The sequence below is a fragment of the Ipomoea nil genome, unplaced genomic scaffold, assembly GCF_001879475.1.
Source record: "Ipomoea nil cultivar Tokyo-kokei standard unplaced genomic scaffold, Asagao_1.1 scaffold2957, whole genome shotgun sequence".
NCBI classification, from domain to species: Eukaryota; Viridiplantae; Streptophyta; class Magnoliopsida; order Solanales; family Convolvulaceae; genus Ipomoea; species Ipomoea nil.
Window position 1 is genome coordinate 1,606,370 of NW_017619385.1, and position 141,131 is coordinate 1,747,500.

The 141,131-nt window shown below is 38.9% G+C and overlaps 7 protein-coding genes, 1 long non-coding RNA gene and 1 other non-coding gene across 9 annotated transcripts; 2 read left to right on the forward strand and 7 right to left on the reverse strand.

The window, feature by feature from the left end:
• Positions 1-8,728: 8,728 nt before the first annotated feature.
• LOC109162693 lies at positions 8,729-9,811 on the reverse strand. Its single transcript, XM_019311377.1, has one exon. The coding sequence runs from the start codon at positions 9,809-9,811 to the stop codon at positions 8,729-8,731; it is 1,083 nt and encodes a 360-aa protein (XP_019166922.1).
• Positions 9,812-36,572: 26,761 nt separating this feature from the next.
• LOC109162694 (lysine-rich arabinogalactan protein 18-like) lies at positions 36,573-37,073 on the forward strand. The gene has a single exon (XM_019311378.1). The coding sequence runs from the start codon at positions 36,573-36,575 to the stop codon at positions 37,071-37,073; it is 501 nt and encodes a 166-aa protein (XP_019166923.1).
• Positions 37,074-41,982: 4,909 nt separating this feature from the next.
• On the reverse strand, positions 41,983-44,534 carry LOC109162695 (uncharacterized protein K02A2.6-like). Its single transcript, XM_019311379.1, has 2 exons — positions 44,276-44,534; positions 41,983-43,346 (listed from the first exon to the last, which is right to left on the reverse strand). Exons 1-2 carry the CDS (start codon positions 44,532-44,534, stop codon positions 41,983-41,985), a joined length of 1,623 nt encoding a protein of 540 aa, XP_019166924.1.
• Positions 44,535-44,929: 395 nt separating this feature from the next.
• LOC109162696 lies at positions 44,930-46,849 on the reverse strand. The gene has a single exon (XM_019311381.1). The coding sequence runs from the start codon at positions 46,847-46,849 to the stop codon at positions 44,930-44,932; it is 1,920 nt and encodes a 639-aa protein (XP_019166926.1).
• Positions 46,850-49,542: 2,693 nt separating this feature from the next.
• TRNAR-UCU lies at positions 49,543-49,615 on the reverse strand. Its single transcript has one exon. It is a non-coding gene; the product is annotated as a tRNA-Arg (tRNA).
• Positions 49,616-56,055: 6,440 nt separating this feature from the next.
• Positions 56,056-76,929, reverse strand: LOC109162764. Its single transcript, XR_002051149.1, has 3 exons — positions 76,876-76,929; positions 72,158-72,162; positions 56,056-56,066 (listed from the first exon to the last, which is right to left on the reverse strand). It is a non-coding gene; the product is annotated as an uncharacterized LOC109162764 (long non-coding RNA).
• A 13,716-nt stretch (positions 76,930-90,645) lies between these two features.
• Positions 90,646-93,619, reverse strand: LOC109162697. The gene is made up of 2 exons (XM_019311382.1): positions 92,013-93,619; positions 90,646-91,888 (listed from the first exon to the last, which is right to left on the reverse strand). Exons 1-2 carry the CDS (start codon positions 93,617-93,619, stop codon positions 90,646-90,648), a joined length of 2,850 nt encoding a protein of 949 aa, XP_019166927.1.
• A 2,730-nt stretch (positions 93,620-96,349) lies between these two features.
• On the forward strand, positions 96,350-98,758 carry LOC109162698 (L-lactate dehydrogenase B-like). The gene is made up of 2 exons (XM_019311383.1): positions 96,350-96,982; positions 98,315-98,758. The coding sequence occupies exons 1-2, from the start codon at positions 96,368-96,370 to the stop codon at positions 98,756-98,758; spliced, it is 1,059 nt and encodes a 352-aa protein (XP_019166928.1). The 5' UTR covers positions 96,350-96,367.
• Positions 98,759-103,524: 4,766 nt separating this feature from the next.
• Positions 103,525-105,760, reverse strand: LOC109162699. Its single transcript, XM_019311384.1, has 6 exons — positions 105,364-105,760; positions 105,101-105,280; positions 104,489-105,019; positions 104,063-104,389; positions 103,866-103,942; positions 103,525-103,716 (listed from the first exon to the last, which is right to left on the reverse strand). Exons 1-6 carry the CDS (start codon positions 105,758-105,760, stop codon positions 103,525-103,527), a joined length of 1,704 nt encoding a protein of 567 aa, XP_019166929.1.
• Positions 105,761-141,131: the final 35,371 nt, after the last annotated feature.

The following is a 141,131-nucleotide window of genomic DNA, read 5'->3' on the forward strand; positions in this document are numbered from 1 at the left end:
TCATATCTAGACTTCCGCTGTGTATGCTTATTATGGTTAGATTATCTGCATGATTAAGTTTTAAATTGATATGGAAATTGGGGGTGTTACAAAATAGTCTATGCACTAATTCGGACAATAAGGAAATTGGTGTACTATTTTCAAGCCCACAATGTGGTGGCATTAACAAATCAGCCTCTCGGCTCGGTCATGAGAAACCCTGTGTCATCTGGACAAATGGTAAAATGGGCTATCGAGCTCACCCAGTACAGACCTCAGACAACCATCAAAGAACATGCACTAGCTGACTTCATAGTGGAATGCACAATCCAAGAAGGAAAAGAGGAAAGAACTAAATGGCTAAAGATGCCCCCACGGGAGTGGGAGATGTTCACTGACGGAGCCTCCAGCGGAAAAGGTTGTGGGGGAGGTGTAGTATTTGTATCACCTGAAGGGTTCAAGATGTACCGGGCGTTCTGCTTGAATTTCCAATTGTCTAATAACGTGGCAGAATATGAGGTCCTGATCGGTGAGTTGAGATTCGCGAAAGCGTTATCGGCGCGCCGCTTGAGGATTAGGTCCGGCTCCCGGTTGGTAGTAGGGCAGGTCAATAACCCCAACATCGAGAGAGACGATGTGCTACCCATCCTCCCTCCGTAAGACGGGTAGATGCATAAAATGATCTTGTATAAAACTAATAGTGCTACTCCGAATGAGCCGACGCGAACAACGAAAGTGGTAGCAATGGCCTCTTCCGATCGGGTAATAGAAGGTAAATTGTTCAAGTTATCTTTCGGGGATCCATTATTGAAATGTCTCACCTGAACGGAAGCCAAACGAGTAATGTCCGAGATACATGAGGGTACTTGTGTCACCCACTAAGGGGCGAAAACACTTGCCAGAAAGATAATCTTGCAGGGATACTACAGGCCCCGCACTAGGGCCGATTGCCTGGAATATGTGAGAAAGTGCCAAGTCTGCCAACAGTTTGCGGTTTTACCAGGAAGGCATGCATCTTACTATACCCCAGTCACTTCGGCCATTCCATTTACGAGGTGGGGAATCGATCTACTAGGACCCTTCCCAAAAGGAAAAGGCGGGTTGAAATTCATAATAGTGGCCATCAACTACTTCACTAAGTGGGTGGAAGCAGATCCCCTTGCCTCCATCACCGAACATCAATGTCGCAAGTTTGTTTGGAAAAACATATTCACGAGATTTGGATTACCATTGCGAATCGTGTCAGATAACGGTAAGCAATTTGACAACCCCGACTTCGGGAGGTTCTGTGCTTATTTTGGGATAGAGCTTACCAAGGGGGCGGTGGCATATCCGCAAGCGAATAGACAGGTACGAGGAGTTGTCTTCTATCTTTTGGGCATACCGAACCACACCAAGAAAGGCGACGGATGAAACACCTTTTGCCCCTTACCTACGACTGCAAAGCTAGGGTCTCGGTAGAGGCATCTGTGGCGTCCGGTAGGATGGTACGGTATGACCCCGAGCAGAACGACGAGAACCTTAGGATCGAGTTGACTCTATCGGAGGATAGGAGGGAGCAAGCTCGCAAGAACATAGCGGAGTACCAAAGAATTACCAAACGACAACATGATTCCCGGGTATGCCCGCAGTAATTCCAGGGTGGGTGATTTGGTCCTCAGAAGAAGAGAAGCTAGCGAACCCCTCCAGGGGGTAAACTAACCAAAAATTGGGAGGGGCCTTACAAGGTGGCGGTCATTGTGCAAGACGGCACCTATAAGCTGGTTGACAAATGGAATTTTTTACCTCCACTTGTAGTGTAGTGGGATGGAATGATGGAAAGTGTATACAGGGGGGGGGGGGCATTATTCCACATCTTAAATACTAAAGATGCACAGGCGGGAAAACTAAACCATTCAACAAAGTATAAAGAGTCAAGGCACACAGGCCGCTCAAAAGGCTCACAGGCCAACAACAAAACGTCAAGACAAGGTGACTAGGCTATCTATCGCTCTAAGTCTAGCGCTCTCGGACATCTACTCAAAACCTGTAGAACAAGGAAAGCATAACATGGGGATGACACCCGGTCAGCGAACATTGCTGGTAACCCATCAATACGCGTTAAATAACATATATAGATAAGTATAAGTCAACACCTTTTTCGAAACGAAATACAGTATATATCATTTCAAAAGCCAAGAGAGAAGTCAACTTCAAGGACTCATTCACACTCTCAAAAGGAAAGGAAATCAACATCCTTACGACATTAACAAGACAAGCATCATGAAAGACAAAACAACTCAAGATGCATTGTACTGATCACAAAGTAGAATACATCAAGACATGCTCAATAGCAAAGATTACACATTCACACATTGGCAACTCCATGCCACAGTGATAACTACATATCACAAGTATCATAGTTCCAACCTTATGCCCTATTCCAACCTTATGGCTACCCCCGACCTTATTTTGGTTCCAACCTTTACCTCCTAGTGCCACCCTGTACTTCTGAGTCCAACCTTTTGCCTCCGGGGACCGTCACCCCCCCCCCCCCCGGCGACACTCCTATTCACCACCGATCTCTCAGTACACGAGGGTACCATTAAATATCATATCACAAAACCACCAATCTCGTGAGTAAAGCTCAAGTAACAAACCACCAATCTCAAACATAATCACACAATTCATCATCATTACCAAGAAGACTAAGGTTCCACAATAACCTTAATCAAGTATCAATCAAAGGTTACAACGATTACAAACGTTCATATCATAGGAATCAATCAATGGATCACAACAAAGATATGAAACCATACTCAACAACGAAGGATCACAATTCGACACCAAACGATGGTCAACACAAGTTGCCAATCCCAATAAGAAGGAACAAGCCGCACATACTAGCATTTCAACATCAAACTAGCATGCTTATCAAACGGGTAAACCAAAAATAGTTCCAAAGAAAATTCAAGACTCACAATTAGCCCAACGAATCACAAAGTTGGACCCTTACCACGATTCAAGACACCAAATCCTACATGGATTCCTAACATACCGTTCTAGACATACGAAACATCAAGAGGACTCACAATTAGCCCAATAAAACAACATCGGGAGGTCAAAACATCGATACAGAGTCAAAAGAATCATGGGGAACAAATCTCCGCCCGACATCACAAGTGTTCCCCGCGGGTGGGGACACGGGTGGACCTTCGCCCGCGGTTCCACCCGCGAGTACATACCCATGAGCCTTTCGTTCCCCGCGGGTGGGGCGGCGGGTAGGCCTCTGCCCGCCGTTCCGCCCATGGGTGCCACACCCTATACACCATAATCCCTTTGGGGATTTTCAACAACAAGTCCAAAACACCCAAAATCTCACACAAAACAACAATATGACTTAAACCCAAGAAATAGCCAAGCAATAGCATTCAAGAACCCTAAGAACAAGCTCTAAACATGCATCACCACAAGACAATGCATCAAATCTCACATTTCAACTCAAGAATCACAAGTAGAAGCCAAGAAATCATCATATAAGTAAGAAAATAGGTTTTGTAAAGCATGGGTTACCTTTGTAGCCTAAAACTTCTCTTTCTCACCCTTAGAAAGCCTCTCCTAAAGCTCTTCTTCCACACCAACTTCATAAACAAACCAAAAGACAACAAAGATTCTAATTTTTTGAAAAAGACATCTAAAAGGAGGTTAAAAACACCAAAAGAGCAAGGATCTTACCCTCCCCTATGCTCAAGATAAGGAAAGTAGGAATCTTGGAAGACAACTTGCAAGATTTAGGATGCTCAAATTCTAGCTTGGAGAAGAAGCTACACCTTTATAGAGAGAAGTTAGAGATTTTGTGTTTAGATTGTAGGTGAATGAAATGAAGGGATGTTGCTAGGTTAGCTTGAACCACAAACCTTAGGTAGAAAGACACCTCTACCCTTATTAAAGTTGGAAGAATAAGGAAAGAAAGGCACAACCCAAGAAGCATAATGTACAACCCTTTGACCTTGAATGACTAGTTAAATTCTAGTCCCTCGACTATTGAATTTAAGGATTTTTAGGAATAAATTAACAAAGAGAATAGGATTAATGCTCTAATTAATCCTTGATTAGAGTTTGAATTTACGGGGTGTCACATCCTCTCCCCCTAACAAGAAGCTTCGTCCTCGAAGCTTGGGCACAACGAGTTCAAACAAACGGGAAACAACGAATCAACCATGTGAAAAAAGGAAAACAAAAATACCATTTATCCAAAACTTCAAGGATACAAAAGGTGTAATGTAACAGCCCGTGTTACGGCCTTTAATCCCGGAGTAAATATCTAACTGATTCCATTAATAATAATTAGAAAAGATTTAACTTAGTTAGGATTTCCTCTAATTAATTGATGTGGCCTACCATGGAACATGGACCCGTATCCTTAAACCAAATCCTTAATCCTATAAGAAATAGGATAAGTGGATCCCTACTATTCAGACCCAAGTTGGGATTCCTAAATCTATATATAGGGACTTAGGAAGCATTTAGAAACGCTACCACAGTTAATTCTACCACACAAGATATTTCTAGGAACCCCCCTGCCACCAAACGTAGGAGAACCCACGGGAAGAAGATCTTAGAGAAAGAACCTTAGTAGCCAAGGATATTGATTAAGGCTAAGAGGTAACCCATGTCTCAACAAAACCTATTTTCCTCACTATATCTTATTCACTGGCTCCTTTGATATATGATTCTGTGCTTGAGTCTTGATAGAGCTTTGCCTAAGGTTTATATTGTATTTATGTGATAATCTTGATGTTTATGTGGTAATCTTGATGTTCTCGATACGATGATCTATTATATGAACGATCTTATATTTTGATTATGTCTAGAGCCCTAGGGTTATAACATGGATTTCGTATTATGATATTCTTAGTGTGTTTGGGTGGGATTTTGCATGATCGGGTGTTGAGTCTAGCCTAGGACTTGTGTTTAGGTCTTGCATATAGAGTTCTTCATGTTCTTGTGGTTCTGGATGCTCCTGGACCATTATATGATTGATGTTAGGTCCTAGCATGTTTAGGAATTGTGTTTGAACGTATTTGTTGTGATTCTTGGTTTAATTCCGTTACTTGAATACGTGGTGTTGTCGTTATTGTTTGAATGTGTCTGGACATGGTTTCGGGTTCCACGAAAGATCCCGGGACCGAAATATTACATACAAGTCAGTAGGGGGTAGGTGGGGGTAGGGGTTCCCGCCACCTACCCGCTGCCCCTTGCCAGGTTTCCAGCGGGCAGCCGGCGGGCAGGCGACTGCCCGTCGGGTACCCGCTGGAAACTATAGCCGCCGCCGGCGGGTGGTCGGCGGGTGGTCCTCCACCCGCTGGAAAAGTGGTAGGTATTGTGATGTTTTCTCCGTGTCCCGTTGTACCTCGTTTGTCGTGTATGGGTCTCGTTTGGTGTTTTAGGTATTGTTCTAGGATTTTATGTGTATTACGTGTCATTGTTGTTGTGTCTTGCTTGTTACGTGTTTATGTGTTGATTGATTGATGATAATGAGTATTGGGGTCATTGCGCAATGACCAGTGTGACTAATAATGATGTTAATGATGATGATGAGATTGTGATTGGTGGAAAATAAACTGTTGGCGGTTGGCACCACTTGTGCCAAGTCATTGTACTAAAGGTACAGGCCATAGCGGCGACTGTGCTAAAGGCACACACCCACCTTCGACTTGCTTGCTTTAGGCATGGGTCAGGTTATAAGTGTTGCAGTGTCATGTTAGAGCTATATGCGCTAACCCCTTGATATTGGCACTAAAGGTGCGGATCATTGAATGGCACTACGACACCATCTTGATATGTTGGTGGTTGAAAGGTGGGTTCGTCGGTGGGGGCATGTAGTTGCCCGGAGGCATAAGTGGTAGGGATATAAGGGTGGCCTAGAGGTATAGGTTGGAATTGATATAAGGACGGGGGAGAGTTATACGGTTGGAACTTGGTATAAGGTTGGAGAATAAATTGTGTGCGTTGTTGACTACTTGCCGTTTGATTGTATTGAATACCTTAGTTAGTTGGATGCTTACCTGCCTATTATGTCTTGCATTGCATGTTTAGTTCTTATGATTATTCTATGATATTGAGTCTATTAATATTCCTTGAGTCTTGATCTTGGATTTAAACTAGAGTCTCGTAAGTATATATGTATTCCAGTTTCAAAATGAGTTTCTTATATCTACCTATATTGTACTTAAGGCGTTGGAGTGGGTTACCAGCATTATTCGCTGACGGTTGTTATACCGAATGTTTTTCAGGTGATGAGCTTTAGCTTCGCAGCACGCTAGTTAGAGCCTTGGCTTAGTTTAGTTAGTCTTAACTCAGTCGATGGCCTACGTGCCTTGGGATTGTATTGAATACTGATTTGAGGATTTCTTATGCTTGATTAGTTTAGCCTGTGCACCTAGGTTCTAAACCTAGGTGTGGCATAGCACCCCGACTCTTATGGATAGTATTATGCTCTATTTGGGAATTAAATCAATGGATTCGCCTTTATTTTACAAGTTTTAAATATTTCATAATTAGGGGTGTTACATGTAAGGTTTGCAAAAAGTCAAGACATTGCAAGGTTTTAATAAGATCACAAAAGTAATTCCTTGAGCAACACAAACGCTAAGGCCAAGACAACGACAACTAGAGTCTTCTAAACCACACCTAAACTCAAGCAACTGAATTCTACCTAGGCAAAACACTAAACTAACTATCCAAGCAGCTAACTAACAAACAGGATAAGAAAGAAAGAGCAACAATCACAACCAACAAACAAAAACTACTAAACGGACAACAGCAAACGAGAAGGAAACGAGCTTACCCCAACACTAGTTTAAAAGAACTCACTCTCCGACTCCTCGGCATCCTCGTCCGAGTCTTCCTTAGCTCTACCACGGCTAGAACTGGCCTACAACTGGTCCAATCTCTGGTTGACAGCGACGAACTGAGTCTTCATGAAAGCGAAACCTTCCTCTATCATCCGGTTCTGCTGACGAAGAAGGGTGACCACACGCTCCTCGTGTGTCATAGCATCATGCTCCGATTTGGTTCTCGCTTCCTTTCTCCGTATGTTCTCTTCACTTTCGGAGTCGCTCTCCTCGACCTCTTCGGCTTCTTCTCCACCTTCTTCCTCTTCCCGTTCCTCTTCACCTGCACCCCAACATCTCCTCCCAAGCTCTGAACCGTTAGGTTCAACTTCCCAACAGGAATTTCGAGCTCTGCAACCAACAAACTCCTCTCAGCAGGGGCTTTTCTGGCGACCTCTTCAAGAGTAATGTACTCTCCATCATCCAGCTGGAACAGGTTGCAACTACGGAGGTTTGTGGCATCCAAAACCATCTTGCCCACCGACTTAGGCACACAACCAACAACACTCACTCCCTTTTTAGCAAAGATCCAGCTTAAAACCATGCCATAAGGCAAACTCTTGCGGTTATGATCTTGACAAAAGATCATGTGTTGCAGCATTAACGCAGGCAAGTTGAACTTCACCATATTTTCTTCAGACAAAAAGCAAACGTGCACTCCAACTTTCCCAACAAACGACTCTTATTATTATTGGGCAACAAACAGTCAGAAACAAGCATGACAAAAATCTGTTGTTCAGCAGATAACCACTTCCTCTCCGGTCTCATGGCATGAGTAAAACCACTAGCTCTTCCAAAAAGGTAACTCAGATAATTCCGATAACTCATGTTATCCGTCTCAATCCAAGAGTCACCACTATACTGCGAGACTCCCGTAGTTGTTAAACTCAAAAGCTGAGCCAACCTTTTCTCAGTCAAAACAAGCTTTACACCTCCCACCTTAGAGGTAAACTCCAACCTTCCACTATCTTTAGTCACACTCATGTGACGGTAGAATTCTTTCACCAAGCTTGGGTAAGTCTCGGTCCTAATGGCGAGAAACCCATCCAACAACCCTTGGTAGTTCAAAATTTCCAACAAAGAACTCGAAAAAGAGTCGGGGTCAAAAGCTTTACCTTCCAAGACTAGGTACTGGCCATCCACCCATTCCACTCTTCTCATCAAATTAGACCTCCTAGGCATAATTTTGAGATGAACCAAACTTCATCCTCTTTTCTCTTCCTTTTTCTCTCTTTCTTCTTCTTGCTTGACTTCTCGGCGAGTCGGACAGCAGGTCACGGCGACGGCGGCGGCTTCAAGCTGCGACGCGGCGACGACTTCGGGCGGTGGTTGAACGGCGACGGCAGGGGGTGACCGACGGTCGGAGGGTTGTCGACGGGTGGAGGTGGGTCGGCTGCTACTCGCGGGTGGGGGAGAAGACAAGAGGGGAAGGGTTTTGGGAATTTGGGGAAATTTGGGAGGAAAAAGATTTTAATTTGGGGATTTTAGGTAGGTTGGAAATTATAGATTAAAAGGAGTTTAAGTGGGATAAAGTTCAAGAAACACAATTGGTTTAGATGGTTCAAGGGTTGGGTTAGAAACTTGTACACTTGGGTTCGAATTAAATCCTTTTAGCTTTTTAGGCTTCACTTGTAGGGATTTCCTAAAGGTTGACTATTCCAAATTTTAAGTTAACAAATTAGGCTTAGACGACCCGAAAGAATGAGGTTTGAGTTAAAAGTACACTCGTAAGGCTTCGGGATTAAAATTAACATTAAACCACTCAGAATCAACAAGCAAACCACAAGAGAATACTCACTCGAAAGATACAAGAGAACCACACAGCAAAGGATAAGGAAACACAAGAAAGGCATACTCTCAAGGTAAAGGTAAGCTTAAGATAGGTTACCTGCCATCTCTTCCTCCACCAAACCCTCAGACTCGGCCTGAGACAGGCCCATCACGAACACTCGGCCCGAAGGCTTTGCCCCAGCTACACCTCGACTAGAACTCCCTCCCGAGGGTCCACTAGGTCTCACACCGGATGGCAAGGCTCTCTGATTAGCTTGGAGAGGACACACGAACGCTTTGTGTCCCCTTTCTCCGCACTTGTAGCACCGCAACGCGTTCCCTTGGCAATCCTTCCTCACATGGTCCTTCCCACATCTCTTGCATGCAAAAGTCCTCTCTTGAGCTCCACTCTCGACCCGAGTTGGTCCTTGAGGCGGAGAGGGGGCGGGGCTGGCTCGGAAGTCTTGTCTCGGCTTCTTGAAACTGTGGGACCCACATCCTTCATTCCTCCTCTTGGCAAACTCAAACGACCCTCGCTCTAGCTGTTGCACACGATACAGATCGGCTGCGCTCAGATAAGCCTCTTTCAGGGTCCTCGGCTTGCTCACAGTTAACGCCTTCCGGGCTTCATAGTTGAGCCCCGCCACAAACTTCTCCACCTTTGCGAGCTCGGTGGGGACCAACATCCTAACAAAACGGGCAAGCTCCAAGAAGCGCTTGTGGAGATGCAAGAACTCCTCGTACATGGCGGCTCGGACGTGCGATGGATAAAACCTCTCCCTCATCCTGTCCTTCAAGGCTGTCCAGTCGAAGTCGGGTTCTTCTTGACACGCGGGACCCTCGTGTACCCACCAGAGATCGACCTCGTGACTGAAGTAGAAAGAAGCCAGCTCTAATCGGCGATCCTCGGGGCAACCCACAACGGTGAAGATCTTATCGAGGGAACGGATCCACTCCTCGAGTATCACTGGGTCCTCCTCTCTAGCGAACACCGGTGGCCTATGTCCCGAGACTAAACGTCCCACATCCCGATTCCCGGCAGGCTGCGGCTGAGGTGCAGGATGATTGTTGTGCAGAAGGGCTTCACTTAGTGTCTGCATTGTTTGCGTTAGATGTTGCAAGTTTTGAGCCAGCTGCTCGTTGGTCGGTGTCTTGGGCGTACGGGCGTGATGGCGAGGCGGAGCCATGGCGATACTTCTACAAAAACAACACGGTTACGATAGGCACAAACAAGCATCGCACCCTTACCTGACGCTAACTACGAGAATGCTAAAACGAAACAGGAGCAACAAAGTAAACATAACAAATGGTAAACAACAGACAGCTCACCACGCGTCCTAAAAGTCCTAAGTCCTAACACTCAGATACTTAAAGGTCATCTTAGGGTCTCAAACCAGACTTAACTTCTTAAAGTTCAGACTCTAACATCCTAGGCTCAAACCTAGGCTCTAATACAACCAACTGTAACACCCCCGATTTTTACCACATTTTTAAAACTTAAATGCAAGAGATAAACAATCTAATCATCCGTAATCATTAAGCGGAAGCAAGTTATACGGGGGTGTAACACCCCAGATTTTCAAGGCTTTTTAAAACTTATAATAAAGGTAGAATCTCATTAAATCCCAAGAAATAAATACAAGCGTACGGGGTGCTATGCCACACCTGGGCTAGAGAACCCAAGTGCACAGGCTAACTAACTAATATCCTCAAAGCGTAATTACGTCAACGTGGCACGCAGGCCAAAAGGGAAAACTGTCTACTTCTATACTCCAAGTTCTAGCGCGCTCCAGTGACTTAATCTTCTGTGCCTGAAAGCCAAATATATCTGTTCAGCGAGAGATGCTGGTAACCCACTCCAACGCGTTGAAATACGATACATATAGAGGTATATATAGATATACGAAAACCATTTTGAGCATGAAGATATATCCTACGAACACTAGCTTTAAAACCGTGAATGACTCGACAGATAAGGCCAGACACAAGCACAGTTATAACGAGCATATGCAGTTCACAACAGATAAGGCAGATAAGGCAAAGCATAAACAATGATCATAACCCAACATGAACAATCCCCAATATAAATCCCATAGTCACATTCCCCAAGACACTCGTAATCACAACTCGTCCATGTCACCACACATAACACACTTTGTTGGCGCCACAGGACCAATCGCATGCCCATACATGAGGGTCAGCGCATATAGCTTTGACACGGCCCCGCAGCACCCTGCCCCGTATCGCAACACGGAGGGGTCGATCGCAACCGACCGATGAACCGCAGCTCATCATAGTGTTTGATCGCAACCAAACAGTGGACCGCAGCCCAAGAGAATGTCATCTGACCGCAGCCAGGAAAAGGACGAACCGCAGCTCGTATAGAAACGTTTGATCGCAACCAAAAGGTGGACCGCAGCCCAAGAGTATCAATCTGACCGCAGCCAGCTTCTGAACCGCAGCTCAGGATAACCAATCCGATCGCAACCGAATTGGGGTAACACACACATAACACATAGCAAGCACATGCAACCCACATTACACATTAGGAAGGGGGAGAAAACGTATAACAAAACCTATGTGTGATCCATCACATACTAAGAATAGTCCTAAGGGGTTCATACTCCTTCCACCTAGGTCAACGGGATACCAATTCAACTAGCATGCAATACAATAGACTCATAAACCTACGAACGGTACCCGAAACATCAAACTAGACATAGGCACGATAAATGGAGTCCGTTGGGGCACCACGGGGAACGGGGTTACATCAAACGGGGAAGCCGGGATCCCGGGTGGGATGAATTTCCAGCGGGTAGCCGGTGGGTGGGGGCCACCCACCGGCTGCCCGCCGGATAATACTGTTCCGGGCAGCGGGTCGCCGGCGGGCAGCTGCCCGCCCGCCGGCTACCCGCTGCCGGGCGGTGTTTCTCGGCCGTGGGTAGGTGGCGAGTCCCCTACCCTCCACTGACTCTTTTCACACAATAACGTCCCGGGAACCTTTATGGAACCCGAAACCATGCTTAGACACTTTACAACGCAACTAATAACTAACACGTAGACAATTAACGGATCAAATACGAGAAACGTACGGCACATAACCTATCATGCTTTTCTAAACATAAACAACACCCGAACATGCGATTTCCCCACCCGATAAACCAAGAATAATATCATACGATACAACCTAGGGTTCTAATCACTTTTATATCAACAGGAATACGATTCGTCTTCTAATTGCAAGATTCGGTAAGAATAACACATAAGCATCAAGAGCATCACACAATTATCAAGGACAACACATAATCATCAAGAACTCCATATAATCATCAAGAACTCCATAATCATCAAGAACTCCATAATCATCAAGAATCTCCCAATATCAAGATTATCAAGATCCCTCATGGGACCATCACATCAAACATCAATAATAATCATCATATCTCGCCAATACCCAATAATATGGGGGAAACCCTAAGGGGGAATCATAGCTATGAAAATAGGTTTTGTTGAGACATGGGTTACCTCTTAGCCTTAATTAATTCCTTGGCTATGAAGGATCTTTCTTTAAGCTTCCTTGCTTTCTTGATTTCTCCTAAGGGGATTCTTGGAGCTCTTTTGGGGTGGTGGGGCGTTATTCTTGTGGGAAGTTCTAGGTGCCTCCTAAGTCCCCTATTTATATATTTAGGAGTCCTAATTAGGAACTAATATTATAGGCTCGCTAATTCTATTCCTTTTGGAACTAAGGATTGGGTTTAGGGGTTGGGTTTATATATGAGGGCCCATAGACTATGGTGGGCCTTTTTCCCTAATTAATCATTATGATTTATTCCTTATCTTGGGCTATTGATTGATTAATTAAATGGTTTTATGGGCCGTAACACGGGGTGTTACACTCTCCCCCCCTTACAAGGGGTTTCGTCCCCGAAGTCCGGTGTTATAGTCCATCCTTTCACCCCTAGACACCTCGTAGCTCGGCCTCCTGATTAGGGTTGCGGCCTTACGTTTGTCTTGGCTTGGGGTAGGCTGAACTTTTAATGGTGTTGTGATGAAGAAGTTTTCGGTTGTACCTCGGTTTCCTGCGCTGGAACTGGGTGCACCGCGAGTGCCCAAGGCGGCCTCGATCGCTGCTACCCTTTGATCGAGTGCGCGTGTGGTGCGAATCAGGGATGAGAACCCTTCTTCCATGATTTGATTCTGCGGGTCGAGCTGTGCGAGTATGCGTTCGTTGACCGAACCCTCGTCTTGCCCCCTCGGGTTCCCTCCTGGCTGTGGGTGCACTGACGGGTTAGGCCCGTCTTCCTCCTATTGTCCTTCATTTCCCTCCATGCCTCCGCAATCTTGCATGGCCCGCTTGAGCTTTTTGTTGGAGATGTCCAACAGATCAACCAATTCCCTACGTTCCTCCTCGGGTTTTTGGCAAATTTCTTCGAGGGTGAGATAGTGTCCTCCTTCGGTGTAGTAGATGTCGTTGCGGCGGAGGTTTTGGGCATTGAAAACCATGCCATTGGCGGTTTTGACCTCGGTGTGGCTTAGGTCTACCCCCTTTTTCTCCATGATCCAACTTAGGATCATCCCATAAGGTAGGCTAAGCCGGTTGTTTGTTTTGCAGAACTCTATGTGCTTTAGCATGAGTGCCGGCAGGTTGAACTTGATTTTATGTTTTAGGATATACGCAAAGGTGCACTCCAAGCTCCCCACATCCTTGCTCTTGTTATTGGTGGGCAAGAGGCTATCGGTTATAATCATAACCAATATCTTTTGCTCCGCCGATAGCCACTTTCGGTTTGGTCGAGTGGCCGAGGTGAACCCGTCCTCTTTCCCGAGTAAGTACCCGAGATAGTCTTTGTATCCCGTAGTTTGGGTATCAATCCACCCCTTTCGGTCATAGTTAGACACACCCGTGGTGGTCAATTTCAAGAGCTTGGCCAACCGGCCTTCGGAAAGCACAATTTCCTTGCCACGGACCTTGGTGGTAATTTCTACTTTGTCACCCCGTTTGGTGGCCACAAGGTGTTGGTAGAATTCTTTCACCAATTCGGGGTATGTGTCCCCTTTGATGGCGAGGTAAGTATCTAAAAGCCCTTGGTGTTTGAGCATGTCAACCAATTCCGGAGAGAATTGGTCGGGTTCAAGTGCTTTACCTCCGATTACGGTGTAATCGGCGTTGCTCCACTCCGGGGTACGGATTCCGAGGGGTTTCTTTGGCATCGTGATATGTGGACTTTTCCGGCGAGTTTTCCGGCAGGCCTCCGGCGAAATTTCCGGCGAGCCTCTTTTCGATGGAGGTTCGAACTGCGGCGATGTGGCGCCGGTTGGGGTGGAGTCCGGCGATTGCTCGGCGGGCGGCGGGGGTCTTCGATTGCGTGGGGCGTTGATAGCAGCGGGCGGAGCTCGGGTGGATGGCGGGTGGCGTCCTCGGTGCTGCGGGTGGTCTCCGGCGAAGTTGTTCGGACGGCGGTACGGTGGTGCGACGTCGTCGGGGCGTGGTCGGGTGGTGGCGGCGTCTGATCGGCGGTGGTGTGAGAGGTGGGTGGTTTCACGGGTAGGAGGTGGTGGTTTGTGTGGGAGGGGAAGAAGGGAAGGGATTGGGGAAGAAGAAGAAGAAGAAGGGTTTTTGATTTGGGGGTTTTGTGGGTTTTAGGGACTTGGAGGGGTTTAACAAAAGAGTATTCCCTTGAGGTTTCAAGAAACACTCATGGCTTGGTGGTTGGAGCTTGGACTTGTAAGTGTGGTCTAGAGTTCAATTCTTAATGGCAACATTAGGTATTTCTTAATGGTATGATTTTTGTCCTTTTCCTTGTTTTGTCCTTTAGTGGGGGAAGGGTTGGGTTGATAGTGTAACTTGTTCTTTACCTCCGTAGTGGAATTGAAATTCGATCAAAATCTTTATTCATAATACTTTCGAAATAGCTAAGCTAAATAAGTGGTCTTTACGACACGAGGGTGATTACAAGGGGTGTGAGGGTTTATCCTAGACAGAACTCGTTTTCTGGGTTTTCTTCTGTGGGATCCGTATGGTCCTCGTCCTCCGGGATTGGGTTTCCCCCTTCCAGGTCCTCTTCGTTTCCGAGGTTGGCTTGAGTGTGGCTCATAACGAATACCTTTCCGGGAGCGCCGTAACTTCCTTGATGACCGGTGCCCCCGTGTTGGCCCACGGTGGCGGGGCGCGGTCTTTGGGTCGAGTGCACTGGAAGGCCTTGTGCCCCTCCTCTCCGCAGTTGAAGCATCGCCAGGGATTGCCTGCGCAATCCTTGCCCCTGTGGCTTTTGTTGCATCTCGGGCAAGGGAAGCTTTTTGGATTAGCTTCGTTGCTTCCCAGGGTCGGTCTCTGGTTGGTCGGGTTGTTCGTCCTTGTGCCGGTGTCGTTTCTCGTTCTTTTCACTGGCGGTGCCCCACTTCCGGTGTTTCTTCTTCGTATTTGTTCCTGAACTCCGCGTTGGAGTAGTTGGATCCGATAGAGATTCGCGGCACTGGAGTAAGCCTCGTTGAGGGTCCGAGGTCTGCTTACCACTAGCGCCTTTCGAGCTTCGAAGTTGAGGCCCGACACGAATCTCTCTATCTTGGTTACCTCGGTGGGGACTAGCTCTGGCGCGAAGCGTGCCAGCTCGAGGAATCGTTTATGGTATTCTACGACGGTGGCCGTTCCTTGTTTTAGATGAAGGAACTCTTCGTACATGGATGTTTTCACGTGGGTTGGATAGAATCTCTCTCGTAGCCGTGTCTTGAGGTTCTCCCAATTGAACCCTGGTTCTTGTTGAAAAGTGGGTCCCTCGTGGATCCACCAGAGATCGGCCTCATGCCCGAAGTAGAACGAGGCTATCTCTACGCGGCGTTCCTCCGGGCATTCTACTACCCCAAAAATCTTGTCAAGGGTTCGGATCCATTCTTCTAGGACCGCGGGATCCTCTTCTCCCGAAAACGTGGGTGGTCGGTGATTTGAAACTTGTCGGGCGACGTCTGAGTTTGCGTTTGATGGAGGTGGTGGGGGCCTGTTGTTGCGAAGGGCCGCGTCACTTAGTGCCTGTGCGACTTGTGTCAGCTGTCGTAGGGTTTGGGTCAAGGAGTCGTCTGTGGCGGGCTCTGGAGTTCTTGATTGCCTTCTGTTCGGTGCCATGCTATCGTCTTTCTGGTCAGTGTTTATAAGAACGTTAAATTAGAGTCTGACGCACTTCTTATGAAGTGATAAGTGGGGAAGGGTTTTAGAATGAGGAAGGGTAAAGTGTAGAGAAGTTATGTGTAGGTTTCACAATCTCACCGCGCGTCCTAAGATTCCTGAGTCCTATGTTCCTAGGTACCTAGAGTTCAAGCCTAATGTCCTAAAGTCCGGTCTTAAGAGTCTTATCCTAGGGTCAAACTTAGGCTCTGATACCAACTGTAATACCCCAGATTTTCAAGGCTTTTTAAAACTTATAATAAAGGTAGAATCTCATTAAATCCCAAGAAATAAATACAAGCGTACGGGGTGCTATGCCACACCTGGGCTAGAGAACCCAAGTGCACAGGCTAACTAACTAATATCCTCAAAGCGTAATTACGTCAACGTGGCACGCAGGCCAAAAGGGAAAACTGTCTACTTCTATACTCCAAGTTCTAGCGCGCTCCAGTGACTTAATCTTCTGTGCCTGAAAGCCAAATATATCTGTTCAGCGAGAGATGCTAGTAACCCACTCCAACGCGTTGAAATACGATACATATAGAGGTATATATAGATATACGAAAACCATTTTGAGCATGAAGATATATCCTACGAACACTAGCTTTAAAACCGTGAATGACTCGACAGATAAGGCCAGACACAAGCATAGTTATAACGAGCATATGCAGTTCACAACAGATAAGGCAGATAAGGCAAAGCATAAACAATGATCATAACCCAACATGAACAATCCCCAATATAAATCCCATAGTCACATTCCCCAAGACACTCGTAATCACAACTCGTCCATGTCACCACACATAACACACTTTGTTGGCGCCACAGGACCAATCGCATGCCCATACATGAGGGTCAGCGCATATAGCTTTGACACGGCCCCGCAGCACCCTGCCCCGTATCGCAACACGGAGGGGTCGATCGCAACCGATCGATGAACCACAGCTCATCATAGTGTTTGATCGCAACCAAACAGTGGACCGCAGCCCAAGAGAATGTCATCTGACCGCAGCCAGGAAAAGGACGAACCGCAGCTCGTATAGAAACGTTTGATCGCAACCAAACGGTGGACCGCAGCCCAAGAGTATCAATCTGACCGCAGCCAGCTTCTGAACCGCAGCTCAGGATAACCAATCCGATCGCAACCGAATTGGGGTAACACACACATAACACATAGCAAGCACATGCAACCCACATTACACATTAGGAAGGGGGAGAAAACGTATAACAAAACCTATGTGTGATCCATCACATACTAAGAATAGTCCTAAGGGGTTCATACTCCTTCCACCTAGGTCAACGGGATACCAATTCAACTAGCATGCAATACAATAGACTCATAAACCTACGAACGGTACCCGAAACATCAAACTAGACATAGGCACGATAAACGGAGTCCGTTGGGGCACCACGGGGAACGGGGTTACATCAAACGGGGAAGCCGGGATCCCGGGTGGGATGAATTTCCAGCGGGTAGCCGGTGGGTGGGGGCCACCCACCGGCTGCCCGCCGGATAATACTGTTCCGGGCAGCGGGTCGCCGGCGGGCAGCTGCCCGCCCGCCGGCTACCCGCTGCCGGGCGGTGTTTCTCGGCCGTGGGTAGGTGGCGAGTCCCCTACCCTCCACTGACTCTTTTCACACAATAACGTCCCGGGAACCTTTATGGAACCCGAAACCATGCTTAGACACTTTACAACGCAACTAATAACTAACACGTAGACAATTAACGGATCAAATACGAGAAACGTACGGCACATAACCTATCATGCTTTTCTAAACATAAACAACACCCGAACATGCGATTTCCCCACCCGATAAACCAAGAATAATATCATACGATACAACCTAGGGTTCTAATCACTTTTATATCAACAAAAATACGATTCGTCTTCTAATTGCAAGATTCGGTAAGAATAACACATAAGCATCAAGAGCATCACACAATTATCAAGGACAACACATAATCATCAAGAACTCCATATAATCATCAAGAACTCCATAATCATCAAGAACTCCATAATCATCAAGAATCTCCCAATATCAAGATTATCAAGATCCCTCATGGGACCATCACATCAAACATCAATAATAATCATCATATCTCGCCAATACCCAATAATATGAGGGAAACCCTAAGGGGGAATCATAGCTATGAAAATAGGTTTTGTTGAGACATGGGTTACCTCTTAGCCTTAATTAATTCCTTGGCTATGAAGGATCTTTCTTTAAGCTTCCTTGCTTTCTTGATTTCTCCTAAGGGGATTCTTGGAGCTCTTTTGGGGTGGTGGGGCGTTATTCTTGTGGGAAGTTCTAGGTGCCTCCTAAGTCCCCTATTTATATATTTAGGAGTCCTAATTAGGAACTAATATTATAGGCTCGCTAATTCTATTCCTTTTGGAACTAAGGATTGGGTTTAGGGGTTGGGTTTATATATGAGGGCCCATGGACTATGGTGGGCCTTTTTCCCTAATTAATCATTATGATTTATTCCTTCTCTTGGGCTATTGATTGATTAATTAAATGGTTTTAGAGGCCGTAACACGGGGTGTTACAGGGGGCATTATGCCACATCTTAAATACTAAAGATGCACTGGCGGGAAAACTAAACCATTCAACAAAGTATAAAGAGTCAAGGCACATAGGCCGCTCAAAAGGCTCACAAGCCAACAACAAAACTTCTAGACAAGGTGACTAGGCTATCTATCGCTCCAAGTCTAGCGCTCTCGGACATATACTCAAAACCTATAGAACAAGGAAAATATAAAATGAGGATGACACCCGGTCAGCGAACATTGCAGGTAACCCATCAATACGCGTTAAATAACATATATAGATAAGTATAACTCAAAACCATTTTCGATACGGAATACAGTATATATCATTTCAAAAGCAAAGAGAGAAGTCAACTTCAAGGACTCGTTCACACTCTCAAAAGGAAAGGAAATCAACATCCTTACGACATTAACATGACAAGCATCATGAAAGACAAAACAACTCAAGATGCATTCTACTTATCACAAAGTAGAATACATCAAGACATGCTCAATAGCAAAGATTACACATTCACACATTGGTAACTACATGCCACAGCGCCAACAACATGTCACAAGTATCATAGTTCCAACCTTATGCCCTGTTCTAACCATATGGCTACCCCCGGCCTTATTTCGGTTCCAACCTTTACCTCCTAGTGCCACCCTGTACTTCTGAATCCAACCTTTTGCCTCCGGGAACCGTCGCCCCCTCGCTGACACTCCTATTCACCACCACCTATCTCTCAGTACACGAGGGTACCATTAAATATCATATCATAAAACCACCAATCTCAAACATAATCACACAATTCATCATCATTACCAAGAAGACTAAGTTTCCACAATAACCTTAATCAAGTATCAATCAAAGGGTACAACGATTACATACGTTCATATCATAGGAATCAATCAATGGATCACAACAAAGATATGAAATCATACTCAACAACGAAGGATCACAATTCGACACCAAACGATGGTCAACACAAGTTGCTAATCCCAATAAGAATGAACAAACCGCACATACTAGCATTTCAACATTAAACTAGAATGCTTATCAAACGGGTAAACCAAAAGTAGTTCCAAAGAACACTCAAGACTCACAATTAGCCCAATGAATCACAAAGTTGGACCCTTAGCACGATTCAAGACACCAAATCCTACATGGATTCCTAACATACCGTTCTAGACATACGAAACGTCAAGAAGACTCACAATTAGCCCAATAAAACAACATCGGGAAGTCAAAACATCGATACCGAATCAAAAGAATCACGGGGAACAAATCCCCACCCGACATCACAAGTGTTCCCCGCTGGTGGGGCTACGGGTGGACCTCCACCCGCGGGTACATACCCACGAGCCTTTCGTTCCCCGCGGGTGGGGCGACGGGTAGGCCTCTGCCCGCCGTTCCCCCCGCAGGTACCACACCCTGTACACCATAATCCCTTCGGGGATTTTCAACAACAAGTCCAAAACACCCAAAATCTCACACAACACAACAATATGACTTGAACCCAAGAAATAGCCAAGCAATGGCATTCAAGAACCCTAAGAACAAGCTCTCTAAACATGCATCACCATAAGACAATGCATCAAATCTCACATTTCAACTCAAGAATCACAAGTAGAAGCCAAGAAATCATCATATAAGTAAGAAAATAGGTTTTGTAAAGCATGGGTTACCTTTATAGCCTAAAACTTCTCTTTCTCACCCTTGGAAAACCTCTCCTAAAGCTCTTCTTCCACACCAACTTCATAAACAAACCAAAAGACAACAAAGATTCTAATTTTTAGAAAAGGACATCTAAAAGGAGGTTAAAAACACCAAAAGAGCAAGGATCTTACCCTCCCCTATGCTCAAGATAAGGAAAGTAGGAATCTTGGAAGACAACTTGCAAGATTTAGGATGCTCAAATTCTAGCTTGGAGAAGAAGCTACACCTTTCTAGAGAGAAGTTAGAGATTTTGTGTTTAGATTGTAGGTGAATGAAATGAAGGGATGTTGCTAGGTTAGCTTGAACCACAAACCTTAGGTAGAAAGACACATCTACCCTTACTAAATTTAGAAGAATAAGGAAACAAGGGCACAACGCAAGAAGCATAAGGTACAACCCTTTGACCTTGAATGACTAGTCAAATTCTAGTCCATCGACTATTGAATTTCAAGATTTTTAGGAATAAATTAACAAAGAGACTATGATTAATTCTCTAATTAATCCTTGATTAGAATTTGGATTTACGGGGTGTCACAGAGACATTCTGTCAAACACTTGGTGGGCGTTCTACCTTCTCCTCCTGGGCCTAGCCCTCTCGGTTCGTAGGTCGGGGATTGCAAGGGCAAGACTATGGAAAGTGCAATCTCTTGCCACTTCCCACTCTCACACTCCTCTCTCATTGGAATCCTACAATGAAGAGAGAATCTATATTCACACCTCTACAACATAGACATTCAAGGTCAAGCAATACAATCTCTAAATGAAAGATAAAAATGATAAATGATGAAGTAGTCCCGCAAAAATGCACTTAAATTAGGCTGAAATCTGTAATTTCCGTGCTGACCCAATCCACTAATTTTCCCACGCGCATGGGTTGGATGCATGGAACTTTTTGTTCTCGATCCACGCAATTTTCCCACGCGCGTGGGACGATGCGTGGAAATTTTCCCTTTTTTTCTTCATCAAAGTTGTGGCCCTTGAAGTTGCCGAACCATAGCCACTTGAATCACATCATTTAGACACTCCTAGGTCAAGATATGCTCAAATCACCAAACTGTCGCCGGAATGCCCTGAAAATGACAATATTTTGCTATTTTCTACAAATGCAACCACAATTAGTCCTTGCTCCTATATTTTATCGAAATAAGCTATTATAAGCAGGTAATAGGCTCAAAGGACTCCAATTATAGCACAATGTGTGTCCCAAATACCCCACAAAAGGTAGCATCTTTGGCACTTATCACTGGTCGACGCGAAGTGTTGCGAGGTCGTCTTCCAATTGCTTGCGAGCCCATTCCGCCTGAGCATCTTCCTACGATATGTCTTTGATATGGAGCGCTACAGCCTACATAGTTGACTGCCAAGCCAGAAATAAGAAAATGTTAGATTGATTCCCGCCTACCCTTAAAAAAAAAAAAAAAAAAAAAAAAAAAAAAAAAAAAAAAAAAAAAAAAAAAAAAAAAACCAGAATAGCCCATAACTATTCTTTAAAAAAATAAAAAAATAAAACTCGTGCAGGTATACATACATGCATGGTGTCGCCCACAAGATACACACTTAGCACCTCGGTAGGGGTACTATCCATCCAAAACCACCTGGGGGCAAGTACCATCTCACGGATGCTATGAGTGATTGCGTCCACGTAATGGGGATGGTAAGGTCAAAAAGTCATAACTCCACCAGAGCACCTAGCACCTAGCGGATCGTACGAGTCATATTCCACCCGCCCGGCTGACAAGATGTAGTAAGTGGTGGATGGAAAGAAGGGAATGAAGATTCCCGGGAATGTCATTATCAAAGGATGGACAATTGGAATTGAATATTGTGTAGTCAAACAAAAGCACGCATTTGCAATAGAAAGCTAGGAGAGTTCATTGTTTCAAGGAAGTAGAGTGCAAGGAAAAGTAAATGGAAGCAAGTAAAGCAGTGAAGTAAACAAAGATGATGTGAGGTGAATTGGATTGCCTACCCCTTGAGTATGTGAAATGCATCAACCTAGGAGTAAAACTATGTGGTGAATGAGTCTATGTGAGATGACTCCCAATGTCATTCACCTCTCGGTTTACTAGGTCTATAATAGGTATAGAAACACCTTCAAGTGACTATGCTGCTTATGAACATTTCATCAAACATGTTGTGTACATCTCATTCCAATCTTAGTACTCTCGGAACTTTAAGAGGGAAATTGCAAGGGGTAAAAGTCTAGGATTAAGCCTCAATCTCTTGCAAGCATAATCCTACTCAAACCCTCATGCATGTGGTGCACACTTCACACACAAGAGTTCATATAAATTCCTCTTACAACATGACATCAACACATTGCCAAAACTACCTTGATCAATTCATACACAACACAAAGAAATAGGATCCAATTCACATAGAGATTCTAGCAAAGCATCATTGATCTAGATTGAGATACAAAAGCAATTGAGTAATCAATGGAGGAAATTAGAAGAATTGAATACAATGAAGTTACCTACTCAATAACAAATGCAATCAATCATCATTGAAGAAGACAATCCAAGATTACAAGAGAAGTTCTCAACTCCTCTTACAATTCTTGAAGATCTTCTTGCTAGGAAATAGAGATAGCTTGATCTAGAAGATGATCTAACCTAGGGAGAGAAATATTGAATCTACGAAGCTCTAATTGGAAAGATTGAATGAAAAGTAGATAGCCAATCCCGCCACAAGCCTTTGCTTAAAATGCTGATTTACCGCCCAAATCTCAATCCACAAGTGGCACACTTTCGTGGATCCAGTCGACGTTCTATTCCAGATCCACGGTCATGGATCCGGTCGTGCACGCAACACAGTCTGAATCAGCCTTTTTGTTCTGTCTGAAAGTTGTAGCCCTTTAAGTTGCCATTCCAATGCCACTTGAATCACCTCATTTGGACACTCCTACCTCAAGATATGTTCAAAATACCGAACTGTCGCCGGAAAACCCTCTTTAAGCTCAAAACTTTCACAACACAAAAGTGTATATATTTAAGGAGCTTTGCAACACATTAGCACATTTCCAAGCAATTCCATCGTAAATCAACCACAAAGGGATTCTTTTTTTTTTTTTTTGAAAACACAAAGGATTCTATTTAAGCACAATACAAACCCTAAATGACCCATAAAAGCATGTATTTTTAGCACTTATCACTGGCTTATGATGGCGAAGGTGGCAGATTTGTGAGAGGAGGAGCAGGCTGCGAGTTTGGGTGGACAGGAAGTACCTCTAGTGATGAAGCGGTAGTGTCTAAGGGAGTGACTTCTCATCATCGGACTGTTGTGTGGCTTGCTGCGTGCTGCGTGGCCCGCCTATGAGTGCGATACGTCATGTATGTCTGGACAGTGCTAGAGGGGGGGGGGGGGTGCTACATACAACACAAAGGTATGAAGTGAAAAGTTATTTCTTATGTTTTGCCAAAAAATGAAAATCCAAATAGCCCACGATTATTGTGCCCGGTATTCGCCTAACTAAGGTTGCCCGGCGGCCCAACTATTCTTCTAGGGTCCTTAGTTCAGATTTTGAAACTTTAGCAGGAATGGTGCGAAGGGCGGTATGATCAAGAGCGAGAGTGGCAGATGTGTTCTCCGTAGAGGGGTTAGGAGGAGCCATCAGCCTGTTTCGTCGAGGAGAAGTCAAAATGGCGCTCGTGGTATGTGGGGGAGGAGGATGTGCGTCTGAGGGTGCCCCATTTGAGAAAATCCAGCCACACACTGTGGCGCCACTAGTAAAAACTAGGGGAGGCGAACCGAGCAAAACCCGGGCTAGCAGTTGGTGTGACATGGGGGAGAGAAGTGGCGACGGCATTAGGCGATGGCTACATGGCGCTGGGGGCGTGTGGGGTGGCAGTAATATTGGTGGGTGACGTGTGGACGTGTGTGGAATGGGTGGTGATGGATTGATCTAGTTGGTTGGGGGTGAATGACGTATTTGGAGGAGCAGTAAAGAATGAGGTAAATGAGGGCCGGTGAGGGTGAGGCTGGACGAGAATTTTGAGAAAAGGGATTTTTGTTGAGGATCCATGGATTAAATAGGGAATGAGCCAAGTGGTTAGGGATGCACGGGGAAGTTGCTTGATTAAAGAGAGAGGGGAATCAGTCAGGGAGCAGAGTATTTATAGGGGGAAAGGGTCTTAGGATTCCCTGGAGGGGTGGGGACTCCTAATAGGTCTGGGATAGAGTTTAAGGAGGACTCCTAGTAGGTTTAGGATGGGCATCTTGGTGGGTCTATTTATTTCCTATACTTCTCCTAGTCATTATCCAATAACTATAAGAAGTTGGGGGGAGGGGGGACTTCTGAGGGGATTATTGGGTTTGGGCCTTTGTTTATTTTATTTTATTTGTGGGTTTGGGGCAGCCCAAAGAAGGATGCAAGACAAGTTTAGAGGAGGAGAGGTGCAAGCTAGGAGGCGGAACGATGCAAAAGGGAATCGGAAGGGGAGGCAGGGCGCTAGCCACCTCCGGCGTGCCAGCTGCGTGCGTGTCTACCTCATTGTACTCTTCGCGAGGTTGGTAGAAGGTCTAGGGTACGTGGCGCCTGATGGATGAATGAGGAGTTGAGGCGGTTGCACGACAAGACAACGTGGGACGTGTGTCTGGTGGGAGTTGACACCATCTAGATGCCGTAAATGTGGAGGGTGCAAGCGATCCGCTAGTAGTACAAAGGGGGGGGGGGTCTGGTCCATGTAAGGCATCTCTCGGACACGATATGCACTTTTGGTTCAGTGATCTAGTCTCCTTCCTCCCTCTTAGTGTGCCTGGGTTCAAAATCTTGGTGGTAACATAGTTAGACCATTTTATTTTATTTATTTATTAGTCCCTTAGCTTATTTAATTATTTATTATTTGGGCCGCCACTTTGAGCCGGTATTTTAGGCTGTGTATATATTCTTTTGGGCCTCACGCCCTCATTAATAAAGTTATTATTTTCCTGCCCCCATTCTATATTCTCTATTCCCGATTTATGATGGACCCGTTCCCGTTAAAATCATATATATATATATATATATATATATATATATATATATATATATATATATATATATATATATATATATGTGTGTGTGTGTGTGTGTGTGTGTGTGTGTGTGTGTGTGTGTGTGTGTGTGTGTGTGTGTGTGTGTGTGTGTGTGTATGTATGTATGTATGTATGTATGTATATATGTATATTAATTAATTTATTTATTTATTTATTCTCCTTGCGATTCAAACCTACAACACAGTTGGCGAAATATAAACCATTGATCTCAAGCATTCAATGGTACAGATCTGTCCACGCGGACTCATATAACAAAATGGACTCATTTGATGACAAGTATATATATATATATATATATATATATATATATATATATATATATATATATATATATATATATATATAATTTATTTAATTTTTAATTATAATAATTATTCGGGGACGGGACAGGGCGGGGCGGGGAGCGGTATCTTCGTCCCCGTCCCCGTTCTCCAAAATTTTTTCACATCCTCGTCCCAATCGAGGACGGGACAAATTGTCATCCCTATTTGATAGCCTAAGTAAATGGAAGGCACAAACATTTTCTTTATTTATGTGCCTAGGATCTAGGGCCTTAGTGGGCTTGTAGGCTTCTAGTTGTGGACTGTTTGGGTGGTAGTGAAGGAGTTACTTTGCTGTGGACGGATAAAATGACGGTGGATATTCTTAGCTGTTCTAAAAATTACATTAATGCGGTAGTGGTGTTTCAAGAAGATGCCAACCAGCAGAGGTTCACCAGATTCTATGGTAATTCTCGAGAAATAAATGTCAGGAATCTTGGCAGCTGCTTTGTGACCTCTCCACGAGAAGCCCTCTCCTTTGATTGGTAATGGGCGATTTTATTGACATTAGGAGACCAGAGGAAAAGCGTGGTCAGATCAACACCTATTAGGAATATAGTGGAATAATGCGGAAGCGAATAACGTAAAATGAGAATTATAGAGATGTTAAATAATACGGAAAATATGAAAATGACAAACTAAAGAATATATATATATATATATATATATATATATATATATATATATATATATATATATTTATTTATTTATTCATTTATTTTTATTTATATTTATATATAGAGAGGTTCAGGTTCAGGTGCATTTAAGTGTTTCCCGTGCAGTTGTGCGGGTGATTAATGTGCGTGAGTGTGTAATGTTTAATGTGCGTGAGTTTTGTACTTAATGTGCGTGAGTCTTGTGCGTAATGTGCTTGAGTTAGGTGCTTAATGTGCGTGAGTGTGTACTTAATGTGAGTTGTTGTTGAAACTTTAAAGTGCATGAGTTTTATGCTTAATGTGTGTGAGTTTTGTGCTTAATGTGTGTGAGTCGTGTGCTTAAGGTGCGTGATATTTGTACTTAATGTGCGTGAGTGTGTACTTAATGTGAGTTGTTTTTAAAACTTAAGGTGCGTGCGTTTTTGTGCTTAACATGCGTGAGACTTGTGCTTAACATGCGTGAGACCTGTACTTAACATGCGTGAAGCTTGTGCTTAACATACGTGAGGTTGTGTTCTACAGGTGTTTTTTTTTTTTTTTTGTGCTTAATGTGTATGTGTTGTTGGTGAGCTGTCGTAGGCTTCCAAATTAAAACCTTACAAACGTAGTAGCGGGAGTAAGGATCGATCCCACGAGGAGTAACTAGTTTAACTTTTGTGCTCAAATTAAAGGTAGGGGGGTTTGGAATATATCGAGAATAAAGATAAAATAAAAGAGAATTTAAATAAACAAGAAATTTAATTGAACGAATAAAGCAATGAAAATAATATATCGAAAACACTTATAATAGGAGACCTTGGTTAGTAAAGATCCACCACCGGAATTCAACACTGATCATTGATTAATAAAGTAATTAATATGCAATTGAATATTTGTCGTGAAATTATTTCATTTCTGTTTTCCCTTAGTTGTAGGTAAATAAAGCACAAGCGGTTTAATTACCCCTAACTACTAAATAATCTAAGACAAGCGCTATAGATTTAATTTAATAGCAGCAATAGGAACTAGGAAAACCGACAAACTAAATAACACAAGCACAAGCGGTTGCATTTAATTTAGGAAAATATTCTACACGAGACCAATTATCACTAAGCCGTCAATAATTAACCTCAGTTGCTACTGAATATTAGAATAATTTGTAGCACAACATTATCTAATATAGCAAATAATTATATCAAATAAATAACTAGTAGGCCTCCCTAGCAATTAAATGACACAATTATTTCAAATAACTTAGAAGAATATTTAATACTCAAATGCATAAAAAATATATAATAAAAATAAATAAATAACCTTACAGCGTAATGAACTCCAGGGCTTCAATTCACTAAACCAAACAAGAAATTAGCCGCGAATGGACATTGATAACAACCTTAAAGAATATTCGAGGGGGGAAGAATGAACATTTTACAATAAGAAACTTCTACTATTTATAGCATTCTAAAAATAGGCCAAATGAATTTCAACCATCCATTTTAGCCTTACGTCCGAATCTTCCGAGAATGCCGCCGGAATTGTTCCAAATTTGACGAAGTAGTGCGCTGCATGGTCTGTACATAAGAGAAGAAGAAAGAATTGTAAAATATAATAATGCTTCATTCTTTGGACTTTATTTAATTAAAAGGCTCAACCTTAGTCATTAGAATACTGTTTATTTAATCAATCCAAATTTAATATCCAAATTGGACCCATTTACTACTTATAAATATAATAAATATAAACTAATCTTAATTAGCTTTTTAAGTAAATGAATACAAAATAGATTATAAATCATTATATTAAATAAAAATTAAATTAAGTTAAATAATATAAATTAATAACTATAGCGCACTTATATAATAATAATATTAATCAAATTATTAACTAAATATTATTGTAAAACACTTATTTAACTAATTAATAATTAAATTCTAAAAATGAAATAATTATTATATAATTATAAATAATTAATGCAAAATTATTATAAAGATGTACCTAAAATATGAGTGTAAAATATGCCCGTCAAATTCCCCCACACTAAAACGTTTGCTTGTCCCCAAGCAAAAATATTATTTGCGAAGTAAATTAAAAATGAAATTCCCAAAACTCATAACATATCATGAACAACAATCTGAAGCACCCTGCAATTAATAAGTTAGCACCCTGTTTGAAAATGGAGAAAGCTAAATAAGTAAGCCCTCACAAGAATGTCACTCATCACTCAAGTGTTTGATGGGTATAAATTTCACTCAAGTTCATTCCTATAAAATTGTTCTACCATAGGCTTGCATGTCTTCTCAATCACCACTACAAGAGTCATGCATGACACAAATCATAAGGACTTTCCATAGGTTGTAATGGGGCTAGGGTTAAGGTAGGGAATATTTTAGGGAAGTAGTTTAAATAAAACCTTCAAACTAGAGGAGCAAAATATATGCAAATAATCCAAGATACTTGCTCAACACCCTCAATTTTTTCATTTAAAGCATTTCCTATTGACATTTCAACCCAATTGTCATTCTCAGAAATATAGAATTCTTCCTCAATATTACAAGAATTTCCCTTTACTTCATTTATTTAGAAGTAACTTCAACTCAAAATCAATTGCTGATTCTTTCTCATTTATTTCAGCAATATTTTTTCTTTTTCAAACATATATTCTCCATTTTTCCTCATTTTTTCAAATTTTCATGCCTTTTTTTTTTTTTTTTTTTTGAATCGAGAACTGCTTCATCTTTTCTTTTTCATAGAAGACCAACGACATATTGACAACGAAGATACAACTCACCTCACTCTCAATCATATTAATAAGAGTAAGTGATCTCCCCCACACTTATCCTTCCCAACCTCACGTAGATTACAAAAATAATCCAAAATTTGCTCCACTAGTTATTCAGCTGGGTGAAGGCATTATTTTAGATATAAAAGTCTTGTAATGTGGTCCAAAATAAAGAAAGGAATGGCCATAAAGCTCAAAGTGGTTAACAAAGGGAAATAAATCATAGGACAAACCGGTTATTTGGCTAGTGAGGCTCAAAGTCAAATAATGGCCTTAATCACATTTGAATCATGCATGGTCTAATTAGCTTTAAAAGAGAATCAAGGCAAGTTCTAGAGAAACAAAATTATGGAAGAAATCACACAAAAGAAAGAAAATAAGACCGAAGTGTCAGTCAGTGGCTCAAAACACTCACAGGTTTATTGCTTACTTAATATAGCCACTACATATCAAACAAGAGATGTTAACAAACTAATCACAACTTGGCAAACTATTTATTCAATCATGTCATGAATTCCAAGAAGGGACAAATTTTTATTTTTTTTTCAAAATAATACTTATTTTGCATAAAATATTAGTAAAATATTTTTTGAAAATTATGAAATAAGAAAACAAATAATAATAAAAAAATTTTTGACATAAGCAAACAAACAATAAAACTAAATAAGCAAACAAACAATAAAACTAAATTAAGTAAACAAATAATAAAACTAAATCTCCTCCCCCATACTTATTATCAACATTGTCCCCAATGTTGAATAAAAACATGCAGAAAAAGGGTTATTGAATGAGAATAGGGAATAAAATAAAATAAAATAAAATAAAAATGGAACAAACACACCTTAGGTTGCCTCCCAAGCAGCGCCTTTGTTTATCGTCGTTGGCTCGACTTATGATATATCTTTAAATTTCCATCGTCTTTTTGAGTACCTTCGATGATTATGAGTATTCAAAGAAACAGCCCCTTCATGCAGATTAGGACTCAAAGATGATTTATTATTTGGTTCTTCTTTATTTTCAATAGAAGCAATTGCATTAAATTTAACAAGTTTCAAGGAATCAACAAAAATTGCAAAATTATCATCACTAGGAGATTTCATGGTATCATAAATATTAAAGTTCACAAATTTACCATTAGACTCCATTGTAAGCATGCCACTATGAATATCAATTTTCGTTTTTGCAGTTTTTAAAAATGGTCTTCCTAACAAAATATGAGAAATTTGATTATTATTTTCCATATCAAGGACATAAAAATCAGCAGGAAAAACCAAGTTATTAACTTTAACAAGCAAATCCTCAACCACACCCCTAGGATATGTAGTAGATCCATCAGCCAATTGAATTACTATACTAGATTTATTCAGGGGTCCAAGATTTAAAGAAGCATACACAGGATATGGCATAACATTAATAGAAGCTCCTAAATCTAACATAGCATTTTCAAGTTTAACACCACTTATCATGCACGGAATAGTAAACATACCTGGGTCTTTGCACTTTTCAGGAAGATTGCCTTGACTAGCCATAGAGACATTCTCTTGCACTTTCACTTCTTCAACTCCTTTATTTGGTTTCTTTTTCAAAGTGCATAACTCTTTAAGAAAGTTTGCATAGCGAGGTACCTTTTTCATAGAATCTAAAAATGGTTTATTAGCCTCACATTCACGAAATGTCTCATATAAATCATTATTTGAGTTTCCTCTTATTGGTTCTAAAAGAGCTTGAGGGAATGGGGGTACTGGTTCATAATCAGAAAAATAAGAAAGCATACCTTGGGACGTCTCTTTATTATTGACAATGATACCTGCACATACTCCCTTGTTTATATCGACGTTCTTTTCCAGCGGCATACTTCTCACAGTAATTGCACTTACATTCTCTTTAGGATTAACGATCGTTTGAGAGGGTAATTTGCCAGAACTCTGTGCTTCCAACCGACTTACCATAGTTGCTAGTTGGCCAACTTGCCTTTCTAAGTTTTGAATACTAGCCTTTGTTTCTTGAATACTAGCCCTTGTCTCCTGTTGGAATAGTTGTGTTTCTTGTTGAAACTGCAAAGTGTTAGTAGCAAGAGATTTAACAATATCTTCTAGATTCATACCTGAGCTAGAGCTTTGGACTGGTTGGTGGCTGGAAGGAAATTGTTGTCTATACGTTTGAAAGTTGGAACGATTCGGAACAAACTGGTTCCCTTGTGAGTTCCCATAGTTAAGGTTCGAGTGATCCCTCCATCCAGGATTATATTTATTAGAAAATGGATCATACTTACCTTGAGGTTGTCCAGGAAAACCTCCAGCCATGTTGACTTGTTCAACTTCTTGAAGAGTTGGGCAGGCATCTGTTTGGTGCCCAACTACCGAGCAAATTCCACATGCTTTTACAGTTTGCATATTGCCTACAGCTAATTGATGAACAAGAGTAGTTAAACCAGAAATTTGTTGCTCAAGAGCTGAAATATTTACCTCATTCACTTGCTTAGACGGTTGGACAAGTCTATTGCCAAACTGTTGAGAATTTGCAGCCATGTTTGCAATTAGAGTTCTCGCAGCGCCGGTGTCTTGTCAACTAAAGCACCACCACTTGCGGCATCAATCATGCTTCTATCCATAGGAAAAAGTCCTTCATAAAAATACTGAATGAGTAATTGATCACTAATTTGATGGTGTGGGCAGCTTGCACATAGTTTCTTGAAACGCTCCCAATATTCATACAATGACTCTCCATTGTTTTGCCTTATACCACAAATTTCCTTTCTAATGTTGGCCGCCCTTGAAGCTGGGAAATATTTTTCAAGGAATAGTGTCTTTAAGTTATTCCATGTGGTGATGCTCCCAGAAGGTAGATAGTATAGCCAATCCTTCGCTGAATCTTTCAACGAAAAGGGAAAGGCTCTTAACTTGATTTGTTCTTCAGTAACCCCAGTGGGTTTCATACTCGAACACACCACATGAAACTCCTTTAAGTGTTTGTGCGGATCTTCACCTGCAAGTCCATGAAAAGAAGGCAAAAGATGAATTAATCCAGATTTCAGTTCGAATTGTACATTAGCATCTAGAGCGGGAAAAGTGATGCATAAAGGTTGCTGATCTAAATTTGGAGCTCCAAGCTCTTTTAAGGTCTGATTTTGAGCCATGGGTTCCTCTTCTAAATCAGAATGGGCGGAAGGTTGGGGATCGGTAGCCAGATCACTAAACTCCAATTTCCTCAAAGCTTGTTTCTTCCACCTGCGTACAGTTCTTTCAATTTCTGGATTGTACGGCAAGATTTTTTTGATTAGCAGATCGAGTTACAGGCATAAACAAAAAGATAATATATTGCAGCAATTTTATAAAAGTAACGAAAGAAAAGATTTTTAAAAATTTTTTTTTTTTTTGGGACAAATGAAAAACAAATAAACAAATAACAAAATAAATAATTAAATAAATAAACAAACACAAAATAAGCTAGAAAATCTCCCCGGCAACGGCGCCAAAATTTGGTGAGCTGTCGTAGGCTTCCAAATTAAAACCTTACAAACGTAGTAGCGGGAGTAAGGATCGATCCCACGAGGAGTAACTAGTTTAACTTTTGTGCTCAAATTAAAGGTAGGGGGGTTTGGAATATATCGAGAATAAAGATAAAATAAAAGAGAATTTAAATAAACAAGAAATTTAATTGAACGAATAAAGCAATGAAAATAATATATCGAAAACACTTATAATAGGAGACCTTGGTTAGTAAAGATCCACCACCGGAATTCAACACTGATTATTGATTAATAAAGTAATTAATATGCAATTGAATATTTGTCGTGAAATTATTTCATTTCTGTTTTCCCTTAGTTGTAGGTAAATAAAGCACAAGCGGTTTAATTACCCCTAACTACTAAATAATCTAAGACAAGCGCTATAGATTTAATTTAATAGCAGCAATAGGAACTAGGAAAACCGACAAACTAAATAACACAAGCACAAGCGGTTGCATTTAATTTAGGAAAATATTCTACCCGAGACCAATTATCACTAAGCCGTCAATAATTAACCTCAGTTGCTACTGAATATTAGAATAATTTGTAGCACAACATTATCTAATATAGCAAATAATTATATCAAATAAATAACTAGTAGGCCTCCCTAGCAATTAAATGACACAATTATTTTAAATAACTTAGAAGAATATTTAATACTCAAATGCATAAAAAATATATAATAAAAATAAATAAATAACCTTACAGCATAATGAACTCCGGGGCTTCAATTCACTAAACCAAACAAGAAATTAGCCGCGAATGGACATTGATAACAACCTTAAAGAATATTCGAGGGGGGAAGAATGAACATTTTACAATAGGAAACTTCTACTATTTATAGCATTCTAAAAATAGGCCAAATGAATTTCAACCATCCATTTTAGCCTTACGTCCGAGTCTTCCGAGAATGCCGCCGGAATTGTTCCAAATTTGACGAAGTAGTGCGCTGCATGGTCTGTACATAAGAGAAGAAAGAATTGTAAAATATAATAATACTTCATTCTTTGGACTTTATTTAATTAAAAGGCTCAACCTTAGTCATTAGAATATTGTTTATTTAATCAATCCAAATTTAATATCCAAATTGGACCCATTTACTACTTATAAATATAATAAATATAAACTAATCTTAATTAGCTTTTTAAGTAAATGAATACAAAATAGATTATAAATCATTATATTAAATAAAAATTAAATTAAGTTAAATAATATAAATTAATAACTATAGCGCACTTATATAATAATAATATTAATCAAATTATTAACTAAATATTATTGTAAAACACTTATTTAACTAATTAATAATTAAATTCTAAAAATGAAATAATTATTATATAATTATAAATAATTAATGCAAAATTATTATAAAGATGTACCTAAAATATGAGTGTAAAATATGCCCGTCAGTTGTGTACTTTAAGTGCATCAGATTAATATTTAACATGCTTCCACCCGCACAACCGCACGGGAAGTCTCAAATGCACCTGATCCCTTCCCTATATATATATATATATATATATATATATATATATATATATATATATATATATATATATATATATATATATATATAGAGAGAGAGAGAGCAAATTACACTTTTGGTCCTATGACTATAGGGAGTGTGTTAATTTCGGTCCGTGACTTTTAAAATTAACAATTTAGTCCTTTAACTATGCAATTTTTAACACATTTGGTCCACCCGGCTAAATCACCGGCCAAATATCGCCGGAAAAACGTAAACCTTTTTAAATTATGTATTCATAGGGACAAAACAGTCATTGTACGTTTTTTTTTAAAAAAAAGGAAAAGTTATTTGCTTCCTCAACGTCGGTCTGCTTCGCTAACGCCGCTGTCAACCACCGTCTCCTAGCTGCTATCCTCTTTATATTCTTTCTAGTACCTCCATTTCTTTCGCATACTCATTTTCTTAGGCCCAATTCTATTAAGAAGAGCTAGGATTCACTAAACATATTGCTGTTAGATTTTGCTATTTTTTATGGTGTTTTTGCACGTAAAAATGACGACGTTTCCACCGCCACAACGTAGGCGTTGATCGGGATATTCCGAGAGTTTCTGCGGTTGAATATTCTGGTCCGGAAGTGTATGATTCCGGCACCGCTACCTCCACCTTTGCCGTCGCCGCCAAAATTTTTCAATAATTTATTCCGAACAGGGAGCATAAGAAACTGTTTCAATTATTTATTCAAAACAGGGAGCATAACTTCAGCTCCTCCTCCTCCATCTCCTTCAATTCTCAATTCTATATTAAAAAGTGGAAACAACAAAAGCAGGCGACATTTGGTCGGTGAGGAAGCATAATTTAACATAGCAGTAGATCGTTAATTTAACATAGCATTAATGGTGGCTAGGCGGTGAGCTACGCGAGGAAGAAGAAGCAACTACGTAAAAAGACTATTTTGTCCTCATGAATAAAAAATTTAAAAAGGTTTAATTTTTTCCGGCTAATTTCTACTGGTGATTTGGCCGGAGGACCAAATCTGCTAAAAAAAAGTATAGTTAAAGGATTAAATTGTTAGTTTTAAAAGTCACGGACCGAAATTAACACGACCCCTATAGTCATAGGACTAAAAGTGTAATTTGCTCTATATATATATATATATATATATATATATATATATATATATATATATATATGATGGCGATATGGGACCTCGGGAGTCCCATTTTGTTGGGGAAAGTCGGCCCAACCGCCCAAGCGAGGTGTCCATCTTTATGGGTGGGGTGTTGGCCCAATAAGAATAATGGAATTATGTTGGGGTAAGAAAAGAATAAAGCTTGAAACAAAATATTACTAGAGGAAATTGAACCCATAACCGCAAGCATAAAAGTTTAAGTTCCAAACCACCAAGCCAATCAAGATCTTGTGTATTAAAGGGTAGGAAGCTCCACTTATGCTTGGAAGTGCGTTGGAGGCAAAGTAGTGGGGGGACACGTGTGTAGTCCAGAACGAAGGCTGCCAGATGTCTTCCATTTGTCAACCATCTGTGAATCCCTCAACACTATAAATAGGCACCATTTCCTCCCTTTTAATGGCATCCCTTAACTCACCAAACCCCTCTTGGTCTATTGGTTTAAGTGTTCAACCTCTTGCTGGTACACTAGGGTTCGAGCCCTATTAGTAACATATTTAGTTTTATTTCATTTATTAGTTCCCTTAGCTTGTTTAGTTATTATTTTGGGTCCTACTCCAGTCCTTAGGGCTATAGTATTTATTATTTATGTATTATTTGGACCTATACCCCGAACTTTGTACGTACTATTTTGGGCCTAGTGCCCCGGGTAATGAACATACTATCTTCCTACCCCGTGTTTTACCTCTAAAATCCGGTTTATGGTGGACCTGGTCCCAATAAAACCATCAATATATATATATATATATATATATATATATATATATATATATATATATATATATATATATATATGATGGTTTTTGGGTTTTCGGGCCCAAGGAGGTCCAACACAACCTTTCAGCTGGAGGATACACCTTTCACAAAAAGTCTAATTTCAATGAAATGCGATGTTAATAAAGCTTTGTATTCCCTTTCTGGGTTCTCGAATCCCCCCTCTTACAAGGGTGGAGGAGCCCTTTTATAGTGGCTCCTCCCTCACTGTCTTAAAGGCCCACAATGACCGACTTCAAGGCTGCTTTCAAGGTGCCGAGCCGTCGAGTGACGTTACGGGGTCTACCAACGGCTCTTTCTAGCTCGTAACCGGCGGACCGTGTCCGGCCTTTAATGCCTCAACGGCTCCTCGTCTTAACTTCTTCGGAGGCTCCCTCAACGGCTCTCTGCATTGAGTCTTTCCCTGGGTTGGGCCCGGACCGACTCCTCGTCTCCGGCCCATGCTCAGGTTGGGTCGTCCTTCATAGCCCTGGCCTGGGCCTTCCATTTGGGCCTGGGCCGACTCCTGGACTTGGCCCACACATTCTCCAGGCCTGCCTCGTGTCAGCCCATTCTTCTCTCCGGTCTTTCCTCTTTGGGCCCTCTTTTCTTGGGCCGGGGTTCTCACCCCATCAACTAGTCCCTCACTTTTCCGCACCCGGTCCACCAACCTGGGTTTGGAAAAGTAGTAACCGTCTCCTTATCCGGCTCACCGCATCCACGCCTTGAATGACTCATGAATAGCCCAGATTATCCGCTATATCGCGGATCTCGCGGGACCATTCGAATCTGCTCGACTTGGCCTGGCGCCTATAAATGTCCTTAGCAACTCTTCACCTTACTCACTAACTCCTCATGGGTCGCTCACCATTGAAAGGGAAACGAATTGACTTCGGGTCGCCCTGGCGCCCGTTGCCCTCAAAACGGACTCGGCCCGAAAGGGAGCCCAAGAAGAAGGCTCCTCGTCCAGCCCCCCAAAGATCTCCTGTTGGCGCTGCCTCTTCGGCTCTTCGTCCGCCGACTCCTGCTCGACGTGAAGCCGCTCCGTCTTCTCGCCCTTCTCCCCCTCCAGTGACCACTCGAGTGACTTCCCCGGGTGGAACCGTCGTGGATGTGCCTGTCCCGGAGCAACTGACCTTCCGTATGACCTTCTCCATCCCTCTGGACGACCTGGATGGTCCAATTACGGGCCTGATGAACGAGGAAGATTACGTTCGCTACCAGGAGACGTATCCGGAAGACGAAGAACTGATCGTGCCACCACTCATGCCGGCCTTCTGGGACTCGCTTTGCCCATCCCCTCCTGGACCATCAGGAGGGTTCTTTGGGAGCGACTCCTCTTCGCCGGGCGAGTGATCACGTAGGCCGGGGTTGGCCTTATATTCTAGAGGGGAAGTCTTCTAGGAGCATTTGCTTACTCTCGCTGTAATAAGCTCCATGTAACCTACACCTCCTCTTATTATAATAAAACACCCTTTGCATTCTGCTTCTTCTTTCGTATTGCTAGTGCACTCGTCCGCCTGAATGGTTGAGGAGTCGGCCATCATGTCGAGTCCTTCCTTCGTTTGACACCTGTAAAGCATTCCGCCTCCCAGGGCGAGTCAGGCTTTCCAGTCTAGCGTGCGAATCTCGCCCTTCCCGAGCTGATTTGATGGGATTAATCTCTGACAGAGATTCGCACCGCCCATACGTCAGTTATGATTCCCTCCGTGATTTGCGCCTGGGTTATCGCCCCCTCAAGGCTCTATATAAGGGCTCTTGGTGGCTCTATGTTTCTCATCATTCCTCATTTCAAAACTTCAAGCCATGAGCTTCAGAGACGGTGATCGCCGCTGGTCTATTCGCAACAAGGAGCACGCCCGGCTGGAGGAGCTCCGGCAGAAAAGGGCGGCTAATGGAGGGCACTTGGTGGGCGACTCCACCTCTGACCCTATCGTGGTGCCTCCCGATATGCTTGACCTGATGATCGTAGAGCCGGATGACGCCGAGATGGAACCTGTGGTGGAGGACCCGGAACCGGAGGAGGACATAGAGTGGGAGGCTCCTCCGCTTTTTGGCATAGCTATGTCACCGAGTGCTCTAGAAAGGCCCCTGCTGATGGTAGTTGATGGGAAGCCCGCAGTGTATCTGGATGAACTGCCCGAGCCCGAGCCTGAGCCGAGTCCTTTGCCCTTCCGTCCCCACTACTTCCTGGAGGGTCCGCAGCCGGTGCGTCATGCGGAGGAGAAAGAAGCTAAGCCCTAGGCCCGTCTTTTCTTTGTAATGTGTGTGGCCGAGTCCTCAGCCTTGTACTCCCTGTTTCATGGAATAAAAATCATGTTTTTATGTTCAACTCTTGGTTTCGCATGTCTTTTGGCCGACCCCCGGTTATCATGACCGGCTCTTAGAATTTGTCCGACTGATCCCCTTAGGCGAGGGACTCGCCGAATCCATCGGCCGACCTCACGACCAGAAACTTGTCTGGGCCCTTCAGTTGGCCGGACCCAGCCGGGTCTTTTCTAGAAACTTCCAGCATGATCTTGGTGGGCCCCCATGGCTTCGGCCTTGATGGGCTTTCGGCTTAGCAGGCCGGGTCACAGCTATCCAGCCTCGGTCTAGGGTAGACGCGTCGCTTGCAGGCTAGCCCTAGACCTGAACCGTCGCCCCATCTATCGAGGCATTAAATGCGGCGTCCTTTCGATGTCTTGTCGCCTCCGATTCCTCCACTGAGGAGGCGCCGCGTGGCGGCTTCCCGGGCTTCCCCTTTCCTTTTAAATGGCTCCTCTCCTCTACTCTTCCTCTTCAAGTTTCCACCCAAGCTTCTTTGCTCTTTCATCGTCTTCCCAGCCTCAACTCAGATCTATAAGTAATGTCTTCCTCCTCTTATTCTTCTTCCACCAGCCGTCAGTCTTTTGACAATCCGGCGGGGACCTCGCCGTCGTCCTCTTCTTCTTCTTCTGTTGTCCGCCGTCTGGAAATGCCGGCAGGCTTCCAGACGGTGTCTTCTTCTTCTTTTCCAACCCCTTCTTCTTCTGGGGCGGCCACTCCGATGAGCCCAGCCCCGCTAACCACGGTGGCGGCTCTGCCGGACGGCGTCGAACGGCCGCGAGGCAAATTCGACTCGATAGTCAGGCCGTCCGGTCTCCCGTCGAGTGCCACGGCAGCGGACCTTGATATGGCCCGTTTTTTGCTTGGCCCTTCGGCCCTGGTTGTCGCGGCGGAGGGTCGCATTCGGCTTCCGAGTGCCTCCTCACCCATTTCTTTCGCTTCTTTTCCGGCACTATAACCTGGTCTCGGGCCAGTTAGTGCCCAATTCGCACCGCCTTCTTACCAGCTTCATTAACCTCTGCCATTGGTGGCAGTGCGAGCCGGATCTAGACTTGTTCCGGTTCCTCTTTACCGTGAACAAAGTCGGCTCTCACTCGCCTGGCTTCGTTCAAGTCGCCGCCCGTCCGGGGCGGCAACTCTTCGAGGCGTTATCCGACTCGATCAAAGAGTGGAAGCCTCTTTACTTTTTCGTCCGACCCCGCTCTTCTTCCTTCTCTTTTCCGACCCTGTGGCCGGCGACTCTCTTCAAGCCTTGCTCTCGGCGCGCCGTCTTTACGGAAGATGCTGTCCAGGGCGGCGAGTTCTTGAAGAGCCTGGGGCCGTACTCGGTCAAGTATTGGTCCCGGGTCCGGGCCATGGCCAAGCATGGCCTACTGCCGGAGGGCGCGGCCACCATAGGTAGCGTCTTTTTTTTACCCCGTTCTCAACTCACTCCTACTTCTTTATTTGTTATTTTAACCCGAAGCGCTCACAACTATGCGGTTTTCTTGCAGGTCCGTACGATTCTGACTCCTCCAGCTCCGACGAGGCCGTTGCACCGACTCCAGAGATGGCGGACAGGGCTGAAAAGATGAGGCGCCGCTTGACGCAGCGTTCCACCGGTGCCGCCGCCGCTTCTTCCTCTCAGCCGTCGCCGGCGATTCGGCCGACTCCTCCACCCTCTCACAACGTGGTCGATCTTACACCATCGCCCGTGGTGTCGCCCACTCGGCAGCCACCTCCTCCTTCGACTGAGAGCCCAAGCTCCAAGCGCCCTGCCGAGCACACGGAGGGGCCGACTCCGAAGAAGATCAAGCTGTGCCACGAGGTGGATGCCGATGCCCAAATCTGGATGGGCGCCGCCTCGGTCCGCAAGTGGTGCGCCGACGTTCTCCTGCCTAATGACGTGGCGGCGACGCAAGCTTTGGGGGACGGGTATATCCTCGAGGCCTCGCTTCGCCAATCTTACCGCGTAAGTGTCACTGACTCGGCTCCTATTCTCCGCTCTTTCTTTTCCTTGTCTGACTCGTGACAACTGCGCAGAACCTCACCTTTCAGATGGAGATGGGCAAGCGGCTCCAGAACTTTAGGACCGAGATGCGGTCCACGGTTCTCAAGTTGCGCCAAACAGAGGAGGCTTTCCTGGAAGAGCAGGCGAAGCACCTCAAGATGGTGGAGGTGCACAACTCCGAGCTGCTGAGGGTTACCCGTCAATTGGAGGAGGAGAGGGATAAGTTGGCGACGATCGCCGCGACCTCCGTCGAAGATTACAAGAAGTCGGCGGCCTTCGAGGCGGATGTGAGAGCGGGGGTGGAGGCCCGGAAGAAAGAGGTGGCCAAGGAGTGGCTGGCGACCCCAGAAGGCGACGAGTTCCTTCTGGATCTGGGCGAACGCGATTACCGCCTTGGCTTCTGTGAGGCGCAGACAGAGATCCACGCCACGTTGCTGGCTCGCGACTCCTCGTTCACTCCCGAGGGCTGGGGCCTCAAGCCGGTGTTGGATGCTGGAGGGCCGGCAGCGCCTGCTGATCCGTCGACTCTTCCCACGGCGACGCCCCCAGAGCTTATCGAGTCCTCTCCTCAGGCGGAGGACCCTTCTTCTGTTCCCCTAGCTGGACCAACGGCAGGAGCGCAAGTTGAAGGGGTCGACGTCGACACCCCATCCCCAGTAGCTTAGGGCTTTTTAAGATAGCCCCTTTTTTTTTGTAAAGGCTGGCCTCCTTTTCGGCCTTATTTTAATGAAAAAAAGCTCTCCCTTCTTTCGCACTTCGTTTTCGAATTCTTTTAATACTGACAAATCTCTAAGGCTTCGAGCCTTTCTCCCTTACCTCTTAATTCTCCCTTGCCGAGTCCTTCAATCGAGGCGACTCCCTGGGCTTTCTCTTGGAAACGACTAAGGGTCTAGGCCCTTGTTTCCCAACTCTTTCCCGCCGAGTCCCTCAGTCGAGGCGACTCTTTAGGCTTTTATTTTCTCAGAAACGGTTTAGGGTCGGTGCCCCGTTGTTTCTATATATACTCGCCGAGTCCCTCAGTCGAGGCGACTCCTTCTGGCTTTTCCTCGGAAACGACTAAGGGTCTGGGCCCTTGTTTCCTAACTCTTTCTCGCCGAGTCCCTCAGTCGAGGCGACTCTTTAGGCTTTTCCTTTCTCAGAAACGGTTTAGGGTCGGTGCCCCGTTGTTTCTATATATACTCGCCGAGTCCCTCAGTCGAGGCGACTCCTTCTGGCTTTTTCTCGGAAACGACTAAGGGTCTGGGCCCTTGTTTCCTAACTCTTTCTCGCCGAGTCCCTCAGTCGAGGCGACTCTTTAGGCTTTTCCTTTCTCAGAAACGGTTTAGGGTCGGTGCCCCGTTGTTTCTATATATACTCGTCGAGTCCCTCAGTCGAGGCGACTCCTTCTGGCTTTTTCTCGGAAACGACTAAGGGTCTGGGCCCTTGTTTCCTAACTCTTTCTCGCCGAGTCCCTCAGTCGAGGCGACTCTTTAGGCTTTTCCTTTCCCAGAAATGGTTTAGGGTCGGTGCCCCGTTGTTTCTATATATACTCGCCGAGTCCCTCAGTCGAGGCGACTCCTTCTGGCTTTTTCTCGGAAACGACTAAGGGTCTGGGCCCTTGTTTCCTAACTCTTTCTCGCCGAGTCCCTCAGTCGAGGCGACTCTTTAGGCTTTTCCTTTCTCAGAAACGGTTTAGGGTCGGTGCCCCGTTGTTTCTATATATACTCGCTGAGTCCCTCAGTCGAGGCGACTCCTTCTGGCTTTTTCTCGGAAACGACTAAGGGTCTGGGCCCTTGTTTCCTAACTCTTTCTCACCGAGTCCCTCAGTCGAGGCGACTCTTTAGGCTTTTCCTTTCTCAGAAACGGTTTAGGGTCGGTGCCCCGTTGTTTCTATATATACTCGCCGAGTCCCTGCGACGATTAGCTGTAACCCATGTGCTTTATTTAGATTTTTTGGAATCCTCAAGCCCGTACACGGCCTATCCTTTTCTACTGATAGAATCTTTTCAAATGAGTGACGTTCCATATGCGATCTATGGGCTTGCCTTCCATAGTCTCTAACTTGTAGGTTCCGGCTTGGACCACCGCTGCAATACGGTATGGCCCCTCCCACTTAACCGCAAACTTGCCTCCTTCGGTGGGCTGACTGGCTTGTCGATCGCGTAACACGAGGTCACCAACCTGGAAGGTTCGCGGGCGAGTCCTACGGTCGCGATATCTTTTCACCGCCTGCTGATACTCAACCATCCGTGCACTCGCGGCTTCCCTCCTTTCCTCTAGGAAATTTTTCTCGATCCGCAGACTCTCTTCGTTCGCTGCATCCGAGTAGGTGCGAACCCGGTGGGTGGGCTCGACCACTTCGACTGGAACCTTGGCCTCGAAGCCGTATGCGAGCGAGAACGGGCTCTCCCCCGTTGCTCGCCGCTGGGTAGTGCGATAAGCCCATAGGACTCGGTCCAGCTCGTCCGCCCAATTTCCTCGGATGTTTTCGAGCTTCTTCCGGATCCCATCGACCAACGTTCGATTCACATTCTCGACCTGCCCATTGGCTTGCGGGTACGCCACCGATACCTTGGTATGCTTGATATCGTGTCGGCGGCAGAAGTCAGCGAAGGCCTGGCAGTCAAACTGTCGCCCGTTGTCACTGACGATGTGCTCGGGCAGGCCGAAGCGACAGATCACCTTTTTCCAAAGAAAACGTCGACATTGGTACTCGGTGATGGTAGCCAATGGTTCTGCCTCGACCCATTTGGTGAAGTAGTCGATAGCCACGACGCAAAACTTCAGACCTCCCGGGGCGACGGGCAATGGTCCCAACAAGTCTATTCCCCACTTGGCGAAGGGGATGGCAGTGGTGACCGGTGTATAAAAGGTGGCCGGCCGGGTGTCTTTCCTGGCGAATGCTTGGCAAACGCCGCACTTGGACATCCATTCGATACAGTCTCGCATCATGGTCGGCCAATAATACCCTTGAACGACTAACTTCTGGGCGAGCGTGTGGGCGCCCTGGTGCGCAGCACAAATGCCTCTATGAGCTTCGTCCATTATTTTCTCGGCCTCAGGTCTAAGCAGGCACTTTAGTAAGGGTCCTCCGAACGACTGTTTATATAACTGCCCGTCGATGATCTGGAAGGAAGGGGCTTTTCGCCGAACTCTAGCGGCGACTCCTTGGTCACTTGGTAACTCGCCCGTCTCCTTGAATCGCCGGATATCTTCCATCCAAAACATCTCAGGGTTTTTCTCCCGATCCCATTCCTCGATATTTACTTGCTGGACTTCCAGTGGTGTCTCTTCAACACTCGGCCGATTTAACTCCTCCTTCTGGCAAATTCTTATCAAGTGGTCCGGCACCCCTTCCAGGGCAATTTTGGACAATATGTCGGCTTCCACGTTGTCCGCTCAGGAGATGTACTCTATCTCGTAAGCCCCGAACTCTTTTAACATCTCAACGGCACGCTCTTTGTATAGTACCATCCTTGCATTCTTAGTCTCACACGTACCTGAGATTTGTCCGACTACCAGTTTGGAGTCAGTCTTGATTCGCAGCCGCTCGACTCCCAGGGCCTTGGCGAGTCGGAGGCCGTTTAATACTGCTTCATACTCGGCCTCGTTATTTGATGTCGAGAACAAGTATCTCAGAGCGTAATATAGCCGGAATCCTTCCGGAGTGATGAGCATGACACCGCCTCCACAGTGCTGTCGACTCGATGCTCGTGTTCCTTTTCTTCCTCACCTGCTGTACATTCGACCAGGAAGTCGGCCAAGGCTTGACCTTTAATGGAAGGCCGGGGTTGGTACTCAATCCCATACTGAGTCAACTCTACGGCCCATTTTACAAGTCGGCCGGAGGACAAGGGGTTTCTTAGCACGCTCTCGAGCGGCTGGTCTGTCAGAACTCGGACGGTATGGGCTTGGAAATAAGGTGCCAGCTTGCGCACGGTGACTACCAATGCATACACAATCTTTTCCAGAGCGGTGTACCGCGTCTCAGCGGCCTTCAGCGAGCGACTTACGTAATAAACCGGGTGCTGGACTCGGTCTTCCTCTCGGACCAATACCGAACTCACTGCTTTGGCCGAGGCGGTGAGGTACAAGAATAAGGGCTCGCCCACCTGGGGGGTAGACAGCACTGGGGGCGTTGAAAGGTACTGTTTCAACTCCTCGAACGATTGTTGGCATTCGGCAGTCCAAGCGAATCCCTCCTTCTTCTTCATGGCTTCGAAGAAAGGCACGGTCTTATCTGCCGCTTTGCTCAGGAAGCGGCTAAGGGCGGCCAACCGACCAGTCAATCGTTGTAGGTCCTTGATGGTGGTAGGAGGCTGCATGTCGATGATGGCCTGTACTTTCTCCGGATTAGGCTCAATGCCTCGTTTGGTGACCATATAGCCCAAAAATTTGCCACCTTGGACGGCGAACGCGCACTTTTTGGGGTTCAGCCGAAGGTTGTATTTTAACATTACCTTGAAGCAGTCGGCCAGGTCCTCCGCATGCTTGTCCTCCTCCCGGCTCTTGACGAGCATATCGTCGACGTACGCGGCCATCGATTTCCCAAGCAGGTGTTGGAACAGCCGGGCGACCATTCGGGTGTACGTAGCCCCGGCATTTTTAAGTCCGAAGGGCATGACTCGGTAACAGTAAACTCCGTCCGGTGTCAGGAAGGCGGTCTTCTCCTCATCCGCCAGGTGCATAAATATTTGGTGGTACCCTCTGAAGGCGTCCATGAAACTCAGTAGTGCCGACCCGGCCGTTTCGTCGACTAACTGGTCGATCCGAGGTAGGGGAAACGGGTCTTTTGGGCAAGCCTTATTAAGATCGGTGTAATCCACGCACATTCGCCACGCCGGGGGCTTGGGTACGAGGACCACATTTGCCAACCACTCCGGGTACTTAACCTCGCTGACGTGCCCGGTCGCTAGTAGCGTGCTAACTTCCTTCTTCACAAATTCCCTCCGGTCGTTGGCCAGGTATCGTTCTTCTGTACGACCGGTCGGTGCTCCGGATCCACGGCGAGTCGGTGTGATGTAACCGACCGATCGACGCCGGGCATATCCTCCGGGCCCCAGGCGAAAACCAATCGATATTCCTGGAGCACTCTCACGACTTCCCCCCTTAGTTTCTCAGGAAGGCCGACCCCAATTCTCACCCGCCTACTAGGCTGTGCGGGGTCAATCTCGACTTCCTCTAGCTTGACGGCCGGCTCAGGGCGAGGTATCACCGTTTTCCTAGGGGGCCTCTTGGTAATCTCGTGGACCTGCATCTCACGTTTGCCCATCCCTCTACATGCTTGTAAATAACAGTCGCGGGCGACCTTGCGATCGCAACGTACCGTTCCTATTCCGTTCGGCGTGCGAAACTTCAAGCACAGGTGTTCGATTGAGATTAGGGCTCCGAGGTCCTCCAAACCCGGACGGCCGAGTATGGCGTTATGTGAGCAGGCCAGATTCACCGCGATAAACTTCATGCTTAACTTCTGTACATCCGGGTAACTGCCAATCTCCACAGGAAGGGTGATCGACCCTTCCGCCTCCACCGAGTCCCCGGTGAAGCCGGCGAGAGGGGTTTTGACAGGATTCAGCTGCTCTCGGGTTAGCCCCATTTTGATGAAGGTTTCCAGGTATAACACATTGACGCTACTCCCGGTGTCAACCAGGATTCGGCGAACGACTACACCATTGATGTCCATAGCGATGACCAACGCATCTCGATGCGGGGTCTCTCCGGCTGGCAGGTCCCTATCGGTGAACACGATGGGTTCTCGGCATACCTTTTTGGAGCTCTCTTCGCGACCGTAAACCGTCCCGACGTACAATTGCCGAGCCCAGGCTTTTCGGGTGTTTACCGAGTCGCCGCCCTCTGGTCCGCCGACTATCATGTTGATAACCGGCTTCTGGCGCCATTGGGCTTCATCCTCTTCGGAAGCCGGCTGCTTACCTCGGCTGTTCTCTGCGTCGGCGGCAAGTCCCTCATCTCCTCGACTGGCCGACCTTCGCCTCCATTGATTAGGGCGCGGGGTCCCTTGCTGGATAATCCCCTCCATGATCTTCTTTAGATAGAAGCATTCTTCCATGCTGTGAGTATAAGATTTATGATAACGACAGTACTTAGAAGTCTTACCAGTCTCCTCACTTGTTACGCGGTCGTCGATCGGTGGAGGCGGAGGTGGGGCAACTGCTTGTATTTCGTGGACCGGCCGCTCCGGAACCGGTCGATAGGCGTGGACGACGGGGCGGTCGTACGGTCGCCTAACTTCGGGTCGCCGGGCCACATCCGAACGCCTTTCCTTCGTCTCGGCCCGCATCCTTTTCCCGCTGGCGGACCCGCCGACCTCGCGTTGTCGTTTATGCTTCATGGCCTGCTCCGTGTTGGCTCTCTTGTTGGCCATCTGGATAGCTTCAGCGTACGTTGCCGGGCGATTGTCCCTTAGGTCTCGGGTCAGCTGGCCGGACCGCAAAGACTCGATGAAGAAAGTGAGTGCCGTTTGGTCCTCCACTTCCTCTATCGACTGGATCTCCTTTTGCCAGCGGGCTAAATAGGTTTTTAAGGACTCGCCCTCGTCCTGGTGGATGTCGCCTAAGTGCATCAGGTCCTTCTGTGGCTTGATGTTGGCGGCGTAGTGGCTCATGAAGCGATCTGCCAGCTCCTCGAAGCTGTGAATCGTCCCTGGGGGTTGCGCCACGAGCCACCTCTGCGCAGACCCCTTTAGCGTGGGTAAGAAGGCGCGGCACATGACCGGGTCCCGTACCCCTAAAACTTGCATCTTAGCTTGGTAGCTCAGTAGGTGTTCTCGCGGGTCGCCCGACCCGTCGAACGTGGCTTGCTCCGGGAACTTGAAGTCGCCCGGTATCTTGAAGGCCATGATCTCGGCCGAGAAGGGTAACGCGGTCAGCAGCGTTCAGCCAGGGGCCTTGGCTTTTCCTTCCACTTGTTCTTTTAGATTTCGCACCTCCTGGACTAAATTTGCCACCTCGACCCTCTCTCGGGTGCGGTTTCCTGTCGATTTCGTGCTCTCGCCGACCTCTGACTCGACAGGTTGATCATGGTCGTGGGCGGGCTGCTCTAAGCGGCGAGCCACCGTCCGGGCTTTCCTTGCACGGTTACGCTCACGCGCGCTCTGTCGACCGTGAGTTTCTAACGGGGCGCGAAGGGGTTCCCTTCGTCCCAGCCATTCTCTCGCCGACCGTCGTTCCGCACCTGGACCCAACCGAGAATGAACGGACTGGGCCGGTTGACTCTCAGCCCGGCAGGCGGATTGTCGATTGTCTGGCCTTCGCGACGGTTGGGGGTCTCGTTGCGGTATCCGAGTAGCGGATTGCTCCCGTATTCCCTGGCTCGCCTCAGCGAAAGCGCGTCCAATCGCTTGTAGCTGATCCGGGGTGAGCTGCACCGCGGCTGGTTGTGGATTTATCCGCGGAGTCGGCAGCGGTGTCGCGTCGTTTTCCCGGCTTGGGGCGTTTCTTCGATTCAACTAATCTCTTAGGTCGGCTCCTAGCCCGTTATCGTGTTGACTCAACTGCTCTTGGCTTCCTGTCATGGTAAAGCTTTTCGATCTCTCGCAACTAGGGCTCTCCTCAACGTTCTCTCGGACTCGCTTTGCTCAGAAGGCACGCGACTCTTTGTTCGATCCCCACAGACGGCGCCAGTGATGGTTTTTGGGTTTTCGGGCCCAAGGAGGTCCAACACAACCTTTCAGCTGGAGGATACACCTTTCACAAAAAGTCTAATTTCAATGAAATGCGATGTTAATAAAGCTTTGTATTCCCTTTCTGGGTTCTCGAATCCCCCCTCTTACAAGGGTGGAGGAGCCCTTTTATAGTGGCTCCTCCCTCACTGACTTAAAGGCCCATAATGGCCGACTTCAAGGCTGCTTTCAAGGTGCCGAGCCGTCGAGTGACGTTACGGGGTCTACCAACGGCTCTTTCTAGCTCGTAACCGGCGGACCGAGTCCGGCCTTTAATGCCTCAACGGCTCTTCGTCTTAACTTCTTCGGAGGCTCCCTCAACGGCTCTCTGCATTGAGTCTTTCCCTGGGTTGGGCCCGGACCGACTCCTCGTCTCCGGCCCATGCTCAGGTTGGATCGTCCTTCATAGCCCTGGCCAGGGCCTTCCATTTGGGCCTGGGCCGACTCCTGGACTCGGCCCACACATTCTCCAGGCCTGCCTCGTGTCAGCCCATTCTTCTCTCTGGTCTTTCCTCTTTGGGCCCTCTTTTCTTGGGCCGGGGTTCTCACCCCATCAATATATATATATATATATATATATATATATATATATATATATATATATATATATATATATTAATTTTTTAAATTAAGATTAAGGTTTTTTGTTTTTAAAATTAAAAATTAAATTAATTTATGATTTTGACTAAGAATTGATCAGGGACAGGGAATCTCTGTCCCTGCCTAGCTCCCACAGGGACGGGGATGTGGACTATTTTCAATTCCCCGACAAGGATGGGATGGGGATGGGAACGGGGTCGAGGTTTCTGGGACGAGGACGGGGCTTATATTCCCCGCCCCGTCACGTCGCGTCCCGTTGTCATCCCTACTATCAAAGAAAACAAAACAAAACAAAATAAAATAAAAATAAAAAATAAAAAATAAAAAAAAAATTCTGACTCTACAAAAATATTCAACTGACTTGGCCAAGTTAGGCATTGACTCGACTAAGTTGTGTGCCGATTTAGGCATTGACTCGACTAAGTTAGGTGTCGAGTTAGGCGTCAACTCGACCAAGTTAGACGCCTAGTCGTCTAGCTAGTCGGTCGACTTACTAAAAGGTGCCTAGGCCCGAAATCCCCTTGGCCTAGGGGTGCCTAGACGGCTGCCTACGCAAATTTTTAAAACAGTGACTATTGGTTCATTTGTCAATACATATATGCATGAGCTCTGCTATTTAATTTCATTTTATACATATAATATGTCCATTATAGTAACACTAAAATATTATTTTAATTCTACTATAGGTTAATTTGACGATATACATATATGTATGAACTATGCTATATATTCAGTTTCATTTTATACACATAATATGTTCATTATAACAAAACTAAAATATCATTTTAATTCTATTACAAATTTATTTGACAATATACATCTGTAACGTGATTTGTCATTGGTTCACGATAATGACAACCATTTCTTTTTTTTTTCTTCTTTTTTTTTTTTTTTGTTTTTTTGAAAATACAACCATTTCTTTTAATTAATAGAAACAGAGTTGTATTTGACTATGATTCATACAGGTGTGTGAACCATAGTCCACCATTTATTAATTGACAATTTTTAAGACGGACTTAATGATCAAGGTTAAGATTGAATCACTTTGTTGCAGGTTGAATATACCTAATGAATTTCCTTCTACATGAAAAAGAGAAGAACAGTCAATTAAATGGGTTACACCACTATAAAAACCCTTTCTTTATCTTTTACTTTATATTTTGTTCATTTCAAACTAGCTTTACACAACTGAACACAAATCAAACCTAAAGTGTATCAATTTTTTAAATAAAGTGCGATTTTTGTGCAGGATTAATTTTGGAAAAATGTTTCACGCCCAGTGGGACTCGAACCCACAATCGCTTGATTAGAAGTCAAGCACCTTATCCATTAGGCCATGGGCGCAACTGTGTTATTTGAAGGTATTATAATTTATTGCTACGTTTCGATTATTGGTCATAGATTACTATTGACTTTGTGTTAATGTTTTCTAATTTGTTCAATTTACGCGACTTTAGTACGAATAAAAATAGCGCAAATATGTTTAAAAAGAATAATAGAGGAAATAGAATTCTGATGTTAAAAGCAATAGAATAAACAAATAATAAAATATTAGTATTATTTATTATTTGGTTGAATTATAGAATTACATAAGAAATTATATTTATATATTAAGTTGTTTGAGGAATAAAAAAGTAATATATGATTAAATGTCAAAAGTACTCACATTTGAAATAAATAAATAAATAAATATGGTGAAACTCGGACTATTTATTAGACAAGATCTTATAGCTAAGATTTAATATTTTTAATCGATTTTTCTTAATTTATGTGACGAGGGTATTGGTGTAATTTTGTTTAGTTTTACCTTACCTGGAGTTTCTAAATACATTATGCTCCCTAGTTTTAGGCCATTTTAAAGGATTTTTCGATTGTTTACCTTTGTTCTTCTTTTTATTTTTTTCGGTGCCGGTGGTGAATGCTCAGCATGACAGCATCCCTTGATGCCTTCATGTTTGTTCTTTTTTTTTTTTTTTTTTGTGGTTCGTTATAGTATGCTTTTGATTAGGTTTGGTGATAATTCTATGATTTTAAGAAGGGGGTGCATTGTAGGCTATTGATTTGTGCATTGCGGCACTATTGTGGTGCATCGTAGGACTATGAGTTGTGCATTGGTTAGGTATCACTGGTGGTGTGAGGCTACACATCATAGAACTATGTTGTACACCTTTTGTGCACTTTCGGGTAAAAGTTGTGCATTACTAGTAGTAAAGGTGTACATTCTGTTGGGCACTGTTGTAGATTCTGTGTTAGTATACAGTGGTCAATTTTGTGGGGTTTAGTGGTTAGGGTTTAGGGGTCTAAAGTATGCAGTCACAAAATGTTGTACACTTTTGTGCACTCACAGAGTAAAAGTTGTTGATTTCTAGTAGTAAATGTGTGCATTCTATGGGGGTACATTATATTTTAGTATGACAATTATCAATTTTGTGTGTGTTGTAGTGATGGCTGCGACTTCTAGTTGTAGTATTTGTGCATTCATATTATAGTATCAATGCATTGCTATTGTAGGTGTGGTACATTCTAGGGTTAGATGTGGTGCATTATACTGTCGTTAGTGTTTTTTTGTTGTTGTGGAGTTTTATTTTTTGACTTCTAGGCTTGAGTGGTAATATTAGTAATTAAAAGTAATTTCTTGTTTCCATCAGTTGGTCCCGAATGGTTAGGGTAACAAGTCTAAAAGGGGGTGGGGTGAATAGACTTGTTGGATTTTAAAAACCTTTTTTTACGATTCCTTCAAGGAACCCAAGAGGTAACGTAAACGTCTCGTAGAGTATGCACAACGGAAATTCTTTTTAACCCTTTTAGTTAAGTTCGCACGTAGTTTGTTCTTGTAAAATCGTTTATATTTGTTTGTGATAAATATGCAAGCGAATGGTAAATGTGAGAGAGAGATTTTTGTAGTGATTCGGCCAAAACCAAGCCAATTCCACTCTTCTCCAACTCCTAAGGAGGTTTGCACTAATCCTATGGTACAAAAGACCACTCAATTCTTGAACACTAATTTAAGCTAGACTTGAGCTATAACACCCCGTGTTATGCCCTTTAATCCCAGATTAATTATTTAATTAATTCCGTTAAAAAAATAGTTAAAAAGGATTTAATCTGGCCAGGATCCATTAATTAATTAATGTGGTCCACGAAGGACCGTGGACCCTTGTTTATAATAAGGACTTTAAGTCTATTAGGAATAAAGAAAGTGGGCCTTTACTACTTAGATTCTAATTAAGAATCCTAGACCTATATACCTGTTAGGAATAGAAAGTATGTCTTTACTATTCAAACTCTTATTAGGATTCCTAACTCTATAAATAGGGGATTAGAAAGCAATTAGAACCCTTACCACCCATAGTTATATTACACGAAATTATTCCCAAGAGATTCACCACCACCAAGCCTAAGGAGATCAATCGGATGGAAATCTTAGTGAAGAACTTTAATAGCCAAGGGAGGATTAATTAAGGCTAAGAGATAACCCATGTCTTACAAAAACTATTGGCTCCTTTGATAATTGTATGTGTGATTCTGTGATTGAGTCTTGATAGAGCTTTGCCTAGGATTTATATTGTGTTTATTTGATAATCTTGATGTTGTGATTGATTATATGTGTGATCTTATATTTTAATTATGTCTAGAACTTGTCCCTAGGGTTTGTATCGCGAATCTCATTGTTGTGATGTTCTTGGTATATTTGGGTGGGTTTATACATGATCGGGTGTTGAGTCTAGTCTAGGACTTGTCCTTAGGACTTTGCATATAGATTTCTTGATGTTCTTGAGGTTTCGGATGCTCCTGAACCGTTACGTGATTTGTGTCGGGTCTTGGTATGTTTAGGAATCATGTTAGAACGTATTTGGAATGATTCTTGAGTTAATTTCTGTTAATTGAATCCGTGGTATTGTTGTTGCGTGTTGGAATGTGTCTGGACATGGTTTTGGGTTCCACGAGAGATCCCGGGACCGAAAAGTTGCCTGTGTATTAGTGGGGGTAGGTGGGGGGACGAACACCCGCCACCTACCCGCTGCCCGTTGCTCTCTTTCCAGCGGGCAGCCGGCGGGTGGTCCTCCACCCGCCGCCCACCCGCTGGGAATCAATGGTGGATCGTGATGTTTTTCTCCGTTTGATGTTTTCCCGTGTCCTGTTGTACTCCGTTTGTCGTGTATGAGTTTCATTTGATGTTTTGAATACCGTTCTAGGAATTTATGTGTAGTGCGTGTCGATGTTATCATATCTTGATTGTTATTGATTGATTATGTGTTGATTGATTGAATGATGATGAGTATCGTAGTCGTTGCGCAATGATTGGTGTGACTGGTGGCGATGAGATTGTGATTGGTGGAAATGAATTGTTGGCGGAAAGCACTACGAGTGCTCGGTTATCGTGCTAAAGGCACGAACCACCCCTTAGACTAGCTGGCTAAATGCCTGGGTCAGGGTATAAGCATCGCGGTGTCATGTTAGAGCTATATGTGCTAACCCCTTCGTATTGGTACTAGAAGTACGGACCATGCAAATGACATTTTGGTGCTACCATGTTGGTGGACTTGTTGGTGGTTGCGGAGTGGGGCATATAGTTGCTCCAGGGGATAAGGAGGAGGTATAAGGGTGGCCTGGAGGTACAGGTTGGAACTGAAATAAGGATGAAGTGGAGTGAAAAGGTTGGAACTTGGTATAAGGTTGGAAGATGGATTGTGTGACTTGATGATTAATTGCTAATTAACTGTCTGGAATCCCTTTGTTTTCTCTATTTGCTATTTATAAGCTTATCTATCTATTATGTTTTGCATCGTGTTCTTATGACGCATGCTAGTCTTTATTATTGTTCTATAGTGTCAAGTATGTTGTTGTGTCTCGAGTCTTGATCTTGGTTTAAAGCTAGAGTTGCTTAGGTTATATATGTATTCCAGTTTCAAAATGATTTTCTTATATCTACCTATATTGTACTTAATGCGTGGGAGTGGGTTACCAGCATTATTCGCTGACAGTTGTTACACCGCATGTTTTTCAGGTACTGACTAGTAGCTTCGAAGTGCTCTAGACAGACACGCAGATTTAGCATTAGTTAGTTCTAGTCATAATTGCTATGGCCTGTGTGCCTGGAATTGTATTTGAATATTAATTGTGGATTATGCTTAGATTAGTTAGTTGTAGCCTGTGCATCTAGGTTCTCAAACCTAGGTGTGGCATAGCACCCCAACTCTTATGATTAGTTTATGCTTTGTTTGGATGATTAATAATAGATTTACCTTGATTTATATAAGATTTTAAATGTTTTAAAAATTTGGGGTGTTACGTGAGCGTCTAGGTTTTTCAACTCGAAGAGTTTACTCCGCCTCTTTCTACTTCTATTGAGTAGAGTTACAAAGGTTAAGGTTAAAATTCTTCTTTCTCCAACTAAGAAAACATGGCTTTTAGTGACTTGATCTTCATGAATGAATACCATAAGCTTCTTGAATTTCTGGATAGTACATTTTAGCTTTGATCTCTTCTCTCACTGGTCACTAGATGAGAAACCCTTTTTGAATGCTTGAATACTTAGAAAATTTTCAAATTGATCAGCACATTCTATATCCTTGAGTTAAGGTATTTATAGGCGTATTGAAAAGGATCTTTTGGAGGGAAAACCAATTTCAAATGTCTATTGCCTAGTGAGTAAAGACCAACGGTTTTTTCGAAAAGTAGCTTTATGCGTCAGAGTTTCCAGTCGTTAGACCACTTAATTTGTGTTGAAGTTTTTTACTTTTAGTTATGCACAAAAGCGTCTAGTCATTTTTAGAAACTATTCCTTGAGATGTGAACCTAGGACTCTATTTGCCTTGGTCATATTTTACCATAAAACACTTACAGCATGTTTGGTTCACGGAATGAATTTTGAGGTAATAGGAATGCTATTCCATAAGGAATGGGATAGGTAAGGAATAGAATAGGAATTGTATTCTATTGTTTGGTTCGCGGAAGGAATAGACTTTAGGAATTATATTACAGTGTTTGGTTGATTTAAGGAATAGAAATGAAATATGTTTTAAAAGACATAAATACCCTTATAAAAAGATGTGATGGTGGCGATGGTTGCGGTGGTGGTGGTAGTGGTGGCGATGGTGGTGGTGGCGGTGTTGGGGTGGTAGTGATGGTGCTGGCGGTGGTAGTGGTGGGGGCGACGGTGGTGGTGGTGACGGTGACGGTTGTTGCAGTGGTGGTGGGTGCGGCGGCGGCGGTGGTGGTGGTGGCGGTGGTGCTGCTGGGTGGTGGTTCTGGTGGCGGTGGTGGTGGTGGCGGCGGCGGCGGCGATGGTGGTGGCAGTGGTGGTGATGGTGGTGGTGGCGGTGGTGGTGCTGGGGTGGTAGTGGTGGTAGTGGTGGTGGCGGTGGCAGTGGTGGGGGCAGCGGTGGTGGGGCGGCGACGGTTGTGGCGATGGTGGTGGTTGTGGCGGCGGCGATGGTGATGGTGGTGGTGGTGGCGGCGGCGGCGGTGATGGTGGTGGTGGCGACGACGGTGGTGAAATAGGATAAATTTATATATAGGATAAAAAAACTAGGTTAAAGAAATGGGTAAAAAAGAAAATAGATTCTAAAATCTATTCATGAGGGTTCAGTAATAGGCTAATACCAGAGGGGGCCCTAGTAATAGCTATTACCTTATTTGAGGTAATAGGCTATTACCAGGAATATTATTCCTGGTAATATAAATGGTTACCAAATAAAGGAATAGGCATATTACTGGGAATGTTATGACATTCCCGGCCTATTCCGTGAACCAAACGGGCCATTAGTGTTTTAAGGTTTCGAACTGTTGGCTAAAATAATGTATCAAGCAGTTGTTATGGTTAACTGGCACTGTTCGAGTTAAAGTTTCAAACCTTAACACTAGCTACTTCTCGGTTACAAATGGTTGACATTATCATTTGTTCAACTTTACTTCGAAAGGTAGGCCCTTCCACCATTCGGTCTTTGCAATCTTTTGATTTTGTAATCTTCGAATCCTTCGACTCTTCTGATCCTCTATCCTCGATGCTTCTTCCTAGTCACCCGAGACGTAACCATTCAGGTTACTGTTATGGGTGAATCAAGGCCCCTTTACTAATTGGTTAGCTTTATGGAGACTAAAAATTCCACCAAAGTGGAAAATGTTCCTCTGGAGAGCTATTTGTGATATTTTGCCTACAACTACGAACTTGCTTTTAAAGAGGGTGGAGGTGAACCCATATTGTGCTATGTGTGGGATATCACATGAGAATACAATGCATGCATTAGTCTTGTGTGATTTTGCAAGAAACATTTGGGATCAATCCAACCTTACAATCCCCAATATTGTCACGGATATTTTTCATGTTTGGTTTGGGGAACTTCTAAATATTTTAGATCCTGATGGAATGTTATATGCAGCATCAATTCTATACAATATTTGGAAAGCTCGAAATGGTGCAGTTTGGGAGGCATTTTTACCACGCCCGGGGTCCCTACTCAGAGCCGCAGCGGCAGCCAAGACCGCATGGACTCAGTCCCGCCCAGCCGTGGCTGCCACTGCCACTGCTACGCTGCCGACAGAAAACCGCCACGCTGCCCAGGCGAGTCCCACCGTCGGCCGCGGTGCTGCCGACGCCGCCGGATCCTCTGTGCCGCCAGTGAGAAGATGCAGGGTCGATGCGGGATATCTACACGAGACAGGGAATGCAACTGTAGGGGCCGTTTTATTAGATGGAGATGGAGCCTATATCTCGGCACTAACCGCGCCGCTACCGGCCTGTACGTCACCACTTATGGCTGAGGCTTTGGCGTGTAAGGAAGTTTTATCATGGCTAAAGGATCGAGGTGAACAGAATATTGAGATCTACACGGATTGTTTGACACTACAACGCTACCTTACATCATCAACCACTGCGTTTCGCTCTTACGTTGGCTATGCCATTGATAGCTGCAGGCAAATTGCCGTTTATTTTCACTCATGTTCTTTTAATTATATTTCTAGATCGGACAATTATTTAGCTCATGCTTTAGCCACTACGGCTTATCAGCAACCTGATACTATGTACTGGGATACTCACCCACCAGACATTATTTCAGCATTTTTCTAATGAAGCACCGCAGAAAATTTTCAAAAAAAAAAACTATCCAAAATGTAACCATTCAAATTAGTTATACGGATTCGAAACGAAGAGTAGGAATCCTAAGTCTAGGAAATAAACTAAGTTGGAGACTAAAATTTCTATTCATTTGATATCATCAAAATCTAATTACAAATGTTCCTAACAATTTTTCCCTTTTTGATGATGGCAAAACCTATACCCAAATTATAAGACTGTTTTTAAACTTGAATTGATTTTCCATTACAATTCAGCCCATAATTGAGTTTGACAAATATTGTTCTAGGAAATTAAGTACTAGAAATTTAACTACGCAACACACACACACTGAAAATATTTCATTAATCACTCAAAAGTATTACATATTACATTTGTGTTGCAAAAAGTGTTAAATAAATAAATATTACAAAATATCAAGTATTTCGCAGGTTCAATCCTTTCTTGTCTTGATACTTCTTGGCTTTCTCAGCGGCTTTGTCCAAGATGCTATTGATTTGCCTTTGAACGGTCACATTGTTGCCTTGTACTACTAAATGATCATAAAGATTATATTAGAAATCCTTAAGCTGTGATACTTGTTGAAGGCTTCAAGGATGTTCTCCCCTTCAATTACACCACATCATCACTATCTAATCATCTCTTTAGTGTTCATTATTCCATTTGCAAAAAATACTGAATTATGTCTCATTATCTCGAACATTGTGCCGATAAGAGATGCATCTGTTGTATTCCGTGTGACCCTTCAGAACGAGTCAAAGCGTTTCGTCATTCTCCTCTCGGCTTCTTCAGCATCTACCTTTCGTCCTTTCGTCTCTTCTTTTCTCTTTCATTTTCTTCATCCAATCAGCATTGACGCTCAATAGAATGATTACGGGAGGCTATATAGCCAATCTTCCTCTGTGTGCTCCGTCTCCTTCTCCAGATTGACAAATTTTCTCCTCCAAATTAGTCACGCAATGTGCGTGTAAAACTAGTGACTTATTATAATTGTAGTAGTAGTTGTCTAATAATAATAATAATAATAATAATAATATTTAGGGTTGGGGTTCAGCCTTTTGAAATAATAATAATAATAATAATAATAATAATAATAATTATTATTATTATTATTATTAGTAATTCACCCGCGCGATGCACGTGGAAAAAATTATGCTATTATAAATATAAATAAAAAAATAGAAAAAATAAAAATATTTTAAATTGTTTAATATAATAATATTTTTGAGCTTCCATTGGTCAAGTATTTATTATTTTAATAGAATACAAAATTATAATTAAAATTTTGTATGGTTAATATAATCTCTTTTTTGAAAGCCAACCAAATCAGATCATATTAGCCATACTAGGCAACAGAAAGGGAGGAGGATCATCCCTCCAAACAGAACGCGCCAAAGTTGCGCTTACATGCTTAGCTAGAGCATGAGCTGCCCGATTTGCATCCCTGCTAACATGTTTCACCACAGGGTTCGTCATGAAAGTAAGTACAAGACCACAGGGTTAATATAATCTCTAATTATGTACATATTCAAATAAGCTTATAGAGAGAATTCACATAATTACATTGATTTATTCTTAATTGTATTTCATCTATATTATAATTTTCACAATACGAATAATAACTAAGATAATTACATTTAGAAAGCAAATTTCAAATTTTGTATGAGTAAATTTAAATTCTAATTGAACACATTTTTTTATATGATTATATAATATATTCTTTATGCACATGACATTCCATAAACTCAAATGTCATTTTATAAGTCCAAGACCACTTTTTGTGGAGATAGTTCAAATGTATTTTTTTTCTTTTAAAAGTCCTAAGTTTAGACATCCAGAAAAACATTAAAGACCCATACGATATATACATTTATATATATTTAAATTTTTATTTATGGCTTAAATGATTTTTTTTTTTTTTTAATTATGAAGTACAATAATTGATCCACGGCCCGCAACACTTGCTTTCTTCATCCCTTCTCGCTTCTGCCATTTCTTTGAAGCATTTGAGATGGAGAAAAATTATATGTAGAGGCTTGCATTAATTGCATTGTTTCAGATATTGAATAGGCTTTCATCGAAAATTTAATTAATATTGTAATCCCAAGAACCACCATAAATAACAAAAGCATATCAAATAGACTTTCATTGTAAAGCCAGAGATTTAACTAATATTTCATCGTTTCATATTTTCTATTAATCGGGAATCGGAATCCTTAATTCTAATATCATAACATTTAATAACTCCATTAATTCAATAAATGTAATCCTTTGTTATGGGCAAGAAAAAAAATAGCTATTTTATTTTTCAAATGTTGTGTTTTTTTTTTTTATTTATTTATAGTAAAAGATGTTGTGGCTATTTTATATTTATAGCTAGTAATAATAATAATGTTGGTACTTAATTGTAACATTAATTATTTCCCAACCATATAGCTTTATTATATGTAAGATTATTATTATTATTATTATTATTATTATTATTATTATTATTATTAGAGTTAATTCCAGCAATGGTCCTCCGACTATTGTGATTTTCCAAAATTAGTCCTTGTCTTTTAATTTGGACAAAATAGACCCTTGACTATCAGATTTGTTCCAGCATTGGTAAAAAAAAAAAAAAAAAAAAAAAAAAAACAAGATTTAGACAATAAAATCCATACTAGTAAAGAAAATTAGAAAAAGGATAATTAGTAATCGATGTTTGCTATTTTTCTACCACAAAAACCCACATATATAAACAGAAACACCCAAAAGAAAAAAATAGGAATCGATCTTTACTAACATTTGAAGACTTTAAGCTGTGTTTGGGCAATCGGAGGCCGGAGGAGGAGGGGGTGGGGGTGGGGGTGGTGGGCATGTTGATTTGGGAGTCGGAGCTCCGGGCGGACGCGGGAGAGAGCGGAAGGGCGTCGGAAACTGCCGCGGCCGAGGGAGACGTCGCCGGACCTTCCTCTAGCATTTTGGGAACGTAGAGACAGATATTCATTCCCAAAGCCAGCTTCGCTTTCCTCCATTTGCTCCCCATTTTCTCCCGCAAACGTAACCTTCAGCTCCACATACACACGCCCACGAAGAAGAATAAGGCTTAGGGATGCTGGTTCGGAAAAGGAAGGAAGAAGAAAGCAATATTTAAGGAAAAGACTATTTTAGCCCCTACACTAACGCCTAACTAACTGATCCCTAACGGAAGGACCAATGGCGGAATAAATTTAATAGTCAAGGGTCTATTTTGTCCAAATTAAAAGACGAGGACTAATTTTGAAAAATCACAATAGTTGAAGGACCATTGCTGGAATTAACTCTTATTATTATTATTATACATTCATTAAGTAGTTACTAATCAATTGATTCAATTCCATCTCGAATAGGAAGTAGAATACTCTAACCCCATTAATGCTAAGAAACCACACAATATGCCTCAAACAGCGTAAAACAAAATTTAGTATGTTGGGACTTTTTTTGATATATCATTATTATATTAAATTATTTTTGTATTTAATTAGTATGTGAATTTGTTATTAAGTTATGATCAATTACAATAATTAATAATTTAAAGAGTAACATTAGAGATTGATATTAATAGAAAAATAAAGTTAAAAAAAAAAAAAAAAAAACAAAACAATAGAAGACATTTTTCTATAAGAATACATAGGAACCGTTTCAAACCATCTAACTAAGAATTTCAATCCATCCCACTCCTAATTAATTGTACTGTCGAGGGATGGAAAAAACAAGTGCTCTGACAGGTTACGGTTTTTCAAACCAATTGTCAATTTGCACGTAATTGCTTTGTAAAAATATTGTTCTCTTTTTCCCCGAAAAGATTCCAATCCCAATAACCCTCACATCCCGATATGTCAAAGCGTTTGAGAGAATGTAAATCGCGGTGATTCAATAGCTCAATTGACAGGGCCAAATGCTGGTGCACACAAAAGAATGAATGAACTATATATCCAGAATGAATGAACTATATAATTCAAATTATGCACAACATAACGTCGTTAACAGTAATCGAAACTGATTTTTTTTTTTTTTTTTTAAGTCGGACGTCAAAACGACGTCAGTTTTGCAACCGTGTGCACCATGCATGGTGCACACGGTTGCACAGCATAACGCTTCGCATTTTGGAGGATGTAGCATTCCTTATAATAGACATATAACATTGTTTGTTTTGACTTTTTATTATCAAGAATAATATTCATTGAAATAAATTATTCATTTTGTAGGGGAATAGTCATAACTAGGGGCCCATAATATTAGCTATTATAGTATTCTTAGGAATATTTTTGTATTGTAATACAAAAATAATTTTGTATGCACATTATTATTATTATTATTATTATTATTATTATTATTATTATTATTATTATTATTATTATTATTATTATTTAGCATTCATTATAAATGTGTTTTTGTTTTTGAGTATTTATTCCATATATATTGCATAAACAAATCAAACATTGAAATACAATTCTAAAATATAATTCTTCAACAAACCAAACAATGTAATAAAATTCTTATTTATATTTCTTTTCTATTTAATTCTCTGTAGAACATTAATCATATTCTCTCAAACTTCATTCTGTAAACTAAGCTGAACACGAGCCCCCTCAGTTTGAGAGGTTATTCGCACACTGTCGCCGTAAAACTCGATCCTAGATTATTGTTCTCAAATTTTACCACAATGACCAACTGAGTTGCGCCCATGCTGGCAAAAAATAAAAAAAATAAATAAATAAAGACCTATGCATAGGGGTGTAAGGAAAGATTTATTTACAGAGTAAAAGTGAAATTTTGAATTGAAATCCAGGGTGGAGAAAACTGTGAGGCAGGAAAATGCATTGGGAAAAAATGAAATTTTTTTTTTTTTATATATGGGGTACGTATTAAATGCAAAACATGTGGAGGGTTTGACATATTTTACAAGTTGGAAAGAATTTGAAATGGTTAATTTGATTGATTCTGACCACCCACAAGGGTGGTGGAGAATGGTGCAAAACCATGAATCACAAGACAATAACAAACAAAAAATATACTATAAAACGCCCTTTTGAATTGTGAATATGCAGGAAGAATTTAATGAAAGCACATTTCTTCCCATTCACAGACTGCTTGATGAACCAGCAAAGATGTAATGGCAATAAGGCATTCAACTTTTTTCCACATGCACAGTTTTTTGTTTTTTATTTTAGAAGAAGAAACTTTAATAAATATTCCCCTTACACGGTTCATGAGATTAAAATGATAAAGATTCAAAATCAAATTTATCTAAAAAGAACCAATTTGGTTAGCATGCGTGGTTGTGCACCTTCATCTCTGAGAGCGTTCCCAATAGTTGCAGATTTTGAGGAGCTTTTACAGGTGTGATTAATAAAGAGAATATGGAAATGAGAAAAAATGTTTTAAAAAAAAAAACAAAACAAAATTTGAAGAACGAAGAAGAATAATGTCAAATTAACACGCCCAGCGGGCGCATAGAGTGCACGCTCCCGGCTGGGCACATTCTGTGCGCATCACACGGCAAATGGTCAGTTTTTTTTTTTTTTTTTTTTTTTTTTTTTTGGTCCACTTTGAAAATAAGGTATTTAGAAGGATGTAAATCACTCTGATTCAATGACTTAGCAGACAGAGCCAAATGTCTCTGTGTACAAGGTATCTGCTCACTTTGAATATAATCTCCACACTACCGCTGTAAAATTCGAATCTTGTAGAGTCGGAATATGGGATTTTAGGCGAGAATTTATACATTTTTGTACCCAAGGATATAAATCATGAGAGGCAATGTTCTTCAATTTTCTCTAAATGGAAAACAGCTAAGCTTGTAAAATATTCCAACTATTTCATATTTTTCTTCCTTCTATAAAATATTCCATCAATATTACTGTTCATATCTATCATATGATTCATCATTACATCTTTCATTTATAGCATTTTGACAATCTCATGTGCTCTCAGACTGGACCTCTGCTTTCCTTGTAAAGGCTATGCACTTGTAAAATTCATGAGGACCATGCTTTTACTTTTGTTTTTACATGGATGGAAATGGGAACTTATTTAATTTATGCGTGCGCAAATATTTTTTATTTTTTTTATATAAAAAATGACGAATGGACTAATGGAGTAATGGGCTCTATGATTTTATTTATTTATTTACCCATGCAGACGAAATAATTAATTATAGTATTCAAATCACATTTCGGAATAGCTCTTTGTATGAATATTCTTTTCTCATTTATGATCTTCACAATTTTGTATTCGGTTTTGAGAAATTTTACAATGCCGAATAATCAAAACTCTTCTTATCAAAGGGGCAAAGACATATATTTATAAATTGAATAAATACTTTTATTTTCATTATTTAAAAAATAAGTTTAACTTTTATCTTTTTAATTATAGTATGCAGTAGACATTTTTACTATTTAAAATTATGAATTTTCTTTGGGTTATTCTCAACTATGCTCACACTTTTATCATGTAAGTATGTAACAATAACATTGTTACACATTTCAATGTATGTATTTTTTGTACATATTTCAAAATATAGGAGTGCAACTTTTATCAAATAGTCTTTGGGGTTGTTTGGTAAATGGCTGTTAGTTGATTGTGTTAGTGAGTTTGACTAGTTGATAGCATTAACTGATTGTAAAAAGGTGTTTGGTAAATTAGTTGTTAGCTGTTACCTGATTACATACAAAATGCATTTCTAAAAAAGGTGATCGAAAAAAGTTACTTTGAGCAACTTTTTGAATTTTAGCATGGAGCAATAAGTTGTTACAAAAGCCAATCAATCAAACACTCATATTGATTGTTTAATTAAGTCAAAAAGCTAATAGTGGTCAAGTAAATTAAAATTATCTCCTTTTTTTCAATTAATTTGATTAATTATTAAAGTTAAATTTGTTAATATGTTAATTCTTTTGCTAATTAATTTAGCGAGTGATGATTCCACATGGATGAGTGATTTAAGTTGAGTCTAACATAATAAGATCAATGTACAAGTCAAGACAAGAACCAAAACTCCAAACGTAAAGAACATGGGTCATTTGAGATATGGGCACCCGAATGCTTGATCAGGTCTCCTATATTTTATTAAGAAATTTTTTACATGACAAAATACACAATTATTACAAAAAAAAAAAAAAAAAAGAATTATACACTAAATAAATTTGTATTAAATATAAAAATTTATTAAAATAAACATGTAATACATTAAAAATAAATATGTATCAAGATTATCATTACATAATGGACCGAGTTGCACAATATAATTTTCCCAATAGATACAAGGCAAATTATACTGTGGACTGCGGTCCACAATGCATTATGGTCTAGACATCAAATATATACTGCAGTTTCATTTCAGTACAACTATAGTATCATTTTGATATAACTACAGTTTCGCTGGACAATATACCGTTATACACTCAAATATGTGAAATTGTTATTCAGTTTCATTTTGTATACACTGCAGTTTCATTTCAACACAAATACAATTTCATTTCAATTCAATTGCAGTTTCATTTGATAATATAAAAATGAGACACTGTCAGTAAAAATACACTATAGTGTCTGTCGTTTTGGACCATGGTTCATAAAGCTTTGTGGACCGTGGTCGAAAGTATAATTGCTAATAGATACAATCATTATTGCGTGGACCGTGGTTCACACAGCTAAATTGGCCCAATAGATATTGCTAAACTAGATATTCAAGGCAAATTATTGTGTGGACCACGGTCTAAAATCACGTCGTGAATTTTATGAGTTAGAATAATGTCATTATGTGTTAGAATAATGAAACTTATGGGTAAGATAATGTATTTTACTATTTTATGAGTTAGAATAATGTACTTTATAAGTTAGAATAATGTACATTAAGCTTTAAATTAATGTATATTATGAATTATAAAAATGTATGTTACAGTAGGTCACGTGAAAAAAATTACACGAAATGATGTTATTTTTTGACAGTGATCCACACAGCTATGTGAACTACGGTCCACACAATAATTGTTGGATATTCAATCCCGAGTTCTGAAGTGTAATTTCTAGCCTAATTTCCTACCAAGTTACATAGCCCATTTTTAAAAACCAAATAACAAAACCCAATTTAAGAAAAATTGGTTGACGGCCCATTGTAAAGTGACATTCCTATCTTGTGAATGATATACTTCATCCCAGTAAAAATTGTTTGTTTGGAAAAAGAAAAAAACACGCACACACAAAGACAAACACACACATTTAGAAAAAGAAATAAATTAATATATTTACTAAATTGTATTAGCGTTTAAATTTCTTATCTTACATTATTAAAATTATATAAAATTCTAACAGAAATAGAAAATATGTTAATGTAATCAAATGTATATACTTAGGGGTGTATTCAATCAAGACTTTTAAGCACTTTCAAAAAATTTTAATGATTTTAAAAGTTGAGTGGTATTCAATTTAAAATTTTAAAGACTCTTTAAATTATAGCCGTATGCGATTTAGACTTTTCAAAAGCCTTTAGAAGTATATATTGGTATTCGATTTAGAATTTTATAGTCTTTAAAAGTTTACTGGTGTTCAAAAACTTATTAAAATTCATAGACTCTATCATAATAGGATTTCTATAGACTTTTTCTTCATTAATATAAATAAATAGATGAAATCCAACCCTCCAACTCCAAACTTGTCAACTTTCTCTACAAACTTTTATCCTCTATTTAAATCAGACAAACTTTTCATCAATTTCTATCAGCTTTTAAAGTACGTTTCAAACTTTTCATAAATAGGCTCTGTTTGGTAAACCTAGCTGAAAAGCTATAAACTCGGAGCTGAAAACTGAAGAGCTGTTAAGCTAGCTATTATGATAGAAAGTGTTTGGTAAAATTAACTTTTTGATAAACTGATACATGTAAAAAGACTAAAAAGGACATCTTCATAAAATTTAAATTAGTTTGTTTACATATTAAAATTTAGCATTTTGTCTTTTTTTAAAAAATTAACATTTTGAAATGGAACTATTAACATAATCATGATCTAGCATATCATAATGAAGTAGTACTATTGTTGTGAATCTAATAGTAATAATAATAATAGTAATAATAATAGTAATAATAATAAAAATAATAATAAAAAAAATAATAATAATAATAACAACAACAACAATAACAATAACAATAACAATAACAATAATAATAATAATAATAATAATAATAATAATATTTGCAGATAAAGGAGAAGGGAAAAGGGTTTTAATTGGGAAGGGTAAATTATGTCATTTCTTTAAAATATTAAGGATAAAGATGGAAAAAAAAAGTTAGGAAGCTAGGAGCTTATTTTAAAACGCTACCTAAAATAGTGTTCCAAAATAAGCTATTATTTTAAGCTAAGAGCTTATTTTGAGAACGTTACCAAACAGAACTTATAGCTTATTAGTAGCTTAAAATAAGCTCTACCAAACAGAGCCATACTCATATACTTTTTATCTCTTTATTTTTCATACATATTTATTTAAAAAATCATAACAAAAATTATTACAAAACATTATTATTTGCAGTTATTCACAGCAAAATTTTTGCTGCGAACAGCTCTGATTCTTGCTGCTTATCGTAGCAAAAATCTGTTGCGAACAGATTTTCAATCAATTCTAATCACAAAGTATTTTATGAGTCTTTGACTATTGCTTTTGGAGCCAAAACCCTCAATTCCTCATTCAATTATTCAAATACCCAATTCTAGTTATTCCACATTACCCGGCAATTTATATCCTACACCATGGTGCGCATTACACTATGCACCCAGATGCAAAACGACGTCGTTTTAATTTTTTTTTGTTTTTTGTTTTTTTTTTTTGAAATTTGCCGCCCCAGTGTATGGCAGTTAATTTTTCTTAAAAAAAAACCCATATTAAAAAATGTACATAATGTTATACTAGAATACACATAATTGTATACATGAATGTACATAATTATATAACAAAATATACATACTCTTTTTAAAAGATAATACACATAATCTAACATAATACATAATAAACATAAACTTTTAACATAATACACATCAACTCTTAACATAATACACACAAATGTTCTGATTCGGATGTACATAATTGTATAAAAAGAATGTACATAATTGTATAAAAAATGTACATAACTGTATGAACAAATATACATAATTGTATGAACAAATATACATAATTTTGTGAACAAATATACATAACCACAGCAACTTCCTACCGCGCCTCCCAAAACGACGTCGTTTTCGGAGGCGCGCGGCGCACAGTGCTACGCGCGCCGTGGTGTAGGGTATAACGATTGACATTACCCAGGCAGATTCATGATGCCCTAAACTATCATAATTTGAAAATTATAAATAATGTATTAATAGAAGTTATGGAATGTTTGTAACAGTGTATTTTTTTTTTTTTATTACAAAGGAAGGGGGATACCCATACAACCTATGCCTACACTGAGGCTTGAAACCTAGACCTCCCACATAAGGGAGCAATCCGATACCAGTGGACCACAAGCCACCAGTTTGTAACAGTGTATTTAATTTAAAGTTATAATGATTTCTGTAGATTTTTTAATATGATTTTTTTTTTCAAAGTTTATAAATGTTTGTCCTACGAATTTTTATAGACTCCTACAAAGTTTAAAAGATTATAGAAAAGTCTAAAAAAATTCTACAAAAGTCATTTAAAATTCATCTCTTTAAAAGTCTTTAAAAGTCTATTGAATACGTACAACCCCTTAGTTCTTGTACACTTACAATTCTTTCAAATTTTACATTTTTATTCAAAGGGGTAAGTAATTTGTTTTTATTTCCAACATTGCTTATTAAATCACTATTGCACATCAATGACTTCCTCCGTGGTAATTAATCTAAGTCACTCAGTTATTTTTGAAGGGAATAAGGTTCAAATTGGCCACTGAACGTAACTTGAAAATGTAATTAGGCCATTGAATGAAAAAAAAAAAAAGTGCAGTTAAGCCACTAAACGCTCCAAAAACGTGCAATTAGGCCACTGAACATTTCAAATGTATGCAATTTCATCGGATAGCAAGTTACCATCAATTTTAGTAGATTACCTGCTTACGTGGTAGCTGAGTTGACATTTTTAATAAATTTTAAATAATTTTCAATAAATTTAATAATAAATTTTAAAAAATTGAAAAAAATAAATAAATAAATAAAACGAAGGGCCACCCCGTCATTTTTTTAAATTTATTTTTTTAAAAATTTATTATTATAATTTATTAAAAATTATTTAAAAATTATTAAAAATGTCAACTCAGCTATCACGTAAGCAGGTAACCTGCTAAAATTGATGGTAACCTGCTATCAGGTGAAATTGCATACATTTTAAGTGTTCAATGACCTAATTGCACTTTTTTTTTTTCGTTCAGTGATCTAATTGCATTTCAATGTTACGTTCAATGGCCAATTTGAACCTTATTCCTTTTTGAAAACCAAAAACCTCATATGGCTCATCTCTGTTATTCGTTTATATGATGAGAATATAATTGTGTTGTATTCAATAATAATGTCTGAGAGTACATGGAGCGAATATATAGAGATGCTAGATAGAATCCTAGTCTAACACGAATAATATAGTCCTAGTCTAATATGGATAATAGAGTCCTAATAGTCCTAATACTCCCCCTCAAGCACAAGGTTGGTCAGCCAAAACATTGAGCTTGCAACGGAGTAAATTAAAACATACAGACGAAAGAGACTTAGTAAAAATATCCGCTATCTGATCTTTGGTAGAAATAAAATTGACTTGTAATTCCTTCTTCGCGACTTTATCACGAACAAAGTGGTAGTCGATCTCAATGTGCTTGGTGCGAGCATGAAACACCGGATTAGCACACAGATAAGTAGCTCCCAGATTGTCACACCAGAGTTTGGGCACAGAAGGTGGCGCAAACCCGATTTCCTTCATCAGAGAGACGAGCCAAGTAACCTCTGCAGAGACATCAGCCAGTCCTTTGTATTCAGCCTCAGTTGATGAACGAGCCACAGTACGTTGTTTTCGACAAACCCATGAGACAAGATTGGTCCCCAAAAATACAGCAAAACCACTAGTAGATTTGCGATCATCAGGATTGCCAGCCCAATCCGAATCAGAATATGCATGGATATCTAGAGAAGGAGAAGACGTAATCTTAAGACCAAGATGTAGTGTCCCATTTACATACCGTAACACCCTCTTGAGAGCCGCCCAATCCGCAGTAGAGAGAGAGTGCATGTGTTGACACAAACGATTGACTGCATAGGAAAGATCAGGCCGAGTTACCGTAAGATATTGCAGAGCACCTGCAAAGCTGCGATACTGAGTGGGATCAGCGTATGGTACCACGGCATCAGTCTCGGCCTTCGTGGTTGAAACCGGAGTAGCCACGAGCTTGCAATCAACCATACCTGCTCGTTTTAGAATATCCTTCATGTACCATTGTTGAGACAGAAGCATGCCATCAGACAACGGAATGGTCTCAATACCCAGAAAGAACGAGGGGACACCCATATCACGAACTTTAAACTCAAGAGCCAACTTGTCAATAAGAGCAGTCACATGAGCCGGATCAGATCCCATAACCAAAATATCATCCACATAAACCAGAAAATATAAACGAGTATTGCCATGTGAATATATAAATAGAGAGACATCCGTCTTGGAAGGTGAGAAACCAGCAGAAACCAGAAAATCATGCAAACGAGTGAACCAAGCACGTGGAGCTTGCTTAAACCCATATAAAGAACGTTGAAGGAGACAAACGTGCCCGGGCATCGTTTTGTCTTCATAACCAGGGGGCTGGCGCATATAAACCGTCTCAGCGAGATTGCCATTTAGAAAATCATTGTGTATGTCCAACTGTCGAATAGTCCATCCACGAGAAATAGATAAGGATAAAAGAAGACGTACCGTAGTTGGTTTAACAACGGGACTAAAGGTCTCAAAGAAATCCTCGCCGGCAATTTGATTGAATCCCTTGGCAACTAACCGAGCCTTGTAACGCTTAATCGAACCATCAGCCTTTCTCTTGGTTCTAAACACCCACTTACATCCAACTACATTCGTACCTGATTTAAAGGGAACAAGCCTCCATGTATTGTTGTGCACCAAGGCATTAAATTCCAAATCCATTGCATCCCGCCATTCAAGAAATTTAACCACTTGAGTAAAACATGTAGGTTCAGGAGTAACAGCAGCAGCAGATAAAGCAACATGATCATGTGGTCCCGAACTTCTCGTATTCATTCCATGAGAGCGAACGGGTGAGGGCGCGTGACGAGACCGACCACGAGGCCGGCGTCTTGGCCGAGGAGTCGGCTGGTCCGTGACTGTCCGCTCGGACTCTGTCACGAGCTCGGCAGTAGCAGGCTGCTGGCGGTAGTGGTCAGAAGCGGCTATGGGCGCGGCAGGAGGGTCACGAGCCGTGACAATAGTCGGATCACCACCAGAAACAATTGGTGCAACACCCCACGGCTCCGGGCGTGGTTTTGGAACCTGCGAATCCACAGAAGCAACAAAAGGAAAGATAGCCTCATCGAATCGCACATGGCGACAGATAAAAACCTTGTTAGTGTTAGTGTCTAAACAACGATAGCCACGAAAAGATGGAGGATATCCTAGAAAGACACAAGGGGATGACCGAAACTGTAGTTTGTTGCGATTATAGGGACGCAGGTTTGGAAAGCATAAACACCCAAAAACACGCAGATATGAATAAGATGGAGGAGACCGATGCAAAAGATAATGAGGAGATTTAGCAGATAAGACAGGAGTGGGCATTTTATTGATTAGATAAACCGCAGTTTCAAAAGCATAATCCCAAAAACGAGACGGAACAGAGGATTGAGCCATTAATGCTAGTCCCGTTTTAACAACATGCCTATGCTTACGTTTTACCCTGCCATTTTGTTCATGAGTATACGCACATGATTGCCTGTGACGAATACCTAAGGACGCAAGAGTGGAACCAAGCTTTTTATATTCTCCCCATAAATCAGATTGAAAAGAAATAATCTTGCGAGAAAAGGAACGTTCAACTAGTGACGGAAACTTATCAAATATAGCATACAAATCAGATTTAGCACGCATGGGATAATACCACATATAACGAGTGTAATCATCCACAAACAACACAAAATATTTAAAGCCAGACAAAGAAAGTAATGGCGCAGGGCCCTAAATATCTGAATAAATTAATTCCAAAGGATGCGTACTAGTAGTTTCGACACGAGACAGAGGAAAACGAGAAGATTTTCCTAATTGACAAGAGGAACATACATTGGGAAGATCACTAGAATTAAATGTACCAACAGACGAAGACGCTAAAATTTTACGTAAGACTCGAGAATGAGGATGCCCCACCGCATGTGACAAACGTAAGAGGATCGTGCAGCAACAAATGCAGCAGGGGAAGCAGAAGATGCAGGCCATGTGTAGAGACCCCCAGACGCATGTCCCTTAAAAAGAACCTTCTTGGTCAAGATGTCTTTCACATAGAAACAAAGAGGGTGGAACTCAAAGAAAACATTATTGTCCTTTGCAAAACGCTGGACAGATAATAGAGAAGAAGAGAGACCAGGGACATGCAAAACATCATGTAACTTAAAAGACATAGAATCAGTGGCTAACGAAGCAGAACCAACATTAACAATAGGCAAACCTGTACCATTGCCGACTCGCAGAGTCTCTGGGCCATCATAACTTGTCGCAGAAGTCATCAAAGAAAAAGCAGGCGTTGCATGATTTGTAGCACCAGTGTCAGGGAACCACTGATGAGGACCGTTAGAATCACCATTATCACCGGAGACGGCCACATTAGCCTGAAAACCCGAAGCCCCTAAATAACGTCGAAAACAGTTGGCTCCCGTGTGACCAAAACGGTCACAAATTTGACACGGATCATCATAGCGCCAAAAACAATTGGCTCCCGTATGACCAAAACGGTCACAAATTTGACACGGATCATCATAACGCCAAACACAATTGGCTCCCGTGTGGCCGAAACCGTTACAAATTTGACACGGATCATCAACGTCACGTCGTTGACCGGACCGCTTATGATACGATGTATCTTGGTTTGATGCCATCGGCTACTGCTACGAAGTGAGGAATATGGATGTTGGAAAAGAAAACCCTGGCTAACTGATACCAGATGAGAATATAATTGTGTTGTATTCAATAATAATGTCTGAGAGTACAAGGAGCGAATATATAGAGATGCTAGATATAATCCTAGTCTAACACGAATAATATAGTCCTAGTATAATATGGATAATAGAGTCCTAATAGTCCTAATATATATCACATATTCTGAATATTCTTGAAATCAAGGAGCATAAGTATGTGTGTGCGTGTATTCAACTTTGCGCATATATTAACTTATCATATATTTGTGAGGGTGATAGTTGTGACTTATTAGCTATAGTTGTATAACGGAATTGGTTATACAAATTAATGTTGATATTTTCATACTATCAAAAGTGATGGATATATTAGAAATGGAGCAAACCGACCCGAGAAGACGGAGCAAGGAGGACTCGAGTGGATTCGGGGCTCCGAGGTTGAGCCCCGTGCTTGATCCGGAATGCCCTAGGGCAAGGCCTCGGCTATGTGGCCTATGCCAAGAAGGCTCGGCTATGAGGCCTCGGCCATGAGGGGTCGGCATGAGGCATCGGCATGAGGGCTCGGCCATGGGGCCTCAGCCAAGAGGGCTTAGCTATGAGGCCTCGGCTACGAGGCATCGACCATGAGGGGTCAACCATGAGGCATCGGCCATGACGGCTCAGCCATGGGCATCGGCTACGAGGCCTCAGCCAACAGGGGTCGGCCATGAGGCCTCGGCCGGTCAAGCTGCAGCCCTGGTTTCCGGACTGGATGCGGTCAGCGCGGAGATGCAAACGACCTGCCGTATTAGGGGGGCGGTTAGGGGGTTTTTCTTGTATAAATACCCTCCATTTTATCTCATTAAGACATACTCTATCTTATTGTCCTAATTGACTACTATAATAGCATTACACTCCCTTTATAATAGCTTGGCAACTACAATCTTAATATATTCTTTGGTCTACGCGACCCTACAACACTTATTTTGCTTATTTACCTATCTGTTCATCCTTTTCGTATTTATCGGGTTTATTGATTCGGGTTGCCTCAGGTTAATTAAATCCATCATTGGCGCTTTCATTGAGACGTCATGCTCGAACGAGCTAATTTTCAACTAGCTATGGAAAGATCGAGATCCAACTCTCGCAACACGACCGGTTCTTGTGACACCCGAGTCGCCTCGACCGGGAACGACCTCAACGGTACCGCTAGCCAACAATAAACCGTCTCTGTGAGGTCGGCGGGGGAGCTAAGAGATCGCCTCACCAACCATCGCAATGGTGTACCGGGTCCTGCCGCCCCTCCTCCGAACCCTGTACTCCTGGAGGTGTTGGCTGCTATTGAAAACGTTGCTATTGCACTAACTTGCCTTGTAGAGGGGCTCCGAGGAGATGTTCAAGCCCTTCCCCACTTCTCGGCCTCCGAGGTCTCCCAAGGGGTGCAGTGGGCCGAGCACCCGGAGCCCAAGTCGATGAGGCGGTCAACTCGATTCGACCGTTAGATAGGCGAGGAGGGGGTGGCGCTAGCCGAGATCGACAAAGACATTAAGAAGCAAGTAGGGGGAGACCAACCCAAGCCAGGTCCACCCTGGAGCGGTTGGGGTCCTGCATGACAACCTGAGACAGATTAGGGCCATGGCCGACTGTGGACAACCCCCCGATGGAGGAGTCATTTCCATGAAGGTCGCTGAGCCGTGGGCTCCGTGCCCCAAGCTCTCACCGTGATAGGGTTGAGCAGCTCGAAGCAAATGAACGATCTCCAGGAGGGGATGGTCGCTCTCGAACAAGCTACCACCTTGTTGACCCGCCTCGTGGAGGTGCTCGAGCCCCCCGGCTCGGCCCCGATGCCTCTCGAAGGGCACTTACAATTACCCCACCCCTCTCAAGGGGGTGTGATAGGTGGAGCACCCGGTCTCTCCTAGCCCCAAGAACTCATGTTGAGTGAGGGTCAACCCAATGTGACTCTCGGATAGATGAGGAGAGGATAGTGCCAGTAAAAAAAGACGAGATCAGTCTTATTCGCCTCACATCAGGCCCCAAGATTTTAAGACAAGTGATAACAATCTAACAAGCTGCGGCCTTGCCAAACCAACTAATTGAGGGGCTCCAAGGAGTAGTGCAGCCCCTTCCACTTGGCACTGGGGTGCCACATGGGATCGTGCAAGGGTAGACGGCCCTCACCTAGACCCCTCCAAATCTAAGCAAGATGTTGGAGACCCGGACTACATGAGTGCAAGGAGTTGGAGCTCAGCCACTGCGGGCGTATAGAGCCTTAGCTTGGCCACCACAAGGACGAGGAACTTGAGCTCAGTTGCTATGAGCGTAAGTAGCCCAGGCTTGGCCACCATGGACGACGTGCATAATCCGAGTAGATTAAGGGGTCCTAGAGGCCCAAGAAATGGGTTTGGATCCCTCGAGGGGCTTGGGGCGCGGCTAGCGTATTGTTCTTCTAAATGCATGAGAACCTGAGCTCAATCATGAGGTTTGTGACCCATCAATGAATCATTGGAAGGAGTATGAAAGAGATGGAGAACCAAGGGCAGGTTGGACCCCCTGAGAGAAAAGGTGCTTGCGCCTGGCTACCCCACCCTAGAAGCCCGAAGCTATTCTATTTTTTCAAAGGTAAATGGGGGGCTTGACCCCAAACATTGACATATGTTCTCCCTAGTAGAATTTGCAAAGTCCGACCTCGCCTAGCAGAGGGCAGGGTTATCAACCCATGGTCGCGGTCGTGCGCGCCGGCCTCGACATTGGCATTCCCTAACGGTTGTATGGGGGGACACTCCCGCTCACTACCTAACGGAAGAACATTTTATGGGCTCCTTGCCCCTTAACAAGTCCTAGGCCAAGTAGGTGAGGATAACCTACCCGCTCCTCGGTGATACACGCTACAAGAGGTCATATAATGGCACCCTACTACGATGCCTATACCCCGACGAGGCAAAATCTGTCATCAAGGAGATACACAAGGGGACCTATTCAACCCATCAGGGGGAGGTACCATTGGCCTGGAGAGTTATCCTACAGGGGGCGGTTCCATTGGCCAGCATCGCGAGCAACTGGTGCAGGGAGGAACATGGGTGGAAAAGTTAGACGTCATCATTTTGGCCTACCGCACCACCCCTCGGAGGGCTACGGGTGAGAACCCCTTCTCACTAGCCTATGGTTTCGAAGCCCGAGCCCTTGCAGAGGTCGTCATACCTTCCCGCCGAGCAGAGGGGTATAACTGCGACCTCAACAAGGAGCACCACTGAGCGGACCTCCACCTGGTAGATGAGAAGAAGGAGTCTGCCATGATCCGAGCCGAGAACTACCAGCGAAAAGATATGGCCTACCACGATAAAGGGGTCCAACCCTGTTATTTTCAGACGGTTGACTATGTACTTAGGAGGGAGAAAAGCCAACCCCAGGCTGGAGGTAAATTCATCACAAATTGGGAGGGCTCATACATTGTAGCAACTATAGTCCGCCAAGGCAGCCACAAGCTCAAGACCCCCAAGGGGAAGATGATAGCTAGAGTATGGAATTCTGAGCACTTATTTAAGTATTATTAGTGAATTATTTATTAGGAGGTGGTCCGTCCCCTTCGTTTTAATAAACTTAGTAAAAATTTCACCATGGATGACTCATTTTCACTCCTTTGGGGTGGGGGGGGGGATGGGGTACTTAAACGACCCCTCCAACCGTACCCCTAGGGGCCACGAGGTCCAACCTCGCGTACCAACCCCGACGGAAGAGCCTAACAGCTCGGTGTCAAAGGAATCGGGTCGAAGGGCTATCGCCCTAAAGGGGCACGAGGTCCGACCTCGCGTACCAACCCCGACGGAAGAGCCTAACGGCTCGGTGTCTAGGGACTCGGGTCGATGAGCTATCACTCTAAGGGGACACAAGGATCGACCTCGCGTATCAACCCCGATAGAAGATCCTAACGGACTGGTGTCAAACGACTCGGGTCGAAGGGCTATCACCCTAACGGGGCAAGAAGTCCGACCTCATTCACCACCCGATGGAAGAGTTTTTGGACCGAGAGTAGGCTTGGCCAAGCAACTACACACTACGTGAAAAAAAAAAAGGGTACAAACTAGTCCATGGCATTAGGTCCGACCTCCGAGTAGAACCCAAGTCCCGAGCTTGGGCGAAAATGCAAAGCATTCACAAGTATGGCCGAGTAAGGGCTCGGCCTTGGCTAAGGCCAGCTAAGGGCTCGGTCCGTCCCATGTGTACAGGGGGTCAAGGCCCAAAGAGCGCACCACCATGCGGGCAAGCGAAGAAGCTAGAGCTGTGGGGACTTGAAAAATTAAATATGGAGCCGTAAGGTGAAAACAGGTGCATGAAGGGAAAGCAAAAATGGAACGCTCAAGGGGAAATTGAGGTAAGTCAGGCCCGAGCTCGACCTATCTCGACCACCCCGAGTAGGGGAGGGGGCTCGGCCAGAGCTCATCTCGACCACCCCGAGTAAAGGGGGCTCGGCCGAAACTCATCTCAACCACCCCGAGTAGGGGGCTAGTTCGGGGGGAAGCAAAGTTGAAGGCAAGGTCCCCAAGCCTAGTGAGGCAATGTCCTAGAGACAAAACGAAGAAGCTAAGTGAAAGTGAGAATTCAGACACATATACGAAGGGATAGTGAAAGCAAAATACTTCACTAAATGTCGAGATAAGTCTTGGTACATGACATAAAGGGAGGAGGACAAACAAGCTACAATCAAGCCGCTACGATCAAGTATAGTTTTTGAGGGAGGGGTCGGCCGTGTGGGGCTAGGACGCATCAGAGCGCGAATCGTGTTTACTCTGCTTCGTTGATGAATATTCGTAACTCGGAGAGTGGTGGTCTGATGATTGATATATTAGAAATGGAGCAAACCGACCTAGAAAGACGGAACAAGGAGGACTCGAGCGGACCCAAGGCCCCAAAGTTGAGCCCCATGCTTGACCCGGACTGCCCTAAGGCAAGGCCTCGGCCATGAGGGTATGCCATGAGGCATTGGCCAAGAGGGCTCGGCAATTGGGCCTTGGCCAAGAGGGCTCAGCTATGAGGCATCGGCCATGAGGAGTCGGCCACGAGGCATTGGCCATGACGACTCGGCCATGTAGCCTTAGCCAAGAGGGCTCGGCCTTGAGGCCTCGGCTGGTCAAGCCGCGGCCCTAGTCTCCGGACCAGACGTGGTCAGCACAGAGATGCAACCGACCCGCAGTATTAGGCTGGATGGTTAGGGTTTTTTTTTTTTTTTTTTTTTTTGTATAAATACCCTCCTTCACGGAAGCCCTTCCTTCCTTGTTGGAAATTCTAAACCTTCCTTGATCGATATGATAAAGATGCGCTCAAGAACCCAACCTATACAAGGGGCTTGTGCCCACCCCCTATATTTTCTTCTCGTTTGTTTTGGGGAATAGGCCGTGCCTAAAATCATCCAAAGCGCTACTCGCTTTGGGCAGGTTCGGATCACTTACAATACATGGGCTCTACGAAGGAAGGGAGAAGAGAATCGTTGGTTTTACCGACGAACTACGTATTTTGTCTCATTAAGACATACTCTATCCTATTGTCCTAATTGACTATTGTAATAGCGTTACACTCCCATTTAATAGCTTGGCAACTACAATCTTAATACATTCTTTTGTCTCCGCAACCCTACAACACTTATTTTTCCTATTTACCTATCTGTTTATCCTTTTCTTATTTATCGGGTTTATTGATCCAGGCTGCCTCGGGTTAATTAAATCCATGAGGAAGAATTATTAATGACAAGAATAGCCTAAAAGATTAGCAGGTGTATTTAATACAAAGTCTCATTGTTACTAAGGAATTAATGACACACAATAAGGAGAAAAGGAGTAGGGTGCTCTCGCAATGACCAGGAAATTGCTTAGCGATCTTCTGGTAAAGCTAAAGGGGTTGTTTACCGACTTGGAAAAATGATGGATTTTTCTAAAAAAATGGAGAATTGGAGAACTTGTTTACTAAATTTATTCGTCCAATTTCAATCTCATCTCCATTCTTCCACTTCTTATACAATTTTGGAGAATTAAGAATAAGTATTCTCTAAATGGAGGAATGAAATGCACGGGTGAACAGTGATTTTGGGTGCGAGGTCTGACCTGTGGTCGATTCCTTCAGCTTCTTTCTTCCTATCGTTTTTTCCCCTCCTTTTTTTTCCCTTCGTATTCCTTTTTTTTTTTTTTTTTCAATTCTTTCTTCTTCTTTATTATTATTATTATTATTATTATTATTATTATTATTATTATTATTATTGTTATTATATTATTATTATTATTATTATTATTATTATTATTATTATTATTATTATTGTTGTTGTTGTTGTTGTTGTTGTTGTTGTTGTTGTTATATTACTTACGTATTTGAAATTTCATGATTCTTAAGTATTTGAATTTTGCTTAGAGTATGTAGGATACTCATTAAAAGTATTACTTACGTGAATGAAACAGTGAGATTCTTTATAAGATAATTAATAAGGGCTCAATTATTTAAAAACTCTTATAGAGCCATGCAATGTGTTTCATGGCTAAAATCAGTACACACATGAGAACTTGGCTAAGGTTTGGAGATTCCTATTTAAGATATATTGTTGTTACACAAATGGCAAGAGAACTTGACTAAGGTTTGGAGAAAATTCAAAAGTTAATACCAACATATCCAATGCAGAGATCACCCTATTGAACACTATTGTGTCATTTTGTCTTGAATGTCAATTTTTCATCCGTGTGGATAATTGTTAGAAAAAGTTACAATAAAATTAGCATGTAAGTGGCCATTTTGAGTGGAGTCAATAACCAGTTTATGTTAGATTGTTAGGTCAAAGTGGATTCAGGTTTTCCTTGAGGATATGAATTTTGTATATTCATACTCAAAATAAATAATATGTGGATGAGAGAATGTCACATGATCAAAACTCTCGATGGTAGGGTATTGACTCTTTGGATTATAACTGATAGAAAAGTATATTAAATAGATATTACACTATAATAGAGTCGATAGTATTCAAAAAGAAAAAAGATAATATGTTGATGAGAAATTGATAGATTCACAAGGTTTAACCATAAATTAGAAAAAAAAAAAGAAAAAGGTTGATTTAAAAGTGTAAAATATATTGTTGGAATATTCTCTCTTGCGCGCATACGCATATACGAGAGGATGCAAATCAAAGTCATACCTCAAATATAATTTTATTTTCAAATTAAAGGAAAATATACGTTAACATGTCTCAAGTTTTAATTTATTTTTATCTAAAAATTGTGAATGAACACTACGTCAAGTCGTCAATACACGGAGTACTAGTGATTAACCATTTTGTTTCAGCAGCAACTAATCTTTAATTTTCCTAAAATGTTAAACACTTAAGCTTGTGCATAGCCATTTCATGACCATCTATCTATTTTTTGTTCCCTTGAAGGTCCTAGGAGGCACCTTTAAATCCATACCATACTCGCACTAATCTCCATTCGCACTGAGCCGGCCTAATTAAGGGGCAAATTGGATTGATTTTTCCATACGAAAAGGGATTCGAACTTCTGACCTCTCTTAAGGGATGAAACTGCACGGTCAGATCTCACACTAAGAAAGCTGGTTCTTCAAAGTTATTGTTCATACACAAGATACATCCTTCTTTAATAACATTTAGACAATCTCATGTGCTTTCAGACTGGACTTCTTCTTTCCCTTGTAAAGGCTATGTACTTGTGAAATTCATGTGAGCGCAAACACAAGTACACAACATACACGACAAACATGTATACATTCTTTGTGTGTTTATATATTAATTAGAACAACTTAAGTTATTCAGGTCCCATGAGGACCATGTTTTTACATATGTTTTACATGGATGGAAAATTGGAAATGACAACTTATTTAATTTATGTCATTATGTGTGCAAAAAAATATCTTCTTTTGTATAAATTAGTTATTTACTTATGTGATGCACAAAAAAAAAAAAATAAAATAAATCAAAACTTTAATACACTTTATTTATGAGAATATGTAGAAAGAGATTTTTTGTATATTGTGTTATGAAATGATATGTAAACGTGTATATAAGCGACATGTACAAATCTTAATACAAACCCTAGTAGAAATAAGGAAATACAATCAAACTCAATCACTTTTCTAATACAAATACTATTAGGAATATAATATTGGAATAATACTCCCCTTGAAGTTGAAGGATGGCGAGAAGCAATTTGAAACTTGTCACGCGGCACACGGGAACTTGTGGAAGCCAAAGCTTTAGTGAAAATATTAGTTATTTGATAGATTGTTAGGAAAAGGTGTAATTAGATTTTGATGAGCCAAATTGAATTTTAGGAATATACTTTAGACTCTCAAATTTTAAATTTTATAGGTTAGATATTTAGTTTTTAATTGCTACAAAAATCACTAAGTGATGGAAGCCAAGTCTTTAGTTTTGACATCATAAGTGAAGTCATTAGTAGCACGCTTAACTACAGAGTTTTTTGGTTATCGACCATTTCCACATCCCTCTACTTAACGATTCGTAAAGTTTTTGAAAAATCTAACGAATCTATTCATCCCCCTCTAGATTCGTTTCCAAACCCTTCGGGACCAACAATAATGATCGAAGGAGAAATCAAATGTGGAAAAAACAAATAAAGACAAGAATTTTAACGTGAAAACCGAAAGGTAAAAATCACTGCCTTTTTGGCGATGCCAGACCAAAAATTCACTATTTTGTTGGTAGTTTTTGTACATGTTGTTTTTCTATTTTCTACCGAGAAATGGAGCGCCCCACAAACCTGGTTACTGACTCCTTTTATAATAGAAGTGAAAGTAATAAAATAGCCAATAATAAATAGGTAATAATGTCTGATAAATGGGTAATCAATTGGTTAACTAGTGGGTAATAAATGGGTAATTAATTGGGGGTTATAGAATGAGAATTAGGTAGGGAGCCAAGATTGTCTGGCTACGTCCCGAGTGCTGATTGTCGAGACCGAGTGTCACACCTGAATGCCTGCTAGGTGGTACAGACCGGGTACCCATGTTGGGTATCTATCAACCGAAAATTTTGAACAGGTGAAAATCTGAGCAAGTCAAGCAGTCGGCTGTAGGAATATGGTCGGCCAAAATTGTCATGAAAGACGGGCGAGTGGACGAAGAACGTTGAATAAGATTTAAATCAATCGACGAATACCAGACTGAGGGACTTGACCTAGTAGGCCAGGCAGTTGGACATAGGAATATGGTCGGCTAGAACTGCTATGAAAGACAAGTGTGAACCACCTTGAAATACGGGTGAGAATTGCCCTAGGTGATGGGTGAGGATCGCCCTGAAAGATGGGTGAAAACTAACATGAAAAATGGGTTAGAATGTAACACCCCCGATTTACCAACATATTTAAAACTTAAAATTCGACAATAAACATCTAATCATCAAGCAATCAAAAGCGGAAGCTAATTTTAAACCGGGAAGCGTTATGCCACACTCATAAACCATGGGTGCACAGGCTAAGTCTACAGCTATTCAATTAAGACAATATCAAGTCTAAGGCACACAGGTCATGTCTAATCAAGGCTCACAGGCCCAAAACATAACAGTTTAAGGAAGGGGAAAACTACACTAGCTCCTAACAACAGCTAGCGCCTCCACAACTAAGCAAAACCTGTAAAATCAAGGGATAACACCCGGTCAGTGAATAATGCTGGTAACCCATCAATACGCGTTAAATAGCATAGTATAGATAGATATAAACAAAGCCATTTGGAACTGAGGAATACAATATATATCATTTTAAAACCAAGGAAGGAAATCAACATCAAAGACTCATCACACTCTCAACAAGACAGGGATCATCAACCTCATCACGACACAAGACCACAACATCATAGACAACACAACTCAGGATGTAACCTACCATTTCACAAGGTAGAGTACATCAAGACATGCATAAGCAAGGAAGTACAACAAATCACATAATGACACATTCATATTTCAAGTTCCAACCTTATCCCTTAGTACCACCCTTATGGCTACCCCCGGCCTTATCACAGTTCCAACCTGTACCTCCGAGTGCCACCCTATACTTCTTAGTCCAACCTTTTCCCGGTCTAGAACGTCGTTCCCCGCCAAACTTCCGCCAAACAATACCGCCGAACTCATAGTACACGAGGGTACCGTTCAATCATCATCATATACCATCGATCTCATGTGAGCAAAGCTCAAGTAACAAAACCACCAATCTCATTAATAGTCACACATGGTCATCATCATCAAGAGGATTAAGGCTCATCAATAGTCTCAATCAAGCATCAATAAAGGGTAAAACGATTTGTACAAGATAACGTCATAAGAATCAATCAAGAGATCTCAACTAAGTCATGAGACCATACTCAACAACAAGGATTACCATCCAACATCAAATGATTGGCAACACAAGTTGCCAATCCTTAACAATAAGGGACAAACCATACATACTAGCATATCAACATCAAACTAGCATGCTCATCAAACGGATCAACCAAAAGGGTTCCAACGAACCTTCAAGACTCATATTAGCCCAACGAATCACAAAGTTGGACCCTTAGCACGATTCAAGACACCAAATCCTAACATGGATTCCTAACACACCGTTCTAGACATACGAAACGTCAAGAAGACTCACAAATAGCCCTATAATTCAACAACGGGAGGTCAAAACATCAATACCAAGAAGAAAAGAATCACGGAGAATAAATCCCCGAACATGCCAACATTGTACCCCGCGGGTGGGGCCACGGGTAGACCCCCACCCGTGGTCCTGCCCGCGGGTACACACCCGAGACACACTTGTTCCCCACGGGTGGGGCGGCGGGTAGGCCACTGCCCGCCGTTCCGCCCGCCGGTACACACCCTGTACACCAACTTCCCTTCGGGGATTTTCATCATCAAGGTCAAGTTCAATTCCAAAACACCCAAAATCTCACACACAACAAGAATATGAATTGAACCCAAGAAATAGCCAAGCAATGGGATACAAAAAAACCTAAAAACAAGCTCTAAACATGCATCATCACAAGATCATGCATCAAATCTCACAAATCACATCAAGAACATCAAATAGAAGCCAATAATCATCATTTAGGTAAGAAAATAGGTTTTGTATAGCATGGGTTACCTTTGTAGACCAACAACCACTCTTTTTCACCCTCTTAAGCCTTTTCCTAGAGCTCTTCTTCCTCACCAACTTCTTACACAAGCCAAAGCACAAGAAAGATTCTAACTTTAGATAAAGACACCCAAAAGATGGCTAAAAACACCAAAAAGCTAAGAACCTTACCCTTTCCTATGCTCAAGAAGAAGAAAGTAGGAATCTTGATGGAAGATCTTGCAAGGCTAGGACGTTCACCTTCTTGCTTGAAAAATAAGCTAGGTTACTTTAGAGAGAGGCTAGAGTGTTTGAGACTTAGGCTTGAATGGTGAATGAATGAAATGAAATGTCTTGCTAGGGTAGCTTGAACAACAATTCATGGGTGAAAAACCACTTTTACCCTTACTAAGGTTGGAAAGACAAGGGGCCAAGGGTACAAACCATGAAGCACAAGGTACACTCAATTGATTTAAGTGACTAGTCAAAATCTAGTCCCTCGACTATTAAATTTCAGGATTTTTAGAAATGGATTAGCAAAGAAAGCTTGGATTAATTCTTCAATTAATCCTTAATTAGTATTTAGGTTTACTGGGTGTCACATAGAATTTATCTGGAAAAACGGGTAAAAAAAATTAGGGTCGATCTTAAGGAAGCTATCAATGAGAAGGTAGTCGCCGGTGGTAGTCGAGAAACACCTGGTTGGACATAACAAACTAGTTGGCGAGCAAACAATCAGTTAGAGGCAATCTGCGAAGGAATGGGCGATGAAGGTTGCATATACTTAGGAAGCTCGCACAAATTTTTACTAATTGTTTCCATATTTGAGTAACAAGAGGGTCCTATTCTTTTTCATATTTTTTGTATGCTGCCTATTTATTAGGCATGTCATTGTATAAATTTATGCTTCCTGAATTCAAAATTTGTGAGCTTTTGCTGTGAATAAAACTACATTCTTTATTCTTCTTTTTTTTGTGAGGTGCAGTATGCTAAGTATTTAACATGGTATCAGTGCCCTTTTAGGCTTTTAGTGCTCATCTACACTATTAATGGAAGAAAATCAAACACAGCAAACTCCCGAAATAGCGGTTGTTTTTTACCCTACTGATTCGAGTAATCCGTACTATGTGCACTCAGGAGAAAATCCTTCATTGGTATTGGTCACGACGCCTTTAAATGAGACCAATTACCATACCTAGAGTTGAGCCATGAAAATGGCTTTATTGTAAAAAAAACAAGCATGGCTTTGTCGACGACACTATCAAAGTTCCTAACAAAACTGAAGCTTGTTACACAGCTTGGGAAAGGGCCAATAAGATGGTTCTATCTTGGAGTCTACATTTAGTCATTCCCATAATTGCTCAAAGTGTTCTTTGTCTTAATACTGCCAAAGAAGTACGGGATGACTTAAAAGAACGTTTTTTCCAAGGGGACATATTTCGCATCGCAGACCTGCGTGGAGAAATCTATAGTATAAAACAAGGGGACTTATCTGTTAATGAATATTTCACAAGGTTCAAGTTACTTTGGGATGAGTTGTTAAACCTATTGTCTTTACCAACGTGTGTCTGTGTACAAAGATGCGAGTGTGGGTTGTTGACTAAGATTCAGGAACGCCATCAACAAGAACTTGTCACCAACTTTCTAAGAGGCCTGAGTGACGTTTACAGGGTGTGAAATCTCAGATCATGGTGATGACCCCGCTGCCTAAAGTAGGTAGAGTTTGTTCTCTTGTTCAACAACAAAAACGAGAGGCTTTCCAGGAAATACTGGTCTTGGGCGTATTGAGGACAATTCAAGTATGGTTCTTGCTGCTAGACTGCCAGTATCGTCAGGTAAGTCTTTTCAACGCAAGTTCAATTCTACCAATAATAAAAAGGTTGTTTGCAGTTTTAGTGGTTATACGGGACATACCATAGAAAAGTGTTACCGGATACATGGATATCCTCCAGATTTTAAAAGTCGAGGTGAACTAGTAATCAAAGGCATGCTGCAAACTCTGTTAGTACTCTGTCTAATTCAGGTGGTTCTACAAAGGTCCCGGATGGTTGTTTTGACGTTGGAGTAAATTCTGACTTTGGGGATGAAAGCAAGGTAATTGCTATTATTAGTTCTGTGAACCCTCAAAATTCTCATTTACATGCTGGTGCTCAATCAAGTAAGATGAAGAGTGTTTCTTATACCACATTTCAGCCCATGCGAGATGATGATAAGGGTAAACATTTTTCTCTATACACTGATTGGATATTTGATACTAGTGCTACTGATTACATAATAAACTCTGTTTCGGGTCTTTTTAATTCTTTTCGAGTTCAAAACTTTTTTGTGGTTTTGCCAACTAGGAGTAAAGAAGTTGTACACACATAGGTTCTGTAAAATTAACTGAGCATATTAGCCTCAAAGGTGTGTTGTGTGTTTTAGGTTTTGAGCTTAACTTTATTTCAGTAAGCAAATTAGCCAAAGATTATGGTTGTAGTTCGTCTTCTTTTTTTTTTTGCTGAATATTATTTGATTCAAAGGGGCAAGGACCAGAAGGAGATTGGTTTAGCTAAGGAGGACAAAGGGATGTACCGACCTCTTTAAATAAAAAGGGGATGCATGCAAATTATCCACACTCTTTTGTTATTTCTACACAAGGTTTTGATATTTGGCACTATCACTTGGGTCATGCTTCATTTTGTCGAATAAAAGAATTGCATAATGAGTCCATAAATTGTGATTCCAATTTTGTTTGTGAGCTTTGTCATTTGGCTTCAAGTTAGTGAAAGTAGTGTTACTAGTAAATGTTTTGAATTGATTCATGTAGATATTTGGGGTCCTTTTCATATCCCTTCGATTTATGGGCATCATTTTTTCTTACTATAGTAGATGATCACAGTCATATGACTTGGGTATGTCTCATGAAAACTAAGGCAGAAGCATGCACGTGTTTGCAAAATTTTATTCAATATGTTTCTACACAATTTTCAATATGTGTGCGTTGTATTCGAACTGACAATGGATTAGAATTCAAAATGAAAGAATTTTATGCTTCAAAAGGAATTGAACATCAAACGTCTTTTGTTGAAACTCCACAGCAAAATAGTGTGGTGGAACGCAAGCACCAACACATTTTAAATGTAGCAAGAGCGCTACAGTTTCAAGATTTTTTACCTGAAAGTTTTTGAACTGATTGTATTGCACATGCTATGTATTTGATTAATAGGCTTCTTTATCCTATGATTGCTAACCGAACTCCTTTTGAAATTCTTTTTGGTAAAGCGGCAAATTATGATAACTTACGGGTTTTGGGTGTTTGGTGTATGCTTCTACCAAGTGTGTGAACCGGCACAAGTTTGGGCCCCGAGCTCGGTCTTGTGTGTTTCTTGGTTTTGAAAGAGGGATGAAGGGGTATAAGCTTTATGATTTGCAGAATAGGAACATATTTGTATCTCGGGATGTGTTGCTTTATGAAACTCGGTTTCATTTTGCTACAGCTATTCTTGATTGGGATTCCATAGAGTGTAAATCCACTCAAATTGTTTCTTTGCCTATAGCCAGTTTCTCTGGAAGCTCAGGTTTTCCTTCATCGATGATATGACTCAACCTCCTGCTCTTTTTTATTTTTCAGCATGTAGTGAGCCGAGTCTAGTGGGTAGAATACAACAACAAGCACCTAACGCAGTTTCTGAAAATCTAGTTGAACATGAGGCCATAAATAATGAAAATGGTGATACTTTGGTAGGAAATGAAAGTGATGATATTTCTGCAAATTCTCATACTGACCAACTTGTTTTGCATGATGACCACCCAAATAATGAAAATGATGATACTTTGGTAAGTAATGAAAGTGATGATATTTCTGCAAAATTTTCATACTGACCAGCTTGTCTTGCATGATGACCATTCCAATGCTTCTACAAACCAAACAAATATTCTTGAGCAAATTACAACAGATATTGGTACTTCTGATCTCGCTATTTCCAGGTTGCATCGGTCAACATGTACTCGAACTTCACCATCATATTTGAGGGATTACCACTGCAACTTGGTGCGAAATGGTTTACCCGCTTCTTGTGTTCAACTCCAAAACACACCACACTTGTTGCAGCTCGTTATTTCTTATGACAAGCTTTCTCCTGTACACAAACTGTTTGTGTTAGCTACTTCCAGTGTAGTTGAACCAAAGAATTACAATGAATCTATTTGTTTCAAATGTTGACGAGATGCCATGCAAGCCGAGTTGGATGCCCTTCATGTGAACAATACTTGGGTGTTAATCACTCTGCCACAACATAAACGACCTATAGGTTGTAAGTGGGTTTACCGAACTAAATTCCAATCGATGGTTCGGTCGAGAGGTATAAAGCTCGTCTTGTTGCAAAAGGCTACACTTAAACTCCGGGCTTGGACTATTTATATACTTTTAGTCTAGTCGCTAAAGTTACTACGATTCGTACCTTGTTGGTTGTTACTGCAATTCAAGGATGGCATCTTCATCAACTTGATGTTAATAATGCCTTCTTGCATAGCGATTTGCATGAGGAGGTGTATATGTCTTTGCCTCCAGGAGTTGAACCTGAAAAGCCAGGAAAAGTTTGCAAGCTTGTTAAATCTTTGTATGGTTTAAAGTAGGCAAGCAGACAATGGAATGAATAGTTGATTGAAGAATTTGTCCATCAAGGTTTTTCGCAAGCCTTGTCTGATCATTCTTTATTTACTAGAGGGTCTGGGGCATCTTTTATAGCCTTGTTAGTCTATGTTGATGACATTGTTGTTGCTAGTCCTAATTTTTGTCAAATTCAAGAGCAAATGAGTCATATTAATGCTACCTTTGGTATTAAGGATTTGGGCTCACTAAAATACTTTCTAGGTTTGCAGGTGACTCGTAGTCATGAAGGGATAAATCTTTGCCAACGAAAATATGCTTTAGAGTTGTTAGTCGAGACAGATTTTTTGGGTAGCAAGCCAGTTGACAGCTGGATGGTTCTTTCTCCTAAACAACTATATGTTGATAGCCCTGTTTTGTCCGATGTTACTTCTTATAGGCGCATAAAGTTGCTCTATTTAACTATCACAAGGCCAGATAATGCTTTTGTTATGCAACAGCTATCCCATTTACTTGATGCCCCAACAGAAGTTCATTTGCAGGCTGCGCATAGAGTCCTCCGGTATATTAAAGGCTCACTTCGTTAAGGTATTCTTCTTTCAGCTAATTCAACTTTACAAATACGCGGCTTCTCGGATTCTGATTGGGGTACTTGTCTCAAAACCAGACGGTCTGTTACAGGTTATTGTATTTTTCTTGGGGACTCTTTAATTTCATGGAAGTCTAAAAAGCAAGAAACCGTGTCCAAGTCTTCTTTGGAGGCAGAATATCGTGCGTTAGCAACCACAAGTTGTTTTTCATGAGCGTACAAAACATATTGAGATCGATTGCCATTTTGTTCGTGAACGGATCAAGAAAGGAATTTGAAAGTTTTGCATGTTTCAAGTGGCAATCAGCGTGCAGATTGTTTTACTAAACTACATTCTCCCGGATCATTGAAAAGTTTTAAGTCCAAGCTGGGTATTCATTTTATCTGTAATCCAGCTTGAGGAGGGGGTGTTGGAGGTAGTCAATAATTTAAGTAACAAGAGGGTCCTATTGTTTTTCATATTTTCTGTTTGTTGCCTATTTATTAGGCATGTCATTATATAAATTTATGCTTCCTGTATTCAGAATTTTTCAGCTTTAGCTGTGAATAAACCTACATTCTTTATTCTTCCTTTTTCGTGAGCTGCAGTATGCTAAGTATTTAACAAGTTTAGGTCTTTGCAAGCATTCATAGATACATGGGAATGCTTGGGTGAGGATCAGAAGGTATGGAATTTTCAATTTCAGAAAGTCAAGTTAAATTAATTATTTTAAGGTCCCCTCTACGTACATACATATTAAAGGAAAATGATGGAATAAATTATAGCAAGATTCTCGTGCATCAATCTTGGCTACTATAGCGGCACTAAGGCCATTGTTTTTAGGCAACTTTTGTTCGCACGATTCTACTGAGTCCGCTTGTAGAATGTGAGTGGTCGTGGAACGCTGAATAAGCGATTCCCCTACCTCGCTATGGAGTTAAAGCAGTGAGCAAATGGGTGAGGGACTCTTAATAAGCGGTTCCTCCACTTTGTGTAATGAATGTTGAAAGCCAGTCTCCATATGCATGCTGACGACCAGAGATATTGGTTGACAATTGTTATGTGATGAAAAGGAATCAAGAGCAGGACATTGATGAAGTTTATTGATCAAGTGAAAAGTATGGGAATGGTGACTGAATTCGAATACAGAGAAGAGGCAGCTAAGCAGCATATATACAGAGAAAAGAAAAGGCGCCAAGGCCGTTATAACTGCCTAACAAACACGCTAAAGGAAAGGACTAATCTGCCCTTGTCTTCTTGCCTCCATGCTCTAATACCCCCCCCCCCCCCCCGTAAGCTGGAGCGTACAAGTCTTGTATGCCCAGCTTAGATGTGTAGAAGTGGAACTGTTGAGTGGCTAGGGGCTTGGTGAAGCCATCAGCAACCTGGTTGGTGGTGGAAATGGGCAGAAGCTTCACTAAACCTTGCTGAACCTTTTCCCTCACAATGTGGCAGTCAATATCTATGTGTTTGGTGCGTTCGTGGAAGACTTGATTTTCAGCAATGGCTATAGCGGAGTTACTATCACAAAATAGGGTGGCTGGCTTGTCCAGCTTAACGTGTAGATCTTTGAGAAGATAACCAAGCCACTGTATTTCACATGTTGTGGCCGCAAGTGCTCTATACTCGGCCTCAGATGAAGATTTCGATACCGTGCTCTGCTTCTTTGATTTCCATGAGACAAGAGCATCACCCAAGAACACACAGTATCCAGTGATTGACCTTCGACTCTCGCAGCATGAGGCCCAATCAGATTCTGAAAAAACTCTTAGATGAAGCTGAGAATTTTTAGGGAATAGCAGACCTTGTCCAGGAGACTTTTTGATATATCTCAGTACACGATGAGCAGCTATCATGTGTTTATCCGTGGGGGAGTCCACAAACTGACTAAGCTGTTGTACCGAATAGGCAATGTCCGGTCTCGTTGCTGTAAGGTACAACATTCTCCCTACCAGCCTTCTGTAGCAGCTGGGATCTGATAGGGGTACTCCATCATCATGTGATAGTTTGATGCCCTGAGCCATGGGGGTTTCAGCTGGCTTACACTCCAGGAATCCGGCTTCATCTAGTATGTCCAAGGCAAATTTGCGTTGGCATAAGTTCAGACCACCTTCTGTTCTTCGTGCTTCAATACCCAAAAAATAGCTAATAGGACCAAGGTCCTTGATTTTAAACTTGTTGTCCAGAAACAGCTTGACAGAGTTGATGATTTGAACATTAGGACTAGCAGCAATTATGTCATCAACGTAAACCAATAGGGCCACAAAGCTGTCGTCAATGCCTCTAGTGAAAAGAGATGGTTCAGATTTGGATTGCTGGAAACCAATCTGAATCAGGGCTGCACTTAGCTTCGCGTTCCATTGACGGCTTGCTTGTTTCAGGCCGTATAAAGATCTCCAAAGTTTGCAGACTTGATTTGGCTTCTCGCTTTGAAACCCGGGAGGTAGAACCATGTAAACCTCTTCGTTTAAATCACCATGTAAGAAGGCGTTATTGACGTCCATTTGGTGTATTTGCCAGTTCATGGAAACTGCCACTACCAACAGAATACGTATGGTGGTTAATCTTGCCACCGGAGAGAACGTTTCAAGGTAGTCTACCCCAAGTTGCTGAGTGTAGCCCTTGGCCACAAGCCTCGCCTTGTGTCTTTCCACTGTGCCATCGGATTTGAGTTTGAGTTTGAAGATCCACTTGCACCCTATAGGTGTTTTCCCTGGTGGTAGATCAGTAAGCACCCATGTCTGATTGTCTTGAAGGGCCATGATTTCTGCATTCATGGCTTGTTTCCAACACTCATGTTGGACTGCTTGGTTGTAGCTGCGAGGTTCTTTCACTGCAGAGACTGCCAACGAAAACATTCTATGTGCCGGAGCAAGGTTGGCATAAGAAATCACCTTTGAAAGCGGATGGGGGGAAGACCTGGTGCTCACAATGTCACATTAATAATCTGTAAGTCTGGTTGGAGCAGTTCGCTGTCTATTCGATCTTCTCGGCTGAGTGAACTGATGAGCAGTCTGTGCTTCCATGTTACAATCATCAATTGGAGCACATCTCGGCTGAGTGGATTGAATGTTGCTATCTGTTTCTTCCATACTGCAATCATCATCATTAATTGGAGCACATCTCGGCTGAGTGGATTGAATGTTGCTATCTGTTGCTTCCATACTACAATCACCATGGAAGTCATCACTTGCCCCTTGTCTTAAATATTCATCAAGTCTTGAATCCTTGCTCATGATAGGAGGTGAATCCTTATCATGGCTATAAGTTGTAGAATCTCTGGGCCGATTTTGGCAATCTGCAGAATAGTCATCACCTGAGATATGGATGTTAGGCAAAGAAGGGTTGAACTTTAGTTGATCATGGTCTGCTGCATGATCTATCTGACCTGCCATCGGGAAGTAATCCTCAAAAAAAATCACATCCCTTGATATGAATGTTGATCCACTCTGTAAATCGTACAACAAATAACCCTTAATGTTGGCAGGCATGCCAACAAAAACACATTTTTTGCTACGAGAAGCCATTTTGTGTCTAGATTGAGGAAGAGTAGCTGCGTAACTGAGACAACCAAACACCCTTAACTTGTCAAGGTTTGGTTCCTTATTATGTAATCTCTGGTATGGGCTATCCCAGTCAATGACTGCCGATGGGACCCGATTAATGATATACGCAGCATACAGAATGCATAATCCCCAGAACTCGAGAGGCATGTTAGACTGGAAACGGAGAGCTCTGGCTACACTCAGAAGGTGTTGATGTTTTCTCTCGACTACCGCATTCTGTTGCGGCGTGTAAACACACGAAGTCTGATGCACAATGCCATTTTCACTAAAGAAATCTGCCATTTTGAACTCCATGCCATTGTCACTTCGGAGGATTTTAATATTCGCACTATATTGAGTCTGAACATACTTGTGAAAGCTTTTAATCACTGCTCTTGTCTCGGACTTAGTCTTTAATAAATGGATCCAAGTGTATCTCGAGTAATCGTCCACTATAGTCAAGAAGTAACGTTCTCCTTCTAAAGACTTAACTACGAAAGGCCCCCATATATCGGTGTGGATTAGATCAAAACATCTGTTTGTCGTGGTGCTGCTAAGAGGAAAAAGGTGATCATTTCTGCTTAGCATATTGGCAAATATCACATGGCATAGGCTTAGAGTTGGAGATAGAAATGCTCTGTATAAGATGGATTTTATTAATGGGAAAATGTCCCAAACGTTGGTGCCAAATCTCGGCATTATTACACTGCAAAACAAAACGATTACATGAGTTGATCTCCGGAGGTTGAATCAGCAAGTACAGGCCCTTATCTTGTCTAGCAAAACCAGTGATCTTCCCATGACTCTGAAGTTGAGACTGATCAGAATCAAATATCAAAGTATGAGATGAGTCTTTAAGCAATTTGCTAACTGAAACAATATTAAATTTGAATTCCGGAATATGTAAAGCTTCCTGTAAATGTAAGCCATCTGCCAGCTTTATATTCCCTTTGTGTCGAACAGTAACATTTTCTCCGTTTGGCAGATTCACAATTGTTCCTTCAACAACATCATAATCATCAAAAAATTCCCGAGAGCACACTATATGATCAGTGGCTCCCGAGTCCAGTATCCACATGTTTGAGTATAAATTGATAGAGCATATATGAGAGTTTTGGATGTACTTGCCTTCATCATGTGATTTAGCTTTGTCGAACTTGGGAACTAGGGATACAGCTGCAGTCACTGAGCTCTTCTTCTGCCCGGCCTGTGTTTGCAGAAGAGAGATTAGAGTTTGCAATTGTTCAGACGTCACCACATTGTTCGTCACCGCACTGTTCTCAGAACTTGCAGTAGCAGCCATGGTGGATGATTGTTTGCCTCTGGATTTGAAGCCCGGTATCCACCCTGGTGGATACCCGTGCTTCTTGTAACACTTTTCAACAGTGTGTCCAACCATGCCACAGTAGGTACATTTAGCGCTTTTATTCCCCCCATTAGAGTTCATGTTTCTTCTGCCATTGTAATAGCTCACAGCAGCAACAGTTTCTTCTGAAGTATTAGGTTCATGCAGAACCGCATTGGCATGGCTGATTTCCAGGCTTGAATTGTTAATGCCAAGTTGTCTTTCGAATTTCTCTGCCATCACGTATACTTTGTGCATCTCCGGTAAAGGATCTAGGACTAGAACGCTGGACTTAAGCGGATTGTAGTCTTCATGTAGACCTTGAAGAAACCGGATGATTTGATCGATCTCACGGTCTTTCCTCACTTGATCGATCAGATCACACGAGCAAGAGCAGTGCGGAATGCACTGGCAGATCGGAAGAGGACGCATCTCATTCATCTCCTCCCATAGAGATCTGCTCTTCTTGTAATACTCATTTACGGAGTAGTTTCCCTGCTTGAGCTTGTAGATCTCATCCTGCAGAACGCAGATCCGGTGCGGATCTCTCTGCGAGAACCTCTTCTTGAGGTCGTTCCAGACGTCCTTGGCTACATCCATATATATCACACTCTGCGCGATGGTTGGATGGACCGATTTGAGGATCCATGACTTGATCATCAGATTACATCTCCTCCAAGCGGCGTAATGAGGTTGAGTTTTCTCCGGCGGTTCGATGCTGCCGCCAAGGAGAGACCACTTGTTCTTCACTTCCAGAGCAGCTTGCATCGCTATGCTCCATGAGCCATAGTTGGAGCTTCCCGTGAGAGGTGGACTGACCAGGATATTATTTGGATTTTCATTGGTGCTAAGATGAAGTGGATTCTCGATGTCCTCTGCTAGGCCTCTCTGCGAAGCATTGTGCGAAGTTGCAGCGATCGAAGGTTGACTCATCGATGAAGTCGGATTTGGTGGTTGATTGGATTCGCCATTGCCGGTGATCACTACGGCGGCATAGCTAGTTCTCCACCGCTCTGATACCATGATGAAAAGGAATCAAGAGCAGGACATTGATGAAGTTTATTGATCAAGTGAAAAGTATGGGAATGGTGACTGAATTCGAATACAGAGAAGAGGCAGCTAAGCAGCATATATACAGAGAAAAGAAAAGGCGCCAAGGCCGTTATAACTGCCTAACAAACACGCTAAAGGAAAAGACTAATCTGCCCTTGTCTTCTTGCCTCCATGCTCTAATAGTTATGAATGATATTTTTGAACATTTTCTTATGTGAGTGTGTTTAAGCATGGAAAATGATCAAAGAAGGAAAACATGGGTGAATATGTTTTCATCTAGCTGTAGCCACCAGTTCGCAAGGCGGAGGAGATATTAGGAGACGCTTCAAAATTGTTTCGCCATGCATGTATGTACGTGGATGGCACCACGAGGAAACATAAAGCACTTTAGAAATCATAGAATCCATTTGAAATGCTGGGGAAAACGCGTGTCTCGCAGTTACAGAAGGTACCAACAAGGTTCAAAGCGCTGAACGAGTCATTACGAAGGTTAGCTGTGAACTTTATGGACGACCAGGATGCGTGGGTTAGTTATTGATTATATGGGTTGCCAAACTGCTAAGACAAACTGTTGGAGCACCCCGAGCACAGGCAGATTGTGCCAAAGAGACGAAGTTTATCATGATGGTCAGGTCATGATGTTCTCATTCTTTTATGGAGACATACATGCATGGCAAGCTGAGAGGAAGTGCATGCAAATTTATATGGCTTACAATAATTTGCGTAGAGCAAATGCTTAGAGGAAAAGTGTTTTTTTTTGCACAATCACAACCATGTACTAGAGTGAGCACAAGTTATACTATTAGTTAATTTCCGATTACCATTGAGAAACAAGGATAATAGCAAAAGTCCAGAGCTTTGTGGTTTACTACTTTGAGATGTATTTGTGTTGATTATTGTATACTCTTGATGTATCTCCAAAAAAAAAAAAATAAAAAGTGATCAAAGAATTTGGGTCTTGGCCAACCCCTTAAATGGTTCGATTGAGTTTGGGTCTCAGCTAGCTCTTCAAATGGTTCAATTGAATTTGGGTATCAGCCAGCCCTTTAAATGGTATAGTTGAGCTTGGGTCTCGATCAACTCTTTAAATTGTACGATTGAGCTTGGGTTTTTGCCAACTGTTTAAATGGTACGATTGAGCTTGAGTGCTGTAAAATTGAGTAGTCAGTTACCCCTCGGACGCGGGGCAGTTGACTGATTTTTACTAGTCTTTTTTGAATCCATGTAGGTTTGAGAACATAAAGTGTGATACTGAGGGACTGCCTCATAGAAGTTTGAGAGGTCAACTAACTTACGATAGATATTTAACTAATTGGTCTAGACCATACCCCTTCGAGGGGACGCATCTCGTGCAAATGCTTTTTATTTAATTAATGTCTCAAATTTTGCAGATAGTTAGTCTCAACATTCGACCATAGAAATATGGCAGGTAAAAGGAGTTGGAAAAATTGATGGTCTTACGGTTGACTGGAGGCCTGTAAAGGGAGTCGGCGCTCAGTTAAACGCGCCTCATTGTAAAAGGAGTTAGGAAAAACGCTGGTGTTAGGGTTGGCTGAGACTTGTAAAGGGAGTCGGTGCTAAATCACCTCGCACCTCCTTAATTATAAAAGGAGTCGGTAAAATATTAGATGCTTGCGATTGATGGAGGTTTGTAAAAGGGGTCGGCGCTCACTCAACTGCGCCTCCTTGTAAAAGAAGTCGGTAAAATATTAGATGTTTGGGGTTGGCTGGGGCCTGAAAAGGTAGTCGGCGCTTAGTCAACCGTGCCTCCTTGTAAAAGGAGTTAGTAAATTTTGATTCGGAACTCGGCTATGGAGGTGTTGAATTGATTTTGAGACACGACAATAATGTCCTTTCCCGAGTCATGCTTCCCGAGACACAAGAAAGTGATGGACTAATGATGGATACCCAGCCGACACCACCTATCAGGCAGTCGAGCAAGGTACTCGGACTCGTCAGTCAGCACTTGAGACGTAACCAGTCAATCTTGGCTCCCTAATTACCCTTCCATAACCTCTAATCTCATTAGTTGTCACCTCCCATTTATTTCCCATAAATCCCCTTAATTACCCATAAATTCCATTTATTATCCATAAATTACCTATTCTTCTACTATAAAATAGGAGAGTCAAATTCAAGAAAAGGACAACTCCATCTCTTGGGAGAGAACACAACAATACAGTATGTACAAATTATCAACAAACAAAATAGTAAATTTCTGGTTTGGCCCTACTCAATAAGGCCTGTGATTTTTACCTTTTCATTTCCACGTTAAAATTATTGTCTCTATTTATTTTTTACATTTTATTTCTCCTTCGACAAAACCAATATACATAATTTAGACATTATGTATTTTATGCCATTAGACTTTGTTGAGTTTCAAACTTTAATATTTTCTCCCAAATACTACAGCTAAACTCATGCGGACAATAACTCAATAACTTGTCCCACAGTTATATGCCGGCCAGTATTAATGGGAAATGTTACATTTTCAACTTACAAGTTTCAACGAGATCGTCCATTTGACTATTATGAATCATAAAATAATAAACAGCTCACCCTACTTTTCTTGGTTTGCTTCTTCTGCCCACCTTTCCTCTATATAAACTCTCTAACCTCCCTAGCTTAGCCCTTCATCAATAAATTAAGCCAATTCAATCTCTGGGCAACACACGTACAGTGAAGCTTCTCACTTCCATCAATCATTATATTGTCACCATGCATAACACTTCTTCTTCTTCTTCCTCATTCGGGCCTAGTGGGTTAGACCTGAGCCAGACGACCTTCTTCAAGCCCATTCCTAACACTGCTCCACCGTCTCCCACCAAGCGCCACACTAAGATCTCCGTCGTGGGAGTGGGAAATGTGGGCATGGCCGTCGCCCAGACCATCCTTACCCAGGGCCTCGCCGACGAGCTCGCTCTCGTCGACGCCAAGCCCGACAAGCTTCGCGGCGAAATGCTGGACCTCCAGCACGCCGCCGCCTTCCTCCCCCGCACCAAGATCCACGCCTCCGTCGACTACGCCGTCACGGCGGGGTCGGATCTGATCATCGTCACCGCGGGTGCGCGACAGAACCCGGGGGAAACCAGGCTTAATCTCATCGAGAAGAACTGCGCTCTGTTCAAAACCATCATTCCTCCGCTGGTGAAGCACTCCCGCCATAGCATACTCATGATCGTCTCCAACCCGGTGGACATTCTAACGTACGTTGCCTGGAAGCTGTCGGGGTTCCCGGCGAATCGCGTCATTGGGTCTGGCACAAACTTGGACTCTTCCCGCTTCCGCTCCCTCATTGCTGACCACCTTGATGTAAACGCTCAGGACGTACAGGTCAGTTGCTAGGGCTTTGTTTAGCAGGCTTAGTTGAAAAACTAAGCTAACTAAAAAGTTTGTAACTAATAAGCTTATTAATTGAAATTAGTGTTTAGTAAATTAGTTAAAAATAATTAAAAAATTTAAAAAATTAGAGCTTATTTTGAAACATTTCAAAATAAGCTACTATTTTAAACTTCTATTTTAAGTTAGAGCTTATTTTGGAACATTACTAAACAGAGCTTATAGTTTATTAGTAGCTTAAAAGAAGCTATAAGCTCATAAATAAGTTCCGCCAAACAGAGCCTATGTTTTATCAAACAGAGCTTATAGTTTATTTGTAACTTAAAATAAATATAAGTTCTAAAATAAGTTATATATATATATATAAAAAAAAAAAAAAAAAAAAAAAAAGGAGAAATTTTCAATTTTGGTCATATGATTATAGGGGCTTTGTTAATTTTAGCACTTGACTTTCAAAAGTGTCAATTTAGTACTTTGAGTATGTAAATTTTGTCAATTTTGGTCACTCCGATCAAATTACCAGCCAAATTTCGCCAAAAAAAAGACAATTTTACCAGACTTCAAAAGACGATTTTGCCCCTCAGATTATAGACTAAGTGAAGGATTAAGTTTTTCTGGCGAAATTTGGCCGGTAATTTAACCGTAGTGACCAAAATTGATAAAAACTACATAGTCAAGGTACTAAATTGACACTTTTAAAAGTCAGGTGCTGAAATTAACAAAGCCCCTATAGTCATATGACCAAAATTGAAATTTTCTCAAAAAAGAAGCCTATAGTCTTCCCCATCAAAGTGGATAGATATTGAGTGGATAGAATATTTTATGTTATACAATACAAACTCTTTTTAAAAGTGAATTTTATATATATATATATATATATATATATATATATATATATATATATTAGTGCAAATTCACGTTCATTTTCAATGTGCAATAAAAAATAATCAATCATTCTAATCTCAATTTTTTTAAACATGGGGTGTGGTTGAGTGGAAGGAATTCATCCTTGACCTTGGGTATGGAACTGCTTTGAGGTGCCTTCAATTTAGTTGTTAGGGTGGAAATCCTAAGTTACACTTAAAAAAATCTATTTCAATTCACCCATTATTTATTTTGATCTTCCAATATATTGATTTCTCACTCTAAAAAACATATATTCATTTTGATCCGACTCAAATTGAAAGTTAACCTTACATATACTTATATCACAAAATAACAACTTATAATATCATATCATTTTTGCTAAAATTAATAACAATTAGTGCTATATTGTATTGATACGGATGAAAACATATATGTTTCCATGCATTCAACTTGGCGCAGGCATATATTGTTGGAGAGCATGGGGACAGTTCAGTGGCACTGTGGTCGAGCATTAGCATCGGAGGGGTGCCAGTTCTGAGCTTCCTAGACAGGCAGCAAATCGCGTACGAGAAGGAAACGCTAGACAACATCCACAAACAAGTTGTGCAAAGTGCGTACGAGGTGATAAACCTCAAAGGCTACACTTCTTGGGCAATCGGCTACTCCGTCGCTAACCTAGCTCGATCCATTCTTCGCGACCAGAGAAGGGTCCAACCAGTCTCCGTGCTTGCTAGAGGCCTTCACGGCATTCATGGCGGCGACGTCTTCCTCAGCCTGCCGGCGCGGTTGGGGAGGAGCGGCGTAATAGGCGTCGCCGACGTGCATCTCACTGAAGAGGAAGAGCGGCGGCTCAACCACTCCGCTAACACCATACTGGAGGTGCAAACCCAGCTCCGACTTTAATTGCATGCTTTCCAATTTCCAGATTACTGTTCTTGTATGATGCAGATACTTTCATTATATTATATTGAAGCGTTTGAATATTTGGCTTGAGTTTATCCTATACGTTGTACTTCGATATCATGTTTACATACATACATTTGAATAAATGGAGTTCATATTTCTTTTGCTTGTAGCATAATTGCAGTACTTTTAGTTAGTCTATGTTGGGTGGAGGCCCGTAAAGGGCAAAGTTCGATCCAACAATTGGTAGCTAGGGAATTGTTGGAGAAGCTGATAACGGGTCAAGTCCAGCGTTATGCCTCTTGAAAATGTAATGGTCCCAGTGTATAATTTTTAGCGTAGTGGTAAGGGCTTAATCTTTATAAGCTTAATATAGTGTGAAAAAAAAAAAAAAAAAAAAAAAGCCTCAAACATTTACACCTTGTAGCAATTATATTCAAACTTTTAAAACTTAGAGATGTTGGTTTGATAGAAAAGATTTTTCTAGTCAATTTTTTAAAATTAAATTTGAGTAAAATGTTATTTTCTCTTGTTTGGTTCATTAGATTTATTTTTCAAAGGCAATAGAATTCCTCAAATTTGAGAAAAAGTTTTATTTGCATGCCAAACATTGGTATTTTAGTTTCTATACCAAAAAATAAAAAATAAAAAAATCTATGCCCACTTGATAGGACAATTCTGCCTTCATAGAATTTTCTTATTAATTACCCTTAGTGTAAGGATTTATTGGTAATTATATTGGGATGGCAATGGGTCGGGTGTGGGTCGGGGAGGGCTACATCCATCACCCGACCCACCTTATATTTTCTCCACCCACCCCCACCTCCAACCCGCATCGGGTGGACTTTTTCAGAACCCACCCCCACCCCCACCGAGTGCGGGTGCCCACTACGGGTACCCACCACTTATCATCTTATTATGTTTTTCAAAAAATAATATTTAAATTATTTACACATAATAAAAAAATAAAATCCATTAGTGATACTAAAACATAAATAATGGAAATATTTAAATATAATAACTAAATTGTTAATTTTAAAAAATAAACTTAGTAGTTTTGATATAAAAAATAGTAAAAAGATACACGGAGTTATATAAACTATTATAAATAACTACATACTAGTATTTATTTTACTATTATATATATATATATATATATATATATATATATATATACACACACACATGGTGGGTCGGGTGGGGTTCTAGGCGGGTCTTGTACATAGAACCCGAATCCAACCCGACCCACCGCGGGTTTTCTTTTTTAAGACCCACCCCCGACCCACCACCCACCATCACCCAAAAAAACCCGATCCATGCGGGATGGATTCGGGTGGATATCCACGGGTCGGATTGAAATTGCCATCCCTATATTTATACTCATTATTCCTTATAATTTTAAACATAACTAAACAATACAATCAATATTTTTAGTAATTTCTTTTCTACTAACCAAACAATGAAACCAGTGGTACAAAGTAGACATTTTCATACAATATGCTTTTTAAAATAATAATAATAACAATAATAATGTTATGTTTTAAATTTTTAAATAATTTGTGCATAAATTCAAGAAATTTAGGGTAGAATACATTTGTTCTTGAGTTGAAAATTATAATTGTTACAATGTATAAATGTTTAATTAATATTATTTTGTTAAATTTTAGAGGTTTTAATATAATTTTTATTCATAATTGGGTAAAAATACCACATCTAATTGAATATAATTGCGACAAAGTATCTATTTTTGATTTTTTTTTTTTTTTTTGCCACCAATAAAGGCTTTTAATAACTTGGAGAGTGTGGTTGAGTGGAAGGGACTCATCCATTTTTAACCAAAGGTCAAGAGTTCGATCTTTGACTTTGGGAATGGATTAGTTGTATATCTCTATGCCAGCTATCCCACCCAAAAGATGTGCATACAATTCAAAGAGTATCTCTTATCTTGAAAATCATTTTCTTGCATTTAAGAAAAAACAAATTTAGGTTAAGTTTTTTTTTTTTTTTTTTTTTTTTTTTTTTTTTTTTCGTTTAATTAATCTTCTTTCGATTATTTAGAACAAGACTTACTGAGGCTTGAACTCACAACCTCCCATGTGGGAATTTCAACCCGAGTGCCATCTGAGCACAAAGTGCTTGACTATTATATCATTATGTATTGTAACCATATATTTCGAATTATTTATTATCATCCTCTATTGGCAACAATTGTAGCAATTGTCATTGTCAAACTCCCAAAACAATTTGGCCTAACAACAAATGGAAAAAAAAAATAAAAAATCAATGACTCCATTTTTTGCGGATGAAAAGTAAGTACCCACTTTATTACTTTTATTAAATTAAATACATTAGTAGCTACAACAAAAAAGTAGTAGGGAATAATACATATGCATTTCTTTAATTTAGAATTAGATGTCTATAATGCCTTTATTCAAAAGAGAAAATTATTCATTATCAAAAAAATTAAAAAAGAAATATATTTTCATTAGTTATATTATCATTATTTTCTACAATTCAAAGATTTCTTAGCTTCAAATTCATTAATTAATTAAATATATTAACTACATTCTCCATTATTCTTTTTCCACTATCTTATAATTAAATATCGAGTTAATTACTGAAATGGTCTCTTGACTATAATGAAATTACTGATTTGGTACTTGACTACGTTTTTTGACCAATTAAGTCTCTCAACTTTAAAAATCTTAATCAATTTGATCCTCTGTTTGTTCGATCTGTTGTTAGACATCCGTTAACTCGGGATGAAATTAGTAATTTTGCTATAGTTAAGAGACCTTTTCAGTCATTACCAGAGGCGGACCCAGTATGACGGCAGTGGGGGCAGCTGCCCCACTCCCCCCACCCCACCCCTTTATATAATTATATATATGTATGTATATGTATACATATATAGCATGAAATATTATATAAAATCTATATTTATGTTGAAATTATTAATAGTTTGAGTAGCTTAGTTGGTTGAATTCCAAATTTTATGTTATAAAAACCTTATGTCACAGGTTCAAATCTTATTGGCAACAATTTTAATTATCTTCCCTCTTTCATTTCTTCACAAGATAAATTAAATATTTTTAGTCTACTTTTTATGAATCATTTAATTAACAAATTAAAATGCTCTTTTAGTCTAGTTTTTATAAATTATTTAATTAAGGAATAAGGTTCAAATTGGCCACTGAACGTAACCTGAAAATGCAATTAGGCCACTGAACGAAAAAAAAAGTGCAATTAGGCCATTGAACACTCAAAAAATGTGCAATTAGGCCATTGAACTCTCCAAACGTATGCAATTTTACCGGATAGCAGGTTACCATCAATTTTAGCAGGTTACCTGCTTACGTGGCAGCTTAGTTGGCATTTTTAATAATTTTTAAATAATTTTTAATAATTAATTTTAATAATAAATTTTATAAAAAATTGGAAAAAAATTAAATAAAAATAAAATAAAGTCGTTTTTATTTTTTAAAAATTTTTTTAATAAAAAGTTATTATTAAAATTTATTAAAAATTTATTAAAATTTATTAAAAATGCCAACTCAGCTGCCACGTAAGCAGATAACCTGCTAAAATTGAGGGTAACCTGCTATCAGGTGAAATTGCACATTTTTGGAGTGTTCAGTGGCCTAATTGTACTTTTTTTTCGTTCAGTGGCCTAATTGCATTTTCAGGTTACGTTCAGTGGCCAATTTGAACCTTATTCCTTTAATTAATGTAGTATACAAGTTTATAATATACTTTATTGTATTCGAATTAATTTAGAAAAATAAAAGAAATTAAAATTTAAAAGTATTTATGAATATATTGTTATTCAAATTATTTTATCTAATTGATTATGTTTCATATTTTCTCATTAAATATATTGTAATTTATATTTTAACTTTGTTATGATTGTTTGATACTTTGTCATTGCCATTTAATATTCATTTTTTGAATTCTACTGACTCTATTACAATGTAGTATCTGTTCATATATTTTCTCAACCTACTAAAACACACAAAGTCAATAACGCCTCCATTGAAGCACGAACTCAAAACTTTCCAAATGGAAATTCAACCAGGATACCATTAGACCACATAGTTTTGGTGCTAGCATAGTTAGTTAATTAGCAGAAAATGTAGCTTTGCTGCACCGAGATACCGCGCGTTCGACTTCTAAGTATCCTTTCCGGATCTGGGAACCGGGAACCGCCATTGCAGATAACAAAAACCAATCTTTACTGCATATTATATTAATGGTTGGAGTAGCTTGGGCCAGGGAACCTTTATCTCTTATATGTATATAGAAGGTCTTGAGTTCGAATATCGCATACTTAGCTTTGTCCTTTTTCGTCTCTCTAAAGTACTTCTTGTATATGAAAAGAATTTATCACTTTTCCATCTGATCTCTACAAGTGACCCAAATAGCGTATCGAAATCACATGATTAGCCGTGCATGCTTCTTTGTTTGGTTCATGTCTTCATGATACGTATAAAAGGAAATCAATAATGGGTGGTATAATTAGTGTAGAATCTAAAATGAATGAATTATATGTACTTAGAGGATATTTAAAAAATATTTGTATAATGAAATTATGTATATCATTACCTTGTATATATAGTTATTTTTTTATTTTTTTTTTATTATAAGGAAGGGGATATCCTACATCATATACACACTATTTGTCTCAATAAGGTTCGAACCCATCACCTCCCATCTAGGGGAGCAACCCGATACCAGTTAATAGGTATAGCAAATCGGGAATAAGCAGTTCAACCACCTGGCAAAAGTAGAGAAGCAATACCACTCGAGGCGACATTTAAGACGATGTGACCCTCAGAACGCAGAGCAGCTGATAATGTTTTCCAAACAAAGATTTTACCCGTTCCTCCGTACTCATAAACAAAAAATAAACCACACCCAGCATTCACAACATCACTAAGAACTGTGTCATAGACATGTCTCTGTTCATATGTCAATTTCTCTACCAAATTATCATGTTCAACTTTAAGAGAATCACAATCATATGAGAATTCTTCATCTAACAACGGATTTCCATGAGAAGCTGAGGAACTCATATTTGGCACAGGCATAGATGGAAAGCAAGACATACTTTTTCCCAATACACGTAAAGCTTTTCAATTTCCACCAAAGCATAGTTAGCCTTTTCTTCATCTGTTAGGATTAGACCTAAAAAAAAAAAAAAAATCGAAATGATACTTACATCTGACGATCCAATATAGCACAATCATGTTAATAAAATGTATGTATTTAAGCTACAAAAGAATATAAATAATAATAAAAAAAAACCTGGTTTATCTAGTAGTTTCCGTTGGTTAAACTCCGCATCTTCAGCTAAGAGTATCCATACTACCTCCCAAACAACTTCTGGTCGAATAAGAACGTTTGAAGTAAGCATAGTCACAAATAGTCTCCTCATAGAAGTTGCAGATGCCCATTTACTTGCTTCATTAATCGCATCAACATATTCCTTGTCATCTGCTAATAAACCACGGGCATAGCATGCATCTCGAAACGAACTATACTGCACCCCATCAACAATACGAAGATCTTCATAACATGTTGCACCACGAACCAAGTTCAACAAAAACCTTAGATAATAAATTTCACCAAAACCTGGCGGAACAAGGAACACACGTCCAATAGCAAACCCCTTACGTCTAAGATGTCACTCTCTAACATCCTTTTTCCAAACAAATTTGTTGGGCATCTGACCATAAGTTAACTCTTTAGCTTCTGCAAAATTTTTATTAGCTTCAAACCAAGCTAAAAACATACTTTCTCCAACACTCGGGCGACTCAAAATATTATCAACATAATCATCATCGCCATAAACAACTAATTGTTGATTAGGCAAATGAAAACTCAACCTCTCAACTGCAGGAACTGTGAATTGAATGTCAAATCCGAATAAACGCCATGTTCCTTCGCAATCAGATATGTAACGAAAATCATAGAACATAGATATCTCATCTACAACTTGACCTTTCTCTAAATCATCGGAACTTTTGTAAAAATGAGTTGTAACTCGATCATGCCTCTTGTTGACATACTTAAATAAGTACTTGATAGAACGGGACTGGTTACACAACTCAATATTGATATGTGCTCTATATTTAAGCAACAAATATTTGTTATGTGGCACAACAAATCTGTTATCCAGCTCAATTCCATTTTTCGTAACAAACCTTCCATCATCTCTTCGTCTATAAATGGGATAACCATTTTGATCAAAATTTGAAGAGTCTACAAACTTCTATGGAAAATGTTTAGAACAACGACCATTGACCATACACGGAGAATTCTTCCTAAGATGACCACAATGACCTTGAATCATAAACTCCTCAACAACCTTATAATACTCACTATCTACTTCCTTATTTGGAATTTCAGCTGAAATGATAGTATCAATATTTTGACATAAAGCTTGACCATCTTCTTGGCCCAGAAATATCAATATATGGGCATGCGGAAGTCCTCTTTTTTGGAACTCAACAGTATAAATAACTACATAAAGAAGTATTAAAACACAAATTAAAAATAAGATAAGAATGATTCTCATGTATATGTAGAAAAAGTAAAATACGTACCTGCAGTTACATTACCAAAAACTAATCCAGAACGGATCTCCCTAATCAACACATCCAATTTCATTTTAAATAAGCGACATATGATATCAGGTCGATCAATAGCACTCAAATGTCGCTCTCCCAAATACCTCTCTATTTCAGGCCACTTTGGATTACATGTAAATGTAATAAATAAATTAGGATAATCAATCCATCCACAAATCGCCAAGGCATCTTGATAGTTCTGAATCATATACCTAGCCTCACCAGTAAAGCTAGAATGAAGAATAACTCGTTTACCATGATGACCGGGATCAACATCACCTCGTGTTAATGCATCAGACAATCCCTGATAAGCTCCACACCTTAAAGATATTTGATTGGTGCGAATATACAATAATCGACCAGCTTCTACCATGGTGTAACCATCGACCAGAAATTGTTGAAATAATCTCCGAGCATATAAAATTGTTGAAACTTCTTATGAACGCTCATGAATACGAAAAGCAAGATACTCGCGAGGTGAAATACAGTGTCTAGATCCATTTTCAACTACTCGAACAATGTTGAAGCCAATATCCTCCCTAAAACCATCTTCACCATATGGAAACAACAATGGATACTGTCGTGGAAGATAAGCTGGATTGAGTTCACTAATCCTCTTCAACAATCCAGACTTTGTTTCCACTAATATATCTCGCTCACCGAGATGCGCATCCAAGTCCCCAACAATAAGTGCAGCAACTTCAGAAATTGTGGGCAAATTATATGTACGGGCATCTGTGCTACGCTTCCCAATCAACTTCATTTTAACTTCTACTCTTGGATTTGACTGGATTGCTTCTTTCACCATTCGAAATGATTTAACCAAAACATTGCAATCATCTAAAACAGCTTGGATATCAGCAACATTTTGAGGGTGTAAATCTTGTACATCACTTTCATTCCTTCAAAATTATAAAATTTACAAAGTAAAATGAATTTTAAAAGTTGATTAAACAAATATATTATAAAAACATAGGAAACAATTAGTATACATACCTGATAGCACTAATTCTATTCATAACTTCATTTTCAGAGTCATGAATGTATAGATGTGCGAATTTGGCTGAATTACCTTCAATGGGTAATAAACTCCCCATCAAATGAAAATTTTGACCGTGCAAGCGAAAGATTGGCGGAGATGATCTAGAATTTATTTGTTTATCAATTCGATCACCCATTGATGTAAAACTGAACATATTATTGTAAGATCGTATATTCTGCAATAAATTTTTACTTCTACGATCGCCACTAAAAAACAAATCAGATATCATTTTCGGCGGAGGAATGATAGGTGCCAACTTAATTTTTCCGTTACCACAACATATAGAATATTTAGGCAAACTATTCACCTTTACACTCTTTAATCTCTCATCATACCAAAACAATGCATCACAATGTTGACACTTAAAAGTCGGATCGCCATTGTCTAAATACACGCCTACAAAAAAAAAAAAATGTTCACAAAAAATGTACTTATATAAATACATGAACTTTTTTAGAACTTTAAGCTACCAAAGGTATACAATAGCTTTAACAATTTGTATCCAATTGATGGTCCTACAATAGCTTTTCGCTTAATTTGGACAGGTTGTTTACATACAATTGATGGTCCTATTGATAGTTTAATCTATTACTATAAGAATAAAATAAAGCACTATATTATAATGTAGAATTAGGAAAAAAATGCAAAAAATACATGCATCAGTTAAAATTTTTTTTTCCTTCGGCTTGAACCACAAACAATATTCAATACGATTTTAGAATTATCAGCAATGTCGACTGTATGATTACACACCAAACAAATCAAGTCACAATATAAATTTACCTAACATTTAATATAAAATTTTTAAAGAAAAAAATAAATTACCCGCTTCGGTGCTAGTACTCCCAATTAGCCTATTCAAACATTCAACATTAGAAGATATTGTAGTATTGATTTGATTGCCTACATTAAAGAAATACATTTTAAAAAATTTAAAAAGACAACATTTAATTTAAAATGTGATAAAATTAGTGTAGCACTTACAATTTGTTAATACACTCAAAGTCGTATAAAGAGAACTTTCAAACACCCCCAGAAAGCATGATTTATGTGCCTGAATCCCAATCCGATCGATCCTTCGCGTTGTGAATTGCTCAGGAGTTAAACTATCGACATTCTCTAAGAAAAATTCAAGATGAAATTGTTAATAATTTATTGATTCCCAAAATGAAAATTTTAAAAATATTTTCGAATTCATTATATCAAATAGACAAAATCCTTACTTGTAACATTATTTAACGTAATATTTAATTGGACAAAAGGGGAAAAAGTGTCAAAATGCTTTAAAATATATTATTATGATAAAGTCATTGCAAATTTCGAGATGAACAATTTATAAATACAAATATATTGAAGACAACTCAATAAAAAAAAATCACCTATTTAATAAATATATTAACAAAAGAATAAAAAGAATTCACACATTACAACATAAGAATAACAAAAAAAAAATAAAAATTCAGGAATAATTCCATTAACAATAACAATATTATGAATAATAATATTAATAATTAATAATGAATAATGAATAATAATAATGCAATACTATTAATCATAACAACAACAATGGGGTGAAACCCATCTAACCTACCCAACCCAAAACCTACCCAAAGCCCACATATCTAACCCTTCTTACCCAACCCAAAACATAACTCCAGAACTCCCTCTCACTCTACCTCCCTCTGCCTCGCTCTGTCCTCTCCTTCGCGATTCACCGTCTCCTTCGCGAGACCAGTACCATTCGCTATTCACGAACCTTAATCATTCACGAAAATAGAAGCCAACTACCTCTATTCTCTTCAATCCTTCAAGCTTCATCCTCTAAACCATGAAAACCTCTCGTCCTAGATGAATTAATCCGAAAATCGAAACCATAAATTGGAAGAAGTTCAAGCAAATCGTCTACTTTTGAAGCTTAAACTGGACCGGATCTTTTAAGAAACAATTTTCCCACATGCAGTAAGTTTTAATTGCTATTTGCTCTAAAATCTATTAATTTATTTATATACTTTTGAAACCCTAATTTCTATATATGCAGATGTACGTAGCTAAGCCCAAAAAGGAACAAATACACATTAATCAACAGTATCGAAGCCTAAAAATTCCAAAAAAAATATATGCAGAGAACATCTACGAAAAAGATAAGTTTATTTTAATTTTTTTATACTTCTCATATATATTTTTTCTTCTGTTTTATAAATTATTGTTACAAAAATCTTTGACTAAGTGTTGATTCATTTCTTATATATTAATGATATGAACCCTACATGATTTATTGTTGATAAACGCAACTAAGCCTGAGAAGAAAAAATTATGTGAGTGAAGAAAACCAAGTTGGCAGTACTCTTGGAAAACAGAACGAAACAACACATCCTCAACAGATAAGTCTAATTTGCATCTAGTACAATTTTTGGACTATTTTTTTTTCCTTTAGCTATATAATTATTAATTCCTTTACTTGTTTAGGCATTAATTGATGCGATTTTGAGTATTTATATGAAACTTGTATTTATGAAGTATAGTGTAATATAAAATGCTTTCATACCTTTGTTTGAAATCCCATACTTTCTCTTGCAAACAATCGTAGTAGATTTTTCTAACTTTCTCATGTTTGTTTAAGCTGATGCTTTGCATGAACAGTTACAGAGAACCTGCAGTTTGAAAGTATCTTCCAAGTGTTGGATCTTTATTTATAGTGGCAATAGCATTTGATTACCCTAGCACAACACTGATGAATACTTGTAAATGATTACTATTTTATAGCCTTTTGTTAGATTTGAATTTCATTTTTATTGGGAATGTAACAGTGCACTGATACTTGATTTTATTTTCCTCATATTGTTTAATTGTTTATTAGTTTATAAGATCAAATTTTGGCTTGACCTTCATACATGGTTTTCTGCATTTATCATTTTTAAATGAGTTTACAGATTAATAATATCACATGTCAAACTCATGACATAAATTGAGTATCGTATTTCATCTGCCATACATTATACCTTTGTTCATATATAAACTCATTGATTTTTATTACGAATCCAAAGTGCAGTCGTATCTGATTTGGATTTCTCCATAATGGTTAATTAGTTGTTAGTTTTTAATTTCAAAATTTTACTTCATTGATAACATTGATCAAAGCAATTTTTTTGGGGTAAATGAGCCTAAAAATTATATAATCCCTATTGTCAAACTATTTGGTTTCAACTGGAAATCCCTACCTAAACGCTTTCATACTATCATTCTAACCTAGTCCTATTCTTTCACCCTAAAATAAGTTTTTTTTTTTTCTTTTTACTTATAGCTTAAAACTTTTTTTACATAAATTATTGAGTTTGAATGTATAACACATGTACTAAGTTTGGTTAAATAAATAGGATTAAAGGTTCCACAGATACTTTTAATACAACACTAAGTTAGAATTTCATCACTCCAGCTTAGTAGATCTGTAACTCATGGTTATTAGTGTATTAAAAAACTAACCTAGAACCTGCTTAGATCTGTAACCTTTTGTCATATTCTTACTGAAATCTGTTTACTAATTGAGTAAATTTAATTTGTATTCTTATTTGATAAGTTCATGCCAACTTAACTTATTAAGTACTTATATTTTTACTTGATAAGTTGTAATTTAGTACACAGATAGACAACATTTTTTTTATAAGTAGCCAGACATTGATAGTTCATCTTTGCAGTTGTTTTCAGATACAAAGAGACCTGGATCTGGATCTGAATATAACAAAACAGTTGGCATCAAATAGTAGGCAAGATTCAATAAGTAAGTTTATTTTCAAATAATCCAAAAGATTTTACATTTACTTATAGATGTTATAACTTCATTAATATGTATTTAATTATCTCATTCCAGATAAAATCATCAAATGAAGATAGAAGTCCTAAAGCATCATAACATGAAAAGGTATGTACAACTAAAACCACCTCATTAGTTAGTACTATTTAAACTGGAAACATAAATAAAATAAACTTGAGCATAGAAATACCAAACAAAAATAAGTAGACATAATATTCATATTGTCCATAGAGTCCCAAAACATAAGACAGAATTGAAAAGTAGTACATAGGCTGACCCCATTAGGGAAACATTACAAAACATAGCATAAAAATCGCAAAAGCATTACATTTTTTCCAACTTATAGACTGAAGTATTAAGTCTATTAGAGTAGTAAGGCTGATTGAATTCATCCATTAGAGACCTCTTCAGTGTGCTAAATAAAAACAGCAATCGCATTACATTTTTTTCCAACTTAATCACCAAAGTCTTAAGTCTCTTAGAGTCATCAAACTGATTGAATCCATCCATTAGAGACCTCTTCAGTGTTCTTTCAACATTTCCAGAAGAACCCCCCTCATCAAATTTAACCATTTCAAAATCACCAAAGTCATCCAGGCCAAATGAATCCTGAAAAAAATTGAATAATACACATAGTGTTATTCAATTTTATAAAGAAGAACACAGTCTAAATAGGAAAATAGTTAAACCTCATGAGTTTGTTCTGTTGCATCTACATCACAGTTTATAATCCCACAGTGTTTTGAAACAATGTCAGCTTGTCTACAGAACCCTAACACCCCAAATGCAGAGCTCATACTGTCCACTTGATCTTTCTTCATAGAAATCCTAAATAGTATAGGCATCCCACAAATAGACTGCAACTCAGGTGGGATCCAACCTTTTGCATTCTGTATAAAAAAAATATAATTTTTATTAGGAAATAAACATAGGAACATCTATAGCATTCCCAATCCCAAATTAGATTAGAAAAACCATTCTCACCTCAGCGTACTTCTCTATTACGGATGAAGCTGAAACACCAACCAAATCATAGCATTCCTTATCCCAAATGAGCATAGGTGTTTCACATGTACTGTCCATTACACGAACAACCACCTTATACTTGACAGCCCCCTCATGCCAGCTACGGCCACATTTAGAGCAGTACATCATACCTTCTCTTGGAATTAGCTTTTTGCCACAGTTAGTTCCCTTACAGGACATGTAATACCAACCATCTGAACTGTCAACATCTATAATCCTAACAGCCACCCAATACTCACAGAGCTGTGTAATGGCAAAAAAGAAGTTAGTAAGCCAATCTGGAAAAGAAAAAGAAAAGAAAAAATAATTTATTACCTCCTTCCTGTTGTAAATCTCACTTAGAGAAGTTACGACAATATCATCACTCAGAGTGTTATGATTTGGCCTAAATCCAGGTAGTTTAGAGCTTGAGTCCAACTTTCTTAAAGATGTTCTGTCAGATGACAGATTGGAATAGAAGGAATAAAAGTAAACAGATTCAATTAAGAACTGTGGAATTTAAAAATAGAAACAGAATGTAGGATTTATACCTTAACCTTTTCTTAAACTCCTCAAAATCTGGCATTTTCTGATTGATCCAAATTTTTGTTGCATTAAATGAAGTTGATATGTGTGTAACGTTTATCCGTTACTATTATTATAACATTAGGATAAGTTATGATAATATTCAGTATTTGATATGTAGTGCAACACTAATAACCTAATAGCTAGACTACCATTATGATTAGGAGTCTAGTTAGGGTTTAGGAGACCTAAAGACAATCAACCACAATGATGGCCAGTGGTTATATAAGGTCACTAGTCCTCTCACTGCTCACACTACATACCTCATACACCATCTAGAGAGAGCTGAGTAAAGTGAGAGACAAAATACTCGTTATCTCTGCAGCAGTCCGGATCGCTCAACCGTATCAAGAACTATGGCTGGAGGTTAGTCGATCCTATTATCACATATTATAGTGATGCATGTGATATTTTAGTCTAACAGTTGGTATCAGTCGCCATAAATAATCTCTGCCTAGTTTTTTTTTTAATTGCTTAAATATTTGCATATTTTATATACTTTGTTATATAATTGAGATTATGTGAATATTCTTGAGTTTGCAATTATATGGTCTGGGCTGTTGGAATATTAAGTTTATTTTCCGCATTAAGAAATTAAAAAAAAAATCAAATTGGATAATTTTCCTCTGCTTCGCCGGTTTTTTTCTTGGAATTCCGGTCGCCGGTGGCCGTTGTTGTTGGAGGAGACGACTGATTTAGATCAAAGTCGTTCTCCCTTCAGCTACCTTCAACAATGGCATTCTGGTGCAGTAGGCAGGGCGACGGTGACGCAAAGGGTGCGGCTGGTTCGTATCACGGCTGCGGGCGGTGGCGTGGCGTTGCTTCGATGGCAGCGGCGGAGCTGGGATTCCCCGGCGACGATGCTGCTGTCTTCTCCTCCTGCTGGTCCATGGCTGCTGTTCTCCGGCTGAGCGTCGCTGGTCTCCTGTCTGCGTTGCTACTCTTGTTTTCACGAAGAAGATGAATGAAGATGGATGGTAATTGAGCTTAATGGGCCAGGTCTGGCCCAATTGGGCCAGACTTGGGCTCATCATAATAAAAAAAAAAAAATTCTTTTTTTGTTAAATCTGGGCCTGTTATGGTTTTGGGTCAAACCTGAATTGATATTTGGACTACATCAATTCATTCAGATTAACATCTTCATCATATTTGGACTTCTTATAATTAAATTATCCAATTGAATTTTTTTTTATTAAGTCTATTGTTAAATTATTATTCAACTTTGAATAATTATTCAGTTTTTAATTTTTCAGTTGAATTTTAATTTAATAATGTTTTTCAGTTTAAATTGTATTAAGTGTTGCAATTTAATTGTGGAGTATTTTGTGAGTAATATGCATAATCTGAGCATGCTATTTATCTCCTTATTGCAATAATTATTTGACTGTTATAATTATGCCTGTAGAAAAGCATGTTCATTAAGAAAAATTTAGAGCCTTTTAGGTCTGAATTATATGCTTTGCATGATTTAGTACCTTTAGGTGAATTAGTGCCTTTTAGATTAGATTATGCATATTATTACTCAATCTTCAGTTATTACTCCACTCGTGTTTTATAAAGTTTCTAAAGTACATAAACAATTCTTCGTAGTTTACCCTATTCAAAGCCTTATCTATAGGTGAAACTACTCTTTAGATCTCTCAAACGATTTTACTTCAAAAATGAGAACACATGAATTAGGGAAGTTTCTTGGGGAGGAATACTAGTTCTATGGCCCTGGCTTAAAAGCCTTGTTGCTACTAGTCCCCTTGCGACGCTACACTGTCTAAGGAGTTGGTTTTTAACCGAGCTTTGTCTCAACCAACTTTCCTGGGAGTATACCTAAGGACTGTCTATAATATTTTGGTTTAATCTGTTTGTTTATTAGGCTTTCTTGCCAATGTGATTATGTTCTTTGGTTAATTAAAGAGTAGCCACAGCATCTTTAATTTCCCAAAATTACATATTAAGTTTTACTCACATAAAGTTAAAGGCAAGAATATTGTAGTTAACTCTGCGTGATATGGCAAAATTTAGCCCACAGACAATTTTGTTATATTTGTAGGGTTAATTAGGATGAAATACCATACTATGATCATAATTTGCTCACAGGGATTATGTATCGGCATATAGTTTTGGTAGTTTTTTCATTAAGGGTGGAAAAAAAAAATCAAATCGCGCCCATTCCGTTTCCACCATTCCCATTTGGTAAATTCATTATGCGTAAAAATTTAGCCCACAGGCAATTTTTATGGCATCCGAATTTTTTTTTTTTGCATAATTTTACATTGGTAATATTATGTACTTCAGTATCTCTCTCTAATTTTTTGTGTCTCGAAAATTCTAACCAAGCATTAATTATTATTCTTTACAGCAACTCATCCTGTCACCCAAACACAAATTAATGTTCCAATCCTTAATGAAGATAACCACAAAGAGTGAAAAGATGCTATTCTCTTGCAATTAAGATTATTAGAGTTGGATTACGCTGTTCTCAATGAGGAACCCCCTGAGGTTACTGAAGAAAGCACTGGCGAAGCCAAGCAGCTTCGCGCACAATGGGAGAAATCCAATGGATTATGTGTGCTCTTTATTAAGTCACGAATTTCCAGAAAAATTCGTTTTTGCTTTGAGGACATTAGGAAAGCTAAGCCCTTGCTCAAAGCTATCGATGATAACTTCATTATATCAAAGAAAGTTTTGGCAATGACTCTAATCATGAAGATGAGAAATTTGCGTCTTTCCACTGTCAAGGGAACACGTGAACACATTATGCAACTCAGGGATATTGCGGCTCAATTAAAGAAGTTGGAAATCATTGTACCAGATGATTATTTGGTGCCTTTTGCACTTGATACCCTTCCTCAAGAGTACAATCCTTTTAAGATTTCCTACATCACACATAAAGTGGACTGGTCTATCAATGAGTTGATAACCATGTGTGCAATGGAGGAACAAAGTCTTGTGGCTAAGCTTGGGTATGTTCCATCTTCTTTTGTTTGTTTCGAATCTAATATGTCAGAAGTTAATATTAATTCTTGGTGGGTTGACTCTGGTTCAACAATTCACATTGCAAACTCTTTGCAGGATTTGACAAAATTGAGACAGCCAACGGGAACTGAGTGTAGCATCTTCTCTGGAAACAAGATTGCGTCACCAGTCGAAGTTTCCAATTTAGTTTTGAACAATGGTTTTGACATTAGAAAAGACATTTTATGTTCCTAGTTTTTCTAGGAACTTAGTTTCAGTATCTAGACTTGTACCCTTAGGATATTCTTTTGAATTTAATACCAATAATATCAAGTTATTTCGTTATTCTACTTGTGTTGGTACTGGTACATTGTCTAATGGTCTTTTCCGTCTTAAATTAAAGAATGATTCAGTTTACAATTCTTTACATGTTCAAAACGGCACCAAATGGTGCAGTATTAACGACAATTCCTCAATGTTGTGGCATCGGAGATTAGGTCATATCTCCCTTGAGCGTATTAAAAGGTTAGTAAAGGATAGAGTACTTTCTACTCCAGACTACACTGACTTTGAGATTTGCATTGACTGCATTAAGGGTAAACAGACAAACAAGTCAAAGAAAGGTGTCAATAGGAGTACAACGTTGTTGGAAATTATTCATACTGACATATGTTGTCCTGACATGACAATACCTGGTCAGAAATATTTCATCACCTTTATTGATGACTTCTCAAGATTTTCCTATGTGTATTTACTTCATCATAAACATGAAGCATTGGATGCCTTTAAATCATTTAAAGCTGAAGTCGAAAACCAATGTAACAGGAAAATACACATAGTTAGGTCTGATAGGGGTGGTGAATACTATGGTAGATATACTGAGAATGGACAAGCACCTGGTCCCTTTGCTAAGTTTCTTCAAGAGCATGGGATTGTTGCCCAATACACCATGCCTGGTTCTCCGGACCAAAATGGTGTAGCTGAAAGAAGAAACCGGACCCTTCTGGATATGGTGCGGAGTATGCTTAGCAACTCTAAGCTTCCAAAGTCGTTGTGGGATGAAGCACTTAAGACGGCAACGTATATATTAAACCGTGTTCTAACCAAGGCTGTCCCTAAGACACCGTTGAGTTATTCAAAGGTTGGAAACCGAGTTTGCAACATATGCGTGTTTGGGGATGTCCGTCTGAGGTGAGGATATATAACCCACACAAGAAGAAACTTGATCCAAGGACGATTAGTGTTTTCTTTATTGGATATGCACAGTCCTCTAAGGGTTATAGGTTCTATTGTCCATCTCATACTACTAGGATAGTGGAATCAAAGAATGCTAAATTTCTTGAAGGTGACTTGATTAGTGGGAGTGATCGGTTTAAGGACTTAGTTCCTTCCTTCGATGATACTGACTCTTGACCTTCTACGTCATCTAGTGGGGTTGTACTTATCCGCAGTGCTCCTTTAGTTCTGCCTGCAGATATACCACCTACCGTTGAGGTTCCACAAACTGTTGAGGATCAGCCTTTGGAAGAACCAGTTCAGGACTTACAGCAACTTCCTGAACTAGATTTTGAACCAATGGTTGAACCAACTCAGGATATACAGCAAGATTCTGAGCCGATGCAGATTGAACCAATTCAAGAACTGCCACCAGTTCCTAAAGAGGTAGTTGATCCGCAGCCTGTGCAAGGCGGTAGGGGTCAACCTTAAGACGGTCTACTCGGATAAGGCAATCAGCAGTTCTTAGTTATTATGTTTCGTATCTACAAGAATTTGACATAGGGGCCGAAAATGATCCTGAAACATTCTCTAGAGCCACAAATTGTGCACAGTCTGACTTATGGTTAGAAGTCATGAAAGATGAAATGAATTCCATGAAGGACAATGGAGTTTGGGATCTTGTTGAGTTGCCTAATGGGGCCAAGGCCATTGGCTGTAAATGGGTTTTTAAGACTAAAAGAAACTCATTAGGCAACATTGAGAGATACAAGGCCCGGCTTGTTGCCAAGGGATTTACTCAAAAAGAAGGAATCGATTACAAGGAGACCTTTTCTCCTTTATCAAAGAAAGATTCACTTCGGATCATTCTGGCATTAGTTGGACATTTCAATCTTGAGTTGCAACAAATGGTTGTGAAAACCGCTTTCCTAAATGGTGATCTAGAAGAGAAGGTTTATATGAAACAACCTAAAGGTTTCTCTTCTAGGGGTGGTGAGCATTTAGTATGTAAGCTTAAGAAATCCATATACGGTTTAAAACAAGCCTCCCGTCAATGGTATATCAAATTCGATGGGGTAATTTCTTCATTTGGTTTTGTTGAAAATCCCTCAGATAACTATATATACCAGAAGGTGAGTGGGAGTAAAATTTGCTTTCTTGTTTTATATGTGGATGACATCTTACTTGCCACCAATGATAAGGGGATGCTTCGTGATGTGAAACAATTTCTTTCTAAGAACTTTGATATGAAGGATATGGGTGATGCCTCTTATTTTATTGGCATTAAAATTCAGAGAGATAGGTCCCGGGGTATACTGGGTTTATCTCAAGAAACCTATATAAACAAAGTTTTAGAGAGATTTCATATGCAAAATTGTTCACTGAACGCGGCTCCCATATCTAAGGGGGATAAATTCAGTTTGGACCAATGTCCGGAAAATGACTTGGAGAAAGAATCCATGGAGAACATCCCTTGTTGGATGTCTTGGATATATTCAAGTCTGTACAAGGCCGAACATTGCTCTTGCGGTTGGAATGCTTAGGAGTTACCAACACAATTTGGGGTTAGACTATTGGAGAGCTGTAAAGAGGGTTCTAAGGTATCCAAGATGAACCAAAGGTTACAAGCTTGGGTTTAGGCAGACGGACAATTTAGATGTTGTCGGTTATTCAGACGCGGACTTCGCTGGCTGTGTTGATTCTCGAAATCAACTTCAGGGTGCGTCTTTATTATGGCCAGTGGGGCTATCTCATGGAGAAGTGTTAAACAGTCCTTAATAGCTACTTCTACCATGGAATCCGAGTTTGTTTCCAGTTTCGAGGCAACTTCATAGGGTGTTTGGCTAAAGAATTTTATCTCTGGCTTAGAATTATGGATTCTATATCTAAGCCATTGAAAGTCTACTGTGACAACTCAGCTATAGTCTTCCTAGCTAAGACCACAAAAGTGGGAGTCGAATTAAGCACATCGACATCAAGTTCTTAGCAATTAGGGAGCGTGTCAAAAATAAAGTTGTATTCTTTGAACACATTCATACTGAGTTGGTGTTAGCAGATCCCTTGACTAAATGCATGCCTTCAATTAAATTCAAGGATCTGGTTCAGAAAATGAGACTTTCATCCACTTTGTGATTTGTATATACATTCAGTTTCAATAAAATTCTTTGGCATTCAGACATTTTCTCAATTAAGTGTGTACACCTTCATATTGATGAGAAAATGTACTTCAGGGACTTGGAATAAACATAAGGTTTATTTCGTTGGGTTTTGTTTCCTAATTAAGTGCTCAATGGCAGTTTGCATTTGGTCATAATGGATACTACTCGCGCAAATGAGAACATATCATTATGGTTGGTGTTTTTCTGTTATTGAGTGGTAGTGCTTGCACCAAGTGGGAGAATGTAACGTTTATCCGTTACTATTATTATAACATTAGGATAAGTTATGATAATATTCAGTATTTGATATGTGGTGCAACACTAATAACCTAATAGCTAGACTACCATTATGATTAGGAGTCTAGTTAGGGTTTAGGAGACCTAAAGACAATCAACCACAATGATGGCCAGTGGTTATATAAGGTCACTAGTCCTCTCACTGCTCACACTACATACCTCATACACCATCTAGAGAGAGCTGAGTAAAGTGAGAGACAAAATACTCGTTATCTCTGCAGCAGTCCGGATCGCTCAACCGTATCAAGAACTATGGTTGGAGGTTAGTCGATCCTATTATCACATATTATAGTGATGCATGTGATATTTTAGTCTAACAATGTGCACATCTCCATCTACAAATAAAGAATATGCAATTTCAGGATAATGCCACTAAAAGATAAAAGAATAAATTAATAAAACTTGAAGCAATGGAGTAGAAGAATAAGAGAACACATAATATCAAAGATATTTGCCCTACAGAACTCTAGCAAAACAATCACTGGTTCTTCAGTGACTGTTGAGCTATAAATAGGTTGCAAACTGTTCACATGATCGCGCCAAAGAGTACATTGAATCTGATCTTGACTAAAAGAAATAAAAGAAAAGTTTATTTTAAAAAGAACAGTTTACTGAAGTCATTCCATTAAAACTTTTAAAAAAAAAAAAACAGAAATGTAATATAAACATGTACACTCACTTGATATCTTCCAGAACAAAATCAATAAGCCTAGCTCTCTGTCCTGCTACAACCCTCTCCGCTGGAGAATAGATTTCAGTGACCCTTCCAATCACATCTAGAAAAAAACAAATAGAAACAGTTAGGTATTAAATAAGGATAGATTTAAAAGTAAAAGAGGCTGTATTTAAGGATAAGAATATACCTAAGAGCATCTTCTCATCAATATCTTCCTTCCTAACCAAGGAAGATATCGATTTTAAACGAAAAATCTTGTTAGGAAAACTGACTTTCTTGTACTCCTTAACCATAGTATCATGCTTAAATTTAAGCATGTAAAGATGATTACTTGTCTTGAACTTCAAGTAGTTAGTAATGCAAAGGAAGTTCTTTATCCCATAAACACAACCTTCTTTGAATTTGGTCCATTTTTTGCACTTGATCCTTAGGTATAGTACAATGAACAAACACACCCTAGATGAACACATTCAAAGGTATTAAACTGGAAATTAGTGAACATAAGTAAATATAAAAAAATTTTACGTTAATAAAATCGAAAATACTACACCTCTACATCATGGAAAACGCATTCCAGACTGTTAATCCCCTTGTTTTCTCTGTTTTCAATAACAGCATATGTTCGCACCAGCCTAACTCGAATGACCTTCCTATTGCACAGTGGAGTGAGCTGGGAAGCAAGGACAAACTGACCAGTCATCAAAGAAGAAGAGCTTGTGATTCGAATAGACGAATACTGAGAGGTTGTAATGTGAAATTGCTTGTATAAACAGGTGTATTTATACTGAAAGCCATCACTTATGCTGTGTAAGTAATCATCACAGCTGAGTGAAAAAGAAGAAGAGCTGATAGTTCCAAGACATGGTAGCCGGCTGAAGGAGATAACGCAGAGTCGCAGCAGTAGTATACTTATAGAAAGAGAAAAATTAGAAGATTAGAGGATTAGCTTAGTAGATAAAACCTAGATTTGTAATTCAAATATAACATGTTTCCTCTATCACATGAATCGGGAAACGAAACCCATCCCCAAAACCAATCAAATGAATTATTATCCTATTTTAAATGAATTATTATCCTATAAAATAGGATTCCAAAACCAACAAAAACACTCATGCGCACTAAAATAGCTATCGAAAACCAACCAAAACACTCATTTGACTACATGCAAGGATATAAGGTAAAAACAAAGGTAAAAATATAAGCAAAATCTTTAGTTGTTGGGCGGGAGAAAGAGAGCCAAAATCTCCTGGTTATATTGGTATAAAGATTTTTGTAGGTTAGTTATTATAGGTATTAGTAATTTAGTATAAATAGATTCATTGTATATAAAGACCGGAAACCAAATACAGTGATATATATTGTTCTTATCCATGTTTTTTTAGTTATTTCTTGGAAACCTCACATGCTCGAAGTGTGAATTTGAAGTTTGTCGTGACTCATTGGGATAGTACAACTCCTGTTTAATAAACGTAAAATTATGAATAGACTTTAATTGGAAGTTGTTAATGGTAAATTATTGTGTGGACTATGGTCCACACAGTGTTACGTGGACCATAACAAAAAGTATATTTTTAATATACTAAATGTACATTATTTTTATACTGAATGTACATTATACAATATAATGTACACTCAGTACAAAAAGAGTGTACATTTCTTAAATATAATGTACATTATTTTTATACTTAATATACATTATTTTTGTATTGAATGTACATTATTTTACATTATATAAAATATGGTCCATACAACATGTGTAGACCACGGTCCACACAATAATGATTGTTCTTTCGTTACTAATTTCTTCTTTAGTTCTATTGGAACTGCTTCAAAGCATGTAGATATTGTTGTGAAGATTTTGATGTGATAAAAATCTTAATTGATCCAAGACGAAATCTAGAAATGTCACAAGCCTAGAATAATTTCTTTAATTTTTTTAAAAAATAAAAGTACACAAAACTAGAGGTATCAATGTGAGTCTACCATCCAATCGTTAATTATACCGCACATAGTACTGTGCGCCCCACGCCTCCCGAAATGACATCGTTTTGGGAGACGCGGTAGAAATTGACGTAATTATGTGTATTTGTTTATACAATTATGTGTGTTTTTTATAGAATTATGTGTATTTTTTATACAGTTATGTGAAACGACATCGTTTTGCATCAGAGCACACAATGCAATGCGCGCCGTCATATATTCTTAATTTCGTATAATATTGTTTCAACATTATTCGTTGTTTTCTTAATTCTTCGCTGTAAATATGCATAATATCACTTATCTCTTTATGGCTCTGATACCATACCAATTTGTTGCGGGATACCAATTTGTTGCGGGAAGGCGATAGGGATAAAAATGAGTAAGAGATTAAGTAAATAGATGTGTTAAAATTTTATACCTTAATGTTTCTAATTTTTTAATTCCTATTTCAGTGTTTTTTATTTCGTGGGCTATTTGGTTTAATTGCTGGGTCACTTCTTTTATTTCTGTTTCTATCTTTATAATTGTGTTGTTGGCATCTTTTGCTTCTGAAGTAATTTCATGTTTCATTTTATGATATTTTTCTTGAAAATTATTGTGAATTTCTTTAAGAATTTCATAAGTCCTTTTTATTTCTACTAAAGCTTCTTTGTTTACTTGTATTCCTTTATCAAGTACTTTAATAATTCTTCCAGCTGTGAATTTATCCTTACTACTCATAATTTTAATCTGGGTATTCGAAATTTTTAAATCTTTGTAAGTTTTTAAATTTTTCTGTAAGACTTGTAAATATTTCTCTTCTTTTTTCTACTGCTCTCTTTTCAAGTTCTAATATCTTTTTATCTATTCTATGTATATTATTTATAGATTGTTTGCATTTATCATATTGGTAATTTTTTCCCATCGGATTTTCACATGTTATATATTTGACTCTATGATAATTACCTATTTTATACCAATCCCTTTGTTCTTGTCTTAACTTATTTTTATTATTAATAAATTTATCCCACTATTTGAAATTTTCAGAATTATTACTAGTTGAAGCTTCTTTGTTATATTCCATTTTAATATTTTCCAAGATCTTTTAAACCTTAAAAAAGGTGGATAAGTGATTATTTTTATTTAATACTTTCAAGAAATTTATAAGGCAGACAATATGAACAAACATTATGTTACAAGCAGAAGTAATCTTCATCATAGAGATCATTTTTCATTGAATTAAAAATTCTATAACCTCCCATCAATTTCTAAACAACATACCCCTTCAGATATTACTCTTAAAAAATTATCAAACAATGTTAGCTTAACTCATACCTTGTGCAGACTTATCAGGTCACCGGATATTCAACCCTTCCTGCCCTTCTGTTCCCTTTACTGTTCACACAATACCACGGGAGATAGGCTAGAAGCTGGGAGTCCTCAACAGATCTTCCTAATATTTCTACACAATATATGGAGTGTGGCTAACAGATGTTTAATAATTTTTCTAGAGCTTTTATCTTCTTTGGGTAATATGTTTATACTTTTGATAGTTGGTTATAGAAGAAAGAAAGTTTAGAAAGCCATGAAAAGAAACAAGGATTTTCTGAAGAAAAGAACTCAACTGATGACTTATCTGATCTCCAACTTTTCTGATACTTTTATTAAACAAAGAGGCTCCTTATATAGAAAACCTCGGTAGGAAACTTACAAATATTTTACAACTCCTAAGTGATAACTCTTACAAGAAAAGTCTTCAAGCTAGGTACAATAACATAACTACTACATCAAGAGTTTTCAAACTAGGTACACACTAGTACAATAATAAGATAACTACTACATGTAAATATTTCAAACTAGGTACACACTAGTACAATAATAAGATAACTACTAAGGTGTCTTTATCTCTTTCTCCTTACATTTTGTCTTCTAGCATTTTTGTCTTCTTTCTTCTTTGCTGATAAGGCATTTCTTCCTAATCTTTATTTGATAAAATTTTGCAACTTGATTTTGGCTGATCATTTTTTCTTCTCTTGAGATTCCTTCCTTTAATACTTGCTGATATTGAGTTTCTACCAGTAATAACTTGGATAATACAGATTTAGTATTTCTGATATTATTTTGCTGATACGTCCCTTGGACCAGAAAATTCTTGATAATATGCCGCTTGGGCCAGAAAACCATAATACTTTGAACCGTAATACGCCACTTGGGCCAGAGAACCATGATAATATTTTGATAATAATTTGTTAGTACGCCCGCTGGGCTGAGAGCCGTTGGCTTACTGTAGTTTTTTAGGCTACATTGGGCCAGTTGATAATAATACTTGATAATACACCCGATATTACATCAGGTAAGATAATACATCCTCAGCTCCTTCAGAAGGGATCTTCAGAGCTCGGACCTGCCTTGATATTATTTTGTTTTTTCCTCTGCTCGATGACAGTTGTATAGAACTCAATAGTAGCTGGATCATGCTGATGTTTTAAGTTTATTAATTTATTATGCATTTCTAATAGGTCAGTTGGATCACTGGTTATCATGTCAAAATTATTATAATATAAGGTTATTATTTCTTCCACTTCTCCTCCTTTAGTATGTCCTATTACACTGGTTCTTTTATGTCTTAACATATCTTCAATTCTTGATTTTAGAGTTAATATTCCCCATGCCCTTTTTTGACTCATCCATTCCTGAAAATTTTCTAAGGTGCAAGGGCTTTTCATATTTAGACTAGTATTATCTCCTTCTATGGTAGTATTTCTTCTTATTTTAAATAATTGGCATATTACTATGGGTTTTCCTAAGAAGTCGGTAGATGCATCAAAAAATTGTATTCCAAATGTTCCACTTCCATATGTTTCCATCATTTTCAAAAGTGAATCCCCTATTATAGTTGGTAATTTGCTAATATTATACATTTCTTCATTTACTATTATTTTATCTATAAATCCATAAGTAAATAGTTTATATACTGCTGTAGGGTTTGCGTCTTCAGTGCATAAAAACCTATGATATTTTGTTAACTTTCCTACTCTTAATATAGTATCATTAGACTTATATTCATAAAATTTATTTATTACATCATAGGCTTCTATTACTTGTGAGGGATACTTAATTTTGTCTGCTATAGTAAAAGGGATTTTTGTAGTGGTGGATGATTCTGATTGGTTAATTAATTTTGATGAAAAGGTTTTTAAGGGTTCTAATACAGTTTTTACAGGTGAGTTAATAACAGGTTCTTCCTTATGTTCTTTTAATATTTTAATAAGTTCTCCACATTCTGCTAAAGTTTTTAAGATTTGTTCATGTTTTTCAGTGATTTCTGCTATAGCTTTCTTCATTTTTTCATTGAAACTTTTACTACTTGTCATTTTTGTACCTGCTCAAAAAATCAGCTAAAACATTTTTAGTTCCAGATATAGGTTTAATAGTGAAATCATAATAACAAAAGAAAGATTGCCAATTTCTTCTATTTAATTCTGGCAAAGGATCTATTTTATTCATAATAAAGGCTCTTACTTGAGTATTATCTGTTCTTACTACAAATTTTACTGGTAGTAAATGATAATGAAATCTTTTTATTCCTAATTTTACTGCTAATACCTCTTTCTCATTTATATGATAATTTTGTTCATTAGGTTTCCATGTTCCTGATCCATATCCACATATTAAAGATTTTTCTTTGTCTATATCTTCTTTAGTATAAGCTACTAATACTGCTCCCCATCCTATGTCACTAGCATCTGTATATAATTCTAATTGATCATCTTTTTCTGGTAATCTTAATTTTGGTAAAGATTCTACTTTTTCTTTTATTGTTTTGATAGCATTAGTATGTTCTTCTTTCCAGTCAAATATATTAGATTTTTTTAATTAAACTTTGTAAGGGTTTTCTAAGTGTTGGTAAATCTTTAATATAGTCTGATGCATAATTTACTATTCCTAAGAATTGTTGTACTTCTTTTTTATTATCTAATTTTTCTTTAAAATCTTTTATTTTTGTTACAATGTGTTCTTGTAGTTGTAATCCTTCTTCTGAAATTATATATCCTAAATATTCAATTTTATTTTTAAATATTTCAGATTTCTTTTCAGATAATAAGATTCCATGTTTTCTAACAGTTTTAATAAATTCATTCAAATGTTCTACATGATCTTTTAGAGTATTACTATATATTAAAATATCATCTACATATACTATGCAAAATTCATTTAAATTTCTAAAAACTTGATCCATTCTTTGATATATTTGTGGTGCATTTTTTAATCCAAAAGGTAATACTTTCCATTCATATTGTCTTTGAGGGGCACTAAAGGCTGTTAAAGGTTGTGCTTCTTTAGTAAGTTTTATTTGCCAAAATCCACTTTTACAGTCAAATTTACTAAACCATTTCTTACTAGCTATTCTGTTTATTAAATTTCTTTTATATGGTAAAAAATATCCATCAAATATTATTTTCTTGTTTAACTCCCTATAATCAATTACCATTCTAGCTTTTCCTCTTTTTTGCTCACTATGTTTTCTTACTAGGAAGGCTGGGCTACTGTGTGGACTAATACTTTCTTTTATTATTCCTAATTCTAATAATTCTTTTATTTGTATTTCAAATTCTTTTTGATCAGTTGGACTATATCTTATAGGTTTACTTCTTATAATATCATTTGGATTTATTAATTTTATATCAGCATATATCTTTTCTTTATCCCATAAAGTGATAGGATTTTCTCCAAAATTTATTTTTAATAATTCCAAATATTTTTGTTTTAATTATTCTAAATTATTATTTATGTCTATTTTAATGTTATATATTTTTAGGAAATGTATTGGTAAAATTCTTTTTAATATTACCTATTTGTTACATGGTGTTAATAGGCTTAATATCTCGCTATTTATTACTTGTGTTTTGAAAAAGTCTAAAAAATTATTTCCTAATAATAAAGGGTGTTTCATATTATTTTCTTGGTATACTATTGGTATTTTAAATATTAATTTATCTAATATAATTTTTACATCTTCAGCTATTACATCTAACTCTTTATTGTGTTCATTAAATCCTGAGACTTTTATTCTATGTCTGTTTGATTTTTTCCATCGGTATGGTGCTATTACTTCTTTTTTAGCTAAACATATATCTGCTCCGCTATCTATAAATATTTTTTGTATTGCCATCTTATTAGGTTTATATTCTACATAGGTTTCTATATAAACTGCTACCATATTTTATCCTTATATAATAAATGATAATAATAAATTTCCATAATTTTATCTTTTAAATCTTCTCCTAATATTTCTTCTAACAAATTTTCTACTCTTTTTAAAGTTATCATTTGTTCTATGAAGTTTCTTTAAATATTTTTTATGAATTTTATCTGCATTAATACTAACCATCCTTTTTCCATTATTCTGAACTTTCTTCTTCACTACTTTCATTATTACTAAGTTCATTAATATTTTCTTCTTCTGGTTCTGTTTCACTAATATAAAATATTTCATATTCATACCATTGGTCATTTTCTTCTTGTATTTGCTCTAAGTTCATTATAAATTCAGTAGTATTAAGATATTTTACTCCTTTTTGTTTTAGTTTAGGGCATTTATTTGCATAATGTCCTTTTTCATTACAATTCCAACATCTACATTCGTAAGGTTTTTTATTTTCTCCTTCTAATGGTCTCATATTCTTTCTTCTTTTTCTAAATTTTCTCTTATTTCTAAATCTTCTCCTATTTTCAGGGGTATTTCTATATTTTCTAAATTTTTTCCTTTTATATCTCTTATAATATGGTTTATAATATGACTTGTAGTAAGATTCATTGTTTCTGTTTTTCCTATATTTCTTATATTTTTTTAGAGTATTTTCTTTTCCTTCTTTTGTCTTTATAGTCTTTGTCACATCCAAATATTAGTCTTTTCTCTGTAAATCCACATATTTCTCTTAATCCTTTTCTCTTATCTTTTTTAATCTTTTGTTGTATTCTATATTCTTCACATTTTCTCATCAAATATGATCTTAATACTCTAATTCTTTCTCCTAAAGTATTTTCTTTTGGTTCATATTGACTATATTCTTTAGTTATTTCGGTATTATATGGTGTTGGTAGATGATCGTAGTAAAGTTGTTGATATGTTATTCCTTCATCTTGAGAAAATCTTGCTTCATAAAAGAATTTACTAAAACTTATAGTATATTCTGGTAATTTACTAATTTTACAACATTTCATATTGTTCAAATTCATTATTATTTCTGTTTTTCTTTCTGCTATTACTTTTTCTTGTGATACAAACCATCTTTCTCCTAAAAATTCTCTTTTTAATACTATGTCAAATATTGACAACATGGATTTCCAATCTGTAGCATAATTAGGTGCTTGTGCTCTAAATTGAACAGTTATAGTTTCAAACCAAAATCCTACTTTTCCTATTAAAGTTTTTGATATTAAATCATACACATAGTCTAGATTTGAGGTACAGTTTGAGTTCATTAGTGCTATAAACATTCCTAAGTTCCAATCGTGTATTCTTCTATTAATTTCTTGTTCATCGTATACATTATCTAAATCTAGAAAGTATCCATTTAAATTTACTCCTTGACTCATAGATCCTACGAAGTCTTTGAATTCAAATTGTTGTCCTATTGGTATGTGGTCTGGTAGACTTGTTTTTCTTCTACTAATTATTTCTAAGTTTGGATCTACTATTTCTTCTTCAGGATAGTCATTAGCATCTTCATTTATTATGTCTTCTGTTTTAGCTTCTGTTTCTATATCATTATTTCTTTCAAATTCTTCTTCTATATCGCTTGTTGGTTCTTCTTCTATTATTGCATTTACTGATTTCATTTTTCTTAATACTTCTATAATTTGATCATTTTCTTTAACTATTTCAAAATCTTCTTCTTCTTCATCTACTAAACCTTCTATATATCCTACTATTTTTAAATCTTTTTTATTATTTTATATTTCTTTTCTACTATCATCACTACAAGTGTCTATGCTACTTGTATCACTTATCTTATTTTTTCCTTTCAATTTTTTCATAGAATTTTGTAACGCTTCTATTTCTATTTTTAAATTATCCATCTCTTGTTTCATTTGTTTTAATTCTAGTTTAGTCTCTTTTAATTCTTTTTTGGTATCATAATAACTATGTTTGTATTTTTTATATTTCTCTATCCATTCTTTATTAGAATTATTTATTAACTTAATATTTTCCCTTTTTAATTCTTCTATCTGTTGTGATTGTTTTTCTATTTTTAATGCCAAAAATTCTGTATATTCTGGTTTTTCTATAAATACTTCGTTTTTTTCTTTTTGATTTTTTGTTTTTTCTTCTCTTTTAAATTCTTGTTTTATTGGTTCATACTTATATCTTTCTTTATCTAATATTTCTTTTCCATATTTTTTAAGAAATGTTTCTATACTATTTTCTTTTGTCATTTTAAAATTTTCCTTTCTTACTGAGTAAGGCCAATTTTTCTATTGTTTGTTTTACGGGATCTGTTAATTGTGGTTTCATCTTACTAATATCTATCATAATTGGTTCTTTACTTCTTCTCCAAGCATCTATAGGTACTATTTCTGGTTTTTCTTCTAATGGTATAAGGTCTATGGTTTCTTTATTTACTCCTGAACTTTCTATCCTTTCTTCTATCTTTTGTTTATCTCCATTGTCTAATACATCTAATTTTTCTAATATCATTTTAAAGGTTGGTACTTCTGATGTATTCCGTAATTTAGTTAATTCTTCTTTTACAATTTCTTGTATGTTTAATTCTTGTATTCTTATTTGATGTTCTTTAATTTCAGTTAATATTTTTATTATGTTTTGTAGTTGCTCTTTTATTACTATTTCATTCCATCTTTGATCTATTTTTTCAGTTAAATCCATTCTATTTATATACTCTTTTTCTCCATCCTCCTTAAGTATTATCCATTCTTTTCTTGGTTCATTCCTTTTTTCTTTTAATACTTTAATTTCATTTTCTATTTCTTCTTGTCTCGATGTATATTCTATATATTTTAATTGTGAAACTATTAGATTTTCTTCTATCATCTCTTTTATTTGTTTTAATTCTTTTTCCCTCTTTTCTATTTCTTTTGATATATTCATAATCTATCTATAAATCTAATTTTTCCTTGATCATTTATTTCTACTCCTTCATTTGTTATTTTATATCTTATCATACTCAAAAAATCATTTCCTAATAGTAATTCATAAGGACTATCATATTCTAGTACACCTATATTAATATTATATTCTAAATTTTTTATTTTAAATTTTAAAATTATTGATTTGTTTACTATTATTTCCCTTTCATCATTTGGTAAATTATATATTTGAGGTTCAATCGTAATACATTCCTTTTCATTAATTTTACTTACATGTATAAAACTATTACTTGTATCTGTAGTAATTGTTGCCATTCCTTCCGTTACCATCATTCCATTAAATATTATTACTTTTATTTTTAATTTATCAGGTCTATTATATTGATTATTTACTAAATCTAGTTTCTTGGGTATAAATTTTGTTTTTCCTGATTCTATAGGTCTTGGTATGATTTGTTTTTGAAAGCTTATTTTACTTCCTTGTACTATTGGTATTAATTTTTCTACCGGTTTTATTCTTCTATTTTCAAAATCCATATATATATATCTTCAGGTATTGTAATTTTAGAGTGTTCTTTGTATGCTATAGGTTCTAAAATTTCTTGATATAGTTTAGGTACTATTATTTCCATCTCATGTTGTTTTCTTACTTGGTGATTCCCTGTTAAAGATAAATCATTTTTGTTTCTATACTCATTACTTTGCATCCTTGAGGCATTTTAATTCCTTGTAATTTGTAGTACAGAGTTAAAGCTAATTCTTTATGTTCATCTTCTAATGATATACTAAAATCTGGTTGGACTGTGAATTTTAATTTTTGATAAATTAAATTTCCTCTTACCACTGTTATTAAAGCATCTAATATATTTCCTTGTATTCTATCATCTGATATATATATTTCTATGGGTGTGTCAACATTTTTCTGAAAGTATCCTTTTATAGTAAATTCTATGGCTCCAAAATAAACATTTCTATATCTCTTTGCTTCTGCTTTTGATAATTTTCCTAATTCTCTTTTTAATATTTCATCTGTTATTAAATTTATTTTTGCTTTTCCACTAATAGTTGTAATATCTATTGCATTTTCATGTTTTTGTACTATATATCTTATGTCTTTATTTCTATCAAACCATTTTGTTTTAAATATTTTATTAATAGTAAATTGTGTTTTCTCATTTTTCATTTTTTCATAGATTTCAGGTTTAAAGGTTAAAGTTTGTGTTACTCCACCTTCATAAGTATCCATTTGATAATGTGTTTATGGGTCTTCCATTATTTTTTCTTTTCCTTTATCCATAAGTTAATTTATCAATTTGAAAATAACATTCTTCTATAATCTTTTTATATTGTCTTATTTCTCTTTCCTTCTGATTTTCTATTCTTAGCTTTTCTTCTAATAGTGTTCTTATTTGTGTATCCTTTTGTCTAATTTCTTCTTCTTTTATTGTTAGTCTATTAGTTAAACTATTTATTTCTTCTGAAGCTTTTATGATTTGAGTATCTTTTTGTAATATTTCTTCTTCTCGTTGTTTTATTATTTCTAAACTTATTCTACAACTTATAATATGTTGATTAATATCTCTATTATATTCTAATGGTTTAGCCGCTATATATTCTATTGCTTCCATTTTTTAACAAATATAATACTTATTTTGTTCATATAATCTATTTATATATGCTTCTATAGTATTAATTCCATTAATTGTATCATTTAATTCTAATTTTATTAATAACCATTCTTGTATGTTTTCTTCTTTGGTATTATTTAATAATTCTTCATATATTCTTAATTTCGTATAATATTGTTTCAACATTATTCGTTGTTTTCTTAATTCTTCGCTGTAAATATGCATAATATCACTTATCTCTTTATGGCTCTGATACCATACCAATTTGAAGGTTTAAAAACTTACAAAGATTTAAAAATTTCGAATACCCAGATTAAAATTATGAGTAGTAAGGATAAATTCACAGCTGGAAGAATTATTAAAGTACTTGATAAAGGAATACAAGTAAACAAAGAAGCTTTAGTAGAAATAAAAAGGACTTATGAAATTCTTAAAGAAATTCACAATAATTTTCAAGAAAAATATCATAAAATGAAACATGAAATTACTTCAGAAGCAAAAGATGCCAACAACACAATTATAAAGATAGAAACAGAAATAAAAGAAGTGACCCAATAATTAAACCAAATAGCCCACGAAATAAAAAACACTGAAATAGGAATTAAAAAATTAGAAACATTAAGGTATAGAATTTTAACACATCTATTTACTTAATCTCTTACTCATTTTTATCCCTATCGCCTTCCCGCAACAAATTGGTATCCCGCAACAGTTATGTGAAACGACGTCGTTTTGCATCAGAGCACACAATGCAATGCGCGCCCTGGTGTACGATATAAATTGCCCTACCCATCCCGCAGCGGGCAGGAGTATAATTTTCATGGGTTTTCTTAAGCCAGCCTATAGATTGATATTTTTTTAACCTACTTTTGCTTGTAACTAACTTGGGCACAACATTATTTTTACAAGTTTAAAATTTTAATGGATAACTTTTATAATTTAATAATTTAATTGCTATTTTGAGTGATGTTGAAAAATTAGCGTCTGATTTTACTAACTTAAGCTTTTTCTTTGTTAAGTGGTCCGCGAATAAAATTATCCACTTATTTACTAGAAAAGCCCTTTCATTGTCAATTGCTTGAATTGTTCTCTTGTTCCTTTTCCTTCCATTACTTACGTTTTGAGCATGGATTTTACTTAATGCATTTCCTTTCTTTCGTTCAAAAAAGAAAAATTGCTATTTTAAGGATAGTTCAGAGGAACACTAATCCTTTTAATTATTAACTGTACAAGGAAACATTGAAAGATTGACAAAAAGAAATCAAAATAAAGAAAATAATAAATCAAAAGGCTGCGCTCCGACACTAGCTATGTTACGAAATAATCCTACTACGAATGATTATTTCTGGAAAAAATAACAAGCACAAAACGAAAAATTTAGGACTAAGGATGTTAACTTGACTCGTGTGATACTCACATTATCCTTAAAACATTATTTGTTACTTCAAAGATGTTAAGAGCGTTGTAGTTTAGGTTTCCTAGGATAAAACAAGTTATTTTCTCAAAAAAAAAAAAAAAAAAAAAAAAAAGGATAAAACAAGTTACGACTCAATGTTTGAGCACTCAAACAAATGAGTCTGGCAAACTAGAACACAGGATGAACACAAGTAGGCTTTGGAGAAAGTTGAGCAGAGTTTCGAGAGAAAAACTAAAAATTTCAGTGTGTAAAATCACCTGCTCAACTTATATAGGAGTTGGAGGATAAATATCATTTATAATGGCAGTTACACGGATAATAAAATCAGTCTGTGTAACCTTCAAAACAGACGACCATTAACCCGGAGATTAATTCTAAAATTTAAAATTGAAATTAATATGAAATTAATTCCGTAACATCAAAATTAATGCTTCAAAACGGTAACTCGAACGGTACCTTCAAGTATAGCTTGAACGGTAGTTCAAAAAAGGTTACAACCGAGGAGTTAACCATTCGGTCAAACCCATTTGACCGAATGGTAAGTCCTCCAATCGAGTAGTACAAGTCTGAGAGGTTACCACTTGGACAAATTAAAGTTGGCATAATGCATACACGAGTCACCCGGCCCTGCGCGCAAGAGAGACTCTGTCTTATACAATTCAATATGTCTTTAAAAGACTCTTGTATATATAATGGTGTAGATAAGTAGATAATATGTTGTTTACACTAGCTTCATGATGTTATCACATCTTTGCTTGTTATTATAGTTATTTTGAATCATCTCAGTATTTAAGTTCTTTAATTTTGCTTATTTAATACATATTTTCCTTGCTATTATCATTTAATTATGGTTCACACTTGTTTTGAATGTTTTACGGTGTTTGTTAGTGTTTTTGAACCATTTTAGGTCAAAGATATGAGCAAGGGAAGTTCAAGGATGAGTTTTGAGCAATTTTGAACGAGTTCAGGGCCCAGTGGACTCGACGCGTCGAAATTTTCCAGTAGCTAACTAATTCGCGCACAGGAAGTCTCGACGCGTGGAGAAAATTCTCGACGCGTCGAGAGAATAGGCGTCTATTTCTGGGATAAAAACAGACGCCTAAAATGGCGCATCTGGGCAAAATTCAATACAAGCGCGAGATTTCTTTTCCTAATATCAATTGCGCGGATTTCAAGGCTCATATCTCCATATTAAAAGTTAGCAATTCAAGGAATCTTCCAAATTCTAAATATCATTAAAGACGACAATTTCTTTATTTAAATATAGGAATTAGAATTTGAGTCCAATTTGGTACAAGATTCCTATTTCATCTCAACTTTGTACCCACTATAAAATCCCTCCTTCCTCAACCCTAATGAAGAGGACGGAGACCGGGAGAATTCAAAGATTCTTGGAGACAAGAAGGAGAGAAATCAAGAGCCACAAGTTGTCTTGGAAAGCAAGAAGAAGACTAGGGAGATTTGGGAAAATCGTCTGGTTAATTCTTGTACTCTTTTGATGATTTGTAATTCTTTATTTATATTTGCTATGTATAATTTAGTCATGCTTGGCTAAATTCTTTAGAGATTCTTGGGTAAAAGTGTTTATGAACCTATGTGCCTGAGCTCTCAGTTTCTTTAATATATTATTATTTGGGTTTAATACTTGTGTTGCAATCGTGATAATATTGTTTGATGCTTGTAATTAATGGCCATAGTTACTAGCTTCATAGCCATGTTTGTGTCACCAATGGGAGTTGGGGCATAAATTAGGGCACACACGATTGCATCTAATGGTTGGTCCTTGGGAAAGGGGAACTTATTAGGGGGAGTTTATTCTAGATTGTTGCCAATCGGGAGATGGTAGTAATTAGGAATAATTGAATGCTGATCTTTGATCTTATTGGGTGTTTAAGCCATGGGAGTGGAAATTCACTAGGAATAGAGATTACGGGAGTAATTCGATTCCACTTTGCATTCCCACACAAATCTTAATTCCAAACTAAATATTGCAAACGATAATTGGCACTAGGTGATTAAATACTTGAATCCCATGAATCTCAACTTCTCTCTAATTGTTTTCAAAATCCTGAACCTCTGTTTTATTTTATTTATTTTATGCCAATCAATCATCTAAGTAATTGTTAGGATTAGCTCTAATGAATAAGTTAGTAACTAGTGCTTGATACAACCACTTCCCTGTGGATCGATAACTCGTACTCCGAGAATTATTTGTTTGCAAATATACTACGCATCAAATTGGCGCCGTTGCCGGGGAGGTGGTGCTTCTAGTATTAACATTAGTGAAATCTTTATTCTAGGAGACTAGTTCATTTTTATTTTTTTTTTTATTTTTTTTTATTTTTTTTTTTATTTTATTTTGCTAACCCATAACAAGTTCATTGTTTTGAGTGTGATTAAGTCTATGGATAGATATGCATCCCAAGGAACCATGCCACCGTTTTACCCTCCTTCTCAAGGTTATGAGATGAGTTGGAATATGAATCGAGAATATGGAGGAATGGAACAACAATTCCCTTTCTCAAATTTTGCCAACTCTAGTCAAGGATATTATCAAGAAAGTTCATATCAAACATCACAACTCCAATGGTGCTCATTTTGTGGTGGGAATCACTTTGTGGAAAATTGTTACACGCTCAACCCCACTAACCATATCCCTCAACAATCTACTCAAGGATTTTGTGCCAACATGAGTCAAGCTACTTATCAAAGATGCACACCACCTACTCCACAACCCTCATGGTGTATGATATGTGGTGGACCTCATGAGGCGGAAAATTGCTTTATCATGGATCCCAATTACAAGTATCAAGGGCAAGCTCAAGAGTTGCCGTACCAAGAGTTTCAACAAGATTGTCAATCACTTGACCAAATAATTGAGATGAAGTCCAAAGAGACCAAGACAATGCAATTGTGCTCGAAATATTTGGAGTTACAAGATCACATGAATGCTCAACTTGATCGCATGAATGCTCTACTCGATCACATGATAGCTCGACAACAAGATTTGACAATTCAAGAGCCACTTCAAGATTCATTTAATGGAGAGGTTCTAGAAGAGTTGCTCTTGCCAAATGAAGGTCATGAAGTTGAGAGAAATAAAAAGGATGATGAGGATCTTAGGGAGGGAGATGAAGAAATATTTGATAAATGCATTGAGATGGAGACACCAAGCTGGGAGGAAAATGTAGAGTTGCAAGGTAATGATGGCAATGAACATATAGAGAGTTGCCCATTAGATGAGGAAGTTCTCAATAGAGCACATGATTTGAATGAGGATGTCTCACCAATGGAGAACACTTCCCTTGGAGAGAACTTCAGAGAAATTTTGAATTTAGGAGGCATTGGAGTTCTTAAGGATAATGGCACACATTTGCCTATCTATATATCCAATGATTCCCAATACTTGCTGGTTCATGTGAATGATCCGAGACTCTCATTACTTGTTGAACAAAAGAGTGTTGAAAAAGAAGAAAAAGAGAATGGAGGCATAATTCTTGATTCGGGCAAATGTGGTTCCTTACATGATGACGTGAAGGGTTCGAGCTTAAGAGAGTTTATAAATGGACACCACTTGAAGAAATACTTGGAAGAGAAAGTTGATGGAAAGAAGGGGATTTTTCTTCTCCAATCACCTGATGGCTAGAGAGGTAACGTCGAGCTAACGACGTTAAATTTAGCGCTTCATGGGAGGCACCCCATGTTATCTTTTATTACTTCCCCTATTTATTTATTGCTTTCTAGTTTCGTCTTATTTAGTTTTATTATTTTCTAGTTCGTGATTATTTTATTGCTTTTTAGTTTTCTCTTTTCTCTTGTTCTCCTTTTCTTTTATTTTGCATCAGGGATGATGCAAAGTTTTAAGTGTGAGGGGGAGGAATCATTAATTTGGGGATATTTCTAAATTTTTAAAATTTTTGCTTTTGCTTGGATGACTCATATGCTATTTTTGGTGAATAAGCTACTTGTCTTAGCATGCAGTTACAATTATTCTCTCTTGTTGGTTTGTGGTTTGTTTTAGTGGTGCTTGCTGCATCTCAATTTGTGATGGATGATTCGAGGTGTAACACATATTTGATCTATTCCCTTGCCAATAGCTTTGTTAACCACTTAATAATTGGATTAATTCTTGATCTTGTGTTTTGCATTGCTAGTGAAGGCTTATGTGAGATTCCGGTCATGGGTGTTTTGCTAGAACTTGCCTCATTACTCCCTAAGTGATGTCTAAGTTTTGCATGTTCTGAAGTGATTTAGGCCATTTTTTTGTTTAGCCATAGCCTTTAAACCTGTCCCTATATATATATATATATATTTTTATCCTTCGTTTCCCCATTGTGCCTTTTGTTTGTTCAAATAAGTGCTAAGCACTTATCCCCTCTTTGTGATTGTTTTTCTTTGATTTACCCCATTATTATAACCCTTAGCCCTTGGCCAAATATTTCCCATCCACCCTTGAGAGAATGAAACTTTTATCTTTATCTTTTCCGTAAGAAGAGTTTTATGGAGTTGTGCTAAAAAAAAAAAGCAGCTAGTGTTACAAATGTTCAAGTGTGGAGGTCATGAAAGTTTGGATTAAAATTATCTTGCTATATCCAAAAGAAGTCCAAAGACAAAGAAAAGAATGAGAAAAAAAAAAAAAAGATTGAAAGTTTTTGAGTTCGGATCCCCACTTTACCAAAGAGTTGCTAAGTTCTTAAAAGAAATTTGCTCCTTGGAATTATGATTATCTCATCTCTTCCAAATTTTGAAAAGTTTAGATAAATTGTGACATTCTCTCTTTTTGATTAATTTTCCATACCACTTCTTTGTTAGCCATCACCCGTAGCCCCATTACAAGCTAAATAAAGTCCTATTTGATCTTAGCATGCATTCTTAGATTTGATCTAGGGGAGTATGAAAGGCAAGCCTAAGGGATCTCATTCATGAACCGTATCTTGCATAATCTCAACTGAGTATTTGTGCACATTTGATCCTCACATGCATTAAATTCTTGGTGCTTGGTTATTGGCTTGGAAATGGGTCTCTTATGTGCCAAACTAATTTGATTCTTGAAGCTTGTTGTTTTGTAGCAAGTGGGTTGGTGGTTTGAAAGGTTGTGCAAGAGAGAGCATGAGTAATTTGTATGTTTTGACATGTGATTTTATTCCTTAGTTTTGCTTGGGGACAAGCAAAAGCTTAAGTGTGAGGGGGTGATGTTATCACATCTTTGCTTGTTATTATAGTTATTTTGAATCATCTCAGTATTTAAGTTCTTTAATTTTTCTTATTTAATACATATTTTCCTTGCTATTATCATTTAATTATGGTTCACACTTGTTTTGAATGTTTTACGGTGTTTGTTAGTGTTTTTGAACCATTTTAGGTCAAAGATATGAGCAAGGGAAGTTCAAGGATGAGTTTTGAGCAATTTTGAACGAGTTCGGGGCCCAGTGGACTCGACGCGTCGAAATTTTCCAGTAGCTAACTAATTCGCGCACAGGAAGTCTCGACGCGTGGAGAAAATTCTCGACGCGTCGAGAGAATAGGCGTCTATTTCTGGGATAAAAACAGACGCCTAAAGTGGCGCAGCTGGGCAAAATTCAATACAAGCGCGAGATTTCTTTTCCTAATATCAATTGCACGGATTTCAAGGCTCATATCTCCATATTAAAAGTTAGCAATTCAAGGAATCTTCCAAATTCTAAATATCATTAAAGACGATAATTTCTTTATTTAAATATAGGAATTAGAATTTGAGTCCAATTTGGTACAAGATTCCTATTTCATCTCAACTTTGTACCCACTATAAAATCCCTCCTTCCTCAACCCTAATGAAGAGGACGGAGACCGGGAGAATTCAGAGATTCTTGGAGACAAGAAGGAGAGAAATCAAGAGCCACAAGTTGTCTTGGAAAGCAAGAAGAAGACTAGGGAGATTTGGGAAAATCGTCTGGTTAATTCTTGTACTCTTTTGATGATTTGTAATTCTTTATTTATATTTGCTATGTATAATTTAGTCATGCTTGGCTAAATTCTTTAGAGATTCTTGGGTAAAAGTGTTTATGAACCTATGTGCCTGAGCTCTCAGTTTCTTTAATATATTATTATTTGGGTTTAATACTTGTGTTGCAATCGTGATAATATTGTTTGATGCTTGTAATTAATGGCCATAGTTACTAGCTTCATAGCCATGTTTGTGTCACCAATGGGAGTTGGGGCATAAATTAGGGCACACACGATTGCACCTAATGGTTGGTCCTTGGGAAAGAGGAACTTATTAGGGGGAGTTTATTCTAGATTGTTGCCAATCGGGAGATGGTAGTAATTAGGAATAATTGAATGCTGATCTTTGATTTTATTGGGTGTTTAAGCCATGGGAGTGGAAATTCACTAGGAATAGAGATTACGGGAGTAATTCGATTCCACTTTGCATTCCCACACAAATCTTAATTCCAAACTAAATATTGCAAACGATAATTGGCACTAGGTGATTAAATACTTGAATCCCATGAATCTCAACTTCTCTCTAATTGTTTTCAAAATCCTGAACCTCTGTTTTATTTTATTTATTTTATGCCAATCAATCATCTAAGTAATTGTTAGGATTAGCTCTAATGAATAAGTTAGTAACTAGTGCTTGATACAACCACTTCCCTGTGGATCGATAATTCGTACTCCGAGAATTATTTGTTTGCAAATATACTACGCATCACTTCAGTACATAGCAAGGCATCCTCAAGGTTGAAGCTGACTCCAAGATTTACAAAGAATGTTTCGACATTAGCTATGTACCGAATAACGAAATTATTTTAAAAATAACAAAAAATTATTGCCTTAATTAATTTGTTAATATCTTTGTTTTTAATTGTTTATTGTCAGACTCGCCTTGGGAAAATATGGGAGTTAATCAGGTGGACCAAACCACCTCCGGGATGGATCAAGATCAACATTGATGGAACTTTTAATCCTTCCTCAAAGAAAGCCAGTTGCGGTGGTCCGGCTCGGAACGACCAAGGCGAATGGCTGAAAGGTTTCCGGTTTGAAAAGACAAAAATACCCTTTTAATTATAACATATTATTTTTTTGGTTGGATCGGAATTTCGGTAATATGTGGTCAGAAAATTAGACTGAAAGACCAAAAGTAATACTAGTTAGAAAGTCATGCACCTAATTTGAACTAAACAATAGTCATGGACTAAAAGTGCTTCAACTATGATAGTCAATGGACCAAAAGTGATATTTACTCTTAATCAATAATACCATAGAAATGAAAGTAATTTAATTTGAATGAATTAGATAGTAAAAATTATGTATAAAAATGTACTCCATATAAAAATTTGAATAAATTAATATAATCCACAATTTATAATTACAAAAGTAGGTTAGTTGCACTATATTTTATCTCTAAATTACGAAAGAATGATAAAATTAAATTAAATTAGTCATTTCTTACTTACAAGAGTGAGCTAATGAAGTCCAAATTAGGCACCGAAATAACTATTTTGATCACCTCATGCCACAACAATCATTAGTTCTATTTTAAAGTTTGAACATGTTTTGGTCACCAATGTTAAAAATAAAAATAGGCTGAAATAATCGAGTTAGTCACTTAAATACAAGAATGAGTAAATATGATTCCTAATTATATAATAAGGTGATTCTTTTGGTCTCTCTTATCACAATAACCACGTACTAGTTTTATTTTAAATTTTCACATATTTTGACAATTAATGTGAAAAATGATAGTAGGATGATATGAGAAAATATAATTAACAAGCCAAACATACATGTGACGATTTAACAAAATCTATTACTTGAAGTCTTCACCACCTTAATTGATTCATAATTAGGATGACATTCGTTGGCGCATATAGTTAAAAGCTTAATTTAAACATTTTTAAACCCATAAAAAAAAAAAGTTGTGCAAAGAAGCACATAATTGAGCATGCAGGCAGCCTCAAACGGGGAGGATATATCTTATATGCATGTGAAGGGGACATGATTGATTACAGCGCACCAAGCGTGAGTCGTGACGGCTGTTTCCTCTGACCTCTGTTTTCCACACTGCATATGCATGTCATGTGCTTCATCTCAGTTTCTCATGCTTGCACATGCATTTCCTATCCTCTTCATCCAAACAATTATTGACCACTTGTTCAAATCCAATCCCATATTACCCCATTCTGTGATATATATATATATATATATATATATATATATATATATATATATATATATATATATATATAAATGGAAGGGATCAGGTGCATTTGTGGCTTCCCGTGCGGTTGTGAGTTGGATTAATGTGCATGAGGTTTATACTTAATGTGCGTGAGTGTTGTGCTTAATGTACCTGAGATTTGTACTTAATGTGCGTAATGTTAATATGCGTGAGTTTTGTACATAATGTGCCTGAGTATTGTCCTTAATATGCGTGAGATTTGTGCTTAATGTGCATGAGATTTGTGCTTAATGTGCGTGAGTAGTTCAGAATTACGAGCTCAGAAGGAAGCAGAACAGAAAACTCACGCACATTAACGCCCAAGCTTCTTGGGTTACTTCTTCCTTCAATTTGGCCATGGATTCTGGATTATCAGCTACCTTCAGTGCAGTTGAATTTTTATATATATGACGCACGCACAACAAAATTTGCACACCAGCCAAGTGTGGATTTCTGTTGTATTATTCCCATAATTTTTAAACACCATAGCCCGCCTCCGCATCATCATCATCAGGGAGGGGACAATGGCTACTGGGGATGGGGAAGAAGCTGACATCCATATTTTCTACTACATTTTACACATTCACACACACTAAGTACAAATCTCAGGCACATTAAGCACAACACTCACGCACATTGAGTACAAATTTCACGCACATTAATCAACCGCACATCCGCACGGGAAACAATCA

Bases quoted from the DNA above. Each gene is read 5' to 3' on its own strand.
- LOC109162697 (XM_019311382.1), bottom strand. From the start codon at position 93,619: ATGGTATCAGAGCGGTGGAGAACTAGCTATGCCGCCGTAGTGATCACC. The intron at 91,889-92,012 runs GTACTTGCTGAT...CATCTTATACAG, and splicing joins GCTAGACAAGATAAGGGCCT to AGCATTTCTATCTCCAACTC.
- LOC109162698 (XM_019311383.1), top strand. From the start codon at position 96,368: ATGCATAACACTTCTTCTTCTTCTTCCTCATTCGGGCCTAGTGGGTTA. The intron at 96,983-98,314 runs GTCAGTTGCTAG...AACTTGGCGCAG, and splicing joins TAAACGCTCAGGACGTACAG to GCATATATTGTTGGAGAGCA.
- LOC109162696 (XM_019311381.1), bottom strand. From the start codon at position 46,849: ATGGCCTTCAAGATACCGGGCGACTTCAAGTTCCCGGAGCAAGCCACG.
- LOC109162695 (XM_019311379.1), bottom strand. From the start codon at position 44,534: ATGGCCGCGTACGTCGACGATATGCTCGTCAAGAGCCGGGAGGAGGAC. The intron at 43,347-44,275 runs GTCGGTTGGCCG...TTGCCCTGGAAG, and splicing joins GGACCTACAACGATTGACTG to GGGTGCCGGACCACTTGATA.
- LOC109162694 (XM_019311378.1), top strand. From the start codon at position 36,573: ATGGGTCGCTCACCATTGAAAGGGAAACGAATTGACTTCGGGTCGCCC.
- LOC109162693 (XM_019311377.1), bottom strand. From the start codon at position 9,811: ATGGCTCCGCCTCGCCATCACGCCCGTACGCCCAAGACACCGACCAAC.
- LOC109162699 (XM_019311384.1), bottom strand. From the start codon at position 105,760: ATGGTAGAAGCTGGTCGATTATTGTATATTCGCACCAATCAAATATCT. The intron at 105,281-105,363 runs GTACGTATTTTA...TTCTTTATGTAG, and splicing joins TTTTGGTAATGTAACTGCAG to TTATTTATACTGTTGAGTTC. The intron at 104,390-104,488 runs GTCAGATGCCCA...TTGTTCCGCCAG, and splicing joins AGCTAAAGAGTTAACTTATG to GTTTTGGTGAAATTTATTAT.